Source organism: Crinia signifera, chromosome 8 (assembly GCF_055691185.1).
Source record: "Crinia signifera chromosome 8, ASM5569118v1, whole genome shotgun sequence".
NCBI classification, from domain to species: Eukaryota; Metazoa; Chordata; class Amphibia; order Anura; family Myobatrachidae; genus Crinia; species Crinia signifera.
In genome coordinates this window covers 144,276,652-144,420,830 of record NC_139224.1, presented here as the reverse complement: position 1 = coordinate 144,420,830, position 144,179 = coordinate 144,276,652, and the positions used below count along the sequence as shown (strand labels likewise).

The 144,179-nt window shown below is 46.4% G+C and overlaps 2 protein-coding genes across 9 annotated transcripts; one reads left to right on the top strand and one right to left on the bottom strand.

The window, feature by feature from the left end:
* Positions 1-64,760: 64,760 nt before the first annotated feature.
* On the top strand, positions 64,761-103,867 carry ACOT11 (acyl-CoA thioesterase 11). Of its 3 annotated transcripts, none has more exons than XM_083157325.1 (16): positions 64,761-64,925; positions 76,705-76,871; positions 80,017-80,086; positions 81,369-81,429; positions 82,543-82,644; positions 83,352-83,487; positions 88,680-88,839; positions 89,801-89,920; positions 93,296-93,440; positions 94,465-94,520; positions 96,418-96,484; positions 97,447-97,530; positions 99,187-99,320; positions 99,398-99,529; positions 100,823-100,946; positions 103,303-103,867. In XM_083157325.1, exons 2-16 carry the CDS (start codon positions 76,730-76,732, stop codon positions 103,462-103,464), a joined length of 1,695 nt encoding a protein of 564 aa, XP_083013451.1. In that variant the 5' UTR covers positions 64,761-64,925; positions 76,705-76,729; the 3' UTR covers positions 103,465-103,867. The 3 variants fall into 3 exon arrangements, with proteins under 3 accessions (XP_083013451.1, XP_083013449.1, XP_083013452.1); XM_083157323.1 differs by having other exon boundaries at positions 64,762-64,954; XM_083157326.1 differs by lacking the exon at positions 64,761-64,925 and adding an exon at positions 75,039-75,771.
* A 2,548-nt stretch (positions 103,868-106,415) lies between these two features.
* Positions 106,416-126,342, bottom strand: FAM151A (family with sequence similarity 151 member A). Of its 6 annotated transcripts, XM_083157317.1 has the most exons (9): positions 125,981-126,203; positions 124,283-124,639; positions 118,807-118,947; positions 112,211-112,360; positions 111,279-111,438; positions 110,894-111,121; positions 108,804-108,943; positions 108,433-108,567; positions 106,416-107,534 (listed from the first exon to the last, which is right to left on the bottom strand). In XM_083157317.1, the coding sequence occupies exons 2-9, from the start codon at positions 124,395-124,397 to the stop codon at positions 106,864-106,866; spliced, it is 1,740 nt and encodes a 579-aa protein (XP_083013443.1). In that variant the 5' UTR covers positions 124,398-124,639; positions 125,981-126,203; the 3' UTR covers positions 106,416-106,863. The 6 variants fall into 6 exon arrangements, with proteins under 6 accessions (XP_083013443.1, XP_083013445.1, XP_083013446.1 ...); XM_083157319.1 differs by lacking the exons at positions 124,283-124,639; positions 125,981-126,203 and adding an exon at positions 126,238-126,342; XM_083157320.1 differs by lacking the exon at positions 124,283-124,639.
* Positions 126,343-144,179: the final 17,837 nt, after the last annotated feature.

Genomic DNA, 144,179 nt, shown 5'->3' with positions numbered 1-144,179 from the left:
GAGCACAGTTTGTGCTGGAATGGGAACAAATATTTTATCCAGATTCGATGTACTTCCAGGAAAATCTTTCTCAACAGAGCTTTTAAACCAAGGACAAAATGAGCCTTTCGAGGAGAAGCTGCCTCTAGACCTCATGATGTTAACATTTAATGATTTAATCCGTTCCATGTGATAAAAAATGGGCACCACCAGAATACAAGATTCTCTTGTACTAATAATTAAAGGGATTGTAGACACGAATAATGAAAGGGATTGTAGACACGCAGTGGCATCACTATGGGGGGTGTGGGCTTCACCCATGTGTCACCCTTGGTAGGGGTGACACCGAAATTCCAGCTCCTCCACAGTGACAGTAGCCGTATGCTGCAGTATGACATTCTCCTACAGCAACTGACTCCTGTCACAGAGGAGGACCCGACAGGGCGGCTGTAGCATGGCGGGGATCTTTAGGGGCAGCCCAGCATATCTGAGGAAGCGTGGAAGGCCCCCGGATTGATGTAACCAAAATTTACCATGAGCCCGTGCCCGCTTTTCAGACGTGGACCTCCGGTGCACGGTGGAGGCTGTGTAGTGCGCAGAGGTGGATTTAGAGCACTAGGCGAGTGCATAGTCTAAAGTTAAATGCCCAACTGCGTGAACATCAGCATTGTATACAAATCTGAATCAGGCGCTAGGTCTTTCGGAAGAAGGCTGAATACCTGTTTCACAAGCAAAAGTGAACTGACTGCCCACATGCAAAGGATGAAACCATTTGGTGTGTCCATTTTTATCCTATCAAAGAACATCAAAGGTCATTTGTGAGTGGAGGCCGGTCTGTGTGATGTCATGATGCCACGCAGCAGTCACACAGTGCTCCTCTGGAAAAGTTTTGGATGACCAGGATAATTTTTTGGGGGCCCCTTGGGACCTACTGGGCTCTAGACAGCTGCCTAGGTTGCAATGTGTAAAATCCTCCTCTTGTAGTGCGCACCGGGTGTCACGAGATCCGCTGTATGAGACAACTATTGCAGGCAGGCTTGAAGAGATGAAGGGGCATTTAAGAGGATAGTTATCAAACCGCCTAAAGAGAAACTCTGAAGGTACTAACCCAAATCATCCATTTCCCATTCTATCATATTTCTAATGCATTCTATAAAGCAATACAAACATCTGATTGGTTACTATGCACCAATCCTCTAATTGCATACCTTAGCAGCTTTAATAAATTTTACCCTATACCCTTTTCACATTGCAAATGCTATGTCGCATTTGGACATGGGTCCGTCCTGGGAACATCGATGATGATTATCCCCCACAGCGCCCCGGCAATAAGCCGGATCGCAGATGTCACGCTTATTGACCCTGGCTAGGTATAGTTATTGGACAGTGGGGAGCTCCGCCCCAATGATCTTTTCTGCCATCCTCACCACTCTTTGCAACCTTCGCCTGTCATTCTCGTTTGCTCCTCCGAACCAGATTGTGATCGAGGAGCACTGGCGGATTCAGGGAGGGGGCACCCGGGCACGTGCCCCCCCTGTCATTTTATTTTGTAGCTGAGGACCAGGGCTTTCCAACGAGCCCAGCCCCGTGTCTCTAGCCCCCCGGGAACCAGAGATATAGCCTGGCAAAGCTATAACATTTTTCCCCATAGGATAATATGGGACCTGTTAATTCCGACCCCCACCCGGTTCCGATGGCTGCCAGTTCCTCCCCTGGCATCACAGAAGCTTGTGGTTGATCTCATTCAATTTCAAATCGCTGGGCCTTCAATATGATATCAGGATGGTCTATATCGGTCAATCGGTTCCAGAGATATTGCATGTAAACCGATTTTTTTTTATTTTTTTAAATCTAATTTCATGGCTGTTCATGTTCTTTGAGGGCAGATTACTCTGGAACCAAACGTTCCAGTTTCACTGGACCAAAATCATTTGAAGCCCACTCAAAAGTTCTTCAATGTGATACTTGTCTCATGTAAATGGGTCAGTTGGTACCAGAGATATAGCCGGTTAAATGAGATAACTGGTTAAAGAGGGGAGGGGTGGTTTTCTCTCCCCCTCACACCAGAAAATGCAGGGACTAGGCTGGTGTAAAAGGGACCAACCTGGGAATGCATTTTCTGGTGCGAAAGGGGTATTATTTCAAATAGCCGGGACCTGCAGTGATCTGAATACAGCCAGGCTCTGCCACTGTCAGTGGCTATCACTTTTGCCTAGCGGCGGCTGTCCCCCATTTACCGCAAGCATGTATTCCCCCTTGGCAATGAGCATGTAATCCCACATGGCAACGAGCATGGAACCCTTGGCAATGAGCATATAGAAAAGATGCACTTATGTAGCATAATTTTTAATAGGCATTATGGTGTTTGGCATAATACATAATGGACATAATGGCGTGTAACTTACGGGGAAATTTACTAATATGAAAAACCTAGTTTTTCGTATTAGTATTTTCCCTACGACTGCATACGACTGTTTCAGTCGTATGCAAAGTCGTGTTCCGGAGGGGGATTTACAAAGCAGTCATATACGACTGCTTTGTAACCCTCCGATGTCGTAGGAATTCGTATTAGCAGCCGTATATACGGCTGCTAATATGAATAATTTGTAGGCAGTCTGCACGGATCAGTCAGATCCGTGCAGGCTGCAAGGTGTAAAAAAAAATTAAATAAATAAATAAAAAAAATAAAAACCGGCGTGGAAAGACCTTTCCTGATTGGCCGCTAGGCGGCTCCTGATTGGCCAGAATTCATTCTGAGCCCAGACACCGAAGAGGAAGGTTCTCTCCGGCTCTGAAAGCCGGGGAGCGTCGCGGAAGATGCCGACAGCTGCTGGAAGTCGCCAGCAGCTGTCAGAAGACCTGGATGTCGACAGATGAAGAAAGAAGACCATCCATGCAGGACCTGGGTGAGTAGGATTTCCTTCCACAGGTCCAACATGGATTATCCTCGGACAGGACGCCGTCCCCGGAGCCGCCGACACGGAGCCGCCGACACGGAGCCACCGACACGAAGCCGCCGACACCGGAGCCAGCGACCTACCAACGGGATCAAGATAGGTAAGTATCAGTATGTGTGTAATGTGTGTATTAAACTTTTATTTAAAATGGGTGTCAGTGTGTTTTATTTAACTATTTTTTTTACTGTGGCACTACAAGACCCAGCAGGCCCTTTAATGCCCAGCAGGCTGGGACTTGTGGTTCTCCAAGTCCCAGCTTGCTGGGGAGGCTTGCTGGCACTTGTAGTGCCACAGTAAAAAACAATCGTTTGTTCTATTTTTTACACCGCTATCAGCTCGATGCCCACCGCCCAGGGGCATCGAGGACAGCACCAGGCTTCAGCCTGGTCAGGTAAGTCCTGGAGGGGGGGGACCCCTTTATTGGGGGGGTCCCCACTCCCCCAGGGCCCCTGGCCAGGCTGACTGGTCGGTAGGGTTAATGCTTTGGCCGGGGGGACTTGCATAAAAATTCTCCCCCCGGCTGTGGCATTACCCTGCTGGCTGGTTTTGCCTGGGGCTGGTTCTTAAAATACGGGGGACCCCTAGTCATTTTGTCCCCCGTATTTTGGGAACCAGCCCCAGAGCAGGAGCTTTTTTTTTATTTATTTAATTTTTCTATTTTTTTACACTGAAGCCTGCACGGATCTGACTGATCCGTGCAGGCTAAAACGCAAATAGAACAGGAAAATGGTGTTCTATTTTCCTGTCGTATTTGCGTGGGTGTTTTACACCACTAAGCAGCCGTATTATCAGTACGGAGGCTTAGTAAATCAGAAACCACCATTCTTTTGAATGGTGATTTCTGTCATATCCTATCGATGGTGTAGACATTCGTATTTGTAAATACAAATACGAATGTTCCATCTTTAGGACTACGAATTGTTGTATTTTTGGGATTGTAAATCCCGAAAATACAAATTCGTAAAAAAAAGGTGTATTTCTCCCTACGAATACACCTTTTTTCTACGAATCCATTTTGGTAAATGTCCCCCTTAATGTGTAATGGACATTATGGTGTAAATGTTTAATGCACGCCTTTGGTGAACAATGTCCCTATTTATGAAGCGCATTGTGAATTTTGGCTTAATCTGTGTTGCATTATGTGAATTCTGGCTCAATCCGTGTGGCATTATGTGAATTTTGTCTCAATCCGTGTGGCATTATGTGAATTTTGTCTCAATCCGTGTGGCATTATGTGAATTTTGTCTCAATCCGTGTGGCATTATGTGAATTTTGGCTCAATCCGTATGGCATTTTTTGAATTTGGCTCAATCTGTGTGGCATTATGTGAATTTTGACACAATCCATTTGGCATTATGTGAATTTTGGCTCAATCCATGTGGCATTATGTGAATTTTAGCTCATTCCATTTGGCATCATGCGTAAGGGGCAAGTATAATGGAGTCTAGTATTTTGTTGCATAATGTGTAGAAGTTGTATATGGTGTTGTACACTACACTCAAGGACATGCCCCCTGTTGAGTGGCCACATCCCCTTTTCTGGAGCGCGCCTTCGGCGCGCACACAACTACATCCTTCGCTTTTGTCGCCATGGTGGGTCTGCGTATTTTAAATGCCAGGGCCTATTTTCAATCCCATGCCCACCCTCTCTCTGCCGCTCTCTTAGCATGTACACTGGCACCACTACCACCGCCCCTCCCCCACCTAAACCGTCTTTTATCATGGTGCCCCCCCTGTCATTTTATCCTGGATCCGCCCCTGTCGAGGAGCAAAGGACAGACTCTACTATGGCAGTGTAGAAGATGAGCAGCAGCTCCTTCGGGATGTTGAATTTCTTAAGCTGCCTCAGGAAGAACAACCGCTGCTGAGCCTTCTTGACAGTTGTAATGATGTTGGGACCCCATTTGAGGTTGCAGGAAATCTTTGTTCCTAGGAATTTGAAGGAGTCGACCCTCGACACTACTCTGTCAGATATTATGAGTGGGTGCATGGCATTTGGTTTCCTTCTGAAGTCCACCACCATCTCCACCGTTTTGAGGGGGTTGAGGTCAAGGTTGTTTCCGCTACACCATTTAGTTAGCCGATCCACCTCCCCTCTGTATGCCGACTCGTTTCCATCCATGATTAGGCCGATAACCGTTGTGTCGTCTGCAAATTTTATCATTTTTACTGACTGTTCTGCTGAGGTGCAGTCGTTTGTGTAGAGGGAGAAGAGCGGGGGGGAGAGGACACCTCCTTGAGGGGCACCGGTGCTAATTGTGCATGTGTTTGACATGAATGCGCCTGCTTTTACCGCCTGTTTCCTTTCAGTCAGGAAGTCAGTGATCCAGGAGCATGTAGGTTCTGGGACTCCTAGTGAATGGAGTTTTGGCTCCAGGATGTGGGGGATGATAGTTTTGAATGCCGAGCTGAAATCAACAAATAGTATCCTTGCATAGTTGCCTGGACTGTCCAGGTGCTGTAGAATGTGGTGCAGCCCTAGGTTGACTGCATCCTCGACACTTCTGTTTGCTCGGTAGGCAAACTGCAGGGGGTCGAGGTGAGCATTTGTTACAACTCCCAGGTGGTTCAGCACCATACGTTCAAGCACTTTAATGACCACCGATGTTAGTGCAATCGGCCTGTAGTCATTGAGGTCTTTCGCAGTTGAGCTCTTGGGAACCGGGACGATAATTGAGCCTTTGAAGCAGGTGGGGACCTTGCACATTTCTAGTGAAGTGTTGAAAATCCTGGTAAAGATAGGGGCGAGCTGTGTTGCACAGGTCTTGAGGGCAGATGGAGACACTCCGTCTGGGCCTCCAGCTTTCCTAGTAGTAGTAGTAGTACGTTTATTTATAAACCTAGGGTTGACTCTCTTGAACATTCCTTCTACCTCTGTTTGGTCCACCCAGAGAGTCTGGGGGTGGCAGTTTTGGAAGGAGGGTGGGCAAGCCATTTCGCCCCGGTCAGGGGTAGGACTGATGCCGGTAGCTTCCTTCTCGAACCTGCAGTAGAAATCATTCAGCTCGTTCACTAGTTTCTGGTGCATGATGGAGGGGGTTCGAGAGATCTTGTAGTTGGTTATAGCTTGCATGCCTCTCCAAGCTAACGCGGGGTTGTTGGTTGACAGGTTGTTCGCCAGCTTGTCTGAGAATCTTTTTTTGCCAGCTTAATTTCCCGTGTTAGGGAGTTCCTGGCCTGTTTGTACAGGACAATATCAGCACTGCGATAGGCTTCTTCCTTTGCCCGACGGAGCTTTCTGAGTTGACCGCTGAACCATGGCTTGTTGTTGAAGGTGCGTGCTGTTTTGATTGGCACGTACAGGTCCTCGCAGAAGCTGATGTAGGCTGTCACTGTGTCGGTCAGATCGTCTAGGTTTGTAGCGGAGGATTCAAAGACTCCCCAGTCTGCGCATTCGAGACAGGCTTGAAGCTTCATTTTTGCTTCATTTGTCCAACTTTTGACTGATCTGACCACTGGTTTAGCTGACCTTAGCTTCTGGGTGTAAGTTGGTAGAAGGTAGACTATGCAATGGTCAGAGAGGCCCAGAGCTGCCGGGGGGATAGCCCGGTAACAGCGGCGTAACTATAGCACCGCAGCCCCCCGCCACCGCGGGGGGGCGCTGTGCATGTGGGGGCGCCGGGGGCTGCGGTGCTATAGTTACACCCCCCTATCCCCCGCAGACTTACCTATCTCGCTGGTCCCGGTGGCTCCGTTCTTCTGCTGAGGACCACCACAAAATGGCCGCCCCCATATAGCACACAGTTCTCTGAAACTGTCTGCTGTATGGGGGTGGCCATTTTGTGGTGGTCCTCAGCAGAAGAACGGAGCCGCCGGGACCAGCGCGATAGGTAAGGCTGTGGGGGATTGGGGGGATGGGGTCTGCATGGGCGGCGGGGCGGGGGGGGTAGGGGTGCTTGGCGGGGTGGCGGCGGGGGGGCGCCCAAAGCGTAGCTACGCCACTGCCCGGTAAGTAGACTTGATAGTGGTGTAGCAGTGGTCTAAGGTACGTCCTTCCCTGGTGTGGCATCTGACTTGCTGTCTGTACTTCGGTAGCTCTTGGGACAGGTTGGCACTGTTGAAGTTGCCCATCACTATAAGCAGTGCTTCCGGATATTTGAGTTCTGTGTCTGTTATCCTGGTGGCCAGTTGGAGTTGGGCTTCTTTCGCATTTCCTTGGGGAGGTATATACACCCCCACCAGGACTATTGAGGCAAATTCCTGGGGGGAGTAGAATGGGTTGCATTTAATGATGAGTGTCTCCAGTTGGGGGCTGCTTGATTTACCCAGAGTTTTTACGTCGGTGCACCACCCTTCATTTATAAAGAAGCAGATACCTCCTCCCTTGGTTTTTCCGGTGAGCTCCTTGTCGCGGTCAGCCCTGAGTAGACTGTAGCCCGGCAGCATCACCGAGGAGTCGGCAATGAGTTCATCTAGCCATGTCTCAGTGAAGCATAGGATAGATGAGCCAGCAGTGCCTGATCTTGCATCATACATGAGCAGGGACAGCTCATCCATCTTGTTTACAAGGGATCGGGTGTTTGAGAGTAGGATAGCTTGGAGTGCAGATCTGTGACCTCTGCATCTCCACTTAACTAGGGCCCCAGCACGGCGGCCCCTCTTGCGAATCCTGAGCCTCACATATCTTCCTTTTTTTTTTCTCTTGATTGTTTGCTTATTCAGGGTTTTTTGGGATCTCCTGTACCTGCTGCAGCAGCTCCTGCCTGGCTGTGGTTGGGAAGGGAAGGTGGATAGTTGGAGACCTGCTCTGTCTGCTGCTGCAGCTTTTGCCCTGCTGTGGTTGGGAAGGGAAGGTAGATAGTTGGAGACTTGCTCTGGCTGCTGCAGCAGCTTCTGGCCTGGCTGAGGTTGGGAAGGGAAGGTGGATAGTTGGAGACCTGCTCTGGCTGCTGCAGCAGCTTTTGCCCTGCTGTGGTTGGGAAGAGAAGGTAGATAGTTGGAGACTTGCTCTGGCTTCTGCAGCAGCTTTTGCCCTGCTGTGGTTGGGAAGGGAGATAGTTGGAGACTTGCTCTGGCTGCTGCAGCAGCTTCTGCCCTGCTGTGGTTGGGAAGGGAATGTAGATAGTTGGAGACTTGCTCTGGCTGCTGCAGCAGCTTCTGGCCTGCTGTGGTTGGGAAGGGAAGGTGGATAGTTGGAGACCTGCTCTGTCTGCTGCAGCAGCTTTTACCCTGCTGTGATTAAGACTAGTTGAATGATAATGGCAATCTTCTTCATCCTCAACATGAAGCATAAAATACAAGACTCTCAATATGGTTATACCTACAAGTTCTTGGGTTTGCGACCCATTATCAGGACTGTAGAGAGATTTCCTGGGCCCCGGTAATGGAGTGGGGCAAATTTGAATCACTAAGGTGTGAAAATGCCCTCTTACAAATGTCGGAGACTACTGTATGTGCGCTACAGAGTGGTGCCAATCTGCATGTAAAGATCAGACTATTACAGTACATGGCAGCATTTGTTTTCAAATAAATGTCCTGTAATGCATGGCAAAACTTGCACTTGTTATATGTGTATCACATTTCTCCCTGACTAGAGGGTAGCTAGGTACACACTGTCTGATTTATTTGATCAGAACACAGTGCCTTGGCTACTATGCAAGTTAATTAAGGCACCTGCACAGCAGCCCTACACATCCGAATATGCGCATGCGCTGTGTGAAAACATTGGTCCCTGGTGCGGACACACAGAGGACAGAGTGAATCAGAATGACCCCCAGTGTCTGAAAAACATAGGAAATAAGGACACACTGCTCTATGGGCCTTATTTTGGTTCATTCTTTCTGACAAAATCCTTCTTAGATGGACAAAACCATGTGCACTGCAGGGGGGGCAGATGTAACATGTGCAGAGAGAATTAGATTTGGGTGAGTAATTTTGTTTCTGTGCAGGGAAAATACTGACTGCTTTATTTTTACACTGCAATATAGATCTCACTTTGAAGTAAAACCCCACCCAAATCTAATTCTCTCTGCACAAGTAACACCTGCCCCACCTGCAGTGCACATGGTTTTGCCCATCTAAGAAGGATTTTGTCAGAAAGAATGAACCAAAATAAGGCCCTATGGGGCAGATGTATCATAGCAGCGCTTATCGCGCCGCTATGATACTTCCTGCTTCGCCTCAATAGCGAGGCGAAGCAGGAAGGGACATCGACAAGATGTATTAACATCTTGTCTGCCGAAGCGGGGGAGCGCTAACTCCCCCCTTCGGCGATGTCCCTTTCTGGAGATAGCGCATCAGTTAATACTGATGCGCTATCTCCTGTCCCCCGGCCGGCCGCACTGGGCATGCGCGGGATCTCGCTGTTCACACGAGATCCCCAGCGCAGCCCACAGCTGACAGCAGGGACAGCGCTGTCCCTGCTGTTTAGATAGGGCTTCGCCAGCCTGATGCTGGCGAAGCCAAATCCGGCTTCGTGCGGAACGGTCAGCGATGCTGACCGTTCATACATTCGGCCTGCTATCATTTTGATAGCAGCGCCGATATGGACAGGGGCGCATAGCGCCCCTGTCCAATACCGCACGCTAGCTCCATCATACATGGGGGAGAAGCGGTATCAGTGCACATAACGTGCGCTGATACCCTTCTCCCCCATAACGACGGATAATACATCTGCCCCAGTATCGGGAACGGAGGCTGAGATTTCCAATCTTGTCAAACCAATAAGAGTAGGTCCTTCCAAATGATCACCTTGCAGCCTGCGGATCTTTCAAGCATAGAAGATTCTTGTTGTTTGCAATAGGACATAGGTGTATTCTGTATCCCTTCCCAGATCTGTCTCATGCCCTCTCTGTCTTTTCCTCTGATACTGTACTTTTTCTTTATTTCTCTCTCCTCCTCTTTCACTTTCTTTCTTTCTTTCTCTCTACTTTTTCTATATACTTCCTCTCTTTTTTTTTCAGTCATGTCCTGTACCTGCCCCTCTCTGTCCTGTCTGCCCCTTTGTGACTGTCTCTTTGTTGTGACCATCTCTCATGTGGACAGAGAAACCTGGGTCATGGATGAAGAGAGGCGTGTTTATGTGCAGAGGTGTGTGCAGACTGATGCACATGTGGAACAGTGAATGTGCATGACAGTGGTTCATGGGGAGATGCACTTACATTCACATTGATATTGTCTTTTAATCACCATATAATTGTGTCTTTAATGCGCTGTTATTATTTTCCATTTCTCCATTTGATCTGTTTCTTCTGTTGGCAGAGTATATGGCGGTGTTTGTGGTGTTGTTAGATGACACACGTGTTAGAAGAAGCTTAACCAGGAATGTGGTTTATTTGAATTAACAGTAGCACTGAAATGGTTAACTTGCAGGTATGCAGTATATAGCAGTCAAGTACAGATGTAACAGGTAATTACAGGTAGGTATACACAGGTTTATGGTACAGGTGTATGGTGCACTGCAGTGGATACTGGAGGGTATTGGAGACCTTTCTTTGTAGTAGAACAGCGGTTCTCAAACTGTGGGTCCTGACCCCAAAGTGGGTCCCGACCACCTCAGAATGGGGTCACGTCTCCATGTTGCTGACTATCAGATTAATGTGTCTGTGGAAGGGGGAACAGGGGATAACTCATTAAGTAAACACCCTCCGCTTCCCCCTTCCATCCCCCTTTCCCATGCCCTCATAACCCACTGCCTCCCTGTCACAATAGGGGTGCCGGACAGTTTCCCGACAGTCGGGATCCCGACAGTCAAAACCCTGACACTCGGGCTCCTGATGGCTACTCCCATAGAGGGAGAATAGAATATGTGGCAAGCGTAGCGAGCCACCGTACCCTCAGCGTGGCGAGCTAGCAAGGGGCTTTGTTGCACTTGCCCCGCTGTCTGAGACCAGCCAGTCGGGATCCCGACGTCGGGCTAATGACTGTCGGGATCCCGACTGTTGGGACCATATACCACACCCTCACAATAGCAAGTACTTCAATTCACTGAGCACACATGTGGCGGCCATTCAGTGGTAACTTGCTGGGGTCCTGTAATAATTTTTATTGTCTGACGGGGTCCCAGAGCAAAAAAGTTTGAGAACTCCTGTAGTAGAAGAAGTCTGCACAGCATGCAGACTGTTAGCAGGTCTGTGAAGGCTGAACAGCGGGGTAGCCCTGCGGCGCTATGTGCAAGGATGGTGTTGGAGGTGACTGACAGCTTCCTCTCCGGCGGGGATAGCTATATGGGGCTTAGGATGCTTCCGCTGCAGGGCTCCGTTACTGGGCGCACTGTCTCCTCACAGTAATAATAACAGACACTCTCCTCACTGGGGTAACGAAGAACCGGGAGTGCCCTGTAAAATGCAGGTGCTCCCCGGCCATTGAGAGGGGGGCTGCTGATGCCAGCAGAGGCCTCCTTCTCCCCGCGGCCTTCGCAGCCGCCGAATGAGTCTAGACTGACAGCGACTGCGAGCAGGAGGGAATTCATACGATGGTGAATATTTACAAATGGATTTCTCCCTGTGTGGGGCTCTGCACTCACTATAAGAACTAACAATAATAAATAGCAGAGATTTAGTTCATGTATTGATCAGTGCATTTGAAGCCTGCAGCCCCGGCAAGGTACCACACTTTTCTGCAGGTTACTAGTTTATTGCTCATACCTGGAAGTCTTATACTAATGGCAAATATCCTGAGTAATAGAGCAGTAACCTGCAGAACAGTGGGGCACCTTGCCGGGGCTGCAAGCTTAGAAATTGTATTACTTATTATAAGCCACAAACCGTGTTGCACCCCAAATCTAGGAATGGATCAGTGCTACATATATATATATATATTCTGATGATGGGGTACTAAACTCCAAAACGTTGCGGCACCTGTTTTTGCACTAAAAGTTGATTCTGGAAGTCTTTTGAGTGCCGCCTGTTCATTGAAGGGGTGCCAGACGCGGTCCCGACAGTCGGGATCCCGACAGTCATTTACCCGACTTCAGGATCCCGACAGTCATTTACCCGACTTCAGGATCCCGACTGTCAAACCGCAGATAGACAGGTGCCTGACGGCCACCCGCTATTTTCCCTCATGGGGGTCCACGACCCCCGTAGAGGGAGAATAGAATAGATGGCGAGCGTTGCTCTCACCATGCTGTCTGAGTCCGGGCAGTCGGGATCCCGACGTCGGGCTAATGACTGTCGGGATCCCGACTGTCGGAACCCTATACCACACCCCATTAAAGATATTGCAGTGGCAGAAAACTCTCCCACATTGGAAGGCACCTGAGCAAGGTATCTGTGGCTGCAGGGGAGTGCCGGGGATATGATCTATTATATAATCTGACTGCAAGCTCGCATCCCGCCTTGCATGCAAACATGATGAGATTATTTTTTATCAAGGACCATTTTATAATAATAGACAAGTCAAGCTATCATTTTCAGTGCATAAGGTACATGTGATAAGTAATATAGATTGTAAGCTCCACTGGGGCAGGGACTGATGTGAATGTTCAAATATACTCTGTAAAGCGCGGTGGAATATAATGTGCGCTATATAAGAAACTGGTAATAAATAATAAAATAAATAAGAAACAGTGGCAGTCTCTCCCCGAATTCCTTTGGGCCACCATCCTGTATTTGCAGGCCTTGCTAAAATACGGTCTTTGTGACAATTTGGAAGCAAATAAATGTCATCTTGACTTTAAGGACTGATTGTGTGAAGACAAATGGTAATTGTCCTTTTTCACCTTTGATGTAAACCTGCAGGAGAAATGTGTATCATCTCTGACACCAATCCGCTCTCCCCGGGACACCGCTGGAAAACGCTGATTCATCAGTTGATAAGATTATATCAAACAAGATACATAGGGTGACATCATTCTCAGTGGGAAGATTTGCTGTTTTATGTAAATGAATTTCCCAGAGAGCAGCACTCTCCAATGAAGATGTCAGGTCGTGTGAGGGTCAGAGCACAGCAGTCCTTTGTTATTTATGACACTTGTAGTGATCTCACATAGAGAAAGTATCACTTTCAAGTCACTGACAAAGTTTATTTTTCTCTACACCGGGCACATCCTGATGGGCCGTCTAGCCATGGGCAGAAAAACCGCTGGGTCTTACAAATCTCCCCACCCCCACCCCCCCCCCCACCCCCCCTGGACAACCTGAGGGACTATTTGTGACTGATTTTGTCGTTTATGGCGAACACTGTCTTATTATTTATTTATTATTTATTACCAGTTATTTATATAGCACATACGGCCATGTTGCCGCTACAGCATTGCCGTAGTTACAGAGGAGCTTCCTCATCCGGACATGCTTGACGGCGGGGGGGTTGTTAACGACGTGCAGGAGAGCACATCATTAACGACAGGGAATGTACACACTAGGCCAGTGGTTCCCAAACTTTTTGAATCACGGCAGGTTTGATAAAAGGTTTATTTATGCATCATTATGAATATGACAAGATCATTTTAAATAGCAACGGAAATTAAAACAGGCCACAGTAATTACAAGTGAATGTCCTGCGCCGTAAGGTCAGTCACGCTAGTGCTCGTGCTACTGGTGGTGAGCTGGAAGAATGCAGACCAACTCGGTGGAAACACAGTGCTGGAAGAATGCAGGCCAAGCACACTGTAGCAGAGTTGTACCTCAAGTCTACTGGTGAGCTGGAAGAATGCAGGCCAGCATACGGAGCAAGACACAACAGGTAACGGTAGTCAGAATGATCCGATTGGCAGAGCACAGCAGGAGCAGTTACCGGGATCGAAACAAAGTGCAGACAGCAGTGCAGGTTTCAACAATGTACCAGTTGAGCAGAGCACAGCAGGTGCAGTTTACCACAATGTACCGGATGAGCAAAGCATAGCAGGTGCAGGTACCGGGAATGACCGAAGTGCAGGTTACTAAGATTTATAGATTAGCAGGGCACAGCAGCTGCAGTTACTGTGATTGAACCGAAGCACAGACAGCAGTGCAGGTTACCGGGATTGAACCGGATGAGCAGAGCACAGCAGGTGCAGTTACTGTGATTGAATCGAAGCACAGCCAGCAGTGCAGGATACCGGGATTGAACCGGATGAGCAGAACATAGCTGGTGCAGGGACTGGGATTGAACCGAAGTGCAGTCAGCAGTGCAGGCTACCACAATTGAACTGGATGAGCAGATCACAGCAGGTGCAAGGATCGGGACTGACCGAAGTGTCTAGTGAAGACTGCAGTGTTTAGTGAAGTGGGCAGGATGGTAAGAGTAATACTGGGAATAATGAGTCCGTAATGAAGCGGTGCGGCCAATATAAATATGTACTTTGCCAGTACTGCTAGTTATAGAGCATTGTAAATACTGACAAATCATCGGAGTGTGGTAAGATCAGTAGGGCCTTATGGTTGGTGTAATAATTAGCATTACTACCTCCAAGCACTGAGGGGTAAGAAATTGTGTTGCACCAGGAAAGTGGGTGGTGCGGCAGTTTGGAGGAGGCGAACAAATGGGATGGGACAGACACCTGGAGAAAAAGGCTCATCCTCCACAGTTTATAGATGCTGTCTCACATCATTTAATCTGGGAATGGCTGGGGGGCATATTCAGCCCAGCCAACTGGCCAGCACACCTCTGAGCTCAATGATGACACTGATTCCTAGTAAACTCATAGGCTGCATTCTTATGAACATTGGTTTAGACAATATGAATATGAAAATGAAGTGAGGTGACAGAAGAGCTATCGAGGCATTTCCACTGTAGTTGTGATAGGCAGAAATTTCATCAATTTTGTTTTTGCAAAAAAATATTGCATTAATGTTGTTACTCATATATATTTAATGTATGAGTGTCTTTGTTGTGTTGCTCTAATTGAGCCTTATCATTTAGACAATGATTTTTCAGTTTGTTTGTTTGTTTGCATAACTTATTTATCTAAATGAAAGCAGCACTTAATGTCCATACACACTGGGCGTCTTTGCCCAGCGTGTAGGGACAGCGATGATGGGGAGACTGGCTGGGCTGAAAATTGCTTAGTGCATACACACTGCATACACAGGGAGCAGTTTTCTCCAGTCTAAGTGATTTTCCCCGGGGAGAGTGGCTTTCTATAGGACACTATAGAAAGCCCTCCACCCCGTCGCTCATCTGCTGGTCATACCCGCAGATGAGCGGCGGTGTCTGAGGATGATGCGGGATCGAGCATCAGCGCTCACAGCCATGGCTTTCACACTGGGCAGCTTTAGAGATGAAAGCAGTTCAAATGGCCAAACTGAGCTGCTTTCAGCTCAAAGTAGCCCAGTGTGTATGGTGCAAGTAATGTGTCATGCTAGCAGTAGCACCAGCTGGAGTGTAACAGAGGCTAGGCGCCTTGATGTAAGGTTTTTGCATAGACGACAGAAGGGAGGGATGCAATTGGATAAAAGAAAAACAGTTTTAATAAAGATACTGCGTTACAGAAGAAGAACTGTGGCACAAAGGTAATACTGAAGATATGAAATAACCAGAGTCAATGATATATAAAACTTATTGTAAAGTTCATAGTGGATGGATAACGAGGTTGAAAACTGAAGATGACTTGAAGAATAAACGTAAACTTGAATAGTTGATTTGAAGGATTTATTTGAAGAGATGATTGAATTGAAGATTGAATGATTGAATGAATGAAAGATTGAATGAAAGATTGGATGGTTGGACAATTGGACGGTTGGACAATTGGACGATTGGATGGTTGATAGGATGAATCCGGGAAGTATTGCAGCAGGCCTCAGTAGCTGTGACCAGGGAGAGTTGCAGTGGAAGTAACCGTCAGGTGAGGAAAGGGTGATCCCCTTTGGGGGGCTAACCTTGTCCGGACCGTAGAGGTGGCAGCAGGGTTCTGCAGGTGGATGGTCTTCACAGCAGGCGAGCAGGAGTGGATTCAGTCTGGAGATAGCTGACAGGCAGCAGCGCTTTCAGCAGGAGTGGGAGTCAGATGCCTAGGGAAAGGACATCATTGTACTGACTGACTGTTTGGCCCAGCTGGTCAGTATTTAAAAGGAGAGCTGCACTGTAATTGGCTGAAGGTAATTGGTAGTGCAGCCTGGTTGGAGAAACCAACAAGATGGCCGCCGCCAGGGAAGGTGACAGGTTTCAGAACCAGTAAGTGTGTGCAGTACACTCCAGGCAGCGTGTCCAGCAAGGCCCAGGCAGGGTTCACAACATCATGGCGCCTCAGTGGGGGAGGCATGGGTGGCAGACATGGTGGTCGTGACAGAATGTTTACTTCAAAAACTTTGTTTTCTGGTAAAAAAAAAATAAGCATGGGGGTGCACTAACATGCGATTAGTATCGCAAAGGACAGCTCTTGTAATAAAAGCTGCCTTTTGCAAGTGGCTTCCCAGTGATTCTCCCCTCCTACTACCCGGATGCTGCCTGCTGCTGTGGGGCGGGCTCCGCCCCCTCCTCCTCCCTGCACCCTGAAGGGGATGTACAGGGCTAGGGAGGAGGAGGTCACTGGTCTGGGCAGCACAGCACTGTCCGTGCGGGGCTGCAGCGGGTCGCAGTAAGAAGCCCACAGGCTTCTATGGGGTATCGGCAGATTTTGTCGCAGTGAAAACGCATGCGTGTTTTCCTGCATACCAAAATGCGGTAAAACCCCTTATAACAGGGTTTTTACCGCATTTTTCCTTTAGTGCATCCCCCGGGGTATGTTTCTAATTCTAAGGCCCACACGTAACAGGCTACAATTTGACGGTGATATAGCTGCTGTATTTAATGAGACAATTAGCTTTGAGGCAAAACCAATTTATTTTTGCCTTAACAATATTGTCGCCTTTAGTCTGCCGGCTATATCGCCAGAATCGTACCAGGACCAGAAAATAGGGATCTGTTACATTTGGAACTCTCCCGAAACCTCTGGAAGAATTGTTGTGGCGTAACCAAGGCTCCCAGAGGAGTGGGTGGATCTCTTGTATGTCACCCACTTTCTAGTACAGTGTGGGTAATGCTGGAAATTGAGCATCCACGGAGAGGGGGAGAGGCCAATGTGACATGTAATTCACAGAGCGTGAGGAGGGGCCTAATGATTTTAGTAGGCAGGCCCTCCCCCCTACAGTATGGAAGGAGAAATAGGACAAATTTCATAATCGTTAATGATATCAGCTATGGAACGTATGGTCTAGTGCTGGGGTAGCCAACCCTAGTCCTCGAGAGCTACCAACAGTGCATGTTTTGCAGGTCTCCTCACAGAATCACAAGTGAGCTAATTAGCTCCATCTGAGTATCTTTTAAAATGTGTTAGTGATTAATGAGTGCAGCTGTGCAGCAGCTAGGTTGTCTGGAAAATGTGAACTGTTGGTAGCTCTCGAGGGCTAGGGTTGGCTACCACTGGTCTAGTGTGTACCCAGCTACACACACACATGGGTTAAAGGGAAAATGTGGGAAGCCCTACTAGACATAAAATGAGCTGTGTTTAAGAGTTAACTGCATACCAAGCCCTTGGTTAAGATTTTATTGTTCTTTTTAAAAAAAAAAATACTTGTGGTATGAAGCCATCTGTATATCCGTATTCTTGGTCTAGAGTCAGTTGTACTCCATAGGAGATGTAACAAAAAATGTATAAATGTTTTTGCGAGGAATAAAAGTATGTGCACTTGGGCCTATGGTTTAAGCATTGGCCATTGGTAGCTGTAAATCACACTGATCCTGCTCCACCAATATATAAGGTACATACTTTTGTCCTTGCAGAGATGTTTATGCCCCTGCTACCAGTTTTGCAGCCTCTGACTTGGTGGCAGGCCAGTGCCATGTTGGTATATAATGTAAGAGCCATGTGTATGAATATTTATGAGTCCCAATCTGCTGTAAGACACTGAGCAGACTGAGATGGAATACCACCCCCAGAGCAGCAGAGGAGCAGGAACACTTGTGGTGTGGGGTCTTTTGGAACCAAAATATACAAAATGTAGCTGAAAATAATAATAATAAAAAAAAAAAGATAAAAGAGACACCAAGGAGATTTATCAAAGCTGGGAAAGAATGGACAGAAATAAAGCACCAACCAAAACCAATAGCATACCTCACAACTGTCCCGCTTATCGCAGGAACGTCCCGGTATTTTGGGACGTTCCCGCGTCCCTCCCGCGGCCGGCAGTGTCCCGCAGCATGGGGGCAGTTGGGAGTCCCCCCCTGTAGTCCATGAATAGACGAAGTGTCTATTCTTTCAGGCAGAGTGGTTGGGGATTGGGCCAGCAACTTACAGAGCTGCTGGGCATGCCCCCACAGTGGCGAAAAATGGGGGCGTGGCCTCGCGGCAGCATCGTGAGAATAGACCATGCCCCGTTTTAAACAGGCCACGCCCCTCAAAACTCTACACGCACCTGTGGCGTGCGTTCTGTCCCGCCCCAGTCTCCTCCAATGTTGGCAAGTATGCAATAGCCTTCTACAGTAACTGTCAGTTTACAGACTTTGGGCCAGATTCTCAAAGCTTCAAAAGTGATAAAATGGAGAGTGATAACCAGCCAGCCAATCAGCTCCTGTCTGACATATTTCAAACACAGCCTGTGACATGGCAGGCAGGGGCAAACGCAGGATTTTCAGAAGGGGGTTTCCAGAGGGGCGGAGCAAAGCACGGAGATGGACACTTAGGTGACCCAGTATATGACGAGTCAGTTAAAGTATTATAGATAGACCAAATGTATATAAATAATAAAAAAATATATATATATATATAAAATGCACACACACAGACACACATATATATATATATATATATATATATATATATATATATATATACACATACAGGGGAGTCCACAGCAGTGCAGACCCCTGGGCATAGCAATGTATTGGGGCCCCTACCAATCCTCCAGCAGCAGGGGTGGGGGAAGCTTTGATGACCCGCGGGTAGTAGGGTGTATTATATCAACGGCTCAGCATGTAGGGCCTGGATCAGTAATTTCCACTAATTACCCCTTTACTGCACAGATGGTGGGAGATGAGGTGGGGGAAGGGGGTATTGGGCTGAATGAAGGGGCCCTGATACATAACTTCCAGGGTGGTAGAAGATGTTTAATATGCAGAGGAGGGGTGTATAGTGGAGTGGGCTTATTATCCATAATTTTCTGGTGGGAGGACAGCTTGCTTGACTGCAGATATCTCCAGTTCCCAGATACAGATTTCTTAGATTTTAATGTAATTAAAAACTAGAGAATCCCACTTACCAAATGGTATTGGGGACTAGGGGATCAGAGTTCAGGAGGCAGAGCAATCTGCCCACGAGTATATAAAACTACATACAGTACCAGGTGTGTGGAGGTGGAGCAGTAACCAGCTGCTGGAAGGCTGATATCTCTGGCTCTGGGAACAGTAGAGACAAGCTACTAGTGTCCATCAAAGGGGTAGAGTCCCAGCTTATGGAATATACCCTCAGATAAACTCTAATTCAGACAGAACCTGAAATATCTGACTGGGAAGAGCAATTAAAAGGCTTGGATGGGGACCACTTCTTTGAACTCAGATATCTCCAGTTTCCAAGGTCCGATTTTAAAAATTCTTGTAATCATGGAAAGAGGGGACCCTCAGCTTTCAGCCTAGGGCCCTTAGACTCCTGGGGGGGTTTCTGGGTACTCGGAAACCCCCCCTGCGTGCGCTACTGGCAGGTAGGAGCTGATTGGCTGGCTGTTTATCACATTCCATTTTATCACTTTTGAAGCTTAGAGAATCTGGCCCATTGAGAGGCTGGTCATCTGTTGGTGGGTTTTTCACCGTTTTGAGGGCTTATTGGATTCACCCTATTCAATGCCCAGGCTGACGAAAACCATAGCGAATTTGCCACGATCCACATATTTTCAACCATTTTTGGTCAATTTTTTTTTTTTTTTGCCTGATTTTGGGGTCCATGCCGATTCACACCTTCGTGAAAAGGCATGGGCTAAAAATTACTCGAAATCAGGAAAAATGCCCGCAATGGAATATTATGGGGTAAATGTGTGCATTTTTCTTCTGCTAGCCGAAACAGCACTTAATTAAATACCCCCTGACAGGAGCTGATTATTTAATTTATTTATTATTTATTTATTAACAGTTTCTTATATAGCGCATACATATTCCGCAGCGCTTTACAGAGAATAGTTGAACATTCACATCAGTATCTGCCCCAATGGAGCTTACAATCTATATTCCCTACCTCATGTACACGCACACACAGACACACCTTTTAAAGAGACAGGAAAGATGACCTAATACCTGCATAAAAATTCCCTGAAAGCAAGTTTGCTGATGCATGCATGCGTCACATTTACTGTTTGATCCATGCACAGGCCACGTTGATATCTAATGTATACAAAGGCCACATTTAGGGTGGGATGTACATCGCCGCCCCTCGCCACGCCCCCACTGCGATGCTAGCGCATATGTACTAACATATGCGGCTAGCATCGCAGTGCGGTGACGGAGGTCCTCTGCGATACCTGTGATGCGGTGTGTGGTGGGGTCTCCGTCATCTCCTGGGTTCTGCAGCGGTCCCCGGTGTCTCCTCCTCCCCCCTGCAGCCAGAAGGACATCGCCGGCTGTGACATGCTGCTAGGGGAGGAGGATCACGGGGACGGGGAGGGGTGTCTGAATCTGTGGCGTGCGACGGGTGGCGATAGAAGACCACAGGCTTCTATAGGGTGGTGATTTGAATTTGTCCTCACTTTCAAATAAAAGCACAAAAACCAACCCAGCCTTAAAGGAATACTGGCATCTCTTCAGTTCACCATACATTAATTGTATCCATGACCCCACCAGAGGACACGAATAGGGAGACAGAGGGTGAGACATGTTCAGGGGGAGGAAAACTATTATGTATTAAAGGTTGGGGGGTGGAATGCAGAATTTTGTCCTATAAAGAAGACCACCTGTCCACCACTACCCAAGAGTAGCTAACAACGACCAATTAAAGAGGGAGAACTCCCAGGGAGTGGTTCAGAGGCAGAACTGTCAACAGGGCAGAAGGTGTATTGCACCAGGGCCCCTGAGGACTAAGGTCCTCACTCCTGCATGGCACAACTTGGGTTGGAGTTGCGGAGAGGGGCCCATATTATATTTTTGCACCTAGGGCAAGCCGCTCACAAGTTCCACTGGAGTGGTTAGTATAAATCCAGATTTAAAGCAGGGATGGCCACTGTACAATTCTTAAAGAGTAGCCAAAGGTCCCCATAGTGTAAAGAGGGGAATTGTCATTTGGTAGGTTAACCCCTATGCGTATGTAGAATGTTTGATGGCTGATGGAAATAAAGAGTTTTAGATGAACTTACATCTATGTGACAGAAGTCCACCTGAATACACAATGATATCAGATCGTCCAGGGATGAAGGCAGCTCTCTGGATGCGCTTCCTGCTTAATTCATTCTGAAATCCCTTGAATGAATGCAGCAACCAGGGCTTTGTTATTCCAGCAGAGCTCAGTGTCACTGGTTCTATATTGCACAGCGTACTCATGGACTAGATGCCTTGTATCGGTTGTGGGACACCTAATGCTATGGAGTACACCCATCCAGGTTCGTCAAAAACAGTTCTAAAGGCCTCCACGAATTTAGTGCTATCGTTAACTAATATATCATTTCTCTCTCCCACAGTGGGGAAGCCCACACTAGAGTCTGTCCAGACAGAAGTTAGCCCTCTGAGGGGGAATTTGCAGCGTGAACATTGCACTGGACTAAGCACTGGTTGAGAAATTCCCGACAATGTTTGAAGTGCCCATCAAACTTAGATGGATTTGGAATTCATCGTGAGGAAGCTCCATCAGCTGAAATGGCCACTATGGAAGATGGCACTGGCTGCTCAAGAGATGAACAGATGTTCTGACTTGCTGCATAATCTGGGGCTAATCTTGCTCTTGCTTCTCGACTCTGATGAGGAGATTCTCTGGTACTTCTCATGGTGAGGCGTTACCAGCGGTATCCATGTTCTGTCACAAACTCTCATATGGCTTAGATCAGTGGTCCTCAAACTCGGTCCCCACACAGGTCACGTTTTCCAGGTCACCCAGCAGGGGCACTGTGTATCACAAACTGTCACATTTAAAAAATCCACAGGTGACCTGGAAAACATGAACTGTGTGAGAGGATGCCAACTCATACTTTAGGAATTGCAAAGACCCAGTATAGAGGCGAGGAGTCTAACATAGAAACATACAATTTTACAGCAGATAAGAACCACTTGGCCCATCTAGTGTGCCTTTTTTTATCCTTTTGGGCAATCTCGACCCTTTTTTGAACCTGTATGGATATTTATATTCCTATCCCATGCATGTCATGTCAGGCTTCCAAACATGCAGGGGGTGTTCACGAGGGACCCAGCAAGGAGGTTTGACTCTGCTACAAAGGTGAGTTTGTAGAAGACCCTTTCATGTCACAGGTCATACACCATTGCAAGACTAAGCACAGCAACAAGACGCAAGGTCATACTACATCAGCAAGGTCTCTCCCAGGATAAAATATTTAAAAGCAGACTGGGGTTTCAAGAATTTGCTGTTCAAGCTCTTTTGAAAAAGCACAAATAAATTGGTAATGTTGAGGACCGCAGCCAAGAATACTTAGTACATCAGATGCATGTACTGTATGTGTTAAGGAATATAGATTGTAAGTTCCACTGGGGTATGGATGGATGTGAATGTTCAACTATTCTCTGTAAAGCGCTGCGGAATATGTATGCGCTGTATAAATAACTGTTAATAAAGAAATAAATTAGATGATTTGTGCATCAGATGATTGTAATGAGTAGTGCATCTGATGGAGGTAGGAGCAGATAGGGACTGGCGGGTGGGGTGGAGAGTTTATGGGTTAAAACTGCCCCTGCTCAAAGTGAAAGTACACTGCAGAAGCCATCAGTTTGATAGGCTTATATAAAACCATAAAAGAGGCAGCAAATTTTCCTTTCAATATCCATATATTACCAAGTATGTTTACATACCTTATAAGGATCCACAGACTGCACATATTGCAATATCCCTCAGTGTATGTCTGATATGTACTTCTCTCTAGAGGGCATGCCTGTGGTGGGGAATGTCTGTTCATCAATGCACCCAAGTCCCATCTGTCTCCAGAAAACTCTCGCCTAGTGAGGTCTCCCTATGGAGGGCAATGTGCTGCCATATGACCTTTGTCTAGCTGGCTGGTAGGGAGGCCAGGGTGTGAGATATTAATCTATTAGTAGAGCCTGGGAGTACTGGGGACGGTGCATGACTAGAAAGCACAACTACGTATGTCAGCACAATCTATTATCCATGAATCATTTTGGGAAGAGAATGATAATAGCTGAGAATGAGTATATCCTGCATTAGCCCCTAAGCGTAGATCGAACAAACTGAAAAACAGATTTATTTGTTTGATATTAGCCTCATTATTTACTGTATTTTCTAGGATTATTTTGTTTTTGTAAAGTCTCTAGCCCTGCAGTATGTATAAAGGAGGAAAGAGCTCACCACCATGGCATTTGGAGTTATAACTACATCCTTAACTAATGAGGATTATGTGTCGGCAGTCTAGTTTGCACACGTGCAGAAAGGGTTGTACGCAGTACCGATAGTCGTTACTCTACAGCTCAGGGCACACCTCCAATCACATCTGAACCCGACACTGACCATGGCCGGTCTGTATATATCAGAAAAGGGGGCAGGACTCAGTGGGTGCTGATAGGACAGAGCTAAGCTGGACAGGAAAAAAATATTGCAGCTTGACTCTGCCATCGATGGTGGAGAACCAATGGAAATCTGACACTGATAGCAAAACCATGTGGACCATCAGTAGCCATCAATGGTTGATAGTTATCCCTATCATCTGCAAAGCTCAGTGCTAATTTGAAATATCTAGGTAAACGTGGTATGTCCTACCGGCACTTCAAGCACTGATTTTTTGATTTTCTTTTTGAGTCCCATGACCAGCAGGGATTGGGCTTCCCGTAGAACCCCTTCCCCTTCCAGCGGCAGTGGCAGGAGCGCTGCCGAAATTGCCAGAAAATTGGCGCTGTGGCCATTTTTTCCAGCATTCTGCGAATCTGCAGTGGAACCTAAGCGCCCTAGTGCTCAGATTCCACAACACAGCCGCTGCTTAGTACATCCCACCCAGAGTGAGAATATAATAGTGTGCCAAGTGCAGCAAGCCATGCGAGGGGCCGCGTTACACTTATACAGTGTCCTTGATGACATATGGTTGACATAGCCATACGAAATGTAAAAATTTTGTGTCGACCTTTTGAGTGTCAACCATGTCGACCTTAAACTTTAGTTGACCTTCTGGCACTGTCGACCTATGGTATGTTGACTATTTCAGGTGTCGACCTAGTAACCAACACTATACATAATAGTCAAATACACTTATTTCAGCATAAACAGATCACGATATACAGTAGGTTGAGCTTCCTGTTATCATATTTCAGTCAGTGTGATTCGTCTCTGTGCTTCTCCATTCATAAAATGGCAAAATAAAAATACAGCTATATTATCAATGTCTGTTCTAGTCATGTGTCACAGTCTATTGATCTACTGAGATTGCTAATAAAATGTCCCACAGAACCGCACTGTTTCGGGGAACTGGGCAGCTGTGTGTTTATTGTTTTATAAAGTAAGGCAATGTTGGGAAAGAGCTATACTTCCAGAGAATAAGCCATGAGTCAGCCATTCCTGCGAACGGAAGCAGTTACGGTAATTTACTGACAATACAGAGTACCTTACCCCTGCCGGCTCCTTGTCATGTTCTAAGCTGTATCTTGTCCTAAACCTTTTATATAAACTCTCCCAAATGGAATTGGCTGTAACCCCTTCTATATTTCACTAGTTAAAAGCCCGTCAAAATGACGGCTTCTGCAATGCACTTTCACTTTGAGCTGTGACAGTTTTTACTTTCACTTTGAGCCGTGACAGATTTTTTTTAGCCCACAAACTCCCCACCTCCAGTCCCTACCTGCTCCTTCCTCCAATCTTGTTTTTGTTGCTCCCTCTCTCCATATCCAGCTAGATTGAAACAGATCAGTGTCCCCACCAAAAAAAAATTTCAAGTGGTCACTGGCGGTACTTCACCTCATAAAGGTGAGGAATAGTTAGCCTTTTATTTATGTATAGATTATTTATTTGTATTACACATACATATCACACAATGCTTTACAGAGATTATGGGCCATGTATTGGGTTGGCATGTATTTAAAAAAAAAATTTTTTACTGGGAGTTGACTACATCCCATGAGACTTTGCTCAAGAGCTCAGAGGCTGAGAGGCTTGTGCTGAGATCTGCTTGGTGAAGTTTATAATATGCTTCTCAGGCTCATGGAGGACAACAGCAGCGGCTTCGTCATGGGAGGGTTTTAATTGGAGGCAGCGCTGAGCTTGTCAGCAGGGCCACCGAGAGGGGGGGAGCGGGTAATAATTACCTGGGCCGGGCTTGTTGGAAGGGCTGGCAGGGGCCCTGGTCCAACCTGGTCCCCCTTCCCCCTCCGTCCCTCCCGGGCAGCAGCAGCACGGGCCTCTACAGCATGTGCTGTGTTTACAGCAGGCTCGGCATGAGCGTCTCACTGACAGCGTGAGAGCTCATGTTTAGCCCTCTGTCAGGTGTGTGCTGCTTATGTGGGGGGGGGGCTTCAGCAATAACATGACCCCTCTACTTTGGAGTTTTTTTTCCACCCCCTCTAAACAGGTTTGGGGTGTGGCCTAATCGCAGGAGCTGGACACGCCTCCCACAATTAGGCCATGCCCCAAAAAATTTTCACGGGGCCCGGCATACCACTCGGTGGCTCTGTCAGGGCTCCTACAGAGTAAGGTATAGGGACAAATACAGGCTTTTCATGTGGTATTTTATATATATATATATATGTTTATATTAATCTCGCTCCCTGCAGTTACCCATTAACCAAGTTTATACTGCCTTTTCTCAGTGTTTTGACAGTGTAATATTCTCCCGTGCAGTTTGCGGCCAGTAATGACAAGTGGGAGGGGGGGGGGGCCTGTCTAAAGTGACCCCAGGCCCCCCGAAGGCTTTATCCGGCCCTGCCCTGTGGGCCAGTCCAAACCAGTACTTATTGTTATAGAGACAGTTTCAAGTAAAACAGAATGCAGACACACTATTCGCATCAGCTAAGTAGCCACCGTACATTTTCTCCTTAATATTATCCACTGGTCACAAAGGCAGCATTTTTAGCTAAAATAAACACTTTACTTCATTTCTAGCAGCATACACCTGTCGCCCTTATTAGGAAAGAGAAATAAACCTGACGAGGCAAGACTTCGATATATTGTAAGCAAACTAACCTCCTCTTCTAAAAGGTTCCGGAGATTCCAGATTGTACCTAGTGAAGCGGGCAGTGTGAGGACATAACACTGGGAATCGCAGGTCCGTGGGGTGGGGCGGGGCAAATATAATGCAATTCACTGAGAATGGGTGCAGGGCTTAATGAAGCTAACTTACTGGCCCCAGTGTCAGACGGGGGCATGAAGGGCTCACGGGAGGAATGGTTAACATTAGACAAACTTGTATACTTTAAGTGTCTCCTTTCTGGGAGAAGCTCGGAGAGGAGACTCTATGCAGCTTTCCCGGAGTCTTCGGGAAGGGGAAGAGGGGGGGTTTTACTAAATGAAGCAATTTGTGGGGCCTGATGCGGGGCAAAGAGGGAGAAACGATTTTCGGGATCCGGGTAGGTAAGTATGACATTAGACATGGTCTCTAGTAAATACTTCTAGTCCATGCATGATAATGTTTGATATTATTAACAGAAGGTATCAGGGGTGGTGGTGGTGGAGGAGTCGATAACAACCCGTAGTAGTACACATCGTAAGCGATATAGTGCATACACACTAGGCATATATGCATAATTTATCGTTAACAATATCGATAAATTGGGCAGTGTGTATGCACACAAAGTATGTTCCCCATCTAACCAAATAAATTCCAGAAGCATCATGCAGGAAGAGTTGAACACGGATCAGAAGTAATTCCCCAGTATGCATTTCTGTGGCTGGAATGCCCCTACCCCTATGCTAGGTTTCAGAGCGGTCATCTTTATCATTGCGGGCTTCAGACTTGCTACGCTCCCTGAATGAACTGGAGGGATAAATATATGAAGGGCTTTAACAAGGTACAGGTGGGAGACATTCTTCACAGGAAGAGGAGCAACAGAACACGAGGACACGGACTGAAGATAGAGGGAGGAAGATTCAGGGGTAATCTGAGGAAGAATTACTTCACAGATAGAGTAGTAGATAAGTGGAATAGCCTCCCATCAGAGGTGGTAGAGGCAAACACAGTAGTGCAATTTAAACATGCTTGGGGAAGGCATATTGATATCTTTACAAAGAAATAAGGATCAAATATGGTTTGAGGTAACATGTTTAAAAAAAGGGGCAGACTTTAGGGTCCCAAATCTTGGGTGGAGATTCTGGCAGCCTGGATAAGTATTTATGTCTCCTAATGCTGCCTACATCTGCCAGGTGCTGTCCAAGTGTAGTGGGCGGTCCAGGCGGACCCCTTGCCCAAATCCTATGTGAAAACATGCGTACCAAATGTATGCACTGGGAAAATTTACTGACGTCAGATAATCAACGACTGCCAATTGGAGGACCTTAGCAAATACTAAACACTCCCCCAAAAGTCCATTATTATTATTATTATTATTAGTAGTAGTAGTAGTAGTAGTAGTATATTTATAATTATTTTAATTCACTTTTATTCATTTTATTTCAGCTATATTCTTTTTACATCAATGATGGTGTATTAAATATTTTACAGCAAAACCATGATGCCATCTTTACATTGTAAACATGATTACCTGCTCTCCCTACGTCTTATTTCCTCTCTGCTTCAGTGCACAGATGACGCAACACTAATCGTGTTCAGTTAGTTTTTCCATTACAATAAAACATAAGAAAAGCATTATACTATAACCACATTATAATTATACCACCAGACGTTATGAATATCTAACCCTGCAGCAACATTGGAAGTCCCTAGCAACTGAAAATATGTAACCTACTTTATTTTTTTTTCAAAATTGGGCCTCAAACAAGCTGGTACTCCATGGGCCCCATACAAGCTGGTACTCTGTGGGCCCCACACAAGCTGATACTCCGTGGGCCCCAAACAAGCTGGTACTCTCTGTTCTGAGCACAAGCTGGTACTCTCTGTTCCCAGCACAAGCTGGTACTCCCTGTTCCCAGCACAAGCTGGTACTTCCTGTTCCCTGCACAGTTTGGTACTACCTGGGCAGTGGGCACTGCACAGACTGGTACTCCCTAGACATATTAATTACACAGGTTCTGTGGCTGGCTGACTTCAAGACTCCACTTCACCTGATTTTAAACTGCCACAGAACCTGTGTAATTAACATGTGTCCGGAATTAAAGAGACTAGGTGGTAACCCTAGAGTTTTCCCCGGGCCCCATACAGACTGATTATCCCTTGTCCCCACACAGACTGATTATCCCTGGGCCCCGCAAAGGCTGTTCGCTGCACAGGTTGGTACTATATGGGACCCACAACCTGCTATGGACAGTGCTGAATCCATATCATATTTGTTTATCTATAATTGTCACCCCCTTTATCGTCATTATACTGTTATTATATCTATTTGTGCAGTTGTAGCGTTGCCAGTAAACCCTATAACTGGCTGAATATCATTATGTTAGAATCCACACATTTTCTTTTGTTGTGTGATGAACCTGGGCAGTCTGTCGCTAAAGCAGGGACACAGTGGAAGCCCTATGTAAATGTCATCTTAGATGTTTTCTTAGTACAAGAGCGTGTTATTGTTCTCCAGCCCTGAGTACATACACACAGCAAGTGTCCCTGTGTGTCCCATACAGAGATACACCAGCCCCCGTCACATAGAGTGGCTGATTCTGAGTAAAGTACATAGAAAAAAAGATTAGTAACTGTGTATATAGAGCACCTCACGCTGCAATACTATGGGTGCAAATACACATAATGCATGTGGGGTACATACTGGCTGCTTTTGCATGCAGCCCACAAATGCAGCTGGACAGCTTTCTGTTACACTGCACATTAGATTTGAGTTTGGGCATGTCCTTCCCAACTCTCTCTCTGCATGTTACATCTACCCCACCTGCAGGGCAGCATGATTTGTACCAAGGTGCAAAGTTACTCGCTCTTTTTGCTTGTTTCGCTCCCATGTCATAATTAGCCCTGAAATAAGGCAGCATAAGGGCACAGAGCAGTGTGTATGTGTGTGTGTGTGTCACTATGACGCCAGCTGCTACTTTGTCACACACTTGTATCACTGACTCCAGCTAGCTACAGAGGGGGGAGTGGGGGACCTTGAAACTGCCAGAGCCCATCTGTGATTGGTGGAGAAAGGTGTGTGACGCTGCGAACTCCCCCATCCTCAGGAAGGAGAGTGAGAGCAGGATCCCAGGAGGACACATCCCCCCCCCCCCCCTTCCTCCTCCTCCTCCTCCTGCTGCTGCTGCCTGTAACATTATACTGCTCCCCCCACCCCCTGTGTGTGCTCCACGTGTGGCTGTACTAACAGTCCTGCCCCACTCTGCTCATATACCAGACACTGTGTAAATGGGCTGTGAAAAAAGAAATCCCTCTATGCCCTCCTTTATAATTGCCCAGGACATGGCATGTTACGCCGTATTAGGCCTACATAATGGTGGGGTGGGGGTAGATGGGTGACAGGTTAGCTAGTTTAAGTAGATGGGGCTGGGGTAGACCTGTGCTCTGCCAGGTGTATTGTGAAAGTGAGTGTAATAATTACACACAATACACATTGTATTTCCTGGTACTGTGACAGGTGTTGTATATACGGTCATTAGGTCGACACCATTAGGTCGACATGCATTTAGGTCGACATGAGTCTAGGTCAACATGCAGGATGGTCCACATGAGTCTCGGTCGACATGGTTTAGGTCGACAGGGTCATTATTTCGATATGGGTTAGGTCGACAGTCAAAAGGTTGACATGGAGTTTTTCCCGTTTATTTTGAGCCGACATGTGCCTTTCAGTAGGGCGTGGTAGGAGTATAAAATAGTGTGTCCGAAGCATTGCGAGTGCAGCGAGCCATGCAAGGGGACACGGTGCTACATTTCAGTGTCCATGTCAACTGTTTCGACATTCGGGACAAAAAAAATGTGAAAACCCCCATGATGTTGACCTACCCCCATTTCAACCTAATGACCCTGTTGACCTAACCTATGTCGACCTTCCCACGAGGGAGAATAGCTGCTGCCCGTGTATCAGACTTCTAGCAGAATCCCGACTGCCGGTGAGATTGTCATGGCTTCTTCCAGAGAGCAACAGCTCAGAATAAAACTCCAGATGCCATTTGTCCATGCATAAATATTTCGATTTAATTCCATGGGGTCGATCCTATTAGGTGCGGATGATTCACGAGTGCAAATTATCACGGCACCGGTCAGAATTCGCCTAAAAGCGCTCGCGCCTCCATAGGGTTGCGAGCAATTTTAAGCGAATTCAGCCCAGCGAAGGGCGTGAGGTCGGATTAATTCGGGTACCATTGCCAGCATTGAAACGGTACCCTAACGGCACCTCGCACCCTTCGGCGCTAATAGGATCGACCCCATTGTTTGTTTTCTTTAGTATAGTTAAATATATGTGAGCCATATGACATTCAAGACACTGGGGGTATCCAATTACAAGCAATGAAACATCGGGATCGAAAAGCGTGAGTTTTTCACAATTTTTCACCAATATTTTTTTTCTGACATTCTGTAACATTTTAGTTCTCCCTTTAAAAAAAATAATAATAATTATAATATTTGTGTGTAAACGCACAGGTTCAGCGAAACCTGTGTGGTTTCACTGCCACAGTCATGAAAAACATTGCTCATAGAAGGAATGTGTTCATTAGTTTGACAGTCAAAGGTCAATCACTATTAGGTTGGCGTGGTCAGACAGTCAACATAGTATATGATCGACATGAGTTTTTCGTGATGTGAGGGGACACGGTAAACCTGTGAAAAACTCATGTCAACCTTTATCCATGTCGACCATTTGACCATGCTGACGAATAGTGGTCGGCCTTATGACTGTCAACCTAATGACGAATTGGCCAGGGGCGTAACTAAGCCTCCGCAGCCCCCGCCATGGCGGGGAGGCGCAGAGTAACTATGGGCGCCTGGGGGGCTGCGGTGCTATAGTTACCCGCTGCGCTGCTGCCCGGCCGCATCTGCGGTCACTGTCCCGTCACTCGCTCCCGGCGCCGGCTCCTGCTGATAATGAAAAGTGACACTTAGAAAATGGCTGCCCCCGTATTGCAGACAGTTTTGGCAGCCATTTTCTAAGAGTCACTTTTCATTATCAGCAGGAGCCGGCGCCGGGAGCGAGTGACGGGACAGTGACGCAGATGCGGCCGGGCAGCAGCGCAGCGGTGACTGAGGGAGACTGGACGGGACAGTGACCGTCAGGTAAGAGTATGGGGGGGGGGCGGCGAAAAAATTTGGCGAGGGGGCGCAAAATATATAGTAACGCCACTGGAATTGGCCCTACAGATTGTTCTTAGGTTGAATTTGCATTCTACCCATTCAATTAAAGTGCTGATTTTTCGACTGTTGAAAAATCAGGCAAGATCGAAGACCACATTGATCGGCAAATTACTTGTCATCCACGTTTTTTTTTGGTGAAATTACGGCCGTTAGTCATATTTTGCCAATGCAGGTCCAACTTTAAAAAAAAACGTGAAACTCCCATCAGCGAAACATGACAAAACCATCCGAAATTGGACGCAATTGAATAATAAAGTCATTTTTTTTGGGGTAGTGGAAAAAAAAACTGACCTAATTCAATAACCCCATAATACATAGTCTTGTTTAATTACTGTGTTCCCCTTTGTAGGATGTAATAAGATACGCTGGTGCTGTATAAATAAACAACAAATAATAGCGTTATTTTTTCCCCCAGTTTTAGTAGACGCCAGCTCCAGGCGTCTGACATTAGGTGGCAGCCTACATAAGATCTCAGCGTGGCTTCCATGACATAATAGATTTGACCCCATTCATTTTTTTTTTTTTTATTGAAATACATTTGGAAAGTTCAGAAATGGGTTAACGATGTGCTAATAGAAGAGATTACCTGGTAGGGTTTCTAGATCAGATATGTAAATCTGGTCTTATATGAAGTGTGCTACTGTACAAATACTGCACGTCTGCATAGTAAATGTACAGGCATGCGGCCCTGCTGGTTTCTGGATTACACAAATATGACCCGCTAACCTTAGTTATTGTTATTTTACAACTATTACACATTGTTGGGGCAGCATGGATGGTGTTATGGTTAGCATTACTGCCTCACAGTGCTGAGGTCATGGGTTCGATTCCCACCATGGCTCTAACTGTGTGGAGTTTGTATATTCTCCTTGTGCTTATGTGGGTTTCCTCCGGGTACTCCGGTTTCCTCCCGCAATCCGGAAATATACTGGCAGGTCAATTGGCTTCCAACAAAAATTAACCCTAGAATGTGTACATGTGGTAGGGAATATAGATTGTAAGCTCCACTGGGGCAGGGACTGATGTGATTGTTCAAATATTCTCTGTAAAGCGCTGCGGAATATGTGTGCGCTATATAAGAAATTGTTAATAAATTATAATTGTTATGGTTTATTTAGTAGTATATTGCATTTTGTAAAACAAAAATTATTAGTTATTTCCGCCCTCAAAGTCATGTCACTAAAATGAAATTAAATGTTTTTATCTCTTTCTTAGGGGGCCTACACACGGAGAGATGTGCTGAGCGTTCTAGATCACGCAAAACGTTCAGCAAGATCACTCACCAATGTATCAGCCAAAGGCGTAACTACCATTGGTGCAAGGGGTGCAACTGCTATGGGGCCCAGAGCTGAAGGGGGCCCATCTTTACAGTCTAAGGTATATGTGCTATATTCATTTATTACCAACAGTTGCTAAATAGGGGGCCCATACCAACTTTCGCTATGGGGCCTATGAATGTCTAGTTACGCCTCTGGTATCAGCGCTGTGTGCTAAGCGTCCTTTCAGGGCCAGTGTTCTCCGGTGAGAACACTGGGTCTGACCGGTATGCGGGATTTTAATCGCCAGGCAATAGCGATGCGCGAGGCTGCGTATCGCTATGGCACCTGCACACTGAGCGATATAGGGGCATTTTCTAAGCAATCTAGTGAGATCGCTTAAAAAATGCCCCTAAATTGCTACGTATGTAGGCCCCATTGGGATGCAGTTACAATCCTGGCGGTCGGGATCCCGGCGTTCAGAATCCCGACGCCGTAATCCCGACCGCCGAAATGCCGACACATTCTCCCTCCGTGGGTGTCCACGACACCCCTGGAGGGAGAATAAATTAGTGTGCCGAGTGTAGCGAGGAACCGGGCCCGCTGCGTGGCGAGCGCAGCGAGCCCGCAAGGGGGGGCGATCCACGTCCCCCCCCCTTGTCGGCATTTCGGCGTCGGGATTCTGACCGCCGGGATCCCGACCGCCGGGATTCAATACTAAATCCGCCCCATTATTGGAAACAGGTTCTTCTGTGAAGTGACGCAGCAGTACTAATGTGATGTGTTTAGGAAGCAAATGACAGCGTTCTGATATTTATACTGTTAAGTAAAATGGTAAGCAAACAGAATCTGCTCCCGAACACATTAAAATAGCTATTTGTATTTAAAGTTTGCAGGGAAAAGACATACTGCCATCTGCAGGCTGATAATCTCATTACATGATATTAGACAAAGGCAGATAGGCAAACAATGGACTTAAACAAAATAATGTGCCTTGAACATAGCCAGTGCTACCATTAGGAAAACTAGTGCTCACAAAAATACCAACAATTAGAGGAACCTAAAAACAGGATAATTGTTAAGTGACATCATTTCTCAATGAGTACCAGCCATCCATAGATCTGATTATGGTGCTATGTTGCTTACAGTGGGGAGGTGGCATGTCTGATTGTTTCAATGAAATTGAGCACACCCTGCTTACTTCCGACTTGTGCTGTAATGCACCGCCATTGAAAAATGTATGGGTGTTAAAAGTTGGGGCAGATGACAGTAATGGGCCAATCAGAGAAAAAGTGTAGGACTATGTGTGATGGGGAGGTGGGGCTAAGTAATTTGTGATGAAATCCTGCGTCACCGCTGAACCTGCGCCATTGATAACATAGCCATCAGTATCAAACAGTTGATGGCCGTACCTCATGCTTGCCTACTTTTGAAAACTAGTTTCAGGGAGATTATAGTTGGCAGCAGACCTTTTGCACAGCACCTCATCGAGGGTCATGCTCCACCCAAAGGGCGTGTCTAGTTCCATATTTGGAGAGATTGTGAAAGAGATTGTGAACGTGGCACCTAGAAGCGTGGGTGCGTACTGCTACATCTGCGAGGAATCTTTTCAAAATCACTTACGTTATATCCAAATGTAGATGAGCCCCAAAGCAGTCAGTAAGAGCTACTATATTTGGTAAAGTGCCGGGAAATGGTGCCAGGAAATTCGGTACTTGTGTAGTATCACGGCCCCCATCGCATGCCATCGCATGCCATATGTAGTGGCATGCGATGGCATGCGATGTGATGCGATTTTACCGTGTTTTTATGCAATTTTTATAAAAATCTCATGCGATCGCATGAGATCGCATGTGATCTGATGCAATGCGATGTCATTTTTCACTGAAATTATGGACCTGAGTTGATATCATGTAAAATGCACCCCAAATGTCATTTTTGGTACTTGTTTCCTAGCACGGCCACAATCTTATGGATCGTGTACCTTTAAGTTAAGCAGGGCCGTAACTAGGGGGGGGCTGGGGGGTCACGCGCACCGGGCGCTGGAGGTGAGGGGCGCTGTGAGGTCCGGGAAGCCAGAGCTCCGGACCTCACAGTATTTGTGTAAATATGCCAGGGGAAGTGAGACATGACGTCTCCTTCCCCTGACGAGCGAGCGTCCTATCGCGGCGCCTCACGGGGGCGGGGGCTGACGACGCGGCCAGCGTGATTATGTGGAGACGCCGCGCGCGCCAAGCCCGTCCGCCCTCCCTCCCGCCCGCCGAGTGAAGGAGCTTCCCGGCCACCCTCCTGCCCACCGAGTGAAGGAGCTGCCCGCCCTGCCACCCGCTAAGTGAAGGAGCTGCCTGCCCTCCCACCCGCTAAGTGAAGCCCTGCCTGACGCCGCACCCCACACCTGAGCAGGGGCTGTCGAGCAAGGGCTGTCTCTGGAGAGAGTCCAGACTCCGGAAAGGGGTACAGGCAGCGGAGTTGGCATTTTTAAAAAGGTGAGCAGAATGTGTCTTCATTGTCCCTGTATTGCCAGCATTGTCCCTGTATTCAATACAGGGACAATGCTGCCAATACAGGGACAATGCTGCCAATACAGGGACAATGCTGCCAATACAGGGACAATGCTGGCCTGTATTGGCAGCATTGTCCCTGTATTGGCAGCATTGTCCCTGTATTGGCAGCATTGTCCCTGTATTGCCAGCATTGTCCCCGTATTACCAGCATTGTCCCTGTATTGCCAGCATTGTCCCCGTATTGCCAGCATTGTCCCCGTATTGCCAGCATTGTGCCCGTATTGCCAGCATTGTGCCCGTATTGCCAGCATTGTGCCCGTATTGGCAGCATTGTCCCCGTATTGGCAGCATTGTGCCCGTATTGGCAGCATTGTGCCCGTATTGGCAGCATTGTCCCCGTATTGGCAGCATTGTCCCCGTATTGGCAGCATTGTCCTTGTATTGGCAGCATTGTCCCTGTATTGGCAGCATTGTCCCTGTATTGGCAGCATTGTGCCCGTATTGCCAGCATTGTCATTGCATTGCCAGCATTGTGCCCGTATTGCCAGCATTGTGCCCGTATTGCCAGCATTGTCATTGTATTGCCAGCATTGTGCCAGTATTGTCATTGTATTGCCAGCATTGTGCCCGTATTGCCAGCATTATCATTGTATTGCCAGCATTGTGCCAGTATTGTCATTGTATTGCCAGCATTGTGCCCGTATTGCCAGCATTATCATTGTATTGCCAGCATTGTGCCAGTATTGTCATTGTATTGCCAGCATTTTGCCCGTATTGCCAGCATTGTGCATCTGATTGTGTGATTTTTTTGGACCTCGGACTGTGCGGGGAGGGGGGGGGTCTCCGACGCCAGGGACAAGGCGTCATTTGGCCGGTCCCCCCTGTCAGCTGCTAACTAAGCAGCGGGGAATAAACGCTGTGCGCATGCGCACAGCGTCTATTCCCGCAGCCAGGGGGCTGGGGGCATGGCTAGAGGCTCACAGAGCCTCTGGGTCATGCCCCCATAGCGGCAAAATGGGGGCGTGGCCTCACGGGAGAGCAGCGATTATAGACCACGCCCCCAAATTAGGCCACCCCCCCCCCGAAAATTTTGGCGCGCCTACGACGCGCAGCAGCATCACTAGGTGGGGGGGGGGGGGCACCAAAAGACTGCCTTGCCCCGGGCGCCGGAAACCCTAGTTTCAGCCCTGAGTTAAGGTACACGATCCATACGATGGACCCGATTTTCTTTTGAAATCAGGTCCATTTTGCCGGCTAGGACACAATATCGGGGGCATCGCGTCGGTCGGGACCATTAACATTGGTCCCGACGCGACCGACGCGATGCCCCCGATATTTCCATAGGCTTCAATGTTAAAAAATATTTTAACATTGAAATCGTGTCGGGAAAGGTAAAATATCGGGGGCATCGCGTCGGTCGGGACCATTAACATTGGTCCCGACGCGATGCCCCTGATTTTTCCATAGGCTTCAATGTTAAAATATTTTTTAACATTGAAATCGTGAGAAAATGTGAAAAATGTGAAATGGGCCAATATGACCCATTTCACATTATAGATGTCCCCGTCGTCACCCCACGATAGACGCCAACCCGAAGCGTGGCGAGCGCAGCGAGCCCGCGAGGGGCGGCGGTGCGCGTCCTCCGACCTTTTCATTCCCCTACTATCCACGTCGCCGTGGAGTTGAGAATAGAATAGTGTGGCGAGCGCAGCGAGCCACCGAGCCCGAAGCGTGGCGAGCGCACGCATATAACTTCACAGGTATACGCGTCCCCTCGCGGGGCGCGCTGCGCTCGCCACGCTTCGGGCTCGCCACACTATTCTATTCTCAACTCCACGCCGACGTGGATAGTAGGGGAATGAAAAGGTCGGAGGACGCGCACCGCCGCCCCTCGCGGGCTCGCTGCGCTCGCCACGCTTCGGGTTGGCGTCTATCGGGGGGTGGGGTGTACGCCGTTAAATTTGGGGGGGTTGGGAATATTTTACATTGAATCCAATGTAAAATCGGGTCCCAGGGACCCGATTTACATTTCATTCAATCAAAAAATCGGGTCGAAAATCGGTCGGTCGCGTCGATCGCATCGCATGCGACCAAATCGCATGCGATGCGATCGACCCGATTTTTCTGACACGACCACCCCGATGTAAATCGGTGTGGCCGTGCTAGGAAACAAGTACCTCATTTTTCACACTGTAGCACCCCCACTATCAACGCCAACCCGAAGCGTGGCGAGTGCAGCGAGCCCGCGAGGGGCGGCAGTACGCGTCCTACGACCTTTTCATACCCTTACTATCCACGTCAGCGTGGAGTTGAGAATAGAAAGTGTGGCGAGCGCAGCGAGCCACCGAGCCCGAAGCGTGGCAAGCGCAGCGAGCCCCGCTAGGGGACGCGGATACCTTCACAGGTATCCGTGTCCCGTCGCGGGCTTCACAGGTATCCGTGTCCCCTGGCGGGGCTCGCTGCGCTCGCCACGCTTCGGGCTTCGGTGGCTCGCTGCGCTCGCCACACTTTCTATTCTCAACTCCACACCGACGTGGATAGTGGGGGTATGAAAAGGTCGTAGGACGCGTACCGCCGCCGCTCGCCACGCTTCGGGTTGGCGTTGATAGTGGGGGTGGTACAGTGTGAAAAATGACATTTGGGGTGCATTTTACATGATTTCAACTCATGTCCATAATTTCAGTGAAAAATGACATTGCATGAGATGCGATTTTTCCCTGTACGATGCCCATCGTGGGAGCCGTGATACTACACAAATTCAATGTAAATTTATCTATCTCTCATTCCTTTTTTCCCCTAAAAAATGTAACAGTGTAATGTGGGCTAGGGGAAATGAGGGAGATTGCTAGATTAATGAGGGGGAGAGGGGAGATTGCTGCTATTTCAGGGATTCTCCACAGAATGAAGGGTAGGCAACTATGCAACAACCTTTGAATTATTGTCAATTATTTGCATTGTATGAATACTTTTTACCGAGTTGCTAAGAAAATCCGGTTCGGATGCTAGCGCAGAGGCTGAGCAGGGGTTATAGGGAATTCCATAGTTCCAACATGAGAAGATGTTCTGCCTGTAAAAGCCATGAGTGAGGTGTGTACAGGGAGTAGATGCATTGGTGGACAAAGGTGGGTGGGATGTTAGAGGGAGGAAATGGACGCTGGGGGTGCATGGGAATTAGATTTTTTTCACCAAGGCCAAGTGGGGTTTTTTCATTAGTTTTTTTTAACAACATGTTACATTTAAGTACTGTTTATAAAAAGGTGGCATTCAAGCGTTAGATGGAGGGTATATCACTTATAGCACTTTATAATTTTGTCATGTTGTCTGTTTTAGGGCCCTGAGTCTCCAATGATAATCGGAGAACCAAAAAGTGACCTTGAGGACGTTGACCCCAAAACGCGTTCCCCAGTTACAGAAGGAGAAAGGATTGTCGTGGTGTGATATGAATGCACTTTGAGAACTACTGTCTCGCTTCTCTGCCTTTTGATCAAGTGTAGTATCTGTTCTTATCAGTGGGTCTGGACCGGACCCTGGCAGAGAATAGAGAAAGGTTGGACCAAGCATCTTGCTACTGAGCTGGGGAAGTTGTGGAGCCTCATGTTCTGGGTGGATGCAAGGTCTGGCTGAGTATCGATGCCCTGCTGGGGGAGGGAATACCATTCTTTCCACTGGTAGGGAGGGGAGAAGCATCGGGCTTAATAGATGGGGCTCTTGTTCGGGGGTCTATGGCCTCTGAGGGAGAGTCACTCGAAAAGGCCGGTCTAGTATCCACTCCCAGGAAGACGGGAAAAGCTGGGACCGAGTAGATTGCTCTCTGGTCTGGGGGGCTAGTACCCTCAGTCAGAGAGACAGCGAAAAGCCCAGCCTAGTACTCTATCCCTGCGAGAGGTGAAACACTCGGACTGAGTAGGTGTTTTCTTCTTCTTCAGTCATTCTACAGGCCACTGAGGGGGAGACTCATCGAAAAACCCGGTGGAGTATCCATTCCCATGCCGGGGTCCAGAAAGGGCCTGCTGGTGGAGCAGAGAAACACTTGGTCAGACGCTGACTGGCCGGCTGCCTGGAGACCGAGGCTGCACTGTGCCCCCGGAGAAACTCGGGGGTGCCAAACATGCACGGGTGATCCCAAAATCACCATGCACTAGTAAGCACTAAGCACTAGCACTGTGCACTTCCCTTTAGGTTAGCGCTTCACGTCCTTACCTCGTCCTTTTGGATGGGGTAGGACAATTTTTCACCCCCTCTTTATTTATTTATTTTCCCTCTCACGTTTGTCACTTTTCACGTTCCTTGTTTTCTGTAGTTTTGTCACATTTTTGGGGTAGTGTGGTCAACCCTTACGGGCCTTCCATTTCCCCAATGTGCCGAAGCTCTCATCCTTTTGGGGAGAGCTTCGGTCCCCTCGAGGACGACCCCGAGCCACAAGGCGGAGGGAAGTCTAATGCGGGTCTCTCTAAACCTTCGGGTGCGGAGGACCCACCATCCTAACCCTCCCGAGGGTTGAGGAAAGCGGGTCCCTCTAAGCTTCAGCGAAGAGGACCCACCGATCCCTATTTTCCCCTCTTCGGCCTTATGGCTGTGAGGGGTTAGAGGAAAAACGGGGCCCTTCTCCTTCTGGAGAGAGCCTATTTCGATCGCACGACCCCCTATGCACGTGTTTAGGCACAGCACTGGTGGTAGGGAGCACACCTCAGGCTCCTAAGTTTTTTTCAAACTCACTAAGTAGTAGTAGACAGGAAACAAAACAGTTTCTTGGAGGTTGGATTAGAAGGAAATTTAGGAGAAATTGACAAATATGAATTTTTGTACAAAAAAAATTGTACAATTTTTTTTTGGTTTGTTTACTTATAAAGTCTTGGAGATTGGAAAAAGGAGTCGGGGCATTTCGATGTATGTCATTGACTTCGTCAGTTAGACCCAGAACATTTCTCCAGGACTTCTTCCCTCTTGTGCAACCGTTTACTATTGAATTGTTTGCTCTTGAACATTTAAATCTTACTACTTCACTGTGCTGCATTATTTAGAAACAGAGAGCGGGAATGTCCATTTCTTCGCAAATGTGATTTTATTTTCACAGTACGGAATTTGCAGAAGAACGAAGTTGTAAAATTCACCCCAATTTTACGCACTTTATCCCGAACATTTCTCTTTGCCTGTAATCCGAGACTCAACAGGAGCCAGAAAACCGGCTATGCCGAAGTGTTGGGCTTGAGACAGAATGTCTTTATAGGACATTTGTGGGTCATGGATATGTAAGTAGTTTTGTCAACTCCTGCCTTAAGCACACAGAGACGTATTGATCAAAGCTCAGTCTGGTCATGGAGCCCAGTCATTGATGCCGGCTATACATTTTCTGGGACATTAGTTTACATTCCCTGCACAGAATGAATGTTAAATGGTGTGGAGATTGGATTTGATTTATGTAATATATAATGATATCAATATATACTTTCTCAGTAACTGGAATTTGCTGGATCCAATCCTACAAGATCATGCAATGGCAACTCTGGGTTTGGGATCTCTTATATTAGAAAGCCCCAGACAATGATTTGTATGTTTTGTGCCAATTATTTTTTATTGATTGTGTTGTATATTTTTCGATTTGTTGCACTGATACTTTATTTTTTAGGTCTTCTCTTTCCCAATAAATGCATCATATTACACAAAAGAACCTTCCACCCGGGAGGATGTTCTAGTTCTTCTGCCTTACTAAACCACTGCCTTTCCCTATTGTGTGTCCCCAAATCATACTGCATTCTGTTCATACTGTAGTCACTGGACAAGATATTGGGGGAAGATGTACCAAATGTTCTAAACCACGGGTTCTCAAACCCCAAACAGTTAATGTTTTCCACGTTAGCTGGGCACAGGTGACCGTAAAAAGATGAACTGTTTTGGGTCCTGAGGACTGAGTTTGAGAACATCTGTTCTGAAGAGAAATTACATCCTAATATGTCTAGCCCACAGGTTCTCAAACTCGGTCCTTAGGACCCCACACAGTGCATGTTTTGCTGGTCTCCTCACGAAAATGTGAACTGGGTGGGGTCCTGAGGGCCAAATTTGAGAATCCCTGGTCTAGCCGCAATACAGCATGTAGGGAGAGTTTCCTGATCCCGTGTAGCTCTGCTAAGGTCTGCTTTTTTTTTGTGTGCAGAAAATGCATTTTAATCACAAAACACTGTGACTCAGACTTAAAAGCAGTAGCGCACGCAGGGGGGGTTTCTGAGTACCCAGCTGAAAGCTGAGGGTCCCCTCTTTCCAAAGATACAAGAATTGTAAAAATCGGCCCTTGGGAACCGGAGATATCTGACTTCAAAGCAGTGGTCCCCATCCAAGCCTGTTAATTGCTCTTCCCAGTCAGATATTTCAGGTTATTTCTGGCTTAGAGTTTTTCTGAGGGTCAGGGCCGGCGCCACCACTAGGCAAATCTAGGCATTTGCCTAGGGCGCCGGCCACTGGAGGGCGGCATTTTGTGCCGCCCGGTTACCTGTCCTACGGCGCTGTGTATTTACATCTGGCGGCGGAGGCAGCGGGGGTCCCTGCAGTCCATTAGAAATCACGAGCGCTATCCGCCGGGCTATGCGGAAGCGCTTCTAGTGTGAAAACTCTGGCAGCACGGCGCACGCTGATCTCAGCCAATCAGCGTGCTGCCAGTGTTTTCACACTAGAAGCGCTTCCGCATAGCCCGGCGGATAGCGCTCGTTATTTCTAATGGACTGCAGGGACCCCCGCTGCCTCCGCCGCCAGATTTAAATACACAGCGCCGCAGGACAGGTACCCCCCCCCCCTTGCACCGGCCCTGCTGAGGGTATATTCCAAAAGCTGTGACTCTCCCCCATTGATGGACACTAGTAGCTTGTCTCTACCTTGACCACTACCAGAGATATCAGCATTCTAGCAGCTGGTAACTGCTCCAGCTCCACACACCTGGTATGTAGTTCTATATACTCGTTGGCAGATTGCTCTCCCTCCTAAAATCTGATCCCCTAGTCCCCAATACAATTTGGTAGGTGGGATTCTCTAGTTTTAATTCCAGTAAAATCTAAGAAATCTAATTCCGGGAACTGGAGATATCTGCAGTCAAGCAAGCTGTCCTCCCACCAGAAAATTATGTATAATGAGCCCACTCCACTATACACCCCTCTGCGTATTAAACATCCTCTACCACCCTGGAAGTTATGTATCAGGGCCCCTTCATTCAGCCCAATGCCCCCTTCTCCCACTCCATCTCCCACCAACTGTGCAGTAAAGGGGTAATTAGTGGAAATTACTGATCCAGGCCCTCCATGCAGAGCGGTTGATATAATACCCAGTACCACCCGCAGGACATCAAAGCTTCCCCCACCCCTACCGCTGGAGGATCGGTAGGGGCCCCAATACATTGCTATGCCCAGGGGTCTACACTGCTGTTGACACCCCTGTATGTATGTACAGTATGTATGTATATGTATGTATGTATGTATATATATATATATATATATATATATATTTTTTTTTTTAATTATTATTATTTATAAACATTTGGTCTATCTATAATACTTTAACTGACCCGGCATATACTGGGTCACCTAAGTGTCCACCTCCGTGCTTTGCTCCACCCCTCTAGAAACCCCCTTCTGAAAATCCTGCGTTTGCCACTGAAAAGGGGACTGCGATGATTAATGTGATAGCTACACACACTATACAAGTGTCATATGAGTCTGTACATGCAGCATAACAGAAGTTGGATTGGAAAAAAGCTGCAGCTCTTACATTGTATCACTTTGTGTACAGACTCAGAGACTGTCATACAGATATGAAAGTCATTTATCACGTTAACCAGCACAGAATCCTTGTGCGTCCTACCTAGTTGCTTTACATTACAATTAAGACACATTTCTTCTTCAGGTTTTATGGTCCCCACAGTGTGACATCGGGTTTGGAGGCGGATTCAGAGGACCGGGCACCAATCAGCAACGCTTTGAGATGTCCTAGGATGCACAGCACCTCTCCCCTATAACCCTGCCTCCATGCTCAGCTCCTCACTTTTTTGTTGGTGAGGCAATCCCTCACGTTTTTTATTTTGAGTTTTACTTTGAAACTTTTGTTTATCACTGAAGAGCTTGCAGCTCTGGGTAAAAAGTAATCTATATTTAAGAGACTGCTTTCCAGATATCCTCCCCCCCAGTCGATTCCCATGTAACCCTACTGGTTAAACCTTCTGTGCTCCCTGTTGCTTAAAGGAACTTACAGACCAGCATATGGAACAATGGGGTAGATGTATGATCTGTCGTTATGGGGGAGAAGGGTATCAGCGCACGTTATGTGCACTGATACCGCTTCTCCCCCATGTATGATGGAGCTAGCGTGCGGTATTGGACAGGGGCGCTATGCGTCCCTGTCCATATCGGCGCTGCTATCAAAATGATAGCAGGCCGAATGTATGAACGGTCAGCATCGCTGACCGTTCCGCACGAAGCCGGATTTGGCTAAACAGCAGGGACAGCGCTGTCCCTGCTGTCAGCTGTGGGCTGCGCTGGGGATCTCGCGTGAACAGCGAGATCCCGCGCATGCCCAGTGCGGCCGGCCGGGGGACAGGAGATAGCGCATCAGTATTAACTGATGCGCTATCTTCAGAAAGGGACATCGCCGGAGGGGGGAGTTAGCGCTCCCCCGCTTCGGCAGACAAGATGTTAATACATCTTGTCGATGTCCCTTCCTGCTTCGCCTCGCTATTGAGGCGAAGCAGGAAGTATCATAGCTGCGCTTATCGCGCAGCTATGATACATCTGCCCCAATGTCTTAAGTAATTTTTTACGCACAGGGGCGATACAAAGACCCACTGTGGCTGCGTGAGGGCTGCAAAAGCCATTTTACCAGGGCTTCAAGACGCACCAAGGGATGCCAGACTATGGGCCAGATGCACTAAGCTTCAAAAGTGATAAAATGGAGAGTGATAAACAGCCAGCCAATCAGCTCCTACCTGACATTTTTCAAACACAGTCTGTGACATAGCAGGTATGAGCTGATTGGCTGGCTGTATATCACTCCATTTTATCACTTTTGAAGCTTAGCGCATCTGGCCCTATGTGTCACTCATATCAGACAAGCTTCCTTATACGTTATGGAATCTCTGTCTGATGCTGGTATATTGGCTGCTAAGGCTTCTGACAATTCTAAACTGGTATGTCGTATTTTGTGGTTACGACCCTGGTAGGCTGATTTGGTTTCTAAAAAGACTCTAGAAATTTTCCCTTTTAAAGCAAACTTATTGTTTGGGGAGGAGCTTAATAAAATTATAGCTTCCTTGGCAGCTGCCAAGTCCATGTGTCTTCCCTTAGCTCTCCCACATCGACCTAAAGTAGTACCCTTTTGGTCCTTTCATCCCCAAGGAAAGGCAAGAGGGCAAAGTTTCCCTCACACCTCTAGTACATCTAAGCCTGCCAAGTCCTTAGACAGGCCTGGGCCGCTTCGCAGACCCCAGCTAAGCCTGACAAACCTACCACATGATGGGATGGGCCTCCCTCGGGGCGACCCCCAAAGTTAGAGGCCGACTTCTTCACTTCTCACAACAGTGGCTCACCACCACTGCTGATGCTTGGGTGAGAGAAGTTATGTTGCAGGGATACTCGGTGTCATTCAAAAGATGCCTACTTCAAAAGCTCTTTTGCAAAGGCCTCCCATCTTTCCCGCACAAAGCGGAAAATATATGGGGAATACTACCTGTTACAATCAGAGGTCATTGTACCGGTCCCGCAACATCAAAAATGGGTCAGATTCTATTCAACCCTGGCCCATTCTAAATTTTAAATCTCTGAACAAATTTGTAAAGTGCCAAAGTTCTGCATGGAAACCTTGTCTAGTGTTGGTTATGGAGCTAGGGGACTATATGGTGTCTCTAGATATACCAGATGCATATTTGCATATCCCTATTCTGCCTTCGCACCAGCAGTTCCTCTGTTTTGCCATCCTAATGTAATGTACATGTAAAATGAAAAGTTTCCTTTTAGATTCAATTTATTTTATTTTATCACACAATTATTTTTATTTGATGAGCACTTTTTTTTTTTTTCTTCAGGTTGCGGGAATGGCCATGGGTACCAGATTCGCGCCAAGTTTTGCCAATCTGTATACGGGCCACTTTGAGGAGGAGTTTGTGTGAAATGGACCCTTTGGCACAGACCTGGTATACTATGGCCGTTACATTGATAATTTGATAATAATTTGGAAAGTGGATGAGCAACAGGCACAACATTTTTTTTTTTTCACTTGAATACTAATAATTATAATCTCAGTTTCACTCACTGTTTTGATCACCACACTGGTAACTTTCTTAATTTAACTATCTCCGCAGAGAGCCCATTGGCATCTATATCCACAACCAATTATAAAAAGGTTGATACAAACAATTTCTTACACTATGCAAGTAGTAATTATAACCATGGTTGAGAAATTTACCGCTTAGTCAGCTGAATAGAGTTTGTAGAAATTGTTCAGATGTCGGAACAATTAAAATACAAGCAAATGAGATGTGCAACGATTTTGAGAGCAGAGGTTACCCCGTGGAAATTCTAGATGACTCCCTATAATTAAAGTCTAATTTAATGGTCCTTGAAAGAAAAAAAACGGAAACAACAATACAGAGTAATGAACGAGTAACAAAAACATCGATGGTATTTGTGTCTAAATTTAATTCTCAATCTGAACAAATTAGAAAAATCATGAAAACCAATTTTTAAATTATTGAACAAGATCTTATTTTACAAAAGATAATAGATCGAAAACTTAAAGTAGTATTTAAGATAAACAAGAACATAAATTCCATATTAGCGCCAAGTATGTTGAAAGCAGAATCCCTAGTAAAGTAAGTTGAGAATTGTACATGGCTTAAAAACACTGCACTCAAAGGTACTTACAGATGTAATAAGACTAAATTGTGTGTGTGCGGTCTTTAATATGTAGGCTGCACAACAAGGACACTAAAAGAAAGATTTAGAGAACATAGACTAAATATCATGAAAGGTTTTGCTTTCCACAGTGTCTCTAGTCATATATCAGAGGTCCATCAGGGTAACATAGTAGGTTTGAAAGTGTATGGAGTACTGTACTCCACTGTACGATTTAGGGATCTAGCTGAGAAGGAAGCCTACTGGATATTCCAGATGCAAACATTGACACCCTTAGGGCTGAATGCCAATATTGACTTTGAGTCATTCAGCTAAATATGATGTAATGATAAACTTCATTCTATCTATGTGAGATCTAATGGTTGATTAGATCATACGTATGGGTGGTTGGGTAAAATAATGGGTCCCCATTGTGTGATATATAATTGTAGCAAAACAAAATTAGGAGAAGAAGGAGGTACGGTACAAGACCCTGTGGGTTGTTTCTTTTTTTTTGGGGGGGGGGGGGGGCATTGGGACCTCCACACTGGGGGTTTTCTGATCCCACAGACCAGCCCTAACACCACACCAACTAGTTCGACAGGCAGCAAGGTAGACATGGGTCAAGGTCAACATGTGTCTAGGTCGACCTGGGTCTAGGTCAACAGGACATTAGGTCGACATGGGCAAGGTCGATAATCAAAAGGTCGACATGGGGTTCTTCACTGTTTTTTGACCCGAACGTCGACACAGTTTGAAGTGCACCGGCGCAGTGCCTCTCTACGCTTGGCACACTATCTTATTCTCGCACCACTTCCTAGTGGATGGTAGGGCATCAAATACCGCCTGTCGGCACGTCGGCCAGTATTGTGGAGGATTCTAACTAGACTGTTATTGTTGGCTCATCGTGGCACCAGAGCATTTGGATGGAGTGCCAGTAAGTTAAACAGGGATCCAGTTCAGGTTTTGGTTGCAGCTCGGGAATCAACTGAACTGCAGCCAAGCTGAGGAGTTGCACCTGTGAAATGGGTTCAGTAGACAGGTCAAATGCTCCTGACGGTAATCTAGCTGCCCAGGTGATAAACTGGAGGTCTGGGATAACGATAGGATCCACTGGATTGTTACCTGGATTTTGAAAGAGAAAACTGTAACCTGTGATTTCTGGAAAACTTGTGAATGTCCAAACTGTTGCTGGAAAAATAAAGTGCTGTTTTGGACCTCAGGAGCCAATTGGGAAAGGGAGGAAAGAAGGAATAGTTACACAACCATCCAGCATGGTGTTCTCTTAAACCATGCAATAATACATCTATATATTTGTTCTGAACATTGGGAATAGTAAGAGTGACAGAGCTACAATTACACATCAGAGTTTGATGGAAAAAAACTTGCAAAAGCAATGCTATATAATAATAATAATAAATTATTATTATTATTATTATTCAATGAATTATACTATTAGAGGTGCTATGACATTAACATTAGTGGATTTAGCTGTGAATCAACTCAGCGTCCCAATCAGGAATGTTATTTGAAGCTATGTATATGTATTTATGTTTTGCAGTCTGCTGTGTGCCTCCACCACTATCATGCAGATTTTCCACACATTCCTCACCGTCTGCTGGGGAAATGTTCTTACTGACGCTTTGCACAATGTATGCTGTTTACTTAAACCTCCCAGTACAAAATACGGGTTCTCCCAGTTGTGAACTGACTTGTTTTGGTCTCCAGCCTGCAGCACAGTAACAATTGGATACACACGATCATGCTGTGCTAGTGCTAGGAGATCAGGAGACCATTGTATTACCTGCTGTGCTGTTTCTCTTACTTTTCTTATTGAAGTCCATCAGGTCATTGCAGTAAGCGCTATAGTTGGAGGTTGGAGGACCCCTAGTTGAAAGTTCCCTATAGTTGAAGATTGGAGGACCCCTATAGTTAATGGTTGGAGGACCCCTATAGTTGACAGTTGGAGGACCCCTATAGTTGGAGGTTTCCTATAGTTGAAGATTGGAGGACCCCTATAGTTGATGGTTGGAGGACTTCTACAGTTGGAGGTTCCCTATAGTTGAAGATTGGAGGACCCCTATAGTTGATGGTTGGAGGACCCCTATAGTTGGAGGCTCCATATAGTTGAAGATTGGAGGACCCCTATAGGTAAAGGTTGGAGGTTCCCTATAGTTGACAGTTGGAGGACCCTCTAGTTGCCAGTTGGAGGACCCCTATAGTTGGAGGCTCCATATAGTTGAAGATTGGAGGACCCCTATAGTTAATGGTTGGAGGTTCCCTATAGTTGACGGTTGGAGGACCCTCTAGTTGCCAGTTGGAGGACCCCTATAGTTAGAGGTTCCCTGTAATTGACGGTTGGAGGACCCTACAGTTGACAGCTGGAGGACCCCTATAGTTGGAGGTTCCCTGTAGTTGAAAATTGGAGGACCCCTATAGTTGATGGTTGGAGGACCCCTATAGTTGGAGGATCCCTATAGTTGACGGTTGGAGGACCCCTATAATTGACGGTTTGAGGACTATAGTTGTAGCTTGGATTGGTCACACTTGAGTTGTGGCCAAATGCATTAAAAGAAACAGTAACCAGCATTAGTTTCCAGGATCCACTCAAAATCCAATTCAAGTCCTGATTCAGAGGAACGCTAATACTGCGGCAGCTGCAATGTGTACGCAGATACTGTGCAAAATGATGCAAATGCCAGAGCCCCCTGGATTTGTATTGAGACCCCAGCAGTGGTGAGTCCTAGCGCCTGCATACAGCATAGGACGCAGATCAACATAGGTGCATGCGTATCGGCTGGTAATCAATCAAGTATGAAAACATCGGTTGTGCATTCAATTCAGAATCAGGCCATGTGAGTCCTCAAATCCAAGGTTATCATTTGTTAAAGCTCATACATAGCACTTGGCAGTAAGCCAGACAATATCTCCCAGAAAGATGTAGTAGAGGAGATGGCTACACCTACCGTCAGCCAAGGGACCTGGAACCACTAGCGCCAGAAAGGTTGAAGAGCAAATATCAGGATCTAACACATGGCCCTGCTCGACTCTATTCAATACCATAATTACTGTCTTGGGGCCATGATAGTGCTATTTAGCGCAAGGAGCATCATAAGATAACCTGGACCACCCATTCAATTGGGAAGTAGGTGGTAGTTTTAGAGGTTGGTTGCCTGCATGATACTTACTGTATCTACCTTTCTGGACATCCAGGAGATCCAGGAGTCTCCCACCTGTTCTGGGAGAGTAGGCTAGTATGTTTTAGGGGTTGTTAGCAATCTCTGCCCTTAGTAAATAGGTCATCACAAGAAGGATCCTCTTTCCCTTTGTCCTGTCACCTGGACGCTTGGACTTCTCTTCTCTCTCCATGTCAAGTCAGCGACTGATACTGTACCCTCACCCTTACCTGGTGTACAGAATCATCGAGTGCCAAACCGCTTCCCCTCCCTACAACTTACCACTGCTTGCCCCTACAATATAGAGAGCAGGCACACCCTTGCCCTGTGTCCTCATCTTATGCCCACAAGTCCAGCGTTTCTTTATGTGCACCCAGCATTTTCCGGGCATCCTATGACTTTAGTGCCCACCCGTGATGGCTGCAGAAATCCTTTGATTTCGAATAATTTCTCTCCCGATCGACAGCATGTGAGGGGATGTGTTTATGTACACATTCCCTTGCATGCTAGCGAGGTGATTAGGGTGGGGGATGTTTGATAGGGCAGCGGGCGGCGCTTACCTGTTCACTAGTTTGCGTGTATATGCAGCCTAGAGAACAGGGTCTGAATCGTTAGTTTTTTGGGGGACCTTTATAGCAGTTTGTACTAAGCCTTGAAAAGTAATAAAATGGAGAGTGATAAACCACTAACCAATCAGCTCCTACCTGTCAATTTTCAAACACATCCTGTGACATGGCAGGTAGGAGCTGATTGGTTGGTGGTTTTTCACTCTGCAATTTATCTCTTTTCAAGCTTAGTACATCTGGCCCTCCATGTAATTTACATATTGCAGTAGATCAGTAGATGTTTTGGCTTTTAGTTTTAATTTTCAGATTGTGAATAAAAGTTAAGTTAGTGCAGGCTTGCCTACCCTCCTGGAATGGCCGGGAGGCTCCCGGAATTCGGGTCCCCCTCCTGGCCCCCCGGGATGGTGGGCAAGTCTCCTGCATCAGCCACGCTGTCCCCCTCAGCCCCCCTTCCCCGCTGCGCTACATATCGATGTTCGCGGTCCGCGGTTAGGGGCGGGGCTAAAATTATGCGATTTTGCCTGCTATGGGGGCTGGGCTTGGTGACGTCCACCTCATCCTGCCCCCTGACATGCTGCAGTCTGGTCTCCTCTCCGGGCTTCTCCCGGAGAGGAGAATGAAAAAGTAGGCAAGTATGAGTTAGTGTGTGTGTGTGTGTGTGTGTGGGGGGGGTTTATATGTAACTATGGCCATTATTCTAGTTGAATCGGTTGGATGCGTATTTTCGGACAGGAACCGAGTTTTCTTAGCCCCGCCTTCCGTACGGATCGCTCACACCATCCGTAAGCGGTAAGACGTCGACCGAACGGACCGCGAGTGGATTTTTCATGTGAACACCTCCTCCATCTGTGGGAACCTCCCCCATCATTCGAATGCTAGACCGAGTGGTCAGGCAGCACCGAGTGCTCCAGACCACTCAAGCATTTCTCCGTGCAAACGCAGGGATATGGTCGGGTAGCTAGTATCCGGCTATGTCAGCTGTCCGCCCCCCACACGTGCGTCACGCCGGATTACCATATGTACGCCCATCATTTTCATGGAACACCCATGACAGGCGGGGTGTACGCATATGGTAATGAGCCCAAACAACCCTTCACGCCCCTCTCCACCCCCTGTTCGGATTGTTGTAACCGATCGTTTTCTGTACAGAATTCACGCCGTATTCGGACGTGCGCGGCTTACGAAGACCGTAGTCGGAACGCGTTGGGCGTGGCTTATTCTTGCTGACGGAGTGACGTCCTGTCTTCCACCTGTGGTCCCGGTGCTCCCGATCGTGTGCGGCGAAGTCCTGAGGCTTGGTTCAAGGATCCCTGGGTCTGCGGCTGAGTGGCGGTGCTTTGGCACAATTCGAGGAGGTCCACCGAGATTAGGCTTCTACTAGGCTGGCAAGCATATTCATTTAAACTTTCAATGTACGTGAGCCTTATTGTGCAGTAAATTTGTCTTGAATTATATGCTCATGGTTGAGTATCTTCTCTGTTTTTTTGCATATATATATATATATATATATATATATATATATATATATAGATAGATAGATAGATAGATAGAGAGAGAGAGACAAACAAACACAGACTAAACGGCAGGCTCCTAACAAAATTAACAAATGCGTGAATACATGTGCTAGATAATATAGATTGTAAGCTCCACTGGGACAGGGAATATGTGTGCGCTGTGTAAGTAGCTGGTAATAAATAAAGAATTCCCTAAAGTCACAATAATACCGCTTTCAGATTGTAAGATGCAGGGTCACACCGGGACTTTGCAACGGTTCACTCCTGATGCGACCCTGCATTTTGCTCTCTCTAGCCCTTTCAGCAATATTGTCGGTTCACTGACGTCATGCAGGAGCGGGGCAGAGCAGCGGATCGTCAAGCACTGCCTCCTCCATCAGTGTGAATGGGAATTGGGTCGCTCGATCCGATTAACCCATTCACAATGCACAGCTACCCCTCAACGAGCAAATAAGAACTCTGTTTTTTTACCTGTTCATAATGCTGTGGTGCTGGACCCAGTAAGCCCTTTCAGATCACACCTATTACTGGGTCGAACCGCCAACAAACCGGCATGAACCCGATAACATACCTCCCAACTTTTGGAGGTGCAAGGTCGGGACAGGGTGCGCGCCGGAGGCGCGCAGCGTTTTTTGGGGGGCGTGGCCTATCGGGAAGGGGCGTGGTCTATAATCGCGGCACTGCCGCGAGGCCACGCCCCCATTTTCTACGCTCGTCGGCGCTGAATAGACGCTGTGCGCATGCGCACAGCGTCTATTCTTGGCAGGCTGGGGGGGCTCCCAACTGTCCCCCCCCACCGCGGGACAATGGCGGCCCCGGGCGGGACGCGGGAACGTCCCCGAATATCGGGACTTTCCCGCGGAAATCGGGACAGTTGGGAGGTATGCGATAATTAGGTGCAATCTGAAAGGGATATACATGTTCAGTACTTGCAGATTTCAAATAAAGCACCTGATGCCATCTTGTGGTAACTTCTGGTATTGTGGGGAAAAAATATTTACTGTGAATTATTCTGGAACAATCTCCTATATATTTGGCTACATCTGTCACTCAAAGTGGGTGTCTGTGTCTATAACGCTCTGTTCCTGGACTTTCCTCTTAATGTGTGATTGCCTTCATCTTCATCTGTGCTGAACACCTTTCTGAGAAATTAACCTGTTTAAAACAGGTGATGGCAATCATACATTAAGGGGAAGTCTAGAAACAGAGCATTGTGTCCCTCCTGGAGAGGGTCATGTTGGGAGGTATGTGACAGAGAACCAGCCCAGTGAGCCCACAGACAGTGTCAGACACCCACTGCCTTCCCATGTTGCCCAGCACTGCTACTCCACAGCCACCAGGTGAGCGCCCCCCTCCCGCGATTTGCGGCAAAACCTCCCCCCCCGCGCGCGCCCCCCCTCCCGCGATTCGCGGCAAAAACACCCGCGACCCCCCTACCGCGATTCGCAGCAAAAACACCCCCGCGACCCGCCCTCCCGGGATTCGCTGCAAAAAGAACCCCCCCACGACCCCTCCCGCAATTCGGGGCGGCACCCCCCCTGCGACCCCCCTCCCGCTATTCGCGGCACCCCCCCCCCCCGCAATTTGCAGCAGCCCCAGGATTAAATGGCACATGCAAAACACTGACATGGCTATGGTCGACAATGAAAAAGGTTGACATGAGTTTTTGAAGATTTATTTTTAATTTTTTTAATTTTTTCATATTCATTGTCATGTGTCGACATGGACACCAATGAAGTGGCACACTTATGTCAACATTTACATGTGTTGACCTTTCTGTGTTGATTTTTTCTTGTGGCGATTCGCGTCACACCCCCCGCAACCCCGCCTCCCGCGATTCGCGGCAACCCCCGTGACCCCACACCTCCCGCAATTCGCGGCAACCCCCCACCGGAACCCCTGTGAACCCCGCCCTCCCGCGATTCATTGCACACCCCCCGCGACCCCCCCTACCATGATTCGCCGCAACCCCCGCCCCCGTAACCCCCCTCCCGCGATTCTCTGCAATCCCTCCCCTCCCGCGATTCGCAGCATCCACCCCCCCACAACCCCCCCTCCTGCAATTCGCGGCACCCCCCGCGACCCCCACTCCTGCAATTCGCGGCACCCTCCGCGACCCCCCCTCCCGCGATTCGCGGACACCTAAGTTGCAATACAGGGCATCTTTCATACAATTCTAACCATATTTCTCATATACAAACGTTCACAAATTAAGGGGGCGCAGCCCCTTATGACGGTGTGAAGAGCGCCCGTAGGGCGCGATGAATCACCTAGTATCTAGGTAAATGCAATGTCTCTGCTGACTTGGAATCTCCTCACCAGAGGCGTAATTAGATATACATAGGCCCCATAGCAAAAGTTTGTAAGGGCCCCCTATTTAGCAACTGATGGTGATAAATGTATGCAAAACATATTAGTTTAACAGCAAAGATGGGCCCCCTTCAGCTCTGGGCCCCATAGCAGCTGCACCCCCTGCACCTATGGTAGTTACGCCCCTGCTCCTCACCATACAAATCATTCAGTACAGTAATGCATATATTTGCAGACACACCTATTGGATTATGATTGCAAACTGTAGACTGTTTGCATTGTTAAGGTATAAAATCCCGGTACTTGTTTCCTAGCACGGCGCCCACGATATTCAGTCGTATGGCATTGTATTCAATTTAAAATTGTATACCATTGTATATAGCATACAATGGCATACAATGCAATGCAATGCGATTTTCAATTGTATAAGCACCCTAATGGTTTTTTTGCAATGTTAAATGGTCCCCCTATACGATTTTTAATTGTATAAGCACCTTAATAGGTGCTTTCAATGTTAAATGCACCCCCACGCCACCGCCACTATCAGTGCCAACCCGAAGCGTGGTGAGCGCAGCGAGCCCGTGAGGGGCAGCGGTATGCGTCCTCCGACCTTTTCATACCCCCACTATCCACGTCGGCGTGGAGTTGATTTTATATAGTGTGGCGAGTGCAGCGAGCCCCGCGAGGGGACGCGGAATACATGTAAAGTAATACGCATCCCCTCGCGGGGCGCGCTACTCTCGCCATGCTTCGGGCTTGGTGGCTCGCTGCGCTCGCCACACTATATAAAATCAACTCCATGCCGTCGTGGATAGTGGGGGTATGAAAAGGTCGAAGGACGCGTATCAACGCCCCTCGCGGCCTCGCTACGCTCGCCACGCTTCGGGTTGGCATTGATAGTGGGGGTGGCGTGGGGGTGCTTTTAACATTGTTAGCACCTATTACGGTGCTTATACAATTATTTATCTTATTGGGGGCACATTTAACATTAAAAACACCCATTAGGGTGCTTATACAATTTAAAATCGTATACCATTGTATATGCCATACAATTCGATGGTATACAATTTAAAATTGTATAACATCGGCTAACATCGCATCGCATACCATCGTATGCCTTATGGTATGCGATGCGATGGGCGCCGTGCTAGGAAACAAGTACCAAATTCCCCAATCTTGGCCTGTTATCAATCTGTGATCTCCCAAAGGGGCCGATTTACTATTAAATATTTGCAGCTAAGTCCCTGAAAACAAACGATTTTGGGGGTTAGCTGCAAATATTGAGTATCCCCCAAATGTATCATGGAGGGACCACAGCAGGAATCTCCCACCCCTGCTGCGATCCCTCCTGCCCCATCGGCAGCCGCATCCCCATAGGTTACTATGGCCGATGCAATGCTGCCTGATGTATTAACATCGGGCAGCATTGCAGTGGTTCCCTGGGCTACAGACATTCTAAAAAGGCATAGCCCATTGTAGCCTATGGGCTAAGGGCCGCACTACCAGCGGGGCAGTGTGATCAGTGGTGTCTGCAGGGGGTCAGCGCTGACCATGCATGCACAGACCACTCTGTCCCTGCATCTGCAGGGACATACTGTACATTCTGGAAAAAGGATCTCATATTGCAATGTGATCCTGAGTGGTACCACTTTGCTGCACTCTCTGGCTGATAGCCGCCACTGACTATGGCTCAGGGAGGCTTCATGCACATTATCCAGCCTGTGCTGCTGTTGGTATTAGAGCCACATGGGCAGGTTGCTGAAAGGCGGTGCATACAGAGAGTCTGAATCACTTATATTATAAGCCATACACAAGTCGTAAATAAATCAGTGTTCAGAACATAGTTGGCGACTTTTTGGCTTCCCTCTCCGGGAGAGGACAGCCCGCTCAGTGAAGCAGTGGGGCGGGGCCATCGCCGGGAGGGAATAAGGGTAGTTTGGGGGTGGAGCCACAGATGGGCTGCCCTATTGGGGGTGTGTCTAGAGTGATCGCATCATTTTAGCCCGGGAGGGGGACCCGAATTCCGGGACCCTCCTGGCCATTCCGGAAGGGTAGGCAACCCTGGTTCAATGTCCCTATTTTTCAGCAGTGACCCGATTGTATAATACCATTCTTTTTTTTTTTTTTGTATGTTAGATGCAATTCTTACCATGTATTTCAAAATTGGTATTTAATAGGAGACCATTTAAAATGCAAAAACAGTGCATCAGCATCAAATCCTATCCAATCCTCATTCTGACTGATTGACAGCCCTAGCTCTATTGGAGTGATATCTTTTACGGAGGCACAACTTGTGAATAGTTAATTAGTAATAAAGTCTAAAATATAACCTTTATTGGTCTACTCTAAAAAAAAAAAAACAGGGTTTTAAACATCAAGGTATATATACATATAAAATCACATCCTAATCCATGGGGCATAAGAAAATCAAATAAAGAAATTTGTGAATGCGCCCAGCATTGGAGCCTTCCCATATTGGGACCAGCGGCACTGGCAGTGAATAAAAACGCTCCATGACACAGCGAGAAGGACGCTCAGTATCAATACATGTATTTCATAGTATTGATCTTAGATTAGAGGCTATATAGCTGAGAAGTACACATACAATAAATCCAGACATACAAAAATTCATATTCTCTGCTGAATACTACAATGCAATAAACAACAGGGCTACACACAGGTATATAAACAGTAGGTTTTCTAATATGGAGGGGATGTCTGTATAGTAAAGCACAGAGGGCCTGATTCAGCCATAAATCATCTATCTTGTTACGTTCAAGAATAGCAGCAGCCTCTGTACTACTTACACACTGGGACAGGAACCAGGGGATCGATTCACTGGGGATCGCAGTCAATGTGATGCTCTCTGTATTATATAGTGTCACTGTGATGCTTTCTGTATTTAATAGCAGTCAATCTGATGCTCTCTGTATTACATGGCAGTCACTGTGATGCTCACTGTATTATATGGCAGTCACTGTGATGCTCACTGTATTATATGGTGGTCACTGTATGATATAGTGCACTGTGATGCTCACTGTATTATATGGTGGTCACTGTGATGCTCACTGTATGATATAGTGTCACTGTGATGCTCACTGTACGATATAGTGTCACTGTGATGCTCACTGTTTTTAATAGCAGTCAATGTGATGTTTACTGTATTTTATGGCAGTCACTGTGATGCTCACTGTATTATATGGCAGTCACTGTGATGCTCACTGTATTATATGGTGGTCACTGTGATGATCACTGTATTGTATAGTGTCACTGTGATTATCTCTGTATTTAATAGCAGTCAATGTGATGCTTACTGTATTATATGGCAGTTAATGATGCTCTCTGTACTATATGGTGTCACGTTTTATGCTCTTTGTATTTTATGTCAGTCACTGCGATGCGCTCTGTATTTTATGGCAGTCACTGCAATGCTCTCTGTATTATATGACAGTCGCTTATGCTCTCTGTTTTATATGGCGTGCCGTCACTGATGCTCCCTGTATTACAATGCGGTCCCTGATGCTCTCTGTATTACATGGCGGTCACCGATGCTCTCTGTATTACGTGGCGGTCACCGATGCTCTCTGTATTACGTGGCGGTCACCGATGCTCTCTGTATTACATGGCGGTCACCGATGCTCTCTGTATTACATGGCGGTCACCGATGCTCTCTGTATTACATGGCGGTCACCGATGCGCTCTGTATTACATAGCGGTCACCGATGCTCTCTGTATTACATGGCAGTCACCAATGCTCTCTGTATTATATGGCGGTCAATGCAATGCTCTCTGTATTATATGATGGCCACATATATTATATGATGGCCACTGTGATGCTCTCTGTATTATATGGCGGTCACTGCGATGCTCTCTGTATTACATGGCGGTCACCGATGCTCTCTGTATTACATGGCGGTCACCGATGCTCTCTGTATTACATGGCGGTCACCGATGCTCTCTGTATTACACGGCGGTCACCAATGCTGGTACTTGTTTCCTAGCACGGCCACACCGATTTGTATCGGGGTGATCGTGTCGGAAAAATTGCGTCTGTCGCATTGCATGCGACCAAATCGCATGCGATGCGACCAACACGATCGACCCGATTTTTACATTGAATCAAATGTGAATAGGGCCCCTGTGACCCTATTTTACATTGGATTCAATGTAAAGTAGTCCCCAGACCCCAAATTTTACCCCCTCAATGGCACCCCACGATTGACGCCAACCCGAAGCGTGGCGAGCGCAGCGAGCCTGCGAGGGGCGGCGGTACGCGTCCTCCGACCTTTCCATACCCCTACTTTCCACGTCGGCGTGGAGTTGAGAATATAAAGTGTGGCGAGCGCAGCGAGCCACCGAGCCCGAAGCGTGGCGAGCAGCCGCGTATAACTTCACAGGTATACGCGTGCGCTCACCACGCTTCGGGCTCGCTGCGCTCGCCACACTTTATATTCTCAACTCCATGCCGACGTGGATAGTAGGGGTATGAAAAGGTCGGAGGACGCGCACCACCGCCGCTCGCCATGCTTCGGGTTGGCGTCAATCGTGGGGTGACGCTCACAATGGGGTTGCTTAACTTTTTAACCATGACGGGGCCATATACAATGTGAAATGGGTCATATTGGCCCATTTCACATTGCTTGCTATGTAAAATGGACTTTATCAAGTCCATCTCTTTTTGTGCCATTATAATGGCACAAGACCGATGCGATGCTCCCGATTTCAATGTTAAAAATATTTTAACATTGAAGCCTATGGCAAAATCGCGTCCATCGCATCGCGGGCCATGTTAATGCACGCGACCGACGCGATGCTCCCGATTTTGCCTTTCAAAGGAAATCGGGTCCATCGCGTCCATCGTGTACCTTAACTTTAAGGTACACGATGGACAAGATTGTGGCCGTTCTAGGAAACAAGTACCCCAATGCTCTCTGTATTATATGGCGGTCAATGCAATGCTCTCTGTATTATATGATGGCCACATATATTATATGATGGCCACTGTGATGCTCTCTGTATTATATGGCGGTCACTGTGATGCTCTATGTATTATATGGAGCCAGCCTTCGGGCTCCTAGCCATTAAGGGGCACCTGCATGCACAGCAGCACATGTGATGTTCACATTGGGATCCAGTGTACAGGTCCATACACACTAGAACAGCGGTTCCCAACCTGTGGTACGCGTACCCCTGGGGGTACGCCGCGACCCGGCCTGTAATGGCGGCCGCGGCCGCCAGACAGGTCGCTGGAGGGGAGGAGAGTGCATTGCGCATCTCTCCTACCCCTCAGTGTGCTTCCCTGTGACTGGCCGCCCGTCCGCCAATCAATCAGAGCTTGCGGGCTGGCAGCCAATCAGGAGCCGGCCCGCGAACTTTGATTGACGGGCAGCCCAGTCACACTGAAGGGAAGAAGAGATACGCAGTGTGCTGTACTCTCCTTCCCGGCCTGAGAGAAGCACTGCAGCTACATGGCAGGGGGACACTGGACTGTCCTCTCCCCAGCAGCAGCGTCAATGGTGAGTGTGCTGCTGCTGGGAAATACTATGGGGGCATTGCTGGCACTGTGGGGCATTGCTGGCACTGTGGGGCATTGTTGGCACTGTGGGGCATACTTGTTACTTTGCACTGTGGGGCATTGCTGGCACTGTGGGGCATTGCTGGCACTGTGGGGCATACTTGTTACTTTGCACTGTGGGGCATTGCTGGCACTGTGGGGCATTGTTGGCACTGTGGGGCATACTTGTTACTGGCACTGTGGGGCATTGCTGGCACTGTGTGGCATTGTTGGCACTGTGGGGCATACTTGTTGCTGGCACTGTGGGGCATTGTTGGCACTGTGGGGCATACTTGCTACTGGCACTGTGGGGCATTGCTGGCACTGTTGGGCATTGTTGGCACTGTGGGGCATACTTGTTACTGGCACTGTGGGGCATTGCTGGCACTGTGGGGCATACTTGTTACTGGCACTGTGGGGCATTGCTGGCACTGTGGGGCATTGCTGGCACTGTGGGGCATACTTGTTACTGGCACTATGGGGCATTGTTGGCACTGTGGGGCATACTTGTTACTGGCACTGTGGGGCATTGCTGGCACTGTGGGGCATACTTGTTACTGGCACTGTGGGGCATTGTTGGCACTGTGGGGCGTTGCTGGCACTGTGGGGCGTTGTTGGCACTGTGGGGCATACTTGTTACTGGCACTATGGGGCAATGCTGGCACTGTGGGGCATACTTGTTGCTGGCACTATGGGGGTATACTTGTTGCTGGCACTGTAGGGGCATTGTTGGCACTGTGGGCACATACCCAGTACCATGGGGTCATACCTGGCACCGTGGTGGCATTCCCGTTTCTGGCACTGTGCGGGCATACCTGGCACCATTGGAGCATATGTCTATCTGGCACTTTTGGGGGCATATGTGTATCTGGCACTATTGGAAGGCTAACGTGATCCGTTGGAATGTCTGTTGCTTCAGTAATAGAGATTTGACAAGGTTCTGTTATTTTATATGCTGTCCGCAGAATGGGCTGAGCTTATATTGTGGCCAAGTGGTTGCACTTTTTTTTTTCCCCGTCATTGCCAGTATGACTTGCCCCTGTTAAGCCACACCCCTTTTTAGGCCACGCCCCCTGAATTTCACGAGGGGGTACTCCTAAATGAAAAGCCTAATCAAGGGGTACGGGTGACAAAAAAGGTTGGGAACCACTGCACTAGAAGATGATCTTTCCAATCTGGCTGTTTGGAATGAAAATTTGGAAATATTTGGGAGCAAGTGACATTTGACCATTTGCTCCTAAACATGGAAAACAGACACAAATTGGTCATACAGACAAGTTGGTCAATTTAAGCCCCATACACACTAGAAGATATGAAAGACAAAATATATTGGTAAACAATTTCCCTTGAGCTGATCATGAAATATATAGGGCGGGATGTTATAACATCCGCGGCCCCCCTTCGCCGGACATCGCATTTTTAATAACATTTTTAATTCATGCAAGGGACAGCTCTTGCGGTAAGAGCTGTCCCTTGCGATGCGGTGCCGGCACTGGACTTCCGGGTCTGTGACCCGGGAGTCCATCTGCGCATGCGCAGACCCCGGCGCCGGCCGCAGGGCACGCTGGGAGGGATCCGTGACGGATCCCTCAAACAGCGCTGCGGTAAGAAGCCCATTTGCTTCTGCAGGGATTCGCCAGCTTTAGCTGGCGATTCCCTCCGCAGTGCTGACACTGCGGAGGCGCCATATAGCATATAGAAATGCGGTAGAAACCCCGAAAACGGGGTTTTTACCGCATTTCTGCTATATAGCATCCCGCCCATAGTGTATCCACACTGAACACTGGGTGCAAACGGCATGAGCAATACTGGCAGATTAGGCATACACACTAGAAGATATTGCCATCAATATTGTTTAGAAGCCCCTTTCTGAACGAGATTGATGACAATATCTTCTAGTGTGTATGGACCTTTATGCAGATGACTGCTTTTGGGAGCAAATGGTTGATTGTAATTTGTTCCCAGAAATGTCAAAATTTTCATTCCAACCAGCCAGATTGGAAAGATAATTTTCTAGTGTGTATGGGCCTTAACTGATGTTCTGCCAACAGAGCTCTGCAGCACACTTGCTGCTACTACAGAGTTAATTGGCTTTCTATCCTAGGTGCCCTACCAACACCTGCAGTAGGATGCAGAATGACTCATGTCTGGTACCAGTCAGTGTGCACTGCTGCAAGTGATGGTGCACCCGCTGTAACATGGGACCTACCAGTAAAACATCATCCTGCTTGCTGCAAACACCTGAATCTCTTCAGTCTTACCCCGACCCATCAGCTGTTGTCCGGGAGAGGCGGTTTTTGCTACATGCCCGGACGGACCATAAAGGGAGGCTTTATTCTACCCCTCCTCCTCTACCTGGTGACAGGTGTGAAAGGCAGCCCCCCCGGACAGGACACCCCCCGGACCGGAAGCTACACGCCACAAGATTCAGAGTTTGATGTCCGGTCCGGCGGTCCGGGGTTTTTGTCCTGGTCCGGTTTTCACCCATACCCGATACTACCTGGTCTGTTGGGGAGCCATGTGGACATAGTTATAGAACCACTGCTTTAATACATTCTTACCTGTATATAAAAAAAAAATATCGAAATGAATTACTTTATGATCAAATCCAGTAAATAAGTTTTGCAGTTTGAGTGCACCTAGATCAAACAGACAGTATTGTGCAAATATAATGTACTAGGTGATTCATCGCGCCCTACGGGCGCTCTTCACACCGTCGTAAGGGGCTGCGCCCCCTTAATTTGTGAACGTTTGTATATGAGAAATATGGTTAGAATTGTATGAAAGATGCCCTGTATTGCAACTTAGGTGTCCGCGAATCGCGGGAGGGGGGTCGCGGAGGGTGCCGCGAATTGCAGGAGTGGGGGTCGCGGGGGGTGCCGCGAATTGCAGGAGGGGGGGTTGTGGGGGGGTGGATGCTGCGAATCGCGGGAGGGGAGGGATTGCAGAGAATCGCGGGAGGGGGGTTACGGGGGCGGGGGTTGCGGCGAATCATGGTAGGGGGGGTCGCGGGGGGTGTGCAATGAATCACGGGAGGGGGGGTCACGGGGTGGGGTGCCGAGAATCGTGGGGGGGTGTGTGTGTGCCGTGAATCGCGGGAGTGGGGGTTCTGGGGGGGTGTGACGCGAATCGCCACAAGAAAAGTCAACACATGTAAATGTTGACAAAGTGTGGCACTTCATTGGTGTCCATGTCGACACATGAGAATGAATATGAAAACATTCAAAAAATGAAAAAAAAAACTTCAAAAACTCATGTCAACCTTTTTCATTGTCGACCATAGCCATGTCAGTGTTTTCCATGTGCAATTTAATTCTGGAGCTGCCGTGAATCGCGCGGGGGGGGGGGGGGTGCCGCGAATTGCGGGAGGGGGGGTCGCGGGGGTGGGTGCCGCGAATCGCGGGAGGGGGGGTTACGGGGCGGGGGTTGCGGCGAATCATGGGAGGGGGGGTCGCGGGGGTGTGCCGTGAATCGCGGGAGGGGGGGTCACGGGGTGGGGTGCCGAGAATCGCGGGGGAGGTGTGTGTGTGCCGTGAATCGTGGGAGTGGGGGTTGTGGGGGGGGGGGGGGTGTGACGCAAATCGCCACAAGAAAAAATCAACACAGAAAGGTCAACACATGTAAATGTTGACATAAGTGTGGCACTTCATTGGTATCCATGTCGACACATGAGAATGAATATGAAAAAATTAAAAAAATTAAAAATAAATCTTCAAAAACTCATGTCAACCTTTTTCATTGTCGACCATAGCCATGTCAGTGTTTTCCATGTGCAATTTAATTCTGGAGCTGCCGCGAATCACGGGGGGGTGCCGCGAATTGCGGGAGGGGGGTCGCGGGGGTGGGTGCCGCGAATCGCGGGAGGGCGGGGTTCACAGGGGTTCCGGTGGGGGGTTGCCGCGAATTGCGGGAGGTGTGGGGTCACGGGGGTTGCCGCGAATCGCGGGAGGTAGGGTTGCGGGGGGGTGTGACGCGAATCGCCACAAGAAAAAATCAACACAGAAAGGTGAACACATGTAAATGTTGACATAAGTGTGCCACTTCATTGGTGTCCATGTCGACACATGACAATGAATATGAAAAAATTAAAAAAATTAAAAATAAATCTTCAAAAACTCATGTCAACCTTTTTCATTGTCGACCATAGCCATGTCAGTGTTTTGCATGTGCCATTTAATCCTGGGGCTGCTGCGAATTGCAGGGGGGGGGGGGGTGCCGCGAATCGAGGGGGGGGGTCGCAGGGGGGGTTCCGCCCCGAATTGCGGGAGGGGTAGTGGGGGGGTTCTTTTTGCAGCGAATCGCGGGAGGGGGGGTCGCGGGGGGTGTTTTTGCTGCGAATCACGGTAGGGGGGTCGCGGGGGAGCGGGTGTTTTTGCCGCGAATCGCGGGAGGGGGGGCGCGCGGGGGGGGGGGGGGTTGCCGCAAATCGCGGGAGGGGGGCGCTCACCTGGTGGCTGTGGAGTAGCAGTGCTGGGCAACATGGGAAGGCAGTGTGTGTCTGGCACTGTCTGTGGGCTCACTGGGCTGGTTCTCTGTCACATACCTCCCAACATGACCCTCTCCAGGAGGGACACAATGCTCTGTTTCTAGACTTCCCCTTAATGCAGTGGTTCCCAAACTGTGTGCCGTGGCTCCCAGGGGTGCCTCATGACACTTGCAAGGGTGCCCCAGGTTGGTGGCCCAGGACCAATTCAAATTTTTTATGGTTAATTGTTTATGGGCAAAACCAGTGCTAGTGACTGCCAATCATACAATGTGTACAAACAGAAAAAATTCTGATACTCTAGGGGTGCCGTGATTAAAAAAGATTGGGAACCCCTGCCTTAATGTATGATTGCCATCACCTGTTTTAAACAGGTTAATTTCTCAGAAAGGTGTTCAGCACAGATGAAGGCAATCACACATTAAGAGGAAAGTCCAGGAACAGAGCGTTATAGACACAGACACCCACTTTGAGTGACAGATGTAGCCAAATATATAGGAGATTATTTCTTCATTATAAATGCATAAATTGCAACAAAACTTTCTCTGTTCTGCTTAAATGTCTCTGGCCTTCCTCTTATACAAGAAAAGCTGAGCTGCCCAGATGCCTCATCCATACCATGTGCATGTGGTTATTTGATGTCTGTGAGTGCAGCCTGCACACGACTGTCGTGAATATTAATTCCTGACCTATAGTAACCTCTAGGGTACTTTGGCATTTCAGGAAATGGAGCACAGATCTGACACGCCCACACGTAACATCCAAGCACCGCACAGATAAATAAAATACTTCTACCATGCTACACGTTCGATAGGAATCTAGTCACTCTCACGCACTTTTCTTTCCAGCCAACATATAATCATTCACTAAAACGACAGCAGCAAAGACTACATTACCCAGACTTCCACAGCCTGTTTAAAGCGGCAGCTGTCCCATTAATGATTTTTTTTTAAAGGGGCAATCCTGCAACACTGGAAACTAATGGGCCAATTTTTGCATCAGTGAAGAAACTTAGCATTAGGTGGAAATGTGAAAGATGTTACTTTGTTGCCTTGTTTACCCTGTTATGTCTGCTTACTATATATATTGCATTTGCTGCATATATTTGTTAAATGATAATAATAATTAATATTTTGTAGACAAAGGCTGCATGGACTTGTCTGTACTTAAAGTCTCTGTGCTGCTGAGTGTATGCACTGACACTAAACTGTCTTCCTGAAAGAGGCCAGGAAAGGCAAATGCTCTATATCCTGTTACACACAGGCAGCCGGCTCTGCCAGTTTAAGGCTTGTTCCACGCCTGTTGTACTGGATGAAGGAGGCAAGGTCTTGGCTAGAGACTGGAGAAGGAGGGACACAGTCAGCAAGTACTATGCAGCCCTTCTCTGAGGACAGGCAGCAGGTGGAGAGGCGACACTGACTGATGTGATAGTAAAGTCTTCTTTTCTTTTCCTATACTCCCTAATAATCAGCTGTAGAACATCTCTCAGGTCTCTGATTTCTGTCTCCTGGCTTTGCACCCTGAATGCAGCCCTGACAGCTGTGTTTAGCTGCTCTCTGGCCTCTGCTTCCTCCTGCACAATGCTGATATTGTAGTTACACTTTGTGCTGTCACACCTTATGCTTGTGTTATGTTAGGTTGTACAGGACACATTACTATGACGCTAAGAGTTGTCAGAACAGTCATTTAACACTGTATGAACATGAAATGGTGTTTGCTAAGAGTACTGCGAAATGTTTCCATGCTACATGTATGTAAATCTACAAGACACATATGTACTGCATGCAGCAAGGCAATCGTTTGTTTGTACTTTATATTCATAGTGTCTGACCCGGCTGCGACCGATTGCTGGTGTATTATGTGTTTCTGTGTAGATTTGGACCTTGAGTTTGGAGCAAAGCAAAAGAAAGGAGAAACTTTGGGGACTAAGTAAAACCAGACCCGGACAAGATCCCGGAATGCCGGTCCGGACATCAAACTCTGCATTCCGCAGCTTGTAGTGTCTGGTCCGGGGGGATCCCGGTGATAGCTTTCACCAGGGACATGGGGAAGGGGAAATGACAGCCTCCCCATGTGGTCCAGACCATTCCGGTTTTTATTACACCCCCGGACCATGCAGTATTCTCTCCCTTCTCCTCTCCCTGGTGACAGGTGTCAGAGCAGCCCCACCGGACGGGACAGCCCCGGCAATACACCCCCGGACCGGACACTACAAGCTCTAGAATTACATATATTCAGGGCTATTTTTGTGCAGGCTCCAGCAGGAACTGTGGCCCTTATTCTAGTTCACTCTTTCTGACAAAATATTTCTCAGATGGACAAAACCATGTGCACTGCAGGTAAGGCAGGTGTAAAACCCCACCCAAATCTAATTATCTCTGCACATGTAACACCTGCTTCACCTGCATCGCACATGGTTTTGTCCATCTGAGAAATATTTTGTCAGAAAGAGTGAACTAGAATAAGTGCCACAGTTCCTGCTGGAGCCTGCACAAAAATAGCCCTGCATATATTGATGAATAGAGCCTTTCCGGTCAAGGGTTCCAGGGTCCTATCTGGACCGGTTTTTACCCATACCCGAAACTTTGCACCTGGACCAACCATGTTGCAATGCAAGAGGTGCAAATAAATGTTTTAAAATTATTGTTATCAAAGCTCCCAACTGACTATGGGACAATCCCACCCACAGTGTGTTTCAGGGGGAGTAGGTTGGGGGGGGGGGGGGAGAGGGGGTTTGTGCTGTGAAGTCTTGCCCCATTTTTGGTCTCAAATACAAGCTACAGGATGTTGGGAGGTACGCTGCTATGAGTATTATTTTTTGCATGCAGGGCAAATACTGACTGCGTTAACATGCAGCCCACAAATGCTAGGCAGTTTCTTTTTACACTACATTTATTTTGCAGCTATGATACAAATCTAAGGCTGGGTACACATCTAAAGATAATTTGGGGGGAATTTACTAAGATGCGAGTTCTATTTCACATGGGATGTTGCAATAGGTATGTGAATGACATTGATCAAAGTAGGGACCATCATAGGTGCAGTCGTCATCGATGGCTATTCTGCAACCAGCCATCGATAGCCATAAACTATGTGATGGATAACCATACATAGTTTTTGCTGTCGATGGCTGTCAATTATCTTTGACTGAATGGCCCTTGGGCCAATCAGAATGTGGGGTGTGGGGCTTCTGGTGTCAGGGGGCGGAGCTGTGCTCTGTGTCCTGGCATCTTGAAAAGAAAAAAAGAAACCTCAGTTCTCCTTTGCCATCAATGTAGGGAAACCATCTGGTTCTCCCACATCAATGGTAAAGTATTCAACATCTGCCATAAACTATCGATGATTTCAAATCATCGATGGTCGATGGCCATCCCTAGTTCAGAGTCATATTGTTGGGACAAACTGTCCGTCGGTGCAGATATATACTGTATATAAGCCGCTCACAAGTATTGCAGCAGGATTTGGCGCATGTTACCTCCTCAGAATCAGCCCCTTCCAGCTGTATCATTAATGTCCAGGTGTCATTTTATACTCGCCCTCAAGCGGCCTCCAGGTAGCCTAATAAATAGCATATACTGTTTGTAATTTAAATATTTCTAGTGAAGATGGAATGTTTCCCATAGCATACAACCAATCAGATTCTACTTATTTACTTAGCACCTGCTAGAAGATAATAGATAGAATCTGATTGGTTGCTATGGGCAACATCTCATCTTCAATAGAACTGGCATCTTAGTAAATGTACCCTGAGCTGGATCAACAGATTGACAGTACAATACAAAATGTTTATAGGGTAAAAGGACTGCATGACCATTTTGGGACACAGTAGCTATGACGACACATGAAATAAATCGACATGTCTAAGGTTGGAATGTTGACACAAGCATTATTTTGACAATGGGGTGGTTGACATGAGTTTTCTTCAGGTGTTTTTTCTATAACAGGCGTTATTATTCCCTACAATCCCCTTGTGCGTGGGCGGAGAATAGAATAGTGCGCCGAGCGCAGCGGTACACTGATACTGCGTTGACTTACGTCGAAAATTTGTTTCAGAAATTGTGAATGTATATTGGCCAACATTTTTGGGATGTTATTTTGGGCGGGATGTATTAACCCCTTCATGACAGAGCCAGTTTGTGCCTTCATGACAGAGCCCTTTTTTTCAAATCTGACATGTCTCACTTAAGTGGGGATAACTTTTTTTTTGCTTTTACTTATCCCAGTGATTTTGAGATTGTTTTCTCGTGACACATTGTACTTCAAGTTAGTGGTAAATTTGGGTCGATACAGTCTGTGTTTTTTTGTGAAAAATACCAAAATATCGTGAAAAAATGGAAAATTTAGCAATTTGCAAAATGTTAAATTTTCTGCTTGTGAGACAAATAATCATACCACTCAAAATAGTTAATAACTAACAAAGACCATATGTCTACTTTATGTTTCCATCATTATTTCAACTTCCTTTTAATTTTTTTGGACACTAGGAGGCTTACAATATGAATAGCAAATTCTCAAATTTTCAAGAAAATTTCAAACACTGATTTTTTTAGGGACCAGTTCAGTTCTGATGTGACTTTGAGGGACTTGTATGTGAGACACCCCCATAAATGATGCCATTTCAAAAACTGCACCCCTCACAGTATTAAAAACAGCATTTTGGAAGTTTGTTAACCCTTTAGGTGTTTCACAGGAATTAAAACAAAGTGTAGGTGAAATTTCAAAATTTCTTTTTTTTTGCAGAGTTTCAATTATAATACATTTTTCTAACGAATACAGTAGATTTTACTAGAGAAATGTGACTAAAAATTGATTCCCCCAATTCTTTTGTTTTCAAAAATATCCTATATGTGGCCCTAGTGTGCACGTTGACCAAACCACAGGCTTCATAATAGAAGGAGCACCTACTTGATTTTGGAGCCTCCTTTTTATGAGATTTTTTTTTAGGCACCATGTAGGATTCTAGGCACCATAAGTGCTAAAAGTTAGGAACCTCCCCCACAAGTCACCCCATTTTGCAATATACACCCCTCAGGGAATTCATCTAGGGGTATAGTGTACATTTCAAACCCCCAGGGGTTTCACCAATTTTGGTACAACTGGGATGTGAAAATGGAAAATTACATTTTTTTACACAAACATGCAGTTCTGGCTCAAAATTTTTCATTTTCACAAGGAATGAAGGAGACAAAGCACCCCAAAATCTGTGCCCCAATTTCTCCCGAGTACGGCAATGCCTCACATGTGACCAAAAAATACCAGTTGGGTGCATGGCAGGACTCAGAAGGGAAGGAGTGTTTTTTGGATTTTGCAGCACAGATTTTGGTGGAATGAATGGTGGGTGCTATGTTGCACCAATACAGTGGAACCCCCCCACAAGTCACCCCATTTTGCAAAGTACACCCCTCAGGGAATTCATCTAGGGGTATAGTGTACATTTCAAACCCCCAGGGGTTTCACCAATTTTGATACAACTGGGCAGTGAAAATGAAAAATTACATTTTTTTACACAAAAATGCAGTTCTGGCTCAAAATTTTTCATTTTCACAAGGAATGAACAGTGGCAAACGCAGGATTTTCAGAAGGGGGTTTCCAGAGGTGCGGAGCAAAGCACGGAGATGGACACTTAGGTGACCCAGTATATTCTGGGTCGGTTAAAGTATGATAGATAGACCAAATGTATAGAAATAATAATATATATATATATATACTGTATATATATATATTACACACACACACACACACACACACACATACACATACACATATATATATATATACACACATACATATATATATATATATATATATATATATATATATATATATATATATATACATACAGGGGAGTCAACAGCAGTGTAGACCCCTGGGCATAGCAATGTATTGGGGCCCATACTGATCCTCCAGTGGTAGGGGTGGGGGAAGCTTTGATGTCCCGCGGGTGGTAGGGGGTATTATATCAACTGCTCAGCATGTAGGGCCTGGATCAGTAATTTCCACTAATTACCCCTTTACTGCACAGATGGTGGGAGATGGGGTGGGAGAAGGGGGCATTGGGCTGAATGAAGGGGCCCTGATACATACGGAGGGGTGTATAGTGGAGTGGGCTTATTATTCATAATTTTCTGGTGGGAGGACAGCTTGCTTGACTGCAGATATCTCCAGTTCCCGGATATAGATTTCTTAGATTTTAATGGAATTAAAAACTAGAGAATCCCACCTACCAAATGTTACTGGGGACTAGGGGATCAGAGTTCAGGAGGCAGAGCAATCTGCCAATGAGTATATAAAACTACATACCAGGTGTGTGGAGCTGGAGCAGTAACCAGCTGCTGGAAGGGTGATATCTCTGGTTGTAGGAACAGTAGAGACAAGCTACTAGTGTCAATCAAAGGGGGAGAGTCCCAGGTTTTGGAATATACCCTCAGAAAAACTCTAAGTCAGAAAGAAAGTGAAATATCTGACTGGGAAGAGCAATTAACAGGCTTGGATTTCGACCACTGCTTTGAAGTCAGATATCTCTGGTTCCCAAGGGCCGATTTTTAAAATTCTTATACCCATAGAAAGAGGGGACCCTCAGCTTTCAGCCTAGTGTCCTTAGACTCCTAGGGGGGTTTCTGGGTACTCAGAAACCCCCCCTGCGTGCGCTACTGATGAAGGAGACAAAGCACCCCAAAGTCTGTGCCCCAATTTCTCCCGAGTACGGCAATGCCTCACATGTGACCAAAAAATACCAGTTGGGCGCATGGCAGGACTCAGAAGGAAAGGAGTGATTTTTGGATTTTGCAGCACAGATTTTGGTGGAATGAATGGTGGGTGCTATGTTGCATTAGCAAGACTCCCAAAGCACCAATACAGTGGAACCCCCCCACAAGTCACCCCATTTTGCAAAGTACACCCCTCAGGGAATTCATCTAGGGGTATAGTGTACATTTCAAATCCCCAGGGGTTTCACCAATTTTGATACAACTGGGCAGTGAAAATGAAAAATTACATTTTTTTACACAAAAATGCACTTCTGGCTCAAAATTTTTCATTTTCACAAGGAATGAAGGAGACAAAGCACCCCAAAGTCTGTGCCCCAATTTCTCCCGAGTACGGCAATGCCTCACATGTGACCAAAAAATACCAGTTGGGCGCATGGCAGGACTCAGAAGGGAAGGAGTGATTTTTGGATTTTGCAGCACAGATTTTGGTGGAATGAATGGTGGGTGCTATGTTGCATTAGCAAGACTCCCAAAGCACCAATACAGTGGAACCCCCCCACAAGTCACCCCATTTTGCAAAGTACACCCCTCAGGGAATTCATCTAGGGGTATAGTGTACATTTCAAACCCCCAGGGGTTTCACCAATTGTGGTACAACTGGGCTGTGAAAATGAAAAATTACATTTTTTTACACAAACATGCACTTCTGGCTCAAAATTTTTCATTTTCACAAGGAATGAAGGAGACAAAGCACCCCAAAATCTGTGCCCCCATTTCTCCAGAGTACGGCAATGCCTCACATGTGACCAAAAAATACCAGTTGGGTGCATGGCAGGACTCAGAAGGGAAGGAGTGATTTTTGGATTTTGGAGCACAGATTTTGGTGGAATGAATGGTGGGTGCTATGTTGCATTAGCAAGACCCCCGAAGCACGGTGAAATGATGAACCTAATAATCCATAGATGTGTGGTATATTTTGAAACACTCCTTTATACATAGGCCGGGTTTGTCGGGGCAAGTTTCACAGTGGAAAATAGTATCCTTTCTTATTCCATTTTTATAGCAAACTTTGCACCTTTTTTGTGTCCTGCCCTTTCTTGTAGTGGAGGGGATTTCGTTGGGAAAATGCTGCCCTGGTACAATACGGGGGCCAGTACTAGAAGTACTGGGGCCCTCTGCCTGCTGATTCCCAAATATTAGGCCCTTTATGACTTCCTCTTGAAAGTGCATAAATGTCCCCCTCTGGCCGGTAGAACGGAATAGCACGTAAGCGTTATACAGTGCCATCTGGATGATATACACGGCCAGCTTCTTGTACCAGATATTTGTTTTCCGCAGGGCACTGTACGGCTTCAGTACCTGATCTGAAAGATCCACTCCGCCCATGTACTTATTGTAATCAAGGATACAATTTGGTTTTGAGGTGTGGGTACTGGTACCTCGTACAGGGATGGAGGTGGTACTGTCTCCATGAATTGTTGTCAGTATAAGGACATCCCTCTTGTCCTTATATTTGACCAACAACATATTTTCGGTGCATATTCCCCTGCTTTCACCCCTTCTTAGTACTTGGGCAATGTGCGTTTTGGGGAGGCCTCTTTGGTTCTTGCGCACAGTACCGCAAGCTGCTGTACCTCTTGAACCAAGGGCCTTAAACAGGGGGATGCTGGTGTAAAAGTTATCCACATAGAGGTGATAACCCTTATCCAGGAAGGGGTGCATTAAATCCCAGACAATTTTTCCACTAACACCTACGAGGGAGGGGGGGCATTCTGGCGGTTCAATTCTTGAATCCTTCCCTTCATATACCCTAAACTTGTGGGTGTACCCTGTGCTGCTTTCACACAGCTTATACATTTTTATGCCATACCTTGCCCTCTTACTGGGAAGGTACTGGCGGAATTTAACCCTTCCTTTAAAATGTATAAGGGACTCGTCGATACTAATACATTTATCAGGGATGTATAGCTCTGCAAATTTGGCACTGAAATGATCAATGACCGGCCTGACTTTGAATAGCCGGTCAAAGGTGGGATCATCTCTGGGTGGGCACTGTGCATTATCGGTGTAATGTATAAATTTATGGATCGTCTCAAATCGAGCCCGGGGCATGGCCATACGGTAAAATGGGGTGCTGTACAGAACATCTGTACTCCAATATTGCCTAATTTGTGGCTTTTTTACTATGCCCATATGAAACACCAGACCCCAAAACGTCATCATCTCTACTGCATCTACAGGGGTCCACCTAGCAAATGATGACGTGGGGTTTTGAGCAATAAACTGCTGGGCATATAAATTAGTTTGGTCCACCATTAAATTTATAAAATCATCAGAGAAAAATAATTTGAAAAAGTCAATTTCTCTGAGACCTGTGGAATCAAATTGGATTCCTGGCATGGCCAAAAACTCAGGAACTTGGGGCTCAAAATTGTCTGGTGGTGGGGTCCATACGAGATCAATTATTGGGGGGGGGTCTCAGCTGATCTACGGGGGCGTCTTTGAGGGGGTCCCTCATCACCAGAGGAGGAAGAGGAGCTTAAGACGAATCCTTCAAATTCCCCGCTTGCCTCACTGGCTGTGTCAGAGTCAGAGGCAAGCATGGCATATGCCTCCTCCACTGAATACATTCTTCTGGATGACTGGGATGACCTTTGGGATGACATTTGGGATGACATTTGGGATGCCATTTTTATTTTTGTGTTACTGGTAGTGAAATGTTTCAACACGTGTATAGTGTAGGGGGGGGTACAAACTTTATTTCAACCCGGGGGGTATGTAGTGTGTAGTGTGTATGTAGTGCAGAAAAAAAAAAATACTTTATACAAAAAAAAAAAAATTGAAGGGGTTAAAAAAAAAAAAAAATTGAAGGGGTTAAAAAAAAAAAAAAATTGAAGGGGTTAAAAAAAAAAATTGAAGGGGTTAAAAAAAAAAAAAAAAGGTCCTGCGCCAAAAATTGAGCACAGATGTTGGTCAGTAACGTCCGTCACTGAACAGCGCTCAAAGGCAACAGGAATTTGATCAAAAAAAAAAAAAAAATAGATCAACCCTGTGCCGAAAAAGCTGATCAGTGATGTACGTCACTGATCAGCGCACAGTGGCCACAGGACACCCACAAAATCACAGTGTGTGTAAAAAAAAAAATTAAAAAAAAGACCCCACAGCACCCACAAAAAAAAAAGGTGATCAGTGATGCGACACTGATTACCAGTGAGGGGCAGCAGGTGCACAACCTTTGGTGCAACTGGGTGCAACTGGCAGCAACTGACAGGTATATATAAAAAAAAAAAAAACCTCTGCACCCCCAAAAAGTTGCGGATCACCTCAGATATAGTGATCAGCACAAAAGGCGGGGGCAGCAGACACAAAATTTAGCACTCTCTATCACTCTCTGTCACTATCTCTCTCTATCTCTCTATCTCTCACTATCTATCACTCTATGACACTGCAGCAGCAGCACTGACAGTTATATATATGAAAAATAACCCCTGCACCCCCAAAAAGTTGCTGGGGGTGCACAAAAGGGGGGCAGCAGACACAAAATATAGCAGTCTCTATCACTATCTCTCTCTATCTCTCTATCTCTCACTATCTATCACTATGACACTGCAGCAGCAGCACTGACAGGTATATATATATAAAAAAACCTGCGCCCCCAAAAAGTTGCTGATCAGTTAATTTATACTGATCAGCACAAAAGGGGTGGCAGCAGTCAGTTATATAAAAAATATATAGCACAATCTCTCACTATCTCTCTATCTCTCTCTCTCTATCTCTCTCTATCTCTCTATCTATAACTCTATTACACTGCAGCAGCACAAAATATAGCACTCTCTGTCACTAGGCCTCTCTATCTCTCTCTCTCTATCTCTCTCTCACTCGATGACACTGCAGCAGCACAACACAGCACAACACAGCACAGGATGTCACAATATGAAGCAAGATCCCAAGCAGTGATCAGGTAAGTATTGAGCAAGGTTCTGGTCAGTATATGGCGGCAGCTGGGCACGGTGACCGCACTGCACGCTATTCCAGACCGGAATGGCGTCTGCAGTGCAGTCACCGTTAGTTTAAACCCCCCTCCATGGCTGTGATTGGTCCGTCGGCCCGACGAACCAATCACGGCCTTTGGGGGCGGGCGGGGTGAGGTGGGGTGACACCAGTGTCACCCTTACACCCCGCGGTGATTGGTGCTGTACTTTACAGCACCAATCACCTCCGATCGCGTGTCACCGGCGAACGTTATTCGCCGGTGACACAGAAAACGCTGTGAATGGCTGTTCACACTGAACAGCCAATCACAGCGATCGCCGACGGGGGGGGCGGCATCGCAGCCCCCCCTGGGCATGCAGGGACATGTCTGCTGTCAGGGACAGCAGACATCGTCCCTCTGTCACTGCGTCTCTAGACGCAGTGACAGTTTGAAGTCATGACGTATATATACGTCATGTGTCGGGAAGTACTTCCCGGCCATGACGTATATATACGTCAAATGTCGTGAAGGGGTTAAAATACATCGCCGCCCTTCGCCGCCCGCCACGATGCCAGCACATATGTACTATCATATGCGGCTGTCATTGCGATGCGGTGACGGAGTCCGCCCGCGATACCAGTACTCTGGTGTGCGGGGGGTCTCCGTCACCTCCCTGCCGCCTGGCTCTCCCCTCATGCCGGGGACAGCTAAGCAGGCTGTCCCCGGCACCTCCTCCTCCCCCCTGCAGCCGGAAGGATGTCCGTCTGCTTCACTATGGGGAGGAGGGGTTTACCTTCCGGGGTCCAGGAGGACCCTTTAGGAAGGTAAGCCAGAGGGGGGGTCGGCGAGGCGTCGGGTTTGCGTCGGAGGCGGCGAAAAGAAGCCCATAAGCTTCTATAGGGTATCGCCACCCAAAGGTGGCGATACCATTCGATGCGGTATCGTTTTTCATACATTGGAAAATGCGGTAAAAACCGGGTTTTACCGCATTTTCCGTTTGATACATCTCGCCCTTTATGTTTAACCATATATGTCCCAAATTAGTAGACGTATAACCCCTCGCCACCATCGGGTTACTAAAGGTAATAGTTTGTAAATTCTCTTAAACCTGTTGACCTTATGGCTTATGTACATGTTGACCTTTTGTACTGCCGAACTCGTCGACCTCATGGTGTCTACCTACTGACTGACTGTTGATCTGTCATCCACCACCCCACGCCATGTAAGTGCTATGTCAGGAATTGCTCTTGCTTCCTCCAGACATAATCGTGAGCATCCTATTGCACAATCACTGGGGTCATTGACCGTAGCGGCTTCTGTTTACACGGGCAGCAGTATGACTACAACAGCTGTACATGAATGACTATCAGGTGCATTGCACTGTTGTGCAGTATATAGAGAGAGGTGCAGGCACCAGGATCCTTTATTCCGATGCCTCCAGCACAATGGGCAGAGCACTGCACTCCGCCCTGTATGTGACGTGAGTGATTGTGCAGTAGATCCTTGTAGTGCCCTAAATGGTCTACACTTCATATTGGTTACATTACTTTATATGGCAGAAGAGAGGGTAAGTATGCTATTTATATTATTTACCTGATTCCTGCCATTTAGATACCGGTGTCTGTATTCTGAACTCCAGCAACCCCACAGCCGGTCATCCGTATGTTCGTAAAGAAGTCATCCATGGTTCAGTGTTCTTGAATTAATACTAGTGGAGTAAACTAATGGGTCCTACCATCCTACACACGGGGTGATGGGAACTGTGTGCTGAGCGATCTAGCACCAGCGATCTGTCACTGCCCGTCTTCTCAATAGAGAGGACATGGGTGATGACTAGATATGCTTGATCTATTTAGTCCGGCAATAGCGGGGCCACACACACACACCAATTTTTACTTAAGTTATAAGTGATCTAGTCAAATCTAGTCAGATCACTTAGAAAATAGGCCAAAATCGCTCCGATTTTGGCTGATTTTCTAAGCGATTTCATTAGATTAGGCCAGCAGTATTTCATAGAAAGCTTTGCTTATTGGTAGAGTTATGTTCAACCATGTTTTGTTAAGAAGTCTCCAACAATTTATTTATTTATTATTCATTACCAGTTTCTTATATTCCGCAGCTCTTTACAGAGTATAGTTGAACATTCACATCAGTCCCTGCCCCAGTGGAGCTTACAATCTGTATTCCCTACCACATGTACACACACACACACATTGGAAGCCAATTGACCTACCAGTATATTTTTGGATTGCGGGAGGAAAACCGGAGTACCCATAGGAAACCCACGCAAGCATGGGGAGAATATACAAACTCTGCACAGTTAGGGCCATGGTGGGAATCGAACCCATGACCTCAGCGCTGTGAGGCAGTAATGCTAACCATTACACCAATGCACTAGGCAGATCATCTACCTGCAGAAGTAAGGCATTTTGCCTAATAAATGGGGTCCGCTCTGAAACTATTTAATATATGCATAAAGCCAGGTCTTGTGTGTTCCCAGGTGATTACGGTGCGCTTACTGGGCCATGGCGAGTAGCGGTAGAGACGTACGGAACCCTACAGAGGTTCGCATGAGTCAGATGGTGCTGCCATGTCACGCCAACCACCGCGGCCAGCTCAGTACAGGGCAGTTGCTGAAATGGATAGACACCGCGGCCTGTCTGTCAGGTGAGTGGACGGGAAACCTTATCTGTCACCTAATTTAACTATATCCTATTTAATATTTAGTAGATTACATAATGTCCTTCATAGAGTGTTTATATGAATATTAGAAGTGATTTTGTACTGTAGATTATAAGGACTTTGTCGTGGATATAAGGAGTGTCTTGTTCTATTGATGAGAATCACCATAAGGTATCTGCACGTATATGGGCATATCTGTATTGCTATTCAGGTCCATGCCATAGCCATGCCACCAATAGATTCATTTTTTAGACCTCTCCAGCTGTTGTCTCTGTAGGCCTAGAGTCTTACTCAGTCTTCCAGTCCACAATCAGGTTGTGTGGCTGTGCGGCATGATGTTAGAGGTCACACAACCATCCGCCTCTTCAGCCATGTCCACCCGCCCGCTTAAGGACTACTAAACAGCAGTTCCCAGAATGGGGTGGACTCTGGAAACCAGTCTCTGGTATCCCGGGATAAATAAAATGGTCTGGGATTGGCTTCCCTAATCGGGATGCCGCTGTCTGTCTTCTGTCCGCCGGTCACACTTTGGGCGGTATTCAATGAGCCTGATTCGCCATGTTTTAATGGCGAATTTGTGCTGTTTGGCGAATTTCTGACTAAAACGGTGAATCACCCTATTCAATGACCACATGGCGAATACATTTGAAGGTTTTTTTCGCCATGAATCGCTATCTTTTTATGGAGAAGTGGAATGTGAACTTTTAAAATAAAGTGTTTTGTTTTTTACATTTGGTGTAAAAAAATCAGGAATTTTATTCTGAGGAGGGGCATGCTATTTTTATTCATGTGCTGTAAGCACATGAATATATATTTAATTTAAAAAAATATATATATTTTTTTTTTTTACACAGCAGCCAGCAGGGGGCGCCGGAGCCGAGCCGCTCATTACATATTCATATATTCACTGCACCCGATGTTACGATCTGGTATAGTGAATATACGCTCCCCTGCTGGCACCCCCGGGGGGCAGCCTGTGCTGCCTGGCACCCGGGGAGCCCACCTGCCCCCCACAAATGTTCTGGGCCAGGCAGAGAGACTTCCATCTCTCTGCCTGGCACCGTCCACAGGCTCCCTGCGGCATTCGCCGCAGGAGCTCATATTCGCCAGTCAGGGGCAGCGAGCCCCTGACACGTTGAATACCGGAGCCCGCTGGCTCCGGAACGTGGCGAATGTGCAGCGAATCCTAAAAAGGATTCGCTGCACCTCGCAGGTATTCACATTGAATACCGCCCATAATATGTATTCTGGTTGAAGGATGGTGTTTGGAGCATATGGAGGATATGGGATACGGTCGTATTGTGGACATGGTAAAATGGCCCACTCTACACTGTTTTTTTCCAAGTATTGTGGACACCACTTAGGTCGACAGTCAGTAGGTCAACACCGTTGGGTCGACAGGTGACAAGGTCGACATGGGTTTAGGTCGACATGTGTTTTTTTTTTTTACTTTTTTTGAGCTGACATGTGCCGACAGGCGGTATTTCATGCCCTACCATCCACTAGGGCATGGTGGGAGAATAAAATAGTGTGCCCGAAGAATCGCGAGCGATGCGAGGGGCTGCGGTTGACTTCCAACTGTGTCCATGTCGCCATTCGGGTCAAAAACAGTCAAAAAAAACCAACAACACGTCGACCTTCCGACCTGTCAACCTAACGCTATGTTGACCTTGTCCCATGTCGACCTTGCCACCTGTCGACCTAGACACCTGTCAACCTTCCCCCCATGTCGACCTAATGACTGTCGACCTAAGTGTGGTCGATGAAACGATCCACACCCAGTGATATCTACTTTAGCTCCAAACCCCCATCTTTTGACTTATGTTATTAACCCTTTCAGTGGGTGTGACTCTATTTTCAAGATCTCTCATGGCAGCAGTAGCACTCAAAGGGTTAAATCCAGTGTTTATTTCCTGTGTAGATGGTGCTGCCCCATAGGACTCTTAGCAGGAGCTGTAGGCAGTATAAGTGGGTACATGGTTAGTGATGTAATGTGTACATTATCTCTGTTGTTTGTAATCCGCTTCTGTGGAATCTATATCTTACATTTATTCTTATACCATACATTTATACCTATACCTTACATTATACCTACGCCATACATTTATACCTATACCTTACATTATACCTACGCCATACATTTATACCTATACCTTACATTATACCTATACCTTACATTATACCTATACCTTACATTATACCTATACCATACATTTATACCTATACCTTACATTATACCTACGCCATACATTTATACCTATACCTTACATTATACCTATACCTTACATTATACCTATACCATACATTTATACCTATACCTTACATTATACCTACGCCATACATTTATACCTATACCTTACATTATACCTATACCTTACATTATACCTATACCATACATTTATACCTATACCTTACATTATACCTATACCTTACATTATACCTATACCATACATTTATACCTATACCTTACATTATACCTATACCATACATTTATACCTATACCTTACATTATACCTATACCATACATTTATACCTATACCTTACATTATACCTATACCATACATTTATACCTAAACCTTACATTATACCTATACCATACATTTATACCTATACCTTACATTATACCTATACCATACATTTATACCTATACCTTACATTATACCTATACCATACATTTATACCTATACCTTACATTATACCTATACCATACATTTATACCTATACCTTACATTATACCTATACCATACATTTATACCTATACCTTACATTATACCTATACCATACATTTATACCTATACCTTACATTTATACCTATACCATACATTTATACCTATACCTTACATTATACCTATACCTTACATTATACCTATACCATACATTTATACCTATACCTTACATTATACCTATACCATACATTTATACCTATATCGGCTTACATTATACCTATACCATACATTTATACCTATACCTTACATTATACCTATACCATACATTTATACCTATATCGGCTTACATTATACCTATACCATACATTTCTTCCTTTTGTATCATTGCTCAAGGAAATGAATAAAAGACTGAACCCACCATTATACAGTATAATGTGTAATGCAATCTCTCTTTTCTTTGTCAGCGGAGAGGCACGCGGGCTGTCCATGCGTCACCGCGTCTATGGATGACATCTATTTTGAACATACAATCAGGTATTATGAGATTATGTATGAAGTTATTACATAGCAGACACACATGATTTGCAGCGCTTTCACATAGCATTTAGTCATTTACATCATAGTTACCTCCCCTCCAGCATTCTGCAGGAGACTCCCTGAAATAGCAGCAATCTCCCTCTCTCCCTCATTAGTCTAGCAATCTCCCTCATGTCACCTAGCCCACATTTCACCGTTACATTTTTGGGAAAAAATGGAATGACAGATACATTTTGTATTGAATTATAAGCATAATTTCCCAGCACTTAAGTATAGTAGCTCTTACTAACTGCTTTGGGGTCATCTACATTTGGATATAAGTCATTTTTAAATATTCCACTCAGATGTAGCAGTTCACACCCACGCTTCTAGGTGCCACATTCACAATCTGTTTTCACAATCTCTCCATATATGGAACTAGACACGCCCTTTGGGTGGAGCATGACACGCCCCCTCAATGGGGCGCCGTGACAAATTTCTACTACAAACTATATCTCCCTGAAACTAGTTTTCTAAAGTAGGCGAGTATGATTTACATCAATCCCTGTCCCAGCGGAGCTGACACTATGGGGGAAATTTACTAAAGGAAATATGTAAAAAATAGGTGTAAAAATAGGTGTATTTGTATCCAGAAATACACTTATTTTTGACATTTTCTATCCCGAAAATACGGCAATTCGTATTGATGTGCTATCAATACGAATTGCCGTATTTTCGGGATAGAAAATGTCAAAAATAAGTGTATTTCTGGATACAAATACACCTATTTTTACACCTATTTTTTACACATTTCCTTTAGTAAATTTCCCCCTATATATTCACTACCAGGGCTGGACTGGCCATCTGGCAAATAGCGGATGGGCCAGTTCAACCACACAGATCTGATAGCTGAGCCTCCGAATGTTTGGAGCCGGTAAACGCCATGGTGTCTCACCGCCCATGTGCATGGCTGTGAATATGTTTGTGCCCAAAGTGTCCAAGGGCACCTCAACCGGAAATTTGGCTTATTTTGTATCTAAGGTTTATTCATGGGCGAGGGTCTGAGATCCAGTTAGTCACTCAGTATTTTGCTGTCATTGGATAGAAGTGGGTTTACCATTAGTGATATCGGCCCATTTTGGTAGTGTTGAATAGATATGTGACTTTTCAAAGGAATAAAACATCTAAGATTTGTAGAATATCATTGAGTTGGCGATTTATGTACACAATTTATAATTATAAGTCATATTAGCATATTCGATTTGCTTTGTGCTCATTTTTTCTTTGTGTATTTTTCCAGCGTGGGGCAAGTTGTTAACTTGAAGACAAAAGTGAACCGTGCTTTTAATTCCAGTATGGAGGTTTGTGTTGATTGGTTCGTTATGTGTTTGGTGCAAATTTTGTAATGAATATGTATTTATATAGCAAATAGATGCACTACTATAGACCTGTGGCCATCCCGTGACTTGTTATCCATGATTAGTGTGCCGCAAATGTGCGTGGGAAATCGTGTGCACATTTGCGCCATTGGAATCGATTGAACGGTCACACAGCGCGACAAAGCTCGGCACATTGCGTATGATCGCTGCTGTGTGCAAGTACATCACGGCAGGCTACTAAATCCGGACTGGTGGAGGGAACACCTGTATAACGAGACTTCCACACAGGGGCGTAACTAGATATTTGTAGGCCCCATAGCAAAAGTTTGTAAGGGCCCCCTATTTAGCAACTGATGGTGATAAATGTATGTAAAACATGTTATTTAGATGGTAAAGATGGGCCCCCTTCAGCTCTGGGCCCCATAGCAGCTGCACCCCTTGCACCTATGGTAGTTACGCCCTTGCTTCCACATCTTCTTTTCAAGGGACTCTTTTCGTAGATAGCTGTGGACCAATCCTAGGAAGCCTTCGAAGCAAGCTTTTTTATGTCAAATTAGGTTACTTTGGGTTATTGTCAAGAGCAGGTGGGAAGTTAGGGGTAGATTTATTAAGCCCGGTAAAGTGATAAAGTGTCTGGTTTTTATGACCGGCCAATCAGCTCCTACTTGTCATTTTTTCAAACCAAGCCTATAACTACAAAATAAGGAGCTGATTGGCCGGTGATAAAAAAAAAACAGACAATTTATCACTTCACCAAGCTTAATAAATCTGCCCCCCTGTTCTGTGAGGGACTAAGGGCCGGGTGTATTAACAATGCCAAATACATACGGGCCGGCATCGCAAAAATATTAAACCCATATGTATTAACATGTGTGATTAGAATCGCAAAGGACTTTGTAAAGCCGCCGGCGTTGTGTGAGAGGGCCCAAGCGGGTCCCACATCTAGGCACAATAGTGCAAACCCAATACAAAGCAGTTTGTGGGGCGTATCGATGGCACTTCATAAATGAGGCCTACTGTGCAGCTGCTGGGTCCCCATGTTAGGCATTTTTGGTAATCGATCACTAATTTTCAAAATGTTTGTTCTCTGTCCAGGTTGGAATCCACGTCACCTCCGAAGATTTGTGCAGTGGAAAAGAGTGGAAAGTGTGCCAGGCATTTGCAACGTTCGTGGCCCAAGCACAAGGCAATAAAAAAGTGAGATTTTTTTTTATTAAAATCTGAGTTAAAACCAAATGTTTAGCCATAAAAGTTAGGCTGCAGGGAGGGAGGGTTATGGTTAGGTACAGCGGCAGTTTTACCTATGGGCTGCAGAGTTGCAGCTCCCCAGGTAAAATCTGCAACTGTGCTCAGCCTAGGCAAAGCCAGATGCAGTCTGTGAGGGTTAGGGTGTTGGCGGGTAGGATATGAGGGTTGGCACTAGTGGGGGAGGGTTAGGGTCAGGCTGCAAGGGGGTAGGGTTAGGCCACTGGGAGAGAAGGTTGGGGGGAGGGGGCAGGGGGAGGGTAAGTATACGTACCTGACCCTTGTCAGGATTCCCTCTTTGGGATGTCGGTGTTGGTATTCTGAAGGCCGGCATTCGTATGTAACACGATAAGATGCATCATTTGTAAAAATCGGAGGAATGCTATTTTAGGGCCTAAGCTTAGGGGTGTGGCCACCCACCAGAGAACGTAACCATTAAAGAGTGAAATACTACTACAGGTTGAGTAACCCTTATTCAAAATGCCCGGGACCATGAGAATTTTGTGTAATGGATTATTCCGTGAGGTATCTTGCATGTGGGGGGGGTGGTTGTATCCTTGGGGTGTATCTAGATTTCTCCCTAATCTAAATGGCTACTGTCCAGATGCCACTGCTCAGTGTCCTGTAGTGTATTGGATGATTTTGATAATTGCTTGCAGGTAATGCTGAAGCCCCTGACACCTGTCACTGAAGAGGAGCAACTGGAACACAGTATTGCAGCTGAGCGGCGTCGCATGAGGCTGCTCCATACTGACAACATCAAGGATCTGCTGACCAGGAGCACCTTACCTGATGGTACGTTACCCGTCTGTTTAATGTTCCCTTCAGTGCTCAGATACCTAGTAATACATCCCTTCTCCTGATTTTTGGTGGACAGAGGGTCAGGGGGGCGTGGCCAGCAGCTCTCAGAGCGCTGCCCATGCCCCCACAGTGAAGACATGACCTTTTGTTGAGGCCACGCCCCTTTTTATTCCCTGATACAATGCTGGGAGGTATCTATGCCTAGTGCAGCCGTCTTGGCCGCAGCATTGGATCACACCTGCGTGCAGGAGGTGTCTAGTTACACCAAGCGCCTCCTGCTGCATCAGCCTATGTCATCATCGCTTCTGCGTACAGAGACCACATCCGAATCAGTACCAGTCATTTCTGTTGCTCATCTCCCTGGGTTACAGTATAATGGGTTGAAATTCTATAGACTGACACTAAATGGTCGACACATGAAACTGTTATTTTACCATCCACGTTGATGATAAAGTATGAAATAGTAAAAAATAAATAAATAAGACTCGTGCTGACCTTTTGTCTATATCGACTTAGTCAATGTCAATTTATATGGTGTCGACTGAATACCTCTGGCTGCTCATTTAGGGCCAGATGTATGAAGCTTGATAAAGTGGAGAGTGATAAACAGCCAGCCAATCAGCTCCTACCTGCCATGTTACAGGCTGTGTTTGAAAAATGACAGGTGAAAGCTGGTTGGCTGGCTGTTTATCACTCTCCACTTTATCATTTTTGAAGCTTAATATATCTGGCTGGCAGCCTGCTCCATGCAGAGCTAATTCTGGTAGAAGATAATAATTGCCATGGCTTCAGTTGTCCACCAGCAGTCCATGTGATTGCGTGATAACAGTCCAATTAAATACTGCACACTGACTACCCATCTCAGTGCAGGTACTTTACAGAAAAATGCATTCAGCCTGTACTACGGATTGCCCTACCAGCCAATATAGTCATGCGTAGGTAAACTGCTTCAAGACTTCTTGAATCAGTTTACACTGTAATGATTGACCGCTACCTACATGCTAAAGGACCCTGGGAGGGATGCACTAAGCCGAAAATGCGGAACACCCGTTTTACCGCATTTTTATATGTACTAAAACCCCGCCACTGCGTCACCGCAGGGCAGGGTATCGCCACCTTTGGGTGCCCCCCCCTGCAGGCTCGCTGCACTCGCCACGCAGCGGGCCCAGTGCCTCGCTACGTTCGGTACACATTTTATTCTCTTTCTATGGGTGTCGGGGACAAAGTGCCAGCATTGCGGCAGTCGGGATTCCGGCATTGGTATTTCGACCGCCGGCATATTGACCGCATCCCCCCTATAGAAGCCTATGGGCTTCTATCGCCGTCCGCCGCAGCCTCCCTACCTTCCCTCCCCATCCTCCGTGCTGCTCCTCCTCCCCCAGCAGCATGTCACAGACAGCTGGGGATATCCTTCCGGCTGCAGGGGGGAGGAGGAGACGCCGCATAGCCAAGGAGATGACGGAGACCCCCCGCAAACCACATTACAGGTATTGCCGCATCCATCACCGCACCGTGATGCCAGCCGCATATGTTATTACATATGCGCTAGCAACATCGGCGGCCAGGTGGCGAGGGGTGGTGATGTATATTAATACATCCCGCCCTCTGACACTTATGATGAGGAATCCAGTCATACAGGGTGCAGCAACTGCAGTATGGGAATGATTCGGATGTGTACACAACGCCAATATTCACTCAGCTGAGTGATTATCATGAGACGGCCCATGTGCCGTGGTAACGCTGCGCACATGCCAAGGTACCATTACAGTGCCGCTCGCAGTGGGGCTTTATTCTTATAGTGTGTACACACAGTGAGATTTCACCTCCGATTTGGACCATATAGTTCAAATCGAATAGACATAGGGTGCCAGTTGGGATCCTGACTGTTAAAATACCGACGCACTGGTTCCTGACGGCCACCGACTATTCTCCCTCGTGGGGGTCCACGATCCCCATAGAGGGAGAATAGAATAGGTAGCGAGCCACCGTGCCCGCAGCGTGCCAATCGCGGCAAGTGCACAAGGGGCTTTGTTGCGCTCGCCATGCTGTCTGAGTCCGGACAGTCGTGGATCCCGACTTTTGGAACCCTGTACCACACCCGTAAAAATCTAATGTCAAAAGTGAAAATTGAAAAGCAGTAGAGGAATCAAATAGGCCAAATCGAAAACCAGGTCTCACCGTGTGTACACAGGTACAAAGGCCACTGAAGGTCGACACCTATAAAAGGTCAACATGGCTTTTGGTCCACGGGGTCATAAGGTCGACACATGCATTAGGTCGTCAATGGAAAGGTCGACAGTCAAAAGGTTGACACAGGGTTCTAATGCTTTTTTGTCATGAATGTCGACATGGACACCAAAAAAAGTGCACCGCTTCGCTCGGCACACTATAATATTCTCCCTCTTCTGCCTAGTGGGTGGTAGGACATGAAATACTGCCTGTCGGCACATGTCGACTAAAAAAACACCTGTCGACCTACCATTGTCGATCTAATGCATGTGTCGACCTTATGACCCTGTTGCCCTAAAGCCATGTCGATATTTTTAAGGTGTTGACCTAAAGCCTGTCGACCTTTCTCATCCCGACCTAGTGACCGTATACCGTGTACACATTAGAGTGATTGACAGTCTGAGACTATTTGGGGGAGGTAGCAGGGAGTGGCAGCAAAAAACGAAGGTGAGTCACATGTTTTTGGGGGCAAATCTCTACCTACATCTGCAAATGTGCACACAGAAAGTATGTCATAGCCCAGTCACTGAGACCACAGACTCACTCTGATCGCACCTAATTACCAGCAGCAATCCGGCATTACAAACCGGTAATAAAGAAGGGTTCTTACCGGTTCAGTGCTGAGATGGGTTAATCAGGTTGAGCAGCCCAGTTCCCGTTCACACTGATGGAGGAAGCAGTGCTTGGAGCAGTGTTAGTTCCAGGTGCTGCTTCCTCCCCCGCCAATGATGACGCTCCGCTCATGCAGACCTCAGCGAACCAGCAATATTTCTTGGTCGCTGAAGGGGCAAGAGAGAGCAAAATACAGGATCACTTTGGGACTGAACCGTTTCCAAGTCCCGGTGCGACCCTGCATTTTGCTATCTGACTGTGCCGATGCTGCAGAAGTGTACGCAGCTGCTGAGATTTTGCAACGGTTTTGGTGGGCTTTTCTGTTCACTTCTGGGCGGCAACTACATTTGCATTGTTCAGCAAGTCCATAGCTAAAAACTCGCAGCTGCGTAGCCATTTGCGTACAAATTGGAATTAGACCGATGAAGGATTAAGGGCCCATTTCTCAATAAATATTTTGACATATTTCTGCAAAAACACCCATTTTTGGGTGTTCTGCTTAGTATCACTGAAAGATACAACAATAAGACTGATATAGAGATGGCTAGTGAATCGCTGTCTCGACTCAGTGACTCGAGTCATTAAGCTGAATACATGACTCGAGCCACTCACTGCTGGATGAGTCGAGACAGCAGCAGCAGCAGCATTAGTGCAGACAGAGACAGCAGTCCCGAGTCCCAACTCCCTTTGCCTCAGAGGGGGGCCTGGAAGAGTGGAGATAATTTTATTGGTGATGAAACATGTCAGTCAATGACACGGGGGCGGGGCTGAGCAGTGAGCTCAGCTATTATTGGCCAGCAAACCTGGGTAACTTCTAGTGGGGAGGGAGGCAGGGACATGAGCTCTAAGCTTAGCTCACACGACTCATAATGAGTCATGCAGGGCTGCTGTGCCCTGGACGAATCCCTGAGCCTGCAGTGAGAGTTGAGACAGTTCTCACTGTGTGCAGGCTCAGTTATTCAGTAGTGATCATGATGACTCGCTGATGGATCAGAATCATTCAGCAGCCTCAGCAGTGCACTGTGCTCAGCTCAGCCAGTGTGACTGTGGAACACCCCCTGCAGGCTAATAGGGGATGATATATATATATATATATATATATATATATATATATATATATATATAGATATATATATATATAGATATAGATATATAGATATAGATATATAGATATAGATATATATATATATATATATATATATATATATATATATATATATAGATATATCTATAGATATAGATATAGATATATATAGATATATCTATAGATATATATTTGTAAATCCAAGACCACCAGAATATTTAAATAAAAATTGTAAATTACATAGTAATTACATAACACTGAATCTATGTTGGTATATTATTAACATTCATTGCATAAGCAGCTGCCTGCCTCTGCCAGATGAACTGCACAATCATTATTAAAGCTGGTTCGGTTACTAAGCAGCAGCAAGGGACTGAGCCTCTGCAGCTCCCTAATGTGTTGTGTGCCTTGCACTGTCTCTCTGTGCCTGCTGCAATTCCAAATGAGTTGTGATCCAAGCCACTGTCTTATTTCCTGTCTGCCAGCACACTGAGCCGACTGCAACTCACTAAGAGTTGTGAGCCAAGCCACTGTCTTATTTCCTGTCTGCCAGCACACTGAGCCGACTGCAACTCACTAAGAGTTGTGAGCCAAGCCACTGTCTTATTTCCTGTCTGCCAGCACACTGAGCCTCTGCAACTCACTAAGAGTTGAGAGCCAAGCCACTGTCTTATTTCCTGTCTGCCAGCACACTGAGCCTCTGCAACTCACTAAGAGTTGTGAGCCAAGCCACTGTCTTACTTCCTGTCTTCCCTGCACACTGAGTGACTGAGCCTCTGCAACTCCCTGAGTGTGCTGTGAGCCCTGCACTGTCTCCCTGTGCCTGTAATTCTATATGAGTCGTGACTCGAGAGCCGAGTCACTGTCTCAACACACTTTACTGAGCTGAGCCGTGCGGCTCAACTCATTCCAATGAATCGTACTGCCCATCTCTAGACTGATATCTGAAATCAGAAATTATAGCGGGGATTTGATGGTGTGAGATTTACGAAGCAGATTGGCCCCGCAGATAACACCACCAGATGGCGGACGCCTGTAGCCTATGGACTACAGTTCACAGAAATCACCAGAAGCCCTCCCAAGCATGACCACCGTGCATGTATGAATACCCAAATCTAAATCTCTCTCTGGACATGTTACATCTGCCCCACCTGCAGTCCACATGGTTTTGTCCATTTGAGAAGGCATTTGCCTTTGGGAGAACCAAAATAAGGGCCAATGTATATAAGTAGGTCATACTCATGCACATTGTGTCTTGTAGAGCGTAGTCCTGAAGGAAAGCTAAAGGGAGTGGTCCTTGCCCAGAAGACTCACGTGGAGAGCGTGGAACTCGTGTTGCCTCCTCATGCCAACCATCAAGGGAATACATTTGGTGGGCAGATAATGGCCTGGATGGAGAATATTGCCACAATAGCTGCCAGGTAAGAGTTCTGAGTTCCACATAACTGGGAAACTATATTCTAATCCAAGGATTCTAAGAACACCAGGGCTGTAAGAACTAATTACACTGAAGTGCCAAAAGTTATGGGATATCCCATGACGTTTGGCCCTTCAGTGTAATTATATAATGGCTTTTTACTGACCCATTGTCATGTGGACGTCCAGAATGCCAACATTTTGTTGTTTCCTATTATTAGATAAATAAGCTGCTCTATGTAAATATGGCGTCCAAGCTGCTTCATGCCAACAGTCACAGCAGATTGCACAAGTATAGGTTTTAGTAAAGGAAATACGTACAGACACTGTATATGTGAATAGAGGTAGGGCTTGTTGTAGGAACTGTATAATGGGGATAATTCAGACCTGATCAAACGGCCGCAAATTTACAGGGGCTACCGTTCAGATAGATGCCGCCCTGATAGAGTGAAATCCACTGAGACTGACTCGAAAACTGGAATATCGGTATGTTGCTGACGTCACATACCCTTGCCTAAAAAGTCTGGGCACGGCTGCATTTTCCCTAACACCCCCCCCCCCCCCCCCCGTGTTTTTTCTGGGAAACTAGCGTTTGTCTTAGCACTCCCATGAAACAGCCGCTACCGCCTCCAGACACCTACTTCCTGTCAATCACCTGGCGAATGGCCACAGAATGAAAAAAGTAGCATGCTTTCATCACTGCCCAACATCGCACATGTTCATTGCGGTCCTTATGCATGCGCAGTGTATCAATGATAGCCACCGTGCGAATTCGCGGACTTGGGATCAGGTCTGTATTACCCGTATTGTTACCATCCCTGAACAAGCGGAGTACCGCCCTGATAAATTGAAGATCTAGCTGACAGTTAGGTGATCTCCATGTGACTCTCATCATAAATATGCTATGTTTGGTGTAGGTTTCTGGTCACGTTCTCTAACGCTCCTATATCTGTCTGACTCACACAGCCGGCTTTGTCACGCTCACCCAACTTTGAAGGTAATCGAGATGTTTCATTTTTGGGGGCCATCTCAGGTCGGAGATCGATTAATCCTAAAGGCTATTGTGAACAACGCCTTTAAAGACAGGTCAGTAACCAAGATGGGGTTTTGATGGGGTTCTGCAATATATGTAGGAGGCCATTTATCAATGACCTTTAACTATTTAAAACTTGTTGTCAATGATGAATGTAGCTCAGCCAATCAGCTCCTGTCATCGTTCAAACACATGACAATCCTGGCTACAGTACCATTTATCACATACAACGCGTTATAAGGCTCAAGTCTTAAAGATGGCGCTCACCGCTTCCAAATGTGCACATACTGTAAGTTTAAAGTTCAAACAAGCAGCAATGTCCGGTATGCTGGCATGACAGCTTGTGGCTTGACTTGACAAAGACCCTTAAGGGAGGAAACGTTGACTTAGATTATGTTTGAACATTCTGTGCAGATTTGGTAGTGGTGAATGGTCTAATTAACCTTGGAGCCTATAAAATATGGATATTAATGGAACTTAATCTCTTTAATCCTGTGAGCGTATAGCAGGCAGGCAGTCTATTGTAAACCGCATGATAGAATTTGATCTGGAGACTTTCTAAGAATAATATTCTTTCTCAGATTACACTATATACATGCACAGGTGGGAGTCATTGTTTATTTTTTGTAAGTTGTCATATATACGGTCTATATATGATAATGCTAAGATTAGGTAATGTCCTGGAACATAGCGCCGCAATGATTATAGTTTATCCTTTCCTTACTCTGGAATTCTAATCTTGACCTTGAGATCCTAATCTTGACCTTGAGATAATCAGTGAAAAGCATCCCATGAATTTGCAGACCCGCCGGCCACTAGAGCGCTTTCTATGGAACCTTGGGCTTTGTACAGTGAGGACTGCACAGGTTTATGAGTTTATAGCTCCAATATGAAATCTCTGATGCATCAGATAAACCATAACCGTAACCTGAGTGCTAGGTCCCATGTTGTGTATGTACATGTGACCGTTGTGGCACTAGCTCAGAGTGCAGATAGTAGGGTCACAGGTCATCTGTGTGTAATATATATATCTGCTATCACACTTATCAGCGCTGGGATAATTGGAGCAATTCATTGATCACTGAAGTGTTCTTTATATGTTTAGAAAGTGCATTGTGGGAGAGAGCCTGGCCTAGGTTCATCATTACAGCTTCTGGAAGCCAATTTTCTAGATTCTGTAGTATGTACCTGCATTTCGTTCAAGAATAAAAATGAATTACTTTTTCCTTATACAATAGAGGGGTCTGTACTTTTGAAGAAACATCCACTTAGTGTAACCTGTTCACCAGTCCTCCCCTGACTGTGTAGCAATTGGGAGAACCGGCATACCTTACATTCATTTTATCTAAACCCAGCATACCAGGCTGTCTTATTGGCTTGGGTAAGAGATCCGAACAGTATCCTGATGGTCAGGATGCCGACAGCCTCATACCAATGATCAAAATCTTTGCAAATCCTGACCGGGTCAGACTGTGCGCATTGCACCGGACCCTCCGAGTCGCCCCGGCAGGAGAAGCAATCTGCAGGATTTGCTATCGGCTCGGGCAGGCTCGGTGGGGATGGCATGCGATCCTGCTGGGTGGCTCATGAGAGAGCTGAGGGGAGAAGTCACCACAATGTATGGAGGCCTTGACACTCTCTGCAGGGAATTTGTAAGAAACCCAACACCTACACCTGTCCTCTTTAGAAGGTTTGAAAATCTCCAACCAGCGACGTGCGGTGAGGTCATTGCCAGTGAGGTCATTGCCAGGGGATGTACTGGCGGCCGCTACATGGTATGCAGCGGCCGCCAGTACATGCAGCCCCCCCCCCCCCCGGCGGACTCACCTGTCCTCTCCTTTGCGTTGGTGGCTTTCTCCCAGCGGCGCCGTGCTGCTGCATCCTCTCCAGGTGGGCCCTGCATATGTGTGATTGGACAGCGGATCCAGCACTGGATCTGCTGGCCCAATCACATCTGTGGGCGTGCGTTCATACTGGTGCCCCTGTCATTGCGGCAGCAGTAGAAGTGCCACTTCCCCATTCATGTTCAATGGGCTTTTACAGCCCATTGCTGCACCATGCCCCCTGCCCGCCCCTACCCACCCCCCGCTGCCTGGAGTTTTAATGTTAACAGTGGGAGGCACCTCTCCCGCTGCCTCCCACCCTCACATGTAGCAGTCGAAGAGGGTGGGAGGCAGCGGGAGAGGTAGAAATGATGAAAATAATAAAAGAAGATATATAAATATTTTATTATTTTCATCATTATGACAGGGGAGGCACGTCCCTGTCTCCAACATTATCCGATATCTGTCAGGGACATTCATCAAAGCTGTTCGTAAAATAGGAGTATACATATACAGTATTACATCTACTGTATGTTATATAAGCCAATATGTATTTTCCGAGACTGCATGGGGAATGCAGAGCATCTGCTGTACTCTCTTGAGCATGGCACACATAGAGGAGATGCAGAGACCATACCACCCCTCTCTCCAGCAGTGTGTACAGTAGTATAGATAGACAGCAGGGTACACACACAGGAGATGCAGAGGCCATACCATCGCTCTCTCCAGCAGTGTGTACAGTAGTATAGATAGACAGCAGGGTACACACAGAGGAGATGCAGAGACCATACCATCGCTCTCTCCAGCAGTGTGTACAGTAGTATAGATAGACAGCAGAGTACACACAGAGGAGATGCAGAGGCCATACCATCGCTCTCTCCAGCAGTGTGTACAGTAGTATAGATAGACAGCAGAGTACACACACAGGAGATGCAGAGACCATACCATCGCTCTCTCCAGCAGTGTTTACAGTAGTATAGATAGACAGCAGGGTACACACAGAGGAGATGCAGAGACCATACCATCGCTCTCTCCAGCAGTGTGTACAGTAGTATAGATAGACAGCAGGGTACACACAGAGGAGATGCAGAGGCCATACCATCGCTCTCTCCAGCAGTGTGCACAGTAGTATAGATAGACAGCAGGGTACACACAGAGGAGATGCAAAGGCCATACCATCTCTCTCTCCAGCAGTGTGTACAGTAGTATAGATAGACAGCAGGGTACACACAGAGGAGATGCAGAGGCCATACCATCGCTCTCTCCAGCAGTGTGTACAGTAGTATAGCTAGACAGCAGGGTACACACACAGGAGATGCAGAGACCATACCATTGCTCTCTCCAGCAGTGTGTACATTAGTATAGATAGACAGCAGGGTACACACAGAGGAGATGCAGAGGCCATACCATCGCTCTCTCCAGCAGTGTGTACAGTAGTATACCATCGCTCTCTCCAGCAGTGTGTACAGTAGTATCGATAGACAGCAGGGTACACACAGAGGAGATGCAGAGGCCATACCATCGCTCTCTTCAGCATTGTGTACAGTATTACAGAAGTCAGCAGAGTACATGCATCATGTTACTATGTGTTCCTGTCTGTTGCAGTATGGAAGTGGGGGTCTGCGTGGAGGCATTTTGTCATGATGTGGATGTTCCCAGAAGGCATATAAACAGCGCGTTCATGACTTTCGTGGTTCTAGATGAAAACAATCGCTCGTGTATTGTACCGTGCATCAGACCGGAACCAGGGGTAGGTCAACTTTACATATCCTGTTACTAGGGTTACCACCCTGTGTAATTAATGTGTCCGGAATTAAACGGATGAGGTGGTAACTCTACCTGTTACTGTCTGTTACGCTGCACAACTTCACCTCCGTGCCAGTGGTATCTATGATGTGTGCAGTGTGAGTCCCAGGGGGCCACACACACACTGCACCCATTTTTGTGATGCCTACCCTCCGGAGTCCAGCAGCAGGAGCTTTGCCGAAATAGCCAGAAAAAAGGAGCGGTGACCATTTTTCCGAGGATCTGTCTACTTCATCTCTCTCCAATCCTTAAGCTGCCCATACACGGTCTCCGTTTAGCGGATCCGTTTGGGACTTATATAGTACACATCACATCGCATTGCATGCCTTGTGCATGCAATGCGATGTGATAACCAGCTAGTACAAAAAGTATGTGCAGCACATACTTTTTGTACCGTACAATGAGATGCGCGGGAGCGCGCATCTCATAGTACAGAACGGACCGTCTATGGACAGCTTACGTAATTAAACCCCTAAATACTTAAGATCTTACAGTAATTTTTTAAAAAACAGCCTGTAAAACGACAGGAGCTGATTGGTTGGTACTATATATCTCTCCACCTGATCTCTTTCCAAGCTTTAATAAAAAGGAAAGCTGCTGGTGAATTGTTAGACCTGGCTGTTGAGTAGTAGATGCTACGAAGTGCCCATTTCTATTTCTGAACAGCCAGGGAAGTATAGAGCCTGGCCGGGCCCAGGTACTTCACAGTGTGTGGCCTAATTGCAGGAGGCGTGGCGGCCATGCACTCTTAGAATAAGATACAGAAAAGAATAGCACTTTTAGCACCTCCCTGGCCCCACTGCAGCCCAGCAGCATGTGATGTTTGAGAAGAGCTGCTGTTGCCCCGACTGGGCCCCACCATCAGGCCTGCTTAATTAGTAAGCCCCCCCTTCTCAGCGCCACTGTATAAATCTACCGTTACTCTTTAATAACACTCTGTTCCTATAACTGAATATTTCTTCTCTTAGGATGGAGAAAGACGGTATCGTGAAGCAATTGCACGCAGGAAAATAAGACTAGACCGGTAATACCAACAACACTAAACAAAATACATATATATATTTTTTTTGTTTTGTTTTTTTTCCTCCTTAAAAAGCTGTCATTAGTTAGCCATTTTTTTTTTATTTGTTTTTACGGGATGCAGTCAGAGCCGAAATCCCGACACTTTCTCCCTCTATGGGTGTCCAGAACACCCATAGAGAGAGAATAAATTAGTGTGCATAGTGTAGCGGCTAGCATAGCGAGCCCGCACGCGCGGGGTGGGGGGAGGGGGGGGCGGGCGATCCACGTCCCCCCTTGTCGGGATTTTGACCGCCGGGATTTCGTACCAATCCCGTTTTGATTGTACTAAATGGGCAACAAATGGACTTCACTTCAACACTTTAACGCTGAACATTATTTACACACATGAGATGTGTCTTCAGTAACTTTGATGTAATATTGAGTAAAATTAGATTGTGTGCAGTCATTATTATTACATCAGAGACCAGAAAAATCCAAAGGGACATAGGGGTCTATCTAATAAATCAAAATAAAACAGAAAAATCAGAACTTCAATTAAAAAAAAATTTTTTTAGTATTAATATACAGTATTAAAAACTTTTTCTCTGCAATTTCCTCAGTCCGTAAAATACTGACTGAGCAAGCGTCGAGAAAACATATACAGACTGAGAAATGCGTTTTGATTCTGTTACTACAACAACAAACAACAAAAAAACAACAGCTGGTCGGCCATCATGTTGGGACACTGCATTTTAGAAACAAGGGGTAAACAAGGGGTAACCTTTTCTTTTATTTAATGCTCATGGCCATGACACACTAATACACTGGATTAATGGGTTATTTCACAGTTCAAATTGCTTTCTAGACATTTGGGGTACCGGAGCCATAGAAATCTATAAAAATAATCCCAAGAAGCTGCTATATGTGTATTGATGCATTTTTTTGGTGACTGATGTATAAATTCAGCGTAGGTCTTCTTTAGTTTGGGGGTTCTGGGGGTTTGCACATCGTCCGTTTTTAACAAATACACATGCGCAAACCCCAACAGTTTGACAGGGAAGCGAATTTGGTCCACACTGAGAGGGTCTGGATAGCCCACTTCATGTGATTTGTATTTTAATTTAAGAAGGAGGCTTAAGAAATATAAGTTATCAAAGTGCCTCCTATGGTATTAGACCAACTGTGTATTAATGTTGAAATTTAGTAAAAGAAAAAAAATATTTTTTATTAATTGCAATTCTGTTTGCCGGAGCTTTTCTGTTTTATTTTGATTGTATGCTTTTATAGAGGATTTCGTAACCTCCTCTTTGAAAGTAGCAGACAGAGTGAGGGTAATATAATTGGCACCAGGTGATTCGATCTATTTACAGCTGTCTATGTATTAAGCCTTGAAGAGAGCTAAAGTGAAGAGAGATAAATTACCAACCAACCAGCTCCTGTCATTTTTACACATCCTGTAAAGTGGCAGCTAGCAGCGGAGTGGCTGGTACATTATCTCGGTCCACTTTACCACTCTCCAAGGCTTATAACTCTCCGATGCCCACTATGATGCTGACCATGCATGCTTCCGCAGGTCGTCATCGACATTCTCGGTCGGCCCTACATGGAGGGTTTACGGGATGTCATTAAGGGCATGTGGCTCCATCGCTGCTCATTTTGGCAAGTGTGTATGTACTAGCTGATGCTGGCTCCCCCGTCTGCTGCCGTCGGGCTGGGTACACATAGTATAGTGTGTACCCAGCTTAAAGGAGCCCTTTCATCGATCCATGGATAGGGGCCCGGACCCCGGTGATTACTATCCAGCAGGCTGGATTAATCTGTAATCGCCGGTCAGGGCGATAACACTTCAACCAGATGAGATACTTTTAGGATTATATTACAGTAAATGTGATCTTTCTCTGTTTCCTTTTCGCCAACAGCAAATATGTTATATCTTGCAAACAATCAGAGGTGCCCTTGTCCGTCCCTTGGGATCCAAGTAATCAGGTAATTTGCAAATTACGTGTACATTTTTTTCAATTAAATTTTAGTTTTGGTGGAATTAGGTGATCTGAGATATAAGGTAAGGAAAAATAAAGTAGGATGTTTTACTCCAGCAGAACCCAGGCCAGGGTTGTCAGTGCCCCTCCCCAGTGAAATTCTCATTCAGGGAGGCGTGGCTTTGACACCCATTGCAAGTCCTATATGAAGAGGTATACGGCTATTAGGTCAACAAGCATTGGGTCGACACCATTAGTTCGACATGCTGAAAGGTCGATATGGGTCTAGGTCGACACAATCATTAGGTCGACATGGGCAAGGATAACAGTCAAAAGGTCGACATGGGGTTTTTCACAGTTTTTTGATCTGGCATGTGTGACGGGTGGTATTTTATGTTCTACCATCCACTAGGGCATGGTGGGAGACTAAAATAGTGCCCGAAGCATGGCGAGCGCAGTGTCAACATTTGGTTCAAATTTGGGTCCATTTATACAGCACTTTGACCCGGGTCGGCTCTGTTTACACTGAACTTGGGTCAGCACTGCTTTGCCCTGTCGATGTCATTAAAAATGGTCATTTTAGAAGAATTGATAAAGATGAGGTCACAATAGGTAACAAAATGGGGGTTGGGTCTGCTCAAAGCATAGCAGCAATGATTCATTTTCTCTCTCCAATAACCTGGGTTTTTGTGGAAGTGTAAAAGGGGGTATTAGCGACTTTCTGTCTATTTTCTGCCATTGATGTATGTATGTGAATTAGCAGCCCATTTAATGGCAATGGTTCTCATAGGCAAAATGTGTGCAGCAGTGTATGAGATTGCAGAATAATAGGTGCAGTGCCTATACATATATTTCTCACAATGTATCCTATAACACATGCTGTCATTTCATTATGTTAATTGGACTTTCTGTGGTCATGTGACCCTTTGTACAATGGCGGATAACTCTCACAATGGACATGTTTTACAGGTTTATCTCAGTTACAACAACGTTTCTGCATTGAAGATGCTAGTGTCCAAAACTGACTGGGTTCTGACCTCCGAAATTAATAAGGTACTGAGTATGACCGTCCAATCACTTGTACTGTCTGTTCTAGGGGGGCATGCTCCTGGGGCATGAGGGAGGCTTGCCCACCTTTCTGGAGGGCAGGGGGCTTGCGGACATTCTGAGAGGGTAGGCAAGCACATTAAACAAAGAACATTCCAAGCTTCCCTGACGTCAGTCTATCTTAATGGTCCTGTGATTTCTGAATACTGCTGAGGCTCAAATTACTTTTTCACAAGTATGCATCAAACAATAAAAGTTTGCTTGAGGAAGAATCCCACAAGAAACTAATTCACTTTTGGGTTTGAGATCTCTAAGACATAACATTATATAGAGCAGGGGGTATTCAGCTTGGAACTACATATACCAGCATGCCCTTCCACAGTTAGGCTATACGTGTATGATAAAACTGTGGCATGCTAGGATGTGTAGCTCTGCAGCAGCTGGGAGGCCACATGGTGAATATCCCTGATATAGAGTTTTGCTTACAGCACCTTTTAGTTTAACATTCCCCAGCCCAGCTCCAACAACTTCCAACAAAGCTACAATGAGTAGTAGTATTGTTGTCTGTGCGTCTCTGCCACAAGCTTCCCGGGAAATGGGAAAGCTCTCAGGCAATGGTAATATTTTATTATTATACTCATTATTATTATTATCGGTTTTATTATTATTATTATTATTATTATTATTGCTGGTTTTATTACTATTATTATTATTATTATTATTAGTACACCATCTTACATAAACAGACAATGAGCCTATTTTAGACCTGATCGCAAAGCATTTTTTTTTTCTCTAACCATGCTGCAGTGCAGATGGGGCAGATGTAACATGTGCAGAGAGATTTAGATTTGGGTGGGGTGTGTTCAAACTGAAATATAAAAATAAAGCAGCCAGTATATTTACCCTGCACAGAATCAAAATAACTCACACAAATGTAACTTTGCAATGCAGCATGGTTTTTTCTATTGGAGAAAAAAATGTGCTTTGTGATTCAGTCCGAATTAGGCCCAATATCAGAACTCAACACAGTCATTGAAGAACACAAGCAGGCGGCATAATTGTTATAGAACAGAAAGTAATAAAGACGTTCCCTAAAATACACATGTTGAAAATCTATTCCCGGAGATGGAAGATACAAGAGCCGTCGGTAGGAAAACAAATGCCAGCAAGAGTAAACTGAACCGTTCCACTTCTGCCACTCATGGTCATAATGCCACCTCATCATTGTATCATTTATCAACGCAATATATACCTGACCAGTAGGGGACGCAGGAGCCATCCATCTACGCACCAACAATACCTCAGCTGCCATAAGCACAGTGGATATATAAGGCAAGTATTCAAAGGCTTAACCCTGGGAGGCAATGGAGTCATCTCCTGCTGGGCTCCTGCTCTCAAGGGGGCACCTCTCCTCCCCTGCTAGTTTAAATTCATTCATTCAAAGTCTTCAAAATCGCTTCTGTGGCTGATTTTGGGGGGCAGGGGTCATGCCTCTCCACTTCCAGAAGCTCTTTTTAAATATCTACTTTTGCAATGGAGATATATTTGGGCATGTAGGCGCAGACTGAGGTGCTAGACATTTGCAATATTCCTAAATAACACTCGTAACATATGGGTTGATGACAGCAGTGTATAATGATCTATTGTCCCCTGTTACTTCAGGTTCGGCTATACACGCTGGAGGATGACAAATTTCTGTCCTTCAGGGTGGACATGAGGTTGTCCATTGGTGCGAGACAAAGCTTCATCCTGCTCTCTGACATGAGGCGTCGCCATGAGTGGGACACTAACTTTAAGTGAGTGCAGGAACATGAATGAGTTGAAGGCCTGAGATATTGTGCAGTGTCGCTGACCACCATATCGTCTCTTGTAGGGAATGTCGTCTCTTGCAGCAAGTGAATGAAGATGATGCTATTTATCATGTAGTCAGCACGGTGTGTGCTGCAGATGGCAAACCACAAGATTTCGTCATCTTGGCCTCTCAGAGGCCGCCCTGTGCCGCAGGGTAAGGAAACCAAACTGTAGCCTAAGCCACTTGTCCAATTAGAACCTCAGAAATATTGGGGCTGATCTGGACACATCGGTGCCCATTGGCGGTTGTCCACCTGTACATTTTATAGAAGAGCTGCTACGTACTGATTGCATAAGGACTGAGACGCCCACTGTAAGCATCTGTAGGTGCTGAAATATCGATTGCTGCATCTATTGACTTTGGATGCACCATCGAACTGGCACCAGCCTTATGGTAGATGTCTGTGAGTGACAATCAGGGCCATTGTGATATGTGGGGGCATATACTGCAGAGGGAGAGATGTGGGGTTTTTTTATTTTATTTTTTACTTCATTTACTTATGCCAGTATTCAGAGCGGTCTTTGCTGGAATTGGCATTTTATTGGTAAAGGTGATTTAATGTTCTAAGAATTCACTGGCCAATGTGTATGGGTGGATTTTAGGTCCCACAAAACTAATAATGCTATACACACAATAATAAGAATCTAGATCACATTAAAACGTAACTTCGGAGGAAGCTACAGCTTTCACCTGACCTGCTCACTCATATGCTAACCTGTCATCCCAGCCTCAAGATTCACCAACTGAACACCCAGTCTGGAGACATAAAAGGATATGTGGGATATAGACCTTGTCCTCGTCCTGCTGGAACGTCTGGCGAACTAAATTTGACATTGAAAGTATCCTCCTTGTCCTCTATTTGCTCTGTGTGTTGGGTGACTGAATCTGGGCTCTCTCCTTTTTGATCTTGTGGATATAAAAAAACAACTAATTCTTTAAACCGACTTGAATTAGTTACTACTAAATACTATGACCGTACTATGAGCCTTATTTAGAACTGATCGTTAATCTACAAACAAGCAGATGACCGCGGGTAGACAGCCACCACCCAGAAAGAAAGTATACTCGCCCCATGTAAATTTGCAAGTGAATTTTGATTGAATCGCAAATCACTATCCACCCACAAATCCAGATGCAATTCCTGAACCAATAAAAGTTTTGCGCAGTCTGTGCCGCTGTGAGTAGCTCTGACCCCTCCACTAATCTGTGACCGAGACAGGCTGACATCACAGACCCTCCTTCAAACCGCCTTCAAACTGCTGGTTATCACCTTGTAAATGTATCTCTTATTATCCATAGAAATATTTCTTATTCAAGGGTGTTCCAGAATTCCCATTCCCAACCATATTCTACTTGTGTTCAGTAAAGATCATTTGTATTGTTACTCACATGTTTTCCCATAGGGGATTGGCAGCTGTAGTAAAGTGATGTTACTCTCTCTTACAGGGATCCTTATGTTGTAGCTTTTCGATCTGTTTCTCTCCCAACACACCCTCCCTGTGAGGAGTACACCCGCGGAGAGACCCTCTGCTCTGGCTTCTGTATCTGGTCAGAAGGATCGCTGACAAAGGTATTATTCTTAGTCCATACTTGCCTACTTTTGAAAACTAGTTTCAGGGAGATTATAGTTGGTAATATAATTTTGTAAAGCACTCCATTGAGGGGGCTTGTCACGCTCCACCCAAAGGGCATGTCTAGTTCCATATACTGAGAGATTGTGAAAAGAGATTGTGAGCGTGGCACCTAGAAGCGTGGGTGTGCACTGCTACATCTGGGAGGAATCTTTTAAAAATGACTTCCAGTACATTATATCCAAATGTAGATGAGCCCCAAAACAGTTAGTAAGAGATACTATACTTGGTAAAGTGCTGGGAAATGGGGCCGATGATTCAATGTAAATGTATCTGTCTCTCGTTCCTTTTTTCCCAAATAATGTAACATTGTAATGTGGGCTAGGTGACATGAGGGAGATTGCTAGACTAATGAGGGAGAGAGGGAGATTGCTGCTATGTCAGGGAGTCTCCTGCAGAATGCAGGAGGGTAGACAACTACTGTATGTCTTAGTCATATTGCACAGATGTAGACTTCTGTACATATTTATCAGTCTAGTGACTCTCTCCTGTTGGTCTGTGCACAGCTACAGAATAGTTGCCAGGAGGAGGAGAGAGACTGCGTTTTGGAAGTTAGATTAGAAGCGCCTCATGTTAGCAACAATATTGACTTTTGTGTGAATGCAGCAGTCACATGTGACCAGGTTATGAGCTCTCTTGCTCTTAACCGATCACTAGACTGTGCCACAGCCTCTTATTTACCACATTATTTCTGTGCCCTTGCAACAGTTCGCCTGGAATTTATGCCTAGTGTTCACTTCATGCATTAACACTTAAAAGCCCATTTATCATGGATCTCATATTCAATGCAATCTTGCTGCCCAGCAGTGGCGTAACTACTGTAAGGCAGCCCCAGCTGCCGCTTGGGGGAGCAAGTCACAGTGGGGTCTATGTGGGCGCCAGCACCTGCTGGATGCACTGATATGCTGCTGCCTGCCACTGCCCACTGGCTGAGCACCGGAGGCGAGTCAGCTGCAGCGCAGGTGCGGCCATAACAGAGATGACAAATCCTCCCACTGTTTCAATTGACTGTACACAGAGCTGGCTATTGGCTACTGTGTACAGGATGGGCGGGCGGATAGGCGTGCTAGGCGGCCTGGGATGCATCGGAGCCAGGGGAAGCAGCAGTGTCTACTGGTTTTTCTTCCTCCTATCCTGCTTCAGCTTCTCCGTTATGCATGCGATCTCATCACATGCTGGGGAAACACACTGGAGAGGAGCCCGGGGTGGGAGCGGTGTGGAAGGGGTCAACCATTAACTTTTTGACAGGGGGGAGCAAAATTGGTACTTCTGTACTTTCATGGCGCCGCGCGTCAGAGTCCCCTTGCGGGGCTCGGTGGCTCGCTACGCTAATTAAAATCAACTCCATGCCAACATGGATAGTGGAGGTATGAACTATCCATGTTGGCATGGCGTTAACTTTGTTTATTTTACTTAGTTAGTGGCGAGCGTAACCCGGAAGTACGCGCGGCGCCATGCTGCCGCCGTGAAAGTAAAGAAGTACCCCAAAATTTATAGTTACGCCACTGCTGCCCAGGATCACATTGCACCATGTCATCCCATTGGCGGGATGTATTAGTAGGCAGGCAGGCAGGAACAGGGGCCCTTCCTTCCCATGTGCTATGACGGCTGCCGGGGAGCCACACATGCACCGGTCAGCAATGACTGCACTGCACAGTGCCCACTTCTGAGGAGGGTTCCACGGGAGCCGTTTGCCCAGCTAGCTACGTGATATGTTGACCTTCGGCTACAATGGGCTACCGTCATTTTCAGATGGCGGCAGCTGTGGGGGGGGGCAATATCTGGAGTACTATGCATTCTGGATATCAGAAACTCTGCCAGCATCGCATCCCCCATAGAAACCAAGGGGAGATGCGGCTGACAGAGGAAATGGAGGGATCGCAGCAAGTATCTCCACCATAGAACAAATGTAAAGCATCCCACTAAAATAGGCACCAATCTACCAGCTCAGAGCCTGGTCCTTGTGCTGAGTGGAAAGTGGGCTCACAGACTGAGAAATATACAGTGGAACCTGCAGGGTCCCCTAACAGCACAGAGCAGTGTTGTGAGGCTTCCAGTAAACTGGTGCAGGCATATTGTGCGGTTAAACATGGCCGGATGTGAAATACATATATACAACTTTTAATAAAGATACATCACATCGTTTTCAGATATCAAACCATAAAGAGTATGGCTGTATGGTGTGTGTGTTAGGACCTGGCCGATGTATCCCGATGGCAGAAGCTGCAGGTCGATTGCGATAGGTGTAATCAGTAAAGGCTATTTATTATATTCCATGTGTACCTTCCTCTGTAGATTGCCTATTACAACCAGTTTACTCCGGCACTTGTCTCCCGTGTCACAACCAACATCGCAGGACTGTCATCTGATATCTCCAGCACATACGAGGCCTGCGGAAAGTTTCTTATCGAGAATACATCGGAAAATGCAGTTGATGTTAAAACATCTGAGCCCTAAAGCTCCGTGGCTATTCAACAGCAATAATAAAATAAGTATATATTTATATGTATTGTACATAGGGCAGATAAAGAAAGGTATGACACGGCCTCTGACTGCCGGTGAGCACATGTTCACTACACAATCTGACTGCAGTCCCCGTCATGCCACCAGTGTGCCGATGATGAGACGTGTGGACCAGGGACTGATGGGAGAGCACCGGATGGACAGGATTGTGACATTCTGCAATATAGATCGTCTAATAACACATTTGGTTTTTGCTATGGGAGCCATAGGGTTTTGATAAAATAACTTTTTTAATGGGCTGTTTAATGTACTTATGATCTGGACTGATCCCTTGTTAGAGGGTGCAGGGCATTTTTTGTGTATAAAGGCATTAAATGTGTCATCCAACTTTCTGAAATCAGCAGTTATTTTATTGTGTCTATTGTGGTTTTTCTGCATCTGTGCTTTCTATGCAATGTCTGACACTAATACACCTTTTCTACTAAAATACCAGGTTTAAACTGGAAATACAAACATAGGAAGAGGGAAACCAGCACTGGTATTAGATGGAGAATGAACTCTATCTATAAGGGGGGGTATCAATTCCCTTTGAATTTGCCACAGAGTCTCACACCAAACAATATAAAGCGATCCCACTATGCTTGGGAACCAAATGGAGGTGGACTCACATTGGTATTCTATTCAGGTGTGCACATAATGGTTTATTTTACCACAACTTCTATATGGCACTTTTTCTCTTTTACAGCTTTAACATACAGTATGACAAGTACTCAACTTACATTCGAGTTCTGTCACGCGTTCCTATAAGGGTATCTTTTCCAATGAACGGTAGCCAGATTATGAAATTGGCTCACAATTTATTCCAGACAGAAACAGGTAAAACAGCATATATTTAAAAGTTCTAAGGTGCATGGGAGGAGACGGGAGTGCAACTTGATGCGGGACGGCTCCAAGCCGGTGATAGACGGTAGGCGTGCTGCAGACACAGCCGGACTGGCGTGGCTGGTTGGCGTCAGTGTCCGTGAAGTCCCACTGATGGGCCGGTCCTGGTTTGCAAAATATGGGGGACAAAAGGAGTAGGGGTCCCCGTATTTCAAGAGCCGGTACCGGGCCCAACCAGCGAGCAGGGTAATGCTACAGCCGGGGGGAGACTTTTTATACAAGTCAAAGCATTCATCCCCTGACTGGTCAGCCTGGGCAGGGATCCTGGGGAAGTGGGGATCCCCCCCAATGAAGGGGGTCCCCCCTCCAGAATTACCTTCCCAGACTGATGCCGATGGTGGTGGACATCAGGCTGATAAATCAGGGTTGCCGACTTTAAGATTCTCCTCTCCGGGAGAAGCCCGGAGAGGAGAGTTTCAGCAGCCGCTCAGGGGGCGGGGCTTACAAGTGACATCACTAAGCCCCGCCCCCATGCTGGTAACTAAATGCACCAGCGATTTTTGACTGGGCGATTTTGACTATAGTAGAATTAACATACTTGGTTGGTATTCATTGCAGATAGCCTAGTGAATATCTCCCTCCGCAGTGAATATCAGCAATTTTGAGTAGACAGCCAGCGATCTAGTCAAAATATTCTTGCCTGGCAACTCTTTAATCTAAGCGATATTATAGGGATATTTGTCTAACCTGGACAGAGATCTTTACAGATACCCCTTTCACATCGCACTTTTAAAACGGTATATTGCCGTTTTTTTTCCATTTTAAAACGTTTAAGGCTGCAATGTGAAAGTGCCAGAGTTGATTTACCGGTTAAAGTTAACCGGTATTTCAACACGGTTAAAAAACAGAGTCCTACACATTTTAAAGCCGTTTTTTTGGCGGTTTGAACAGCTCTATTTCAATGGCTTGAAACGTGTCCCTTGGGGGTTAAACGGGTTGAATGTTTGAATGGTATTAAATGATTTTTAAAACGGTTTTCACCTGCAATGTGAAAGGTCTCAAGGCTTTTAAAGTCCCATTTAAGAATACCGTGTCATTACCCATTTCTGCAATATGAAAGCAGTATAACCTTCTAAGCAATTTTGTTTATATAGTCAAAATCGTTTAGAAGAATCGCTCCGTGTGTACACCCCTTTAGGCGACCATTAAGTTGTAGTCTATTTTAACTGGTTATTAAGATAAAATACAGCAAGTAAGGTATTGTTTTTAATTGCCTTCAGTGTTCTGTAAGGATATTATAAATTTCTAGTATTTGATATATTATACACAAATTGTTATTTATACTGGTATAGCTTATTGTTTTTTAGATAATTTTCATTGTTACGAGCACAGTGATTCTAGTGGAATCTCACAATCTCTCCTGTATTCTTCCCATTTTGGGCCTTATTCTGGTTCACTCTCAGAGGCAAATTCCTTCTCAAATGGACAAAACCATGTGCACTGCAGGGGTTGCAGATATAAATTGTGCAGAGAGACATGTGCATCAAGTCTAATCAGGGCCGGTACAAGGTACCGGAGCGCCCCAGGCGAGTCGGGGTGGGGGCGCCCCGGGGCCGGGGGGAGGGAAGGGGGGGGGTGGTACCTGTGTAAAAAAATTTGCTGCCCCGGCGTCCCTGCAGTGCTGGGGCGGTCAGGGGTGTCTGTGCCGTAGGGGTACCTGCGGCGCCGTCATGTGTATAAAGCTGGCTGCGGATGGCGGGGTCCCTGTAGTGAATAGCAAATAACTAGCGCTTCCCGCGCCGCCGTGCGCATATCGCTAGTTATTTGCTATTCACTACAGGGACCCCGCCGGCCGCAGCCAGCTTTATACACATGACGGCGCCGCAGGTACCCCTACGGCACGGACACCCCTGACTGCCCCAGCACTGCAGGGAAGCCGGGGCAGCAATTTTTTTACACCGTTCGCTGGGGGTGAGGGGCGAACTGCCGCCCTCCAGGTGCTGGCGCCCTAGGCAAATGCCTAGAGCTGCCTAGTGGTGGCGCCGACCCTGAGTCTAATATAACAAACCCTATCTGGTGCTAAATGTGATATAAATATGTTTCCATGATATGTTATCCCTATATAAGGTAAATACAGGCTTCTGACACCGTGTGAATCCTTTATTTAATTACAAGCTCAATTCACTCTCTTAGGAGGTAATTAAGAAAGCAGGTCTACAAACTTCCAGTGGTCTCTATCATAATGCCTCCATTCACTAGGGAGCTTTCCATGTAATTTGGGCTTTTTTTTTTCATGCGATTGCGGCAAGCAATCCAATTTGCATGTGATTGACAGTAGGTCCGAAGCACCGGAGCCAGCGAGTCGCACTGGCTGCAGAAGCAATCTGTTGGATTGCTTTGGAGCCAGGCAGGTTTGGCTGGGATCACATGCGATATCACATGCAAAGGACCGCAAGGCAGGATCAGGGGTGGCTTTTCCGAGAAGAAAAGATGCCCTATTGTATGACCGGCTTAGGAGCTGTAGATGCTCGTCATGAAGGAATACCGATAATCCGGTGGTAGTTTGTAGTAGACCCCATTATTTGTGTGTGTTCTGATGGTCATCAGTCCATGGTACCCATCCAAGAATGTCCCGTCCTCTGTGGTGTGCTCCACAGTCAGCGTGTACATGGGGGAAACCTTCATTAGATTCTGTGTGCTCAGCCAGGCCCTACCCAATGCGACTGCCTGAAGCTTGAATGAGACTTCCTGCTGGACGCCCTGGAACAGTTCCAGCATATCCCGCACCATCGGCTCTGTGTAGCCTTCCACCAGCTGTTCTGCCGGCCAGCTGGGGGCTATTGTAACCGCAGGGAAGATGGCATTGATGCTTCTGATGAAATCTTTGCCTGGAATATACCCAGGGGTTCTGAAACTCCCATAAGACACGTCCATGCTGATCCATACTGGAAAATACAGGGATTTCTGATCATTCAGCCTTTTCAGGACATGGAGTGTCTCATTGAGAGAAGCTGGATCTTTCGGTTTAAGGAAAACTCCCCATGGACTAACACTGTTAGAAACCAACTTCAGACACTCTTCAAGTGGAAGCCTCACTGCTGACTTTGCAAAGATCACCATTGGGACAGGAAGAGTGCTGAAGGATTGGAGTTCTACTTGGAAAGTGAGCATCCCAAAAGTGCCTGCAAATGAGACCGACAGCGTTGTAAGTATTCCACAGACGCTGCAACTGGAATATAGTTATATAGTCAGTAAGGTTGGAAAATACACAAGTCCCTCTAGTCCAGGCATGTCCAACCTGCGGCCCTCCAGATGTGCTAAAACTACACATCCCAGCATGCCTTGCCACAATTTGGCTATTAGGGAATGCTAGAATGATGGCAATGCATGCTGGGATGTGTAGTTTTAGCACATCTGGAGGGCCGCAGGTTGGACATGCCTGCTCTAGTCTAATGTATTGTCTTCGGTCCATTCTAGTTTTAACAGTTTTAGAGACTCTTATTTCCTCCTTATCTTCAAAACATGCTTCCCGAGCGGCCCTGATCCTCCCCGAGGGGCCACGATTCTACCCGGGGGGAGGATCGGCAATGAGGAGGGGGGGGGAGATCAGCGACATGGGGGATGGTGGTGCTCTAGTGGTTCACCACTGTAGGCACCACTTGTACACCCTTTCTTTACAGTGGCACACATGGAAATTTCTTAAGAGGGCCGCTCCTGCAGCACAGCCCAAAAAATTTCCTTCCGTACCACCCAAATGCCTATAAGGGTGGGAGGTCTAATTAGGATTTCAGATCGCTGGGGGGGGGGGGGGGGGGGGCTATTGCCAATGGGAATGGCAAGCTATTTTATTATGGGGGCCTATGGACATGGCGTGGGTGTTTGGGGGGTGCAAAACACCGCTTAGATATATATCTTTTTAAAAAATAAAAATATTACTTCAAAATACTTTAAAAACTTTCTTAAGTAGTAAAAAAAGCCTAACAATGAGCAGTTTTGTTGGGAAAAGATCATCAGTTAAGTGGATAAACCACCGCTGTGTCAGTATACTGTATGATCTGCCATCACGGACACTGTTCTTACTTTGCAGAAGGCTCTTTATACTGATGTCAGCCTCTGGATCCAACCATTTCAGCAGAATTCCATCATTATCATCTGGGTGAAAATACATCCGGAGGCTCCCCCCAGAATAGAACAATGTCTTCCTGTTTGGATTCACTAACAAACAAAAAACAACACAATGCCGATGTTCACATATCATAATCATTGGAGAAATATGTAAAAATACAGATACATTATTTACGAGGGTAAAGGTCAATGTTTCAGACTATTCGGTTGACAAGAGAATTGGTCTCAGACTGTGATGAGTTTGACAAGATAAGAATGAACCCATCCTCCTCTGACCTCTCCCACTCTTATTATTGTCACATCATAGACTTCGGACTGATACTTACATGCTATTTGTTTGAAGTCTGATAACAAGGGTTCATAAATGTCATAATAGATCTCCTGAGGGTCACTGTTATCTCGGATGAACAACAGGTCGTCCAGGACAAGCGGGTCGGTAGTCCCCTGCCATAAAGTCAGGCTGTACCTGTGCAGGTAATAGGACACACTGATATAATGCACCCGGTTATTATGACTATCATTGTGATGTACAGTCTATATGAGCCCATGACATTCTATCACATGGAATTCTTAGTAAGTATCTGTGGCGGACTCTAGGGATGTTCTCCATGACCAAAATGTCAACAAATGCTATCCACGGTGTCGACACTGACATCAAGGCAACATTTTCAGAATGTCAACAGTACTATTTTGGCTTAGAACTAATCCTAACCCTAATTGCAGCCTAACCCTAATTACAGTCTCATACCACTTTTACACCAAAACTGCCGGGTCGCATCCAGGATTTTGGACCCGGATGCGACACGGCAGTTGTTCCCTTTTACACCGGCGTCTGGTGAATTCGGGCCCTGAGCCGGCGCTCGGAGATGACATCATCTCCAAGCACCAGGAAACCTGCCGACTGTCACCCCCGCAATGCCACCTGACACCCCCGCAATGTTGACCGACGTGCTGGGGGAAAGCCCAGCACCCAGGTGAGCTGCTGGACTGTCCCCTAGGCTCCGTACGCCCCCAGCCTCCGTCTATGAGGTGAATGGATGCCGCACACAGGCATCCATTCACCTTTGCTGCTGTGTGAATAGTACCACAGACAGCAGCGGAGGCTGTACGCAGCCCCTGCCCAACCTCCGGACTGACCTCAGGGCGCTGCGGTCCAGAGGTTGGGGCTCCCTGATTGGAGGAAATGGGTCCCTGGGTCAGATGACCCGGGTTACCCATTTACACGGCCCCTGACTCCAGGAAGCCCCGTGTCCGACTCTGAACATTTGCTGGGTTGGAAACCGGGTAACAGGACCTGGGTTATCTTTTTTTCCCGTTTACACCAAGCCCCGGCCCGGACTGGAGCTGCAATAATCCGAGTCGCGGCTCTGGTGTAAAAGGGGTATTACTGTAACCCTAATTACAACCTAGCCCTAATTGTTGTCTACCCTAAATTGCAGAGTAATGTTAATTGCATTCTAATGCTAATTTGATATTACCCATAACTGCAGCCAAACCTTAATCCAGTGGTAGCCAACCCTAGCCCTCGAGAGCTACCAACAGTTCACATTTTCCAGACAACCTAGCTGCTGCACAGCTGCACTCATTAATCACTGACACATTTTAAAAGATACACAGATGGAGCTAATTAGCTCACTTGTGATTCTGTGAGTACACCTGCAAAACATGCACTGTTGGTAGCTCTCGAGGACTAGGGTTGGCTACCCCAGCCTTAATCCTAACTGCAGCCTAAACCTAATTGTATCCGTTAATTGTCTACATATCTGTCGAGTTCCTGAATGTTGATAGTGGGAAAACGCATCTGCATTCTGGTGTCAACATTTTGATTGACTAGAACCCAATTCCATATGGGAAGTTTTATATGAGTGTTTGTGTGTGTGTGTGAGTGTGCTGGCCACACATCGGACCAATTTTGGAATAAAAATCTGGTACTGGATGGGAGCAAATAACAAAGAACAATTTGCTCACAAACCCAGGAAAATGGACAAAAACATTCAGTGAAATTATTTAACTCAAACCCAAAGCACATTACCGTGTCTGAGTGACAGTTGTTTCCAGATTTTTGGAGCAAATGAATGAATTACAAATTACATTTGCTCCCATCCAGTACCAGATTTTTATTCCATCCAACCAACTAGATGGATAGTTGGATGAAAGTTGGTCTGATGTGTCAGACCAACACATTAGTGACATCAGAGTGTGTAGATTGAGACTTAGCAGCTGTTCTGTTTAATACTGTACTTCTACGTAAAACCAGCTGTTTATAGACAAAGTAATGTTTAAGCATAATGTGAATGAAGAACTACAATATACTGTATGTTATATCAATCTGCTATGCTGGGGTATAGGATTTAGCATAGGTGTAACTGTTCTCACACGTCCCATGTACAGGTATGTCTGGTCTCAGGCTGGTTACCGTTCTGATTGCTGCAGGAGCCAGTGGAAGTGTGTCCAAGCTGTGCGGGCCAGCACAGCACGGACCGGGAACGTTACCCTCTGGGGCAGGTCTTTTACAAGGCTGTACATTGTCTCAATCATTTCCTTTGTGTACGTTTTGTTTGAGATAATTGGCGGCAAATACAGTGTTACCCAGCCAGGAGAAATGGTGACATCTGGGAACTTCTCTTGGACGAGCTTTAGAAACCTGCAAATATAGATTCCAGTTAGTTTCTGCTATTAAATTCCTTTGGCCCAACAATAAGTTGATGCATTTCATCGTTTTCCATGATCTTGAAGTTAGTTTTAGCTTTTATCTCATCCTTTCATACAATACTATAACCAGATAAAACAAATCTACTCACTGGGTTGCATTCACCCCGACTTCAAGGTTGACATTGGGCCCACTCACGATGTCTGCGTTTATCCATACGGGGCGATCGATGGGTATCTGAGAAGTCTTTGTGTTCAGTAAATCCAGTGATGGGCCTACTACGCCGATACTTTTAAAGTCCAGCTTGATGCCTGCAGAGGGTGAAGTGATAACATGGTTGTAGATATGAGATGATAATATCAATGGAGCCCCAAATGTTAGATTGCCCCTATTGCCAATATTTATTTCATATTGTATAATGCAATTCCATTGTATACTGAATGCAAATGCTTCACATACCAGTGACTTGCTGCAAATACACCATACTTGCCTATCCTCCCAGAAACGGCAGGAGACTCCCGTTTTTTTGTGGTAGCCCCCGCAGCACTAGTAGGATAGATGACTCTCCCGTATTGTGCCACATCCTGCCTTTTTCCTTGTAGAGTGAGGCTGTGAGGTGGTGAGGCTCAGAGCCAGCCCTAGGCATAGGCAGACTGGGCAAAAGCCTAGGGGATTTGCAATGCCTGGGATATTCAAGCCTAGGGGTGGCTCTGCCTCAACAGCAGGCACTGGCAGAGGAAAAAGGCTAAATATGGGAACGATATCATTTAGCCACGCCCCCTACCCACAGACCTATAGGCATCTCCTCACCCTGGAGGTGGGGCATAATGACATGACAGTCTACACCCATTACCCCCCAAAGCGAGGCGCTGCGTCACTTCTCCGGGTTTCTCTGACAGAGTAGAAATTAAAAGTTGGCAAATATGCAATACACACATCAGTACAGAAATATCTTCCACAGTCTACTTTCTAAAGCCTTTTACGCTACATGTAGTAGACATACTACATTTTTTATTTACTACAATATAACGATGGTAGTTCATTCATTATAACTGAGTGCGATTAAATGACCGTCATTATTACCTTTTGAGGACTGAAGCACAGAATCCAGCCATTCCTGTAGGGTATTGTCACTATACACATCAGGGGGATGAGCCATAATAGGGGTATTTGTCTGATTTGCGGTTCCGTATCCCTCCAAGTTGACATCTGCTTCCAGAACCATGATGTCACCTGCGGAGTTATATATACAGTGATCATCATTGTGTGCAAGTTCCCTTGTATATGTGAGGTGATCATTTCTTGAACATCCCTTTTGGCTAGAGATGGCTCCTACCTGAAATGCAGGAACGCAAACCCATGCATGCACACAAAGTATCGAGCAGCCCAGGCCTCTAGGAACTGCATCAGTTGCAGCCCTGAAAAGTCCTGTGGGGCTGTTGTTATAGCATGGGAGTGACTTCCCATTGGGAATGCACCCTCTGCTAATTGCAGGTAGGGCTGGCAGCCCTTCCGTTGGGAAGCCACAACCTGCATGCAGTGGTTGCAGGTTAATGATTAGAGTGTAAGCTCTGTTGAACAGGCCCACTCATCTGTTATTTCATAGTGAACTTTTGCATTGTAAACTGTGGTTTATTCGGTCTGGCTCCTTGTGTGGTGAAGCAGGTCCAGCTTAAAGTCAGGACAACTAGGGACCTTTGCCTACAATAAGTCATACTAGCCTACATTCTTCTGCTCCTCTCTGGGAGTAGTCCAGAGAGGAGATGCCTATGTGCATTTTGGGGGGGTGGTACTGAAGCTGACGTCATCTAGCGGGGCTAAATTATGTGATTTGTGTCATTTTCACCCCTTTAATAAATGCCGTGATCATCGTATTTTGTTTCTGCAGCTAAAGAGGAATCTGGGGTCCGTGTCGGTGGTGGGAAACTAGCCCACCTTTCCAGGGAGCAGGGAGGGCTACCCAATATTCTGGAGCCCCATGGCCATGCCAGGAGGGTAGGCAAGTATGCAATAAGTATCAATTAAAAAGATCAGTGCCCAGATTCTTATCTGCCAGACACTTGTCATCCTTATCTGGACTGGCAACATATACTAACTGACCCTACAGTACTTACTGTACCATCTTTATGTACTGGTTGACTTGATTTTACATTATTTAAAGGGTCTTTACCACTTTGGGACCGCAGGAATAAAAACCATTTGCATAATTTTGTTATATTTAAGTTAAATTGAGGATCTGATCTTCGTGTGCAAGTGTATCAGAGTTTTATTTAGGAAGTGGGAATTTGAAGGGATTAGCTGCAATTTATATCACTCGTAATATTTTGCTAAATGCCCCAAGCAGTGATTAACAAAGCAATGATTTATCTTGTGTCTTGTAATAGGTCATTACTGAACATCCAAATCTGCACAGGCGTTGACAAATTGGACAAACACACATTTCAATATACTGGGAGCTTGATGCAATCTGTCTGGGTTCTGGAATCTTGGCTGATCAGGAGTGATACTAAAAGTATATGATAATGTAGCAGCCTTCTTAACATTTGGGTAATGAGGTCCAGAGTGCCTCGAAATATCACATCAGCTTGCAGTGCCATTATTTTATTACAGGCTTCAATGATCACTGGCATTGCATGACCTGCATCCAGGTCACACCACTAAATGTTGGGACATGATACTCCCCCCAGCATTACCAGAGATCACACCTGTACCAGTCAATAGGGACAGACACGGATGGAGGAGCAACAGTTAAATAGTTTCTCAGCAAAGAGCATGGTAATCAGTAGCCTGGAAATGCGAACTGAATGCACTATGTGGCATACTGTGAAGAACTGTAGTGCACTACAACAGAGGTGCCGATTTATGTTTTTGCTGGTGGGTGCTCAAGCCTGTTGAAAGGCTCAACAAGCAAATACAGTGGCCCGGCATTGGGACTCTGGAGTTACGGGCACGTGGGTGCTCATTAATTCCTGTGGGTGCTTGAGCACCCACAGAATCGGCGCTTATGCACTACAATGTTGTATAATAAGAATGGAGGGTATTGTGTGGCATACTGTGAACTGAAGTGCACTACAATGTTGTATAATGTGAATGGAGGGTATTGTGGGGCATACTGTGAGCTGGGGGCACTACAATGTTGTATAATGTGAATGGAGGGTATTGTGTGGCAGACTGTGAACTGAAGTGCACTACAATGTTGTATAATGTGAATGGAGGGTATTGTGTGGCATACTGTGAACTGGGGACACTACAATGTGGCATAATGAGAATCAAGGACATTACAATGTGGTAGAATGGGAACTGAGAGCTTTACAAAGTGGTATGATGTGAACATAGGACACTAGCATACTGTGAACTGACAGGACTACAAAGTGGCATAATATGAACTGGGGGCACTGCAATGTGGCCTATTGTGAACTAGTATACTATTATGTGAGATAGCTTTTGAGAAGCATTGGATTCCGGTTTACGTTCCAAATATTACTATGCAGAAACCTTTCATTTGATAGTGCCTTCTGTTACTTGTTGCCCCACAACACCTGCATAACCACATGTTTCTTAACACCGTCTTAAATTAAAGAAGTAGCTTTTGTTTATTTTTTTTTATATATAGATTAGGCATTCCATGTCAGCATGTTCTTGGGTAGCAGTAAATGTTTCCTGGTGAACTGTAAGAGAACTGTGAGTTCACAGTATCGGCTTACCACAGATTACTATAGACGGTTCATACACAATCAAATCTATTGTGAATCCGTGTAACCAAGATGATCAGCAGCTCACTTAACATGTAACACGGCACAGTTTGCTTCACAAAAGAATCTAAGTTCCCTATTTTGGGCTTTAAAAAGAGCAATTGAACTGAAGGATTTAAATTCATGGATAACTACCACTAGGTCACCTGACCCACCCGTGATCTGTACCGGAATTACAGCTATTTATTATATGGCCTCATACAGTATAATTATGACCTCTCTCTCACATCTTCTAGCAATTGATGTTTATCAATCTGGGAGATTTATTCTGTCCCCCAAAACCTCCCTATTTGTCAGTATTGACGAGGTACGCAAAATTAATTATTTTAATTGCAGTTATGTCTATTAACTATACCAAAACTACAGCCTGGCCATTATACAGTGTCTACATTGCAGGGATGTGGTACAGCTCACAGACAATTCCTAGGCCAGTGATGGAGAACCTTGGCACTCCAGCTGTTGTTGAACTACACATCCCAGCATGCCCTGAAAAGTTTTGCTATTTGGCCATGCTAAAACTGTTGTATGGCATGCTGGGATGTATAGTTCAACAACAGCTGGAGTACCAAGGTTCCCCATCATTGGCCAAAAGTTCGACTTGCACAGGGTTGACACTAGAAAAAGATTGACACAAACATGAAAAAAGGTTGACACATGAAAATATCGACATGAGCTTTTCAGTTTTTTTGGTGTCAATGTCAGCACTTGCGCTCAGCACACTAGCATTCCCACTGTCCAATAAATTTGAAAAAAAAATCGCGAAAAATGTATGTCGCCCTATGTTGACCTTTTGGCCAAGTCAACTGCATGTATGTCGACCATATGGCGTCAACCTATTGACTGTCAAAATAGTTATTGTCGGTCATCAATCCGGATATCACATTGTAGAATGGCGTTACCAGGAAATGCACTGCACATGATGCATCGGCGGCATGGCCTGGAACTTACACCATGTAGATTACATTCATCGGAAGTCATTTCCAATAAATGTCCCTGAGTTTTATATGAGCGGCATAAAGAGATAAACATGATTATGAGAACAATAAATTCATCACAGTTTGGCAGTGACAACATAAAAAAAGAACACAATATAATGTACTCTCATGCCAAGGAAGACAAACATTAATGCAATAATAATCTATGCAGTTTGGAATAAAAGGTCAAATAAAGTGAAAGCACTGATCTAGATGCAGAGGGAAATTACTTGGGTACTCTTTACCTAGAACGGTGCCAGCGATTGAAATCGCGGTCGTCGGGGGTAAAAATCGCGGTCATCGCGGGTAAATCGCGATGACCGCGATTTTCCCATAGGGAACAATGTTAAAAAGTCAGATTGACCGCGATTTGACTGTTAAATGCCTCAATGGACCCGATTTGGCCCTAGGAATCAATGTTAAATGGGCCACAGAGCCCAAATAAGCACAATTAACCCTTAAATGTCCCCCCCAATTTTTAACGCCACCCCACGATCCACGCGAACCCGAAGCGTGGCGAGCGCAGCGGTACGCGTCCTCCGACCTTTTCATGCCCTACTATCCACTAGGGCGTGGAGTGAGAATATAATAGTGTGGCGAGCGCAGCGAGCCACCGAGCCCGAAGCGTGGCGAGCGCACGCGGATACCTTCACAGTTATATGCGTCCCCTCGCGGGCTTCACAGGTGTCCGTGGCGACGCCGACACCTGTGAAGCCCGCGAGGGTACGCGTCTACCTGTGAAGGTATCCGCGTCCGCTCGCCACGCTTCGGGCTCGGTGGCTCGCTGCGCTCGCCACACTATTATATTCTCACTCCACGCCCTAGTGGATAGTAGGGCATGAAAAGGTCGGAGAACGCGTACCGCCGCCCCTCGCGGGCCCGCTGCGCTCGCCACGCTTCGGGTTTGCGTGGATCGTGGGGTGGCGTTAAAAATTGGGGGGGACATTTAAGGGTTAATGGGCTCTGTGGCCCATTTAACATTGATTTCTATGGCCAAATCGGGTCCATTGAGCCATTTAACAGTAAAATCGGGTCCATCGCGCCTTTTAACATTGATTCCTATGGGAAATCGGGAGCATCGCGTCGCGGGCATCGCGGGTACATTTATGGCCGGCCGCGACGCGACCGACACGATTTCCATGTTTAACATGGGTTTCAATGGGAAATCGCGGGCATCGCGTCGGTCGCGTCGCGGCCACACATAAATGTACCCGCGATGCCCGCGACGGGCGCCGTTCTAGGTAAAGAGTACCATTGCATTATGTTAGTGAAGCTGGGCCCTACTGTAATTCATAATTCAGTCGACCTGCTTGTGCTGCAATTGCACTGCAGTGCACACACACCTTTGTGATACGTCTAAACACAGAGTGATTGACAGCTAGGGTCCGTTTGGGCCAGGTAACTGGGAGTGGCATCAAAAACAGGTGTGTCACTTTTCACAGCATTTATCTGCCTTCAGCTGCGATAATACACACAGAGAAACATATATACCCAGCTACTGCTGCGGCCAGTCTGCTTGACCATAGACACGCTCAGGAAGTTGATTTTACTTGTTAATGCATCAGTGCTGTGTATGTACATGTAGTAGCTGTGGACTTTGATATGGCTCAGGTGAATATTTATATTCTCTTCTGGGCAGTAGCTTGTCCATAGGCTGAGAATCGCAGATAAATAGGCATTAGTATATTCACATGAATACGGTCCCTAGTCACAAACATGGGGAATTAATTATATTTGCTATCGGGTGACCAAAACAATATAAACAGAATAAGGCAAAACAGTTTAAAAGGGGTGCTGGCTGGAGAGACAGAAGGGGTGCTAGATGAAAGACAGAAGGGGTGCTGGATGGAGAGACAGAAGGGGTGCTGGATGGAGAGACAGAAGGGGTGCTGGATGGAAGACAGAAGGTGTGCTGGATGGAAGACAGAAGGTGTGCTGGCTGGAGAGATAGAAGGGGTGCTGGCTGGAGAGACAGAAGGGGCGCTGGATGGAGAGACAGAAGGGGTGCTGGATGGAGAAACAGAAGGGGTGCTAGATGGAGAGACAGAAGGGGTGCTGGCTGGAGAGACAGAAGGGGTGCTAGATGAAAGACAAAAGGGGTGCTGGATGGAGAGACAGAAGGGGTGCTGGATGGAGAAACAGAAGGGGTGCTGTATGGAAGACAGAAGGTGTGCTGGATGGAGAGATAGAAGGGGTGCTGGCTGGAGAGACAGAAGGGGTGCTGGCTGGAAAGACAAAAGGGGCGCTGGCTGGAGAGACAGAAGGGGCGCTGGCTGGAGAGACAGAAAGGGTGCTGGATGGAGAGACAGAAGGGGTGCTGGATGGAGAGACAGAATGTGGAGGACAAGGCTGAAGAGAACTAGGGGGAAGGGTGGGGAGCTGCCACTTCCATCAATCCAGGGTCCCACTATTTCTGATGGCAGCCCAGTACCTCACATGTCAGAGAATGATTCCACTGAGGCAGCCATGGTATATGCATTGTTATATACTATTCACTCACTGTCTCTCTCCATCACTCATTTCAATGTCACCCTCTCACCACTGCTCTGACACATAGAGCCTTTCTCTGACATATTCGCCATCACTGAAGAACTATTTTTCCAATTACCAATTAAGACCATAAATGATGATCTCGCCTAGCCTGAGGGAGAGTTCATCTAACAACTACACCATCACCTCACTGTATTTTGTCACTGAACCTGAACCTGAGATCTTTGCCTGAGCAGAAGGATAGCCCCATGCAAGACCAATATTACACAGAGCAATTATTCATTAAACCACATAATTAGGGGAACAGTACAAACAACAAACATTGGTATTTAGACATTTTGGAGCATCTGCAGTTTTCAAAGGAACAATGTTCTTGCATGTAATTTCTTACAGAAACTAATTTCTGCATGTCCCCCATAACTTGCACAACAAACACACCAGTAGTGGAAGAAGGCATATTTACTGTTTAGCGCTTCTTGCATCTGTTGCTTGCCATTGGCTGCATGATACCAGGTGACTAGCAGCCCGTCCTTAGCCGTGATGTCCCCCTGCGCCTGGAGATATTCCAACATGTCTCCTCCGGTGTCGAACGTAGCCTTTGAATCTGGTGGGAAGTGAAACAGATTTAGTGCTGTAAGAATAAGGCAACCTGCGGTTTAAGAGCTGTTATTGTCAAATTTAAAGCATGGCCTTCCAGGACAGGATGGCGTTTATAATTCCTAGAGACAAAACCACCAGTCATCTGAGGGGAGACGCATGTTAGGGCTCTCTGGGACCGGCTGCATTTACAGGGGAGGTGTTAATGGAGATTTCCTGGCAGCCACTGCGACAGAAAGCTGGCTATCTGACAAGCACACTGTCAGCACAGGAAGATGGCCGACATGAGGTTATTTTGTGTCAATGTTGACACCTCTTAACATAAGCCCCCAATTAGTGTAGTGCATTCCTTACTTCAGGCGTGGTGGCTCTCCCTGGTACCACTGCGTGGAACACTTTACCGTTACCAGACGTAGCCCACGAGGATGAAAGTATGAAAAAGTACTAAGAAAACCCATGAAAAACTCATGTCGACCTTTTCAAGTGTCAACCGTTTACATTTCGACCTACTGACGGTCAATCTACTGTAGACACTGTAGGACTATCAACCGAATACTAGCTTTCCACAGATGCTGCAAAACAAAGGCCACTTGCAACAGTGTAGCTGCCTCCTGTTGACTGTCAGAATTATTTTTTTTTTTATTTGTGTGGGCAATTCATGTTTTTTTATATATATGTATTTTTTTAGATATTTTCTTATTTTTAACTGTATGCTTTCAATATCATCAGTGATATTGTATATTTCTTTGTGGATTGAGCTATGAGACCAGTCACAGGACACAGCTCGTGGTGTAATTACAGCTGAGTATCCCTTATCCAAAATGCTTGGGACCAGAAACAATTTGGATAATGGATTATTCCATATTTTGGAACAGTTTTATATTTCAATGAGGTATCTTGGGGACGGGACCCATGTGTGAACATAAAATGCATTTATGTTGTATAACCACATCAAACACATAAAATACACACAGATATATTTTATTTGTGCATGAAACAAGGTTTCAAAACATGGAAAACGCATGTTGATCTTTTGACTGTCGACCTTGTCTGCGTCGACCCAAGGTATACCGACCCTTTTCTGTGTTGACCTAGTCATTGTCTGAACATTGTCTACCATGGTTGACCTAGTGACTGTCCACCTAGACATTGTAATATCTACCTTCCGTTTTTGGTTAACAATGCCATTACTAATCCATTGGTTAAAAAAAAAAAAAAAAAAATCTCTGAAGACCCTTCATCCCTCTCCAGCCATCTCCCTACTCTTCAAACATCAAACCTCTCCAGCCAACTCCACACTCTTAAACCATTAACCCTCTCCAGCCATCTCCCTACTCTTCAACCATCAACCCTCTCCAGCCATCTCCCTACTATTCAAACATCAACCCTCTCCAGCCATCTCCCTACTCTTCAAACATCAAACCTCTCCAACCATCTCCCCACTCTTAAACCATTAACCCTCTCCAGCCATCTCCCTACTCTTCAACCATCAACCCTCTCCAGCCATCTCCCTACTCTTCAAACATCAAACCTCTACAGCCAACTCTCCACTCTTAAACCATTATCCCTCTCCAACACTCTCAGCCATCTCCCTATTCTTCAACCATCAACCCTCTGCAGCCATCTCACTATTCTTCAACCGTCAACCCTCTCCAGCCATCCCCCTACTTTTCAACTATCAACTCTCTCCAGCCATCTCCCCACTCTTCAACCATCGACCCTCTGCAACCATAAACCCTCTTCAGCCATCTCCCCACTCTTCAACATCAACCCTCTCCAGCCATCTCCCCACCCTTCAACCATCAACCTTCTCCAGCCATATTTTTCAACGATATTGGGGTGGGAACACTCAGCAATGTTTCCATCTTTGCGGATGACACAAAACTGAGTAGAGTAATTAGATCAACCGAGGATGTCTCTGCGATTCAGAAGGATCTTAATAAACTAGATGAGTGGGCAAAAAATTTGAAAATGAGGTTCAATGTGGATAAATGCAAAGTTATGCACCTTGGAAGACATAACCAGTGTGCTAGTTATAACCTAAGCGGGGAGGCTTTGGGTAATTCAGTATTTGAAAAGGATCTAAGAGTCCAAATAGATAACAAACTAGGGTGTAGTGCTCAATGTCACATAGCAACAAAAAATGCAAACAGAATTCTTGCATGTATAAAAAGGGGCATAGAAACTAGGGACTCAAAAGTAATTTTGCCACTGTTCAAAGCATTGGTTAGACCTCATCTTGAATATGGAGTACAATTCTGGGCCCCACACTATAAAAAGGACATTATAGAATTAGAAAAAACCCAAAGAAGAGCAACTAAGCTTATTAGGGGAATGGAGAATTTAAACTACGATGAGAGATTGAGCAATTTGGGACTATTTACACTAGAGAAGAGACGTTTAAGGGGGGACATGCTCAACATGTACAAGTATATCAGGGACCAATATACGGAACTGTCAAACACCCTTTTTACTGCAAGTAAGGATTCTACGACACGAGGGCACGAGTTTAGATTTTCAGGGCAGCCAAACTATGGAACTCTCATTCAGGTGAGGTGGTGTCGGCTCAGGGGCAGAACTCTGGGAGGCAATGGAGTCATCTGCCGCCGGGCTCCTGCTGCCAAGGGGGCACCTCTCCTCCCCAGTGAGTTTGAATAAGTTAATTGAAAGCCGTTGATATCGCTTCTGTGGCTGACTCCTCCTCCTAGCAGGACCATAATTGTCACTCTTTATTGTAAACATAATATCCATAACATGCATACATATATTTATATAAGATGGTGTACTGTATGTGTGTGATGGGGGGGGCACCAATTTATATCTTGCCTCCGGGCAACTGCGACGAACTTACGCCACTGTGTCGGCTGACACATTAATTACGTTTAAAATAAGGTTGGACAAACATTTATCGGTTAAAAACATCCAGGGGTACAAATAAGAATCATAATGGGTGAAACTGAGGGCCACTCAGACCGGCTATGGGGGCCGCATACAGCCCCCGGGCCTGAGGTTCCCCACCCCTGATCTAGTTCAATCTAGGTTTTGAGTAGGTTATCACTTGTTATAAGTAGTGTATTCTGATAATTTTAAGACCGATTGGGTGAAATTTACTAAGATGTGAAATACACTTCACAGGTCATGTTGCTATGGGCAACCAATCAGAATCTACTTCTTATTTATTTACCACCCTCTAGAGCCGGGGTAGCCAACTCCAGTCCTTGAGAACTACCAACAGATAATGCAGGGTTGCCAACTTTCTTATTCTCCTCTCCGGGAGAAGCCCGGAGAGGAGAGTTTCAGTAGCCGCTCAGGGGGCGGGGCTTAAGCGTGACATGACGCGATTGTGTCATTTTAGCTCCGCCCCCTCCTCTGAGACCCGAGGATTGTGGCATTTTAATGCCGCGATCCGGGGGTCAGCGGGGGTCCCCCCTGAATCCGGTAGGGTTGCCCACCCTTCCGGGGGGCCGGGAGGGGGACCCGATTTTCGGGAGACTCACGGAAATTCCGGGAGGGTCGGCAACCCTGAGTTAATGTTTTGCAGGTCTCCTCACAAGGAAGTAATTAGCTCCACATGTGGATCTTTTAAAATGTGTCAGTGAGTAACGAGTGCACCTGTGCTGCAGTAGGTTGTCTGGAAAATGTGAACTGTTGGTAGCTCTCGAGGACTGGAGTTGGCTACCACCAGGGACGTGCAGTCAGGGGAGGCAGGGGAGGCAGTGCTTCCCCTGTCAATTTGTTTTAAAATAATACAAAGAATATACCTATGACACATATTCTGTGTCATAAGTATTTTCTTTATATTATTTTACTGGTTTGAATGTATTAACCTAGTTTGGGAGGCATCAATAAGCGTGCCTCCCAAACAAAACGGCAAGGGGACGAAGCGGGGGGCGGGGCCTGGGGCGGGGCTAAGCTAAAAAGCCCATTAAAAATAACACTAAAAGCGGCACTTCTAGAAGTGCTTAATTGACAGGGGCTGCTGTGATTGGACAGCAGATCCAGCTGCTGGCCAATCACAGCAGCCCCTGTCATGTAAGCTTCCAAAAGTGCCGCGTTTGCTCCCTTCTCCCCTGCTCCCCATGCTGTGACCTGCGCTGGCTCCCGGTTCCCTGCCTGTGTGGCTGCTGCTCCCCTCTCCCCTGCCCAGTGAGTATCATTTTGTTTTCAGGGGGGGGGGGGGGAGGAGAGTCAAACGGGCGGGGATGGAGGTGGCAGCAGAGGACAGCTGCGAGGTGCGCCGGTGTCAGGTGCGTGGGGGGGGGGGTGTTACAGCGGGCGGGGACGGAGGTTTGCGGCAGGGGATGTGGATGCTGCCTGCTGCTGGAGGAGGGGGGCAGCGGGTGTCGGCGGCAGCCAGGGGGGGGGGGTTGCGGTGCGGTGGTGGCTGTGACAGTGCCTCTCCGTTCACAGCCACCACCGCACGTCACTGGCTACCACTGCTCTAGAGAATAGTAGACAGGATGTGATTGGTTGCCCATCGCAACATGACCTGTGAAGTGTATTTCACATCTTAGTAAATTTCACCCAAACGGTCTTAAAATGATCAGAATACACTATATCGAACAAGGGATAAGCTACTCAAAACCTAGGTTGAACTAGATGGGCGCAAGTCTTTATTCAGTCTATGTAACTATCACACTGGAGAAGGATGCTGTATCCGTTCATTCCCTACTGGACACTGTACAATCTGCCTCATTCCTGTAGAGAAACTAAAGTACTTAATAATATCCGGATGATACAGTAGGTCAACGGTCAATACCAAAAAGGTCAAATGCCCTAGGTTGACATTGGCAAAAGTGGCAAAATGTTGACATGGCAATGTTTTCCACATTTATTTTTTATTTTTTTGGACTTTCTGGCTTTACGATCCACATGGACTACGAATGGGAATATTAAAGTGTGACAAACTCAGCGTGCCATATGATGGTACACACTACACTAACTGGGGTTCCAATTGCTAAGTTGTTGACACTGACACCCCAAAAATTTTAATGCATCAACATTTTGCTTACGTCAAACATTTGTCTATGTCAACCTATTGACCTAGACCATGGGTCTTCAAACTGTGGCCCTCCAGATGTTGTGGAACTACATGTCCCAGCATGCCCTGACAGTTTTGGCATGCTCTTATAGGAAACAATGTGGCAATGCATGTTGGAACATGTAGTTTCACAACATCTGGAGGGCCGCAGTTTGAAGACCCGTGACCTAGACACTACTTTGACCCTTTGATCCACACTGTAGCTAATGTCCTGTCCGAAGGCACAGACTGCAGTCCAATTGACACTCAGGGCCTGTATAAGCAAAGTTTTAACCACACATAGTATGGACTCAAATCCTACCTTTTATCGGTGGCTTCCCCAAGGTCAGACAAAGCGCAGCAATTGTAACACATACTGCCAGGAATACACAGACTCCTGCCACCGTCCTTAGGTTGGACAATGTGCAGAGCTTCATCCCTAAAAGTCCAAGTTCTTGACTATGGAATAGTCAGCCCCTCTGACAACTGAGATGGGACAGTGCGTTTCCAGATGCTTCTGGCGATGGTTGAACCTCCAATTGTCTTTGGGTGTATGGTCCCTAGTCAGCTCCACATCCTATGACGGAGCCAACAATAGACGCCCTGCCTTATTATTTCCCAGGAAAAAGGCTTCTTCTCACATTACAGCGAAGGGCTCAGCTGCCCCTCAGCCGCACAGCTGAAATTACAGAAAGCACATGCAGAACTCTGCACTTGGACCTTGTGCCACTACATACTTTCACACGATAGGGAAGAAATTCCGTCCTTATACCTTACAATAGTTAATGTGTATGTATTATCACGGAACTTTAGAACTGCCAGTATTCAAGTCTTTTCTGGGAGGGGGGGGAGAGGATCGGTTAACTCTAGATGTATAATTACACGGGTGTTACACAGCTCTCGGATAAAGCAGTGATTTTGGAGAATGACAGCTGAATAAAAGCTGGTGTTTCTATTAATCATAAACCTATGGGACATTGCAGCACCTTGCACAATGCAGCATTTCGCTAATGTGAAATATATGTTTTATATATATAAGATATTTGTTTTTGGAAATTCTAAAATGTTACAGAGTGGTTACAAGTCAGATACAAGTAATCCGCACCCTTGTAGCGATCTTGTCCTGCATCTCAATTTACATAGCCATTTATTAAGGGGTGTACACACGGTGAGATTTTGGCAGGAGATTTTGACTCTATAGTCAACATCTCCTAGAAGGTTAGCCAAAATCTCCCTATTTTTCTCCTGCTTAGTCAATATTGTTCAGCATAGATTGCTTAGCATAGATTTAGTGTACAGGCAAGGGAATTTTGACTAGATCATAGACTATCATTACTTTAGAATCTCCGGTGCATCTAGCCAAAATCTCTCTCAAAATTGCTTAGTCAAAATTGTCCATTAGCAAAAATCTCCCCGTGTGTAAATCCCTTTAGTCGACATGTAAAATGTTGACAATTTGTAGATTGCTGACACTATGGTAAGGATGCAGAGGGGGAGTGGTGCTAGGGTTACATCTAGGGCTGGGGTAGCCAACCCTAGTCCTCGAGAGCTACCAACAGTGCATGTTTTGCAGGTCTCCTCACAGAATCACAAGTGAGCTAATTAGCTCCATCTGTGTATCTTTTAAAATGTGTCAGTGATTAATGAGTGCAGCTGTGCAGCAGCTAGGTTGTCTGGAAAATGTGAACTGTTGGTAGCTCTCGAGGGCTAGGGTTGGCTACCACTGCCCTAGATTCTAGTGGTAGCCAACCCTAGCCCTCGAGAGCTACCAACAGTTCACATTTTCCAGACAACCTAGCTGCTGCACAGCTGCACTCATTAATCACTGACAAATTTTAAAAGATACACAGATGGAGCTAATTAGCTCACTTGTGATTCTGTGAGGAGACCTGCAAAACATGCACTGTTGGTAGCTCTCGAGGACTAGGGTTGGCTGCCCCAGATCTAGGGTGAATGTTAGGGGTCCTGTAATAATATTTATTGTCTGACGGGGTCCCAGAGCAAATAGTAGAGTACTCACTGATACAACCGGATCAGATGACACACAAGACACCACCAGAGATAGCGATGGCTACATCGCTGGGAGCTATTGTTTTGCCGGCATTCTGAGTAAGATGATATTTAGAGACAGGATTATATGCAACATAAAAAGCTTGAAATATGCATGCAAATATGCATGAAAAATACTTAAAATATGCATGAAAAGTGTTAAAATATGCTACATTAAATAATAAAAAAGTAATTTAAAAATCAGCATAAAATTAGTTGCAAATAAACCTCAAAAAATAGGCCCACAGCACACACACACTGTCCTCCTCCTGCGACCTGCCTCCTCTTCCTCACAGACACTTGGCTGTCTGTGAATGCCTGGATGACATGTCATGTCCGGATCAGCCCCCTACCCATTGCTTCCTGCGCCTGTCAGCTGTCAATCAAATGAGGAACAGGCAGCAACGCCACCTCCCCTTCCTTCCCTCTTCTCAGTGTGCTGTGCCAGTGCCGCTGCCAATCCTCAACACTCCGCCCCCTCTATCTCCTCCCCTCTTCTTCCATCTCCTCCTTCTGTCCCCACCTTTTTCCCTCAGTCACGAGTGCTGCACATACTTTTTGTACTGCTTTCGGATCGCATTGCACACACATTGCATGCATGCCGTGCAATTCTCGCAGCGTGTATGGGCACCTTTAGTGCCTGCAACATTTTGCGGACACCGCACTGAGATGGTGTATGCATACATGTACATACACCCGAGATCCTCCATAGGATCGCATGTTGCATACGCTCCCACAATTGGGCTGCAGCTTGTTGCAATGGCAATGTAAAAGGGCGCAAAATGTATGGTTTGCAGGAGGGCGCCGGACACCCTAGCACCGGCCCTGATCCAAGGTTCCCCACACTGCGCACATATTGCCCCAGCCTGCACACTCTACCACTACCTGGCCAGCAGCAGCAGGGCAAAGCAGTGCTGTGACTCACGGGTGGAAAGGGGGCAGGACCTAAAATATGCACCATCACTAGAATTTAGGTAAAATATGCAATAACCAGTGAGAATGGGAAAAATCTGCAAATGCATATGCAAATATGCAAATGCATATAATCCTGTCTCTAATGATATTTCATCAGTGTCATCAACCTGACTGTCATCCTAGTAAATGTAGACATGCAACATGTCGACATTCACATTATATTTTTATACTGGTAATGAAATCACTACCAAACTATTATTAAAATGATTGTACACACATAGAAGAAATAGGCTTCAGCAACTAAAAACCACATTTAAAATACATTACAGAGAATGAGAACAATTATGACCAGAGGGGACAATCACGCTGCATTGCTCATCATAGACACTCAGGGGTAAATGTACCAAGATGAGAGTTCTACTGAACATTGGATGTGGCGCATAGCAACCAATCCAATCTGCTATCTTCTAGAAGGTGCTAAATAAATACATATAATCTGATTGGTTGCTACGGGCAACATCCCATCTTTAATAAAACTCCTATCTTAGTAAATGTACACCCTCAGCATTTCTACATCACAGTAGTGTCCTTGCATTTTTGTAGAGAGAGCAGAACCAGGCCCAAGGCGCCTATCAGATTGGGGAGAGGGGAGGAATGCAGAGCAAGGGGAGGCATCTTACCTTGCTTGATCCAGAAAGCTGGTCCCTCCTTCTCAGCCGACACCATCTTCCCAGTGATATTTGGGGAGATGGTGATTTGCAATAAAGAGCAAAGACTCTTTGAAGAGCCTTTACTTTTATTGTGCAGATATCTTCCCAAAGCTGTTGCCGGGAAGATGGCAGGCAGAGAAGGCGGTATACTCAGGATAAGGGCAGTGGACCCGGGATGTCGAGAAAGCCTAGGCAATTAATATTGCCCCACTTCTCAGCACCAGTGAACGTGGTCACCTCTAACCGAACATTTTTGAAAATAAATCTATTCACCAAGACTCAATTACCCACTGCAGAGTGCTGGAAGAATTTATTTTATATATTTTTTCTTGTAGAGAATAGGGGCAGGGAATGATGTAAATTAATATAAATATTATTTTTTAAAAGTGCTGTATAACCCACAACCCCTCCGGCTGGGAATATACCTTTTACTCCCCTGTCCACAACTCGTACTCAAGAATAGATCTCCTCTTATGCGACAAGTGGACTTTGCAGAAATCCAAAGACATTGACATTCTCCCCATTACCTGGTCTGACCATGCCCCCATATCCTGAAAATGGCTTCTAAACAGTCAAAACATCCCCCCTAGACCCTGGCGACATTCCCCTCACCTCCTGTCTGACCCACTATCTAAGTCCATAATCGCTGACAGAATTGCCTCCTATTTCAGCACCAACTCCCCTCAAGACACTTCTGTTACAACACACTGGTGCCCCTTTAAAGAGGCACAGCCATCCAAGCTGGTTTGCTTCTCAAAAAGCACACCATCCAGAAACAGACCGATCTGGAAAATAAACTCAAAGCTCTCGATACTAAAAATAAATCCTCTCCCTCACCCGCACTTCGAAAAGAGCTCCTAGAGGTCCGCAGCCAACTCCAAAAATTGCTTTTAGCCAACACCCAATCAGCTTTAAATAGACTACGCCAAAAATTTTACCTTTCAGGGAATAAATCTGGTAAAATGTTAGCTCGTAAATTGAGGATGCAACATGCTAAAAATCGTATCAAACTTATATACTCTTCCTCTAACGATAAACTCCTGAACCCACAAGACATTGCCAACCAGTTTGTCCAATACTATGCCCAACTCTACAATCTATCCCAAGACGCAGAAACCCCTCAACCAACGCCCTCGTCCATCTCCTCCTTTTTAGATGACCTAACTTTGCCTTCCCTCACTGCAAACCAACTAGAGACTCTCAATGTCCCCTAGACCCACCTCGAGGTGGAAAAGGCAATTAAATCCCTTCCCTATGGTAAGGCCCCTAGACCTGACGGGTTTATCAACAACTTCTATACCACCTTCCGGGATACCCTGATGCCCTATCTGACCACCCTCTTTAATAGCATAACTTCCTCAGGCTCTCTCCCCAAAGAAATGTTAGAAGCCCAGAGAGTAACCATCCCAAAACCTGGCAAAGACCCTGCCCATTGCCATAACAATCGTCCGATATCGCTATTAAACGCAGACTTGAAAATATTTGCCACAAGAATCAACAGATACCTCCCCTTGCTGATGCACCTGACCAGACTGGGTTTGTGCGTGGCAGGCAATCGCCCCCAAAAACACCCGTAGAGTGTTTAATCTAATAGATTCATTAAAAGATGACAAAGACCTTCTGCTGCTTTCACTGGACGCAGAGAAGGCCTTTGATCGATTGAACTGGAAATGCATGCCCGAAGTCCTCTCTAGATTTGGCTTTAAAGACCGAATCCTCTCAGCGATCCTTGCCCTATATGGTGCCCCTTCGGCCCAAGTGTTCAGCAATGGCTTCCTTTCAAGTTCTTTCCTCATCTCCAATGGCACAAGACAAGGCTGCCCCCTCTCCTCTTTGATTTTTGTGTTATCTATCGAACCCCATGCCTCTAAAATTCGCAACGACCCCTCCTTCCCCGGACTCCGAGTTGGCCCATCCACCCATAAGCTGTCTGTTCGCGGACGATGTACTCCTTTTTGTCTCAGACCCAGTCCACACCCTACCCCACCTCCACAACACCCTAGAGTCCTTCAGTAAAGCATCCTACTACAAACTTAACACCACAAAGACCGATGCCCTCCCCATAAATTTAGCCAGCTCACTTCCGATATTATCTACCAAGTTTCCCTACAACTGCCAAAAGTTTTCCATTAAATACCTAGGCATTCATATCCCAGCTGACACCAAGAAAGTCTTTGACGTAAACCTACCCCCCCTACTCCAGTCCTTAACCACCCTCTCCAAATCTTGGCTCGCGTTTGATATTGCATGGCTGCATTTAAAATGTCTTTATTACCCAAATTAATGTACTTATTCCGCACGATTCCATATATCTTTCCAAAAAAAGAGCTGACCTCCTGTACCTCGATCTTACTCAAATACATATGGTCCTCCGGCCCCCCAAGATGGCCAGAGCCAGAATGATTCTCCCTAGAGCTAAAGACGGCTTAACCCTGCCAGACCTGACCCTCTATCACGATGCCTGCAAGCTAGCCCAGATAAAAACCTTTTTCGACAAACACTCTGAGCAACGATGGACGGAACTCGTGAGGTCCCGCGTACAGATCCCCATGGAGGACTTATTTAGAATACCCAAATCGCTGAGGCCCATCCTTCAATCACTTCTTCCCTCCACTAGGACCTCCCTCACAGTGTGGGACGCACTGATGATTAAATTGGCCCACCCCACGTCTAAGCTCCCCTGCATCTCCCTTAAAACACTCCCCTATATGATACCCAATCTACATCGCTCTCACTGGTATGCCTCAGGAATAACAAAACTAGGAGACATCTTGGATGGCCTTCGTGTAGCATCCTTTTCACATCTCCAGATCTGAGCTCCACCACTATCTCCAGATATCCCACTGGTGGAACAGTATCCCCTGTCGAGCTAGCCTTCCACACACTTCAACCTCACTAATCTATACTCGCCTTAACCAACCGAACTCCAGTGGGGACATTACATTTTGGTATAAAACCCTTTTAGACATACTTGACACCCCTAAATCAAAAGCCCAAGAAAAAAGGGATTTTTGTAAGAACTTACCGTTCGAATCCCTTTCTCTGATATGGTCCTGGTGACACAGCTCAACACTGGGATGTAGGAGGGTCCGAAGGAGCCAGGCACCTATCCTAAAGTTTTAGAGGGTAGGCTCCTCCCCTACTGCATCCCTGGACTCTTCAGTTCAATCTTTCAAAGCCACTGGAATACATAACTCAGTACAAACGCCTGCACATATTATATGCACATTTTATAACAGAAAACTGTTAACTTTTAACCATTTTAACATGAACATCATGAAACTTCTGGCATACTTACTGAGCGTAAGGGAGGGATCGCTGTGTCACCAGGACCATATCAGAGAAAGGGATTCGAACGGTAAGTTCTTACAAAAATCCCTTTTTCTCTTTCAATGGTCCTGGTGACACAGCTCAACACTGGGACGTTCCAGAGCCGGTCCTTTGGGAGGGTACGCTCAGGTCTGCAGCTCTCAGCACTGCTCGCCCGAATGATGCGTCCTCCGACGCGAACTCATGGAATCTATAGAATTTGGCAAATGTGTGAACAGATGACCAAGTGGCAGCTCTGCAAACCTGCTCAGCTGTGGCCCCATGTCGAACCGCCCAAGAGGTGGCAACTGACCTGGTGGTATGCGCATTTATTTTGGCCGGTACTGGTCTACCCACTTAGGTGTATGCAAAGGCTATCACAGACCGCAACCACCTAGCAATAGTCTGCTTAGATGCAGGCCAACCAATTTTGTGTACGTCATACAATACCAACAATGTGTCAGTCTTCCTGACACTCTTCACTCTGTCCACATATATGCGTAAGGCACGCACAACATCCAAAGTTCTCAACTTGTCCCTTTTCTTAGAACCCTCTGGGGGTTGAAACACAGGTAGAACTATCTCCCGATTTAAATGGAAGGTAGATACCACCTTCGGTAAAAACTGAGGCACTGTTCTTAAAACAGCCCTGTCATCATGAAAAATTAAGAAGGGAGATTTACATGACAAAGCTCCCAATTCTGAAACTCTTTTAGCAGATGCTACTGCTAACAAAAACACTAGCTTCCACGTGAGAAACTTAAAGTCAGCCGACCTTAAAGGTTCAAAAGGTGCCTTTTGAAGGCATTCCAAAACCAGTGATAGATCCCAAGGTGCTACTGGTTGCTTGTATGGAGGTTTCAACCTGGATACTCCTTGTAAAAAGGTTTGAATTTCCGGCAAAATGGCTATCTTTTTCTGGAAATAGATGGACAAGGCCGAAATCTGCACCTTCAGTGACTGAAGGCTTAGGCCCGATGAAAAACCATCTTGTAAAAATTCCATCATTCTTGATAGCTTAAAATGAGATGTATGAGCCTTTCTTCTCTCACACCATCGAATGTAAGTCTTCCAGACTCTATAATAATTTGCAGAAGATACAGCTTTTCTGGCTTTTATCATCGTCTGTACTACTGCCTCAGAAAACCCTTTTCTTTTCAAAATGGTGGTTTCAATAGCCAGGCCGTCAAAATCAATCGATCTGAATCCAGGTGATTGAATGGGCCTTGTCTTAGAAGGTCTGGTCTCAGAGGTAGACGCCATGAGTCCACAGACAACCTCTGAAGCCTCGAGTACCAGGATCTCCTTGGCCAATCTGGGGCCACTAAGATCACTGGAACCTTCTGCCCCTGTATTTTCTTCAGAAGTCTCGGTAACATTGGTACTGGTGGGAATGCATAAAGGAGATCTCCCTGCCAGTGAATAGTCATGGCATCCACTGCCTCCGCTAGTGGATCCCTTGTTCTGGCATAGAACCTGGGCACTTGACGGTTGATCCTGGATGCCATCAGGTCCACATCCGGAGTTCCCCACATCGAAGTGATTTGTTGAAACACCTGAGGGTGTAAGCTCCATTCCCCTTCCTTGAGCTCCTCCCTGCTCATGAAGTCGGCTTCTATATTCTCTATTCCTGGGATGAATATAGCCGATACAGCTGGAACATTCTGTTCCGCCCATAGGAAGATTCTGGATACCTCCCACATGGCCAATCTGCTGCGTGTACCTCCCTGGTGATTCAGATACGCCACAGCTGTGGCATTGTCGGTCTGAATCCTCAAAGGGAGGTTCTGTAACCTGTCTCCCGCCAAGGAAATCACTTTCCAGACAGCTCTCAGCTCCAAGATGTTGATTGGTAACGCTGATTCCTCTGCCGTCCACAGGCCCTGAAGCCTGAGATCCAGGACTATTGCCCCCCAGCCCCTGAGACTGGCGTCGGTAGTTACTATCAACCAGTCCCAGGTCTGTAATGACCGACCCCACTGAAGGGAATCTACTTCTGTCCACCATTTCAATGATTCTCGGGTGTCCGAAGACAGCACTATCATCTCGGATTTCATGGTCAAAGTGTTTCCTGACCAAGCTGACAAAATGTTCCATTGGAACCTCCGAGAGTGGAACCTGGCAAATTGAAGCGTCTCGAATGACGCCACCATCTTCCCCAGGAGCTTGAGGCACCTCCATACTGAAATGCTCTGAGCCCTGAGAATCTCCTGGACTAGGGTGACCAGATCCCTGGCCTTTACCTCCGGGAGGAATACCCGATGAAGATGGGTGTCCAGTATGACTCCCAAGAATTGGAGCCTTTGTGACGGTACCAACTGAGATTTTTGCAAATTTAAAATCCAGCCGTGAGCCTGCAAAAAACTGATGGCCTCTGCCAAGTGACTCTGCAGCATGGCTGCTGACTCTGCTTTGAACAGGAGATCGTCCAAATAGGGTATTACTGTGATTCCCCTGAGCCTCAGCACCGCCGCCATCACTGACATTATCTTTGTGAATACCCTTGGCGCGGTTGCTAGCCCAAAGGGTAACGCCCGGAATTGTAAATGCAGGTCTCCTATGGCAAACCTCAACAAGGTCTGATACTCCGGGTGTATAGGGACGTGCAAATATGCGTCCTGGACATCCATGGACGCCAAAAATTCTCCCTGGTCCAGACTCAGGAGTACTGACCGTAGGGACTCCATTTTGAAATGGTCTACCCATAAATGAACATTTAGGGATTTCAAATTTAGTATTGGTCTGAAAGACCCGTCTGGTTTGGGCACCAGGAACAGCGTGGAGTAAAAGCCTTTCTTCCACTCTGCCCTGGGGACTGGTGTAACCACCCCTTTTTCCAAAAGGGAGTGAGCTGCTCTCACAAGAGCTGTACGCAGCCGTGCCTCCTTTGGTAAGGATGTGGGGATGAACCTCTTCGGAGGCGGCCCTCTGCAAGGGATTTTGTAACCCTGTGTTATAATATCTAACACCCAGGCATCCTGGCCTAGAGAAGCCCAAGCGTCCCTGAAGAGTGTGAGACGCCCCCCCACTCTTGTCACTGTCGGGCGAAGCCCCTGACAGTCATGCAGAGGGTTTATCCTCTCCTTTTGTGGCAGGCTTCTTGTGAAAAGAGCCAAATTTTGACTTTTGTGTCTTGCCTCTAGAGGACTGAAACCTTCCCCTGAAAGACTGTCCTCGAAAGGACGCCCCACCTCTAGGGGAGGGCCGAAAGGACGGCTTAAAAGCAGAAAATCTGGACGTCTGCTTTGCTGAGGAGGCCGGCAGGAATGTACTTTTGCCGCCCGTGGCCTGTTTTATAATCTCCTCTAATTCGGTACCAAAGAGTACCTTTCCTTTGAAGGCTAATGTTTCCAGAGCCTTCTTGGACTCATTGTCTGCTTCCCAGGCTTTAAGCCAAAGCACTCTCCTGGCATTAATGGAGACTGTGGACACTCTGGTTGCCATTTTAATAGCTTCCTCCTCTGCTTCCACTGCATATTCTGCCGCTGCCTTAATCTTTTCTGCAAGCAGTAATGCTCCAGGGTCAGCCTGCAGCATGGTGCATAATTCACCAGCCCACTCTATCATGGCCTTAGAGACCCAGGCTGAAGCAATAAGGGGCCGTAAGGTAAACCCCACCCCTTCAAAGATAGCTTTGAGGTTTCCCTCCAGCTTTTTATCCACAGAATCTTTAAAAACTGCACCGCCCTGTACTGGCAATACAGTAGCCTTGGACAAACGTGCCACTGAAGCGTCCACAACTGGGACCTTTTCCCAGAGCTCCGCATGAGACTCTGGCATGGGGTACAGACTAAGGAATCGCTTAGGCATCTGAAGCCTCTTATCAGGAGTTTTCCAAGCCCCTTCTAACAATTCCTGTAACCCCTCATCTGAAGGAAAAGTAACAGCCTCCTTCCGCTGTCGCTTAAAAACACCTTTAACAGGAGTCTTATCCTCCACAGACAGCTTTAAAGCCTGCTTCACAGCTACAATGAGATCCTCTATACCAGCAGCAGAGTTCTCTTCCAAATCATCACCCTGATCCCAGGGGATGTCAGTATACTCTCCTTCCTCTTCATCTACCACAGTAGTTAAAGCATAAGACCTTCTAGGGGTCCCTGCCACATCATCCATTTTGTCCAGCATTTCACTGAACCTGTTGATCCCTTTAGCAGTATCCTGCATCACCTGAATCAGTGCAGGATCTGCCTGGGTAAGAGGCAAGGAGCCGGACGACTGCTGAGATGATGGCATAGGTCTCTGTGATTCTACCAGCCCATCACTCTGCCTGTCCAAAAGCTGCACCAAAGCGTTTACTGACCTGCCTAGGGCCCTGGCCCACGCAGGTTCCATCTGCTCTGCCCTATGGGGTTCACTGCCCATGGGTCTCACATCAGCGCAAGTAATACATAAGCCCCCCTTGGCCATCTGCTCAGGGACAAACTTTTGTGTGCAAACATTGCACGCGCTCAGTGCACTGAGGGCTCCCTCCCCCAAAACCACAGCCTGATGCTCAGACATGATGCAAGTGATAAATGTATATCTATCAGTATACACAGTGCAAACAATGTACAAGCGTTTATACAGAGGCAATGCACCCAGTCACTTATCTGTCTGTTGGTTTCAACTGCGGGGAAGCGATGCCCAGGAAATCCAAGTCACTCTGCCAGGATCAGTAAGCCAGCTCAGCTCCGCTGCAAGCGTTCTGAAAGGCGCCAAAGTCAGAGTGAAGGAAGAGACCACAGGTCCCTGCTGCTGCGGGGTCCGTGACCTTTTGGCGCCAACCACCCCCAGCCAGCCGCTCCTTAGGTAGGATTTCCTAGTTCCAGTGTCTCCCCCTCAACTGGGGATCACTTGGAACATGCCTGTCACAACGCTGCTGTCCTCTCATCTAGGAGCTCAGCGTGTAAGCTCCGCATAAAATGGCCGCCGCCATCACGGAGCGCCTGTCCCCCATGATCCCCACCTAAATGTGGAGCCGGTTTCAGGGTACTCCGGAGCCCAGGCAGCCTTTTAGAAAAGGCTTTAAGCGCTGCACAGGGAGACCAGACAGTGTCTCCCCTGTGCACAGTGAGCTGACAGGACGCGCTTCTGTCAGCTCCTGCTGCGCTAGCAGTGTGAGGATTCACTATGAGAATCCTCACACTGTGCCTACCTAGCTAGGGTGAAAGTTAATAAAACAATAAAAATCCCCTAACTACTCTAATTCTTCGGCTGCTCCTGCAGCCCTTTAGAATAGCACCCACTCCAGTGGGCACCTAACACGAACTGAAGAGTCCAGGGATGCAGTAGGGGAGGAGCCTACCCTCTAAAACTTTAGGATAGGTGCCTGGCTCCTTCGGACCCTCCTACATCCCAGTGTTGAGCTGTGTCACCAGGACCATTGAAAGAGAAAATGGGAAACTGACCTCGACATAAAGCTCTCAGATGCCCAATGGAGAAACATCTTCAACTCTTCTCACTCCATGTCACAGTGTTTAAACCACACCGAAATGCACATAAAACTGATCCATAGACTCTACCTGACCCCAGACAGATTAAACATCTTCTGGCCCTCGTGTTCTAAACTATGCTGGAGACAATGGGCCTTATTCTAGTTCACTCTTTCTTAAAAAACCCTTCTTAGATGGACAAAACCATGTGCACTGCAGGTGGGGCAGATGTAACTTGTGCAGAGAGAATTAGATTTGGGTGGGGTTTTACTTCAAAGTGAGATCTATATTGCAGTGTAAAAATAATGCAGCCAGCATTTACCCTGCACAGAAACAAAATAACTCACCCAAATCTAATTCTCTCTGCACATGTTACATCTGCCCCCCTGAAGAGCACATGGCTTTGTCCATCTAAGAAGGATTTTGTCAGAAAGAGTGAACTAGAATAAGGCCCAATTTTGGGAAACTGGCCACATTTTCCACATATTCTGGTCCTGCCCTATCATCACATCTTATTGGAAAGAAGTGTTTGAACTAGCGAGACAGGTATTGGATATCCCACTGCAACCTACCCCATCAACAGCGCTCTTAAACATATTCCCAGACACTGTCCCGACCCATAAGAGCTATGTTTTAGGTCATATCTTTATCGCAGCTTGGGCTACCCTGGCTCAATTTTAGCTATACTATGGAGACAGAGTATATACCATATTCGTATTTTGCCTTATCCCCACTGACGCGATGGTCCTACAGGCATAACTATGTCACAGTTGGTAAAAACCCTTCAACTTCCCTTGGACCCCTTGTGACCCTGGTCAATTCAGCCTTAACGAACGTGGCTCACCGTCTCCTAACCATACACGATCCCACTAGAGTGTTACTGTCCCCTAGAATATACCAAATCCTGCATATCCTTTACTTCCTTCTGAGGTTAAATCTGTATCTTGATAAATGTTGTCTCCTAAAATATGTATCCTACCACCTATGTCTACACCTCATGTATTTCACGTACTCGATTTGCTATATTATACTTTTATTTTACTTTATTTTTCTTATTGTTTCTCTGCCAAACCGCATATATGTCTTTAGAATCTGAGTATGTTCCCCCCACACCCTCCCCCCTTTTTCTTCTTTCTGTACCCCTCCCCCCTTTTTCTTCTTTTTGTACCCCCTCCTTTTAAAAATTTGTTGAAAAAACAACCATTTCAATAAAAAAAGTGCTGCATAATATTATATGTGCTATATACCTTATAACTGATATTGTAAAATAAATAATTGTGCTACGGTTTAAAGTGAACAAAAAGTATTAAATACTTGCAGTCATTCAAGGGAGTCAATACATATTTTCTATTCCTTACTTTTCGACAACAAAGACTAGGGGTGACATTCTATGCTTTGAGATAAATGCGCATGTTTTTTTAGCGCACCACATCGCCGCAAATCGCACTTTTTGAAATCGCACTTTCCAGTCATAATTCGCATATTTAATGTGATGCGTTTTGGAGGCTGAAAAGTGCGAAGAGGTGCGATTTGCGGCGAAGTGGTGCGATTTTAAGTAACAAAAAAGTGCGAATTCTTCCGCCGGTCATGTGCGAGTTTTGGACCAACCGGAGTGCGATTTACAAAACTGTCTCCGCATGACTAAGAACCCCCCAACCTATTTGCCCACCTGTGTCCCCTCCATTATGCATCACACCCCCTATATAAAGGGGCATTGGCGCCATTTCACTCTTTGATAGGAAGTAAGGAGCATGGAGAGGAGCAGTGGCAGTGTGAGTCCAGGAAGAGGTGTTGGTGGCAGAGTGAGGAGTGGCAGAGGGACCAGTGGCAGCAGCCAGACAAGTGTGAGAGCCAGCAGTGTGGCAGGCAGCATGGCCACAGCAAGGGCAGCCCCACACCAGGCCCTGGGCGTCCAGCCCCAGCAGGAGGAGGTGGAGAATCCGCTGGCATCCCCATCCTACAGCCAAGACCTTGACCATACCCCACACCAGCTGCAGGAGGGCCACATGTCAGAGGTAGAGGAAGATGGTGGTGAGGAGGAGGAAGACACTGGCATGGAGGAGGAGGGCTAAATGGCAGGATTTTCAAATGAGCATTGGATACAACCTGCACGTTCAGGGAGTGCCGCCCACGCCTATTGACGTAGACGTGTCCCCGCACGTGCGGTGCCCTAATCCCAATGTGTGTGCAGTCTATAGCTCCCAGCACGCGAGGGAATGCTGAGAGTCTATAGAAAGCCAACTTGTGGTCCTGCCACTCCTGCTCAGAACTAGGGAATCTGATGTATGTCCGCCACAACTTCTTTAAAGCAAGTAACAGTTGAGTAAAATGCTTAGAGAAAGTGGCCTGTGATACCCCCAAGGCCCATGAGGTCCCAGACTGAGTGGAGCCTGTGGCCAAATAGTAGAGGGCACACATTAATTTGTGCAGCCCAGAAACTGCATAGTTTCCTCCCCCAAAAGGGTCCAAATCATCTCTCACCTGCTCATATAGGTCCAACAGGTTAATGCGGTTCAGCCTAAACATCCCCACAACCTGTTGATCCGAGAGGGAGTCCAGGTACAGCCGAGCACGATACATACGTGGGGTACGCAGTAGTCAGGGGGCTACCAGGATCTGTTGCGCAGCTTCCTCCCTCCTGCGCAGCTCCTCCAAATGGGCCACATCACAGATAAGCAACTCCAAAACACTCTGCAAAATCTCCATGTCTCAAACCCTCACAGGTGTCCTTTATGATGTTGGGGTTTATGTAGGGGTGTTTGTGAGTGAAAATGAGGGCACCTGTGGTGAAATTAACCATGTGTGCACTTGACCAAAATGAGTTCTGGGCCAAATCGCCAAACAGAACCTGGTCTGAAATAAGTGCGATAATTAGACACCTAAAAAGTGCGATTTGCGAAAACGCATTGCATTAAATAAGCGATTTGTATATTTTTCTGTACGAAAACATCTGGATGCGATAAAAATGCGAATTTATCTCGCACTTTTGGTCCGCATGCCTTAACGCACATAATATGCGATTTCAGTCCCTTAGCGCATCCCATTAAATTGGCGATTTGACGGGAAAATGCGATATCGCCATTTTGTTGACTAATTAACGCCAAAAAACGCAAATCTCATCCCATAGAATGTCACCCTAGTAGTCTACATTGCTGTCCTCCGGGATACGTGCTATTGTCAGACATATGTAATGCTGGGCACCATATATGGTACTAGTGCCCATAATTTCTGTATCTCTCACCGCCCATAAAATATTGGGTACTTGTGTAGTTTCACGGAGCCATGCGTCAGAGTCCCCTTGCGAGGCTCGCTTCACTCGCCCACACTGCGGGCACGGTGGCTCGCTGCGCTCGCCACGCTATCTAAAATCAACTACATGCCAACGTGGATAGTGGGGGTATGAACTATCCACATTGGCATGGAGTTAAGTTACTTTATTTTAGATAGTTTAGATAGTTAGAACCCGGCACCGTGAAACTACACAAGTACCAAATATTGAAATACAAATAATTCATAGCTCAAAACAAATACATCAACATTTTGTTATTTAAACATACAATGATCATATAAACATGTTAAAATAATAAAAGTAAAACATGTATGGACACACTAGCTATATCAGAAAAAAAAATACAATATTGTAGGACCTCTACAGGCTAAAACAAGTATTGCTGATTTTTGATGTTTCTGTAATATTTTAGACTGAAGGGTGTCAATTCTCAAGTATTTTAGCTCAGAACCTATAAGGGGTTCCTCCTCCAATCATAATTACTTAACTTAATTTACCCAATCTGGTTAAAAACAACTGTTCAGTTTTGAGCAGCTCAAAAGATTTAGCTAACATTCCACAGAGGCGAGTGCGGTCTGTACTAGATATGTTTTTCGCATATGACTCTCTGGACTACCTTCAGACAGAGTCAATTGCTGGCGGGAAATGTAAAAACAAACAATAAAAACCGGTGGCGCAAGATTTTCCTATTCAATTGCTGGCCAGAAAACGGGAAGCAGTGATTCTATAAAAACTACGCATTTTTTCTAGCACCTGCAGAGCAAGCCAGACTTTTCCTGAAATCATTGATTTTAGCGACTTGCTGTAGGACCCCGGTGACACTAGCCCCTGAGGACTAATTAAGCAATTGGAACTTAGGGGTAATTTCCCAACTTCCACAGCAGTACCTTCTGCATCCAGCATCAAGAGCCTGGCTTCTACAGCAGAGGGGGCATAGAAGAGGATGTTCTAGATGGGACATAGAAGAGGATGGGGTGTTGTGCTGGAGGGGGCATAGAAGAGGGTGAGGTGTTGTGCTGGGGGGGGGGGGGAGAAGATTGTGGGGATTTTGGCAGACAAGATTGTGGGGAGTTTCGTTGGGAGTTCAAAGAAGAGTTGGAGTGGTGTGGGGGTTCAAAGAAGAGGGTGGGTGTTGTGCTGGAGGGGTCATAGAAGAGTGGGGTGTTGTGCAGAAAGGGGCATAGAAGAGGATAAGGTGTTGTGCTGGAGGGGGCATAGAAAAGGGTGGGTGTTGTGCTGGGGGCAAAGAAGATTGTGGGGTGTTTGGCAAAGATTATTAGGTATTGTGCTGGGGGGGGGGGGTCAAAGTAGAGTGTGGGGTGTTGTGCTGGAGGGGTCAAAGCACCGCCCCCCCTTCCCAAACTAGCAACAGGACTGCATCTGCCAGCAGTCCTTTACTTGTCACAAGAGGAGACTACAAAGAGCCACCGAGACCAGTGGAGGGGTTGTCAACCACTTTATTTTTATTGGATGGGAAGAAGTGCTTATACCAAGATGTTTGCGTATACAAAATTGGACTGAGGTACTCAAAAAATACTTCACGCTCAATTGAATTCCCTGCTATGAGGGATATTTATTAAAGTTTGATTTTGTATTCAATTTTACGTTTGAAAAAAATAACTAAAATCAAATCAACATTTTTGATTTTTTACATCAATTTAAAAAAAAATCTAATTTGATATGGAGTCTGATTGTGATTTTGGGGTTCAGATAAGGATATCCATTTAAAAAAAATTACCTACAAAATAGAATGTCAAATCAAAAACACTTCTTTATTTCTATTGATCCAAATATTTCACAAGCTGCTGTGGTTTTTCTCATTTTGGTTTGCATACATGTCTAATTCTGGGGCACATGAACAGCACCCGCTCTGCATGTGTAGTAGGGGTCCTGTATCATTGCGCACAGTGCCCTATTAGCCATGCCTGTCACCTGACTAAAGGCTCAGCAGCTGCGTTCACACTCCTAGCGCACAGCTCTATTAAATCAATGGACATTTAACACGGCGGCCTGTATAGAGAACCAGAGGCACGCTGCTTGAGTACAGATTTGCAGGCGGACCCAGCGAAATTCCCCAAAAATGACAACACATCTGCGTTTCTGCCATCACTCCCCAATCAACGCCCACAAATGGTGGCATGACTGTCAATCACTCTGCAAATGTTGCAAGTGGCAGCGCTACTGGACTTTGGTGCATACACTTAATTGCAAAAACATTGGCACAGCGGCCATCATCTCTACTTTTATAGCCATCATAATGAAGGTTTAGGGAATAGAATGTGGTCTATAAGCAAAATAGTCCTGTTATTAGTTTATTTTTGTATATTGACGTTTGAGAGGATTGAAAAAAATAATAATACATGTTGGAGTTCCCAAACTTGCAGATTCCAAGCAAATAATTTGAGCGTTCGTTTAGTTCGGGGCTTTTTTTTTATTATGTTAAATTTCCCATATTCCTTGGTGGATCTGGCAGAACTGCATCTCCTAGCAGCCACCACTCCTCCCAGCATTGTCAACCATCAGTACGAAACACACAGGTGAGTAGCCAACTTTTATTTCTCTTGCCACATAGGGATTTCGGTTTAAAAAAAAAAAAAAAATACAACCCAATTTTTAAAATAGAATACCACCGGTATCAGGAGCACGCATACCCGTGGTATTCAAAAATTAGACAAGGTTTTTTGCAGTCAAAACAATCGCATCTTACTGGATATCAGCTCCATGTTGTCACATCTGGATATAAGCAGCATCTACCTAAATTTAGTAGGGGTCTGCTCTATGTTCCCGGAAAGTAGAGGAAACAGCCAGTCCATGGTTTCGGCATCTGGACAATGGATCTGGCAGGTGTGCGGAGTGGAGAATGTGCAGAGTGCCTGCACAAACCCCTTGCTTAAATGGACTGCATCGCCTGCAGCCTATTGCAGCCATCTAGAGCTGAACGAAAGGCAGGGAATGGTGTTGGAATGGGACCTATTGTATGTATATGGTCTCTGATTTTTTAGCGATATCGGGAGTAATCTGTTATAAAAATAGAGCCTTGTAACATAAGTATCTATTGTCTGAAATAGTTACATCAAAGGTCAATGATACCGTGGACCTGTACAGTCCCCAGAACTGGATCACAGCATTACCAGATTTTTGTTCCCACCAGACAGATTGGACAGATAAATATTTAGGTGTGTACCCAACTTTATGCTGCTTTTCACATGGCACGACCCTTCATTTGGGATGTTCACATCCCCTCAGCGAACTGGCATTGCAATTTCGCTGACATCATCTGGGGGTGCGGCGGGGAGTCGGCGCATCATCGGGGGCAGGGGAGGAGGCAGTGCTTACAGCTGGCGCTGCTCAAAGCGCTTCCTCCATAGTGTGAACGGGAAACGGGTCGCTCGACCAGTTTAACCCGTTCACACTGCACAGCAACAAGGCAAACAAATGGTAAGAATCCTGCTTTTTTTACCGGTTGAAATTGCTGTGTTGCTACCTGTTTGCAGGACCTGGTAACCCTTTCACATCGCACTTATTACAGGGTCGAACCGGCAAGAAACTGGCTTGTGCCCGGTAATTAGTCGCGATGTGAAAGGGGTATTCGTGTTCCTTGAGGACTGTAGCTGGGAATCACTGCCGTAGAGGAAGATTCAAGGCTCCACATTTTGTGGATGTGTTCAAAAATAAAGGCTATACTAAGAATAGTAACAATCGCCAACGGAGACCTGTTTGTCCCTTAACGCACCTTGGTCGTTAGATGAGGTCCAAGCCGGTATTGATTCTTTACCTTCTGACAAAGCCCCTGGACCAGACGGGTTCCCGTCCAATTTCTATAAGACCTTCAAAGCCCAACTATCCCCAGTGCTCCTCAAAGTATTCAATGAAGCCTCCTTATCAAAACAATTCCCCCCTGAAATGCTAGAATCCCGTATCATAACTATCCCTAAACCAGGAAAACCCCAAACATATGTCCAAAACTACAGACCTATTGCGCTCCTTAATTCTGATTTGAAACTGTATGCCAAATTAATTGCTAACCGTATAAGTCCACTACTTCCTGCCCTTATTAAAAATGACCAAGTAGGTTTTGTCTTAAACAGACAGGCCCCGGATAATACACGTAGGGTGTTGGGGGTTATCGAATTCTGCTCGTCAAAGAAAATCCCCCTTTTAGTTCTGTCATTAGATGCCGAGAAGGCCTTTGATAGGCTTCATTGGGGATTCATGCAAGCGGCCTTAGAAAAATTTGGTCTCAATGGCCGAATACTCCATTCAATCTTAGCTCTCTACTCCTGTCCTTCTGCTAGGGTGCTCACAAATGGCTGCATCTCTTCAGGTTTCACGATTTCTAATGGCACACGTCAGGGATGCCCGTTGTCTCCCCTGATCTTTGCTTTGGCGGTTGAGCCTCTAGCTGAACACATCAGATGTAATGACTATATCAAGGGCCCGGTAATTGGGAATACATCTCATAAAATTAGCCTCTTTGCCGATGATGTCCTTCTGAGTATCCTGGACCCTGAGGAGTCCTTGCCTGCTCTCCATTCG

What these genes read in the sequence shown, in the direction of transcription:
- ACOT11 (XM_083157325.1), top strand. Translation starts at nt 76,730, where the DNA reads ATGGCGAGTAGCGGTAGAGACGTACGGAACCCTACAGAGGTTCGCATG. An exon ending in CTTTTAATTCCAGTATGGAG is followed by an intron (nt 81,430 to 82,542) that starts GTTTGTGTTGAT and finishes TTCTCTGTCCAG; the next exon opens with GTTGGAATCCACGTCACCTC. An exon ending in ATTGCCACAATAGCTGCCAG is followed by an intron (nt 88,840 to 89,800) that starts GTAAGAGTTCTG and finishes TGACTCACACAG; the next exon opens with CCGGCTTTGTCACGCTCACC.
- FAM151A (XM_083157317.1), bottom strand. Translation starts at nt 124,397, where the DNA reads ATGAAGCTCTGCACATTGTCCAACCTAAGGACGGTGGCAGGAGTCTGT. An exon ending in GGGGAAGCCACCGATAAAAG is followed by an intron (nt 118,948 to 124,282) that starts GTAGGATTTGAG and finishes ACTTCCCACCAG; the next exon opens with ATTCAAAGGCTACGTTCGAC. An exon ending in CTCCTGCAGCAATCAGAACG is followed by an intron (nt 108,944 to 110,893) that starts GTAACCAGCCTG and finishes TTACCTGCACAG; the next exon opens with GTACAGCCTGACTTTATGGC.